Source organism: Peromyscus maniculatus, chromosome 7 (assembly GCF_049852395.1).
Source record: "Peromyscus maniculatus bairdii isolate BWxNUB_F1_BW_parent chromosome 7, HU_Pman_BW_mat_3.1, whole genome shotgun sequence".
NCBI lineage: Eukaryota > Metazoa > Chordata > Mammalia > Rodentia > Cricetidae > Peromyscus > Peromyscus maniculatus.
The window spans coordinates 80,437,171-80,581,349 of NC_134858.1; the positions used below are offsets into that span (position 1 = coordinate 80,437,171).

Below are 144,179 nucleotides of genomic sequence, written 5' to 3' on the forward strand. Positions count from 1 at the left end.
TGTGAGACACAATGGGCAGGTGCTGTGCGATTCATTCGACCACGTGAATACACAGACCCAGCTTAGGTTCACAGGGAGGAGGACGCTCCGGGCTGGGCTCAGGAGGGAAGCATGGCTTATGCTGGTACAGATACCCAGGATATGAGTAAGCATGAGGAACAGTGGGTTGGGGGTGGCATGGAATGACAGACAGAAGCGGAAGAGAGGTCTGACTGGAGCAAAGGCAATGAATGCAGAAGAACAGGAGCCCATGTGACACAGAGGGCCCGGAATTCCATCTGGGGCTGGGATTAAATCAGTACTTGATGCTGTAGAGAAGGAGGAGCCCTTCGCAATGTGTGAGGCAGCTGATGAAACAGTGCTTGCAGCCGGTGAATCTGCTGCCAGTGACTTCCCTCCGAGGCCCAGAGGCTCTTACTCAGAGGGTTTGCTAAAATCAAATTGCTGGGCCCCACCTCCTGAATCCAGAAGTCGGTTGGGGAGGGGGGGGGTAGAGCCAGAGAGTCTGCATTTCCTAACAAGTTCCAGTGACTCGAAGGCTGGGTCACACTTGGAGAAGTCATGTTGTGCTTGTTGGACTGGGGACCATAACTATGAACTAGTGCCAGGATGAGGGTCACAGTCCAAAGACTGGAAGCAAAGGAACTAGTTAGTGTGTGGTTGGAACGGGTACCGGAGAAGCACGAAAATGGAGGAATGCTTAAGCGCTCAACTCTGTAGACCCAAGTCGCAAGAACAAAAGAGTAAGTTCTATGAAGAGCCGTCTCCATTGCAGTGACTCTCTGGTAAAAATGGAGCCCTTCCTGCTTCAGTTCGGTTGTTTCTGGTGATGTAAAACTAAGTAGCAAGGGCCAGCTCGTGCGGACTTAATGAAAGCAGAGGCTGGCAGGGCTGCCCGAAGCAGGCCCGAGGCACTGGGGGATAGATTGGGTAACTGTGATTGGCGGTGTCCTCCAAGCTAACCTGACCCACTTACATGCTTGTCCCAGGCTGAGCCCTGTAGCGTTGTTTCATATCATCCATTTGCATAGACTCTACACCCAAACCAGAAATTCCTGTTCCGGACCAGAATGACAGCTCTTGTCACTGCTAGGGCCGTCTCCACCCTGGGGCTGGGAACTGTGAACCTTGACTCACTAAGTCAGTGGCTCCCAAACTTTTGGGATGGGCAGCACCCTCGGTTTCTCTCCGCCCTTACCACCAGGGGATGCCATGCCAGCCTATTGTGAAGCTGGGTAAGCTGGGACGCAGTCACGGGTAGAAGCCTCGCAGAATCCTTGGGGGGTATTCCGCTGGAGATAAGAGCAAGGCATCAGCCCCTTCCCCTGCTGGCAACAGAGTAGGGACAGCCCTGCATGCATCCCCTTGAAGCCTCCCAGAACTATGGGCACACAGCTGCACAGCTGTCCCTGTCTTCTCAACATGTCTACGGATCTGCTTTAAGATCTAAGGTCAGTTCTAGGACCACTGGAGCGTAGCCTCAAACAAATGAACAAAGTTGTGCCCCCTCAAATCACAGACAGAGGACAAAGACATAAACAGCATAGAAATACTTCACAGGGGACCATGCATCTCACGATGTTTCCGTGGAAAACTAAACCCCAAGTTCTGCATAGTATCCATTCTGTAAGCCAAGGACATTTCCAGGGGGAAAAAAAAAGTCTGCAAATATCTTACATTTCTAAGATCCCAGTGTATAAATTCTACCATTCAGGAAGAATGGCGCCCACAAAAATGCCCCCTTAGTCTAGCATGTTAGAGAGCATCCAGAAAGGGTGGTATTCATGAAGATAACCCCTTAGTCTGGCATGTTAGGGAACATTCAGAAAGAGTGTTTCCCATGAAGATGCTGTCTTAGTCTAAGCACTTTGGATGTGCTTTGGGCCATCCATTCCCCTACAGAAAACCATCTTGGTTGCTTCTAAGTCTTGACAGTTGTGAATGAAGCTGCTATAAACATTTTTTTTGTGCAGGTTTTTGTATGATGTCAGTTTTCATCTACTTTTCATGGGTAGATTCTATGTCTAAGAGTATTTAGATTTGAAAGCACCTGCCATACTCCATCATGTTCTATCCTGGCACTGAATGAGCATTCCCGTGGCTGCACGCCCTCACCAGAGTGTGATGTCTGGATTTGGGGTCTGGTCCTTGTAATGAGTATATGGTGTCCTCTTCCTTTAATCAGTCCTTCTCTAGTGCTGTGGGGCTGCACGTCTTCATTTTCATGTGCCCACTTGCTGTGTGAACACCATCTCTGGCGGGTTATCTGTTCAAGGGTCTTATGAAGGTTTATGGGCTCTATGTATTTGGAATAACAATCCTTTTTCCGACCTGTCTTTTTCAAATAGTTTCTTCTGTTCTGTGGCTTGTTTTATTTCTCACTTCACCCATTTTAAACCACATTCATTAGTTTTCAGGGTTTGCACTTTCAAGTTAATGTAATAAATAACTGGTAAGCTTAAATTGAAGTTCTGTAAACCCACTCACACAGAAGGCATGGTAAAAGCCCGACTTTAAAATTAGAAAATTATCCTTTGGAGACTCTTTGTAAATACTGTTAATTTTTAAAGGTTGTCTTGAAATAACTGCACTTGTAACCTTTTAAAATGTTTGTCATGAGTTGTCGTGTTGGGAAAGGCATCAAACACTGCAAAGGAGCACCTGTGAGCCTAGAATAAATAACTTATTCTAAACCTTAGCAAGGAACAGCAACTGTGTCCTTTGAAATTCAGCTAAGGAGAGTGCTGACCTTGGTGCACAAATTCCCCACGCACATGTGCGTGTTAACTGGTTTGAATCTTCAATGTCAAGTGTGCCATGACACTTCTAGATGAATAGTCTAGATGCTCTCTGTTAACTGATCCCACACATACTGAATTTCAATGGTGTAACCTGGTGTTGATTAGAAAATTGTAGTAAGTTTTCTCAGCGGGATCACCAGTCTGCAAATGACAGACATCTTATTGTTATGCCTAGATCTCAGGACCCCCAAAACAACACCACAGAGACCAAATCTCCTATGTAAAAGCAAAGAGCCTTTATTTCAAGATCAGAGCTTGGTCTCTCTGTTTGACACAGTGGTAAGAGCAGATCCCCAAGCCCAGGCAGGGTGGGGTTTTTCATCTTAGCAGAGGTTGTGGTAAGGGGGTTTCCAGGGTTCAGGACCCTGATTGGCTGACATTTGTCTAGGGGTATTGGTGTGTGCTGGGAATGTTTGGAATGTCAGGTACTTCCCCTTAGATGCTGGCCCTCCCTGGGTGGTGTCAGCTTATGGCTTTTCCTGGATGGGGTGTTGGGTGCCAGTAAGCCTGTCACAGAAGCTGTGTCTGGGCCTCTAAGCCTGTCATGGCAGCTGTGTGGTCAACCTGTTTGCCCCCCCCACACACACACACTTATTATGAAAGGTTGGTCTATAGCTTAGGCTTGTTCCTAACTAGCTTTTTTTTTTTTAGAATATTTTTCTTTAAACTTTATGTGCATTGGTGTGAGGGTGTCAGATCCCTTGGAACTGGAATTACAGTTGTGAGCTGCCATGTGGGTGCTGGGAATTGAACCCGGGTCCTCTGGAAGAGCAGCCAGTGCTCTTAACCATTGGGCCATCTTTCCAGCCCCCTCCCAACTAGCTCTTATGACTTAAATTAACCCATTTATGTTAACCTATGTTCTATCACACAGCATTACCTCTCTTCCACCTTGCACCTCCTGTTTCCTCTCCGTATTGGCTGGTGACTCTGCCTTCTTCTTCTTCCCAGAGTCCTCTTGGTCCCTGGAAATCCCACTTAATTTCCTGCATAGCTATTGACCATTCAGTTTTTTTTTTTTTTTTAATTACACCAATCACAGCAATACACCTTCACACAGTGTACAAATATCCCACAACAAAAAATGTCTTGTCAGTTTAATGTTCTTTACTTACCTGGGATGAACAAAGAGATATTTTTTAATAGAGTGTTCTGAATGTTAATTTCTTTCTTCTGAACCTACTTTGGGGCTTACTGAATGCCATTTCCTTGCTGATTATAGAGTGTAGCCAGGTGGAAGTACTCTGGAAAGGACTTAGGTTTAGGCATTCTCTGGCAAGCTTGTGGGTTGAGCTAATCGCCAGTGATGTGGGAACTTGATAGCCTTAATTAAAGAAATCAGGATAATGGACTATACCCTCTCCTGGGTCCTGGTCTTAAGTCTACAAATCATATACAAAAAGTGAATTCATATGATGGAAAAAATCCTTGTATCTATGAGGCAACCACTTTCCTGTATAAGTCCAAAGCTGGAGCCAGACTTCTTGTTTGATAATTCTAAAAGCACAAAGCAAAGTGGCTTCATGTCCCCTCAGCATGAGTAGAGTCTTGGGCTCAGCATAGTACGAATTCTAACTGCATTGACTAGACTTCTCCCAGGTGAAAAGCATTTGAATGCTCTGAACTCTGCCCCACTCTGTGGGCCGCCACGCCCCCCCCCCCCCCCATTAAGTCTACTAGCTGAATGGGACCTGTGACCAGGTCAAAACAAGGAAGAGTATGAGAATGCACTGTTGTGGACTATGTAGGTTAGCTGTTTAATTTTTTTCTTGAGGTTTTGGTCTTTCATTTCCCATCAGCAGTCCTGAAATGAAGCATCTACCAAAAGTTGGGTCAGATACTTAGAACAAAGTTAATGCTAATCTTGGTCCACATTCCTCAGAAGGTCTCTGCTTAATGGAAGAGGGATCTCCATCGATAAGCATTCCTTTGGGCTCATCCCCTCATGATTGTAAAGACCATATACTTGTGGATAATTCCAGGTCTGTAGACAATTTAGACAACTTTTTTGAGGTCCAGATTTACATATTCAATTAACTATTTGACAACTCCCCTTGAATGTTCACATAGACATCTCAAAATCAAAATGCAGAGTAAAATTGGCCAGTTCTGATTTATTACAAGTCCAAATCCACAGAATGTACCTTACGTACACTCTGGACTTGGAGTCATGGATTGTAACAAAGTATTGACTGTGCTTGGGGATTTTGATGATGGTAATGCCAACAGAGATGGCAGGCAGCCTGTGAGAGAAGAGGGCAAAGGATACACAGGAGTTCTATATTTTCAGCTAATTTTTCTTGTGGACCTAAAACTGCTCTTTAAAAAGGAAGGCTACTTTTTTTTTTTTTTTTTTTTGGTTTTTCGAGACAGGGTTTCTCTGTGTAGCTTTGCGCCTCTCCTGGAACTCACTTGGTAGCCCAGGCTGGCCTCGAACTCACAAAGATCCGCCTGCCTCTGCCTCCCGAGTGCTGGGATTAAAGGCGTGCGCCACCACCGCCCGGCTAGGAAGGCTACTTTTTAAAATATACTATTATTTTAGAAACTAATACTGTGTTAATGCAAGGCAAAACTGAGTATCTATATTTGGAAGTATCTGAGGGAAGCATTCAGAATTCTGGTTTGGAAATAGTTGCATATATGGTGTGATTCTTACAAGGCTTTGGGTTTGATCCTCAAGATGGGGGGAGGGGCGGGGAACAAGAGAAGGAAAGACAGGCTCACACACTGAAGCCACATCTACAATCATTACCAAAAAGTACTCAATAATGGCATGCAACTATAACTATACTTGCTTACACCACAGACTCCAGGACAAGACTCTGGACACCAAAACCCATATGTACTATGAAAAGTCAAAGGCAGAACTGAAAAAAAACAAAAAAACAAAAAAACACATGCAGACTGAATGCTCTAGATGGTATCAGGGCCATAGACAATTAGAAAAACCATCTACAGTCTTTTTTGGTGGTGGTGGGTTTTTTTTTCCTTTTTCTTTTTTCTTTTTGGCAACACCATTTCTTTTGTATCCCTGGCTGTCCTAGAACTAACCCTGTAGACTAGGCTGGCCTTGAATTCACAGAGATCCGCTTGCCTTTGCCTTCTGAGTGCTGGGATTAATGGCGTGCGCCACCGCCGCCGCCGCCGCCACCACCACCATTTGGGACTATTTACAATCTTAAACCCTTTGGAAATTTAATTGTTATAGTTTATTTATTTTGATCTATTCTTAATCCAGTTCTTCTAAGAATTTTGCTACCATGCCAAAACCACATTTGAAGAAAAAACAATCGTGCAACTTGGGGACTGTGGTGACTCTCATGCTGATAAGCTTTATTTACATTAGGTCTTCAGAATAAGACATCCTCTTATTTACAGAGATCTTCAACATTCCAGTGTCCCCCCACTGCTCCAAGCGTGAAATGTTACTGGACAGATTAGATTTACAGAAAAGCATAAAACAAAGCACAACTCTATAATTTAATATATACAGTGCCATTAGTGGTTAACTTTACAGTTTTCTTTTGAGGATAATGTACTGACGTTTTTTTTCACTGATGAAACTCAGGCAAGGTTGTTTCTTAAGGTAGTTTCCACGGAGATTCCATACAGCAGACGACAGAGTTAGTGTTTTGGTTTGTGAGTAACTGTGTATCACTTTCTTTCTCCCTTTTTGTCAAAAGTCTTAGATGAGGAAGAATCTTGACTTTCACAATTATAGCGCTCATATAGAGTCTAAAATAAAAACACAAATCTGTTTTTCAACATTTTAGCTCAATGTATTATTAGATTAGTAGAAATTATGATGCATATAAAGAATATAAAAAGAATATAAAGAAATGTAGTTCAACCTTTCCATGAGAGAATTATAGTATAGCACAATCAGCATACACACAGACCTGTAAGACCCCTGCGAGCCCCTTACTTTTCCTTAAATAACTTACTCATAAATCCCTGCACATCAACTATTCATTAGGAAACAGTAATCTCAGAAGCTAGTTACACTGATGAACGAAGACATTAAAATTACTATGTAAATAAGTCTAATTGGGTTCCCTTGTCCCTTAGTGTACCTTTGAAGGGCTGGTTAAGAGCATTCCTACCTGACAAGGAGCTCCAGTCCCTTACAAAATGTGCATACTATTTGTAGTATGTACACACATCTTTCTGAGTATTTCAATTCATAGCTAGAGTAACTAATACAATGTAAATATAAGTGTTTTAATGTATTTTTATAGAATAACATATTTTTATAAAATATGTCCAGTACACATAAATTATTTTTCAGAATGTTTTTTATTTGCAGTTGACTCTAGATATGGAACCATGGATACAAGGAAAAACTGAATTATTAAAAGTTATGTATTCAGAAAAAAACAAGACTGAAGGCTAAGTCAACATCTGACTTATGAAGGTGATATATATTTGCCATGAAGTAACATAAAATCTCAGTGATGGGTGATTAATTAATTCACCTTAATTTTATTTAAAAGGACATTTTGAATAATACTGGTGCGAACTTAAAATATGGAGACATGAAATAAAAAGCAATGTATATAAAGTCCTTTTGAGTCCAGCGGTGGTGGCACACGCCTTTAACCCCGGCACTCAGGAGGCAGAGCCAGGCAGATCTCTGTGAGTTTGAGGCCAGCCTGGTCTACAGAGCGAGATCCAGGACAGGCACCGAAACTACACAGAGAAACCCTGTCTCGAAAAACCAAAACAAACAAACAAATAAATAAATGCCTTTTGTTCAACTTAAACAGGCATCAAAGCTACACAGAGAAACCCTGTCTCGAAAAACCTAAACAAACAAACAAATAAATAAATGCCTTTTAAACACCCCAAGGCTACTGATTTAGCCATCAGCATCTAGTAAGAAGTCCGAGATTCCACGAATATACGTAATATAGAGAATATATAACAAATTCACTCTAAAATGGCAACTGCACATCAGCAATATAGGCTGACTTGACCCTGATCCAGAGAACAGGGTTGTCAGTTCAAGTTTCCATAATTTTATGCGATTATGATTCACATATCTAATTTGTAATTGCTTCGTAACTAATCTAGTTGATGAGCAATCATAGATACTAGAAATTATGAAGTATTGACGACAGTGAGATCCAAACATCACCATGGATCTGAGTGTGGTGTCCCACAGTTTTACTCCCAGTACTCCAGAGACAGGCAGGTGTGAGTTCAAGGCTAGCCTTGTCTATACCCTAAGGTCCAGGCTAGGGAGGCTGCATAGTGAAACACTGTCTCAAAACAAAACAAACAAAAAAAATCAAACCTCATCACCACCTTGGAGAGAGAAAGACCCAGGAAGCTGGCAAGCATGAGATGTCCTTCAGGGAATGTGCCAATTGCTACAGAAGCTATGGCACATGATAAATACTGTTATTTTCCTAAGGCTGCCTTAAAAATTGACTAGAAGAAATGATTTCTAGAGCTGTGCTAAGAATGTTCAGACAGTCTAAAAGATAAATTCCTCTTTATTCCAGCTGGAACCCTAAGAACAATCACAACACAAATCAGAAAGATCTATACTTGTAAAAAAAAAAAAAAAAAAAAAAAACCACTCGGTAAGTACCAAATTGCAGATATGTATTTTACCACATATGTGAACAGTTAACTTCCCTTTTGGCTATAAGTTTCTTTAAGTGTCTAACTCATTGTACAGCCGAAATTAATGTAGATTGCACTTACTTTGGCAGCTTTCAAAATGGAGTTAGGAGAATTCAGACCAACAAGTTGACCCAGAACATATTTCATTTCATCAGTGGTTTCTCTAGCCATTTGGGTGCCTGTAAAGGAATATAATCAACAAAATGCTGGTACTAATAAGAACAGCATAAATTCATTAGAAAGTACGCATTCTGCATGCCTGTCATTCTAGCCCTCAGGAGACTGAGGTAGGAATATTGCTCTAAGTTTGAGGCTGGACCTGCTCCCCCCAAATCAAAACAAACAAACAAACAAACAAAAAACCCACATTCTGGAGGCTGGGGAAAGGGATCATGAATTCAAGGCCAGTCTAGGCTATAATAAGATTCTGTCCCTAAAATAACAACAACAAAATATACATTATACTTAATAAATTGTACACTAATGGCCATTATTTTTTATCATGATCCCCTATGTAGGATATGTGAAATTAAATAACAAAGTTAAAAAAGGCAATGTTATTAACTATTAGGCAAAACACCAACTTCCTTGAAGAAGGCGGAGTATAGGGGAGTGGCCAATTTAGAGTCTGGTTTTCTGCAGCTAACACACCATTCATACTGGTAATCTAGTAAACAGTAACCTTTAAGGGAGCAGTACCTGGATGGGGTTGAATCTGAACATACGGATGTGCGAGCAGCTCAGGGATGGATATTCTCTGTTTAGGGTCCCTTACTAAACAGCACTAAAAAAAATGAAAAATAAAAGGAGTAAGTTTTCATACATGATGCTGACATGTAGCTTTCCAGATGACACCATACTAGAGAAACTGCACTAAACATCATCCTACTCAGACAAAGGTAAGAGGTTTTCTGAGTCACCTTTTAGAAATTCCCAAGTGTTCACTAATGTAAACCACCTTTCCCAGTAAGCGCGCTTTAAAAACAACTCCCGTCAGGAACTCCTTTCACTACAGCAACTAGATTCAAGTCAGCTTGAGAATTCCAATCACCTCAACTATTTCTCTTCAACAGACTTGGAATTATGAGACATTATCTTTCTATAACCACATTCTATTAATGTTACCTTTAGCACATCTTGAAGATCTTTTTCTGGAATATCAGGAAATTCAATTTCATGACTAGGGTCAATTATGGCATGTAGTTTAGAGATCTGATTAATGATATGCTGAAATGGTGTTTTCCCATAAGTCATATAGTACAAAATGCACCCCAAAGACCAAACATCACTTCTGGGGCTTATCTAAGTAGGAGAAGAAGAAAAGTCGCTTTATTTTAATATAAAAGGCAACATAATATTATATATCTATAATACTGATTATATAATAACACTTAAAACCGCAATGAATATCAAAGTATAAGATTATGCTTACACAACAAAACATCTTTTCTTAGTTTTCATTACATTTGGTCATTTTGTAGAGAAGAACTAACTTAAACTTTGAAAAATTCAAAACTATTTTAAAGGAAATAAAAAATTTCTTGGCATCTTGTGAAAAAACACTAAAAAATAACATACCCATAAACTTGAATTTACTTGTTTGTCCCAGAATGATTAGGTTGTAATACATTTGCATCTGAACTCACAACATATTTATGTTCTTCAAAGGTCATTTAAATTGTACAACCCTAATCTCTAGAGTATTAAACCACTGAAGCAGGCTGGACAGAGTCAGGGCAGACCACTCACCTGGCACGCACAAAACTCTAAGTCTAATCCCCAACAGCAAAAATAAAATAAGGTGAACTGTTATGGGTATTAAATAAATTGAACATAGTCAATCATGGAGAAGAGTTTCTTTTCCTTTGCAGGTTTGTTTATTTATTTTACTTTATGTGTATGTGTGGACCTGAGTTCTGGGAACAGAGCCCAGGTCCTCTGCAGAGCAGCAAGTGCTCTGAACTGTGGAGCCACCTCTGCAGCCCAGGAGGTTTCTGAATAAGCACTAACGAGGACCATTCCTTCTCCCCAGCCCAATGCTATCAAATGTTCATGGTGTTCAGTCACATCAGGAATAATCATGGCAGCAGGAAAACGGAGAATGAAAAACAAACACAGACATATACTTTCCACAAAGAATACATATAAACCAAATGATAGAGAAAGTTGGTGAAGGCTGGGGGGTGGGGAGGAAGAAACAGACATTCAAAACCAGTTTTTTTTTTTTTTGTTTTTTTTAAAGAAGTAAAAGTAAAGTAGAAACTACAATTTAATATTAGGAAACAAGAGCAAAACACCACACACAGAAGAGAAAGCTATTTTTTAAACCATGATAAACAGTATTACCAACCAAGAAAAAGGATAAACTTAAAAAATGAAAATTATGTGTGTGCGTGCGCCATGTGTGTATGGTTGTCCACAGAAGCCAGAAGAGGGCATTGGATCCCCTGGAGCTGGAGTTACATGCAGTTGTAAGCTGCCCAACATGGATGCTGGGAACTGAACTTGGGTCCTTTGCAAGAGCAGAACTTGCTCTTGACCACTGAGCCTTCTCTCTAGCCCCAAGGATGAATTTTTAAGATGTTACTGTATATTGAAAACTAAGCCAGGTGTGGTGGCATACATCTGTAATCCCAGCATTTAGAAGGCTAATGTAAGTGATTTGAGAACTCAAGGCTACTCTGGACAATACAAGGAGACTATGTCTCAAAAACTGAGAATGGGGAGGAGAAGGGAGGGTGAGGAGGGGGATTTACCACTGCATATTAAATCACTGAGAATTATAACCTCTAGGTATAATTCAAAACCTTAAAGTAAAAGACAATTTTAACTGAAATTACAAACCTTAGAAATTAATAGGCATTTAAAATACTATAATAAAACATGTAAATAATAGTCAAATTAAAACTCAGTAAATTTCTATCTTTTTAAAAGAAAGGTCATGTTACATAACCCACACTGTTGTTAAACTCATGATCTTCTAGCTGTGGCTTTCCAGTGGTGGATTACAGGCTTGCACCACCACACCCAGCTAAATTTGTAGTGTTAATCCAAGTACAGACACTAAATTTAAATCAATTATGATTTAAATTAAGAAGATAGGAGAGCCGGGTGGTGGCGGCACGCGCCCAGCACTTGGGAGGCAGAGTTAGGCAGATCTCTGTCAGTTGGAGGCCAGCCTGGTCTACAAAGCGAGTTCCAGGAAAGGCACAAAACTACACAGAGAAACCCTGTCTGGAAAAACGAAACAAAAAAAACAAAACAACAACAACAACAACAACAAAAAAGACAGGAGAAAATAACCAGGGCACACAGGGAGAGACAGTTCAAGAGGCAAACACAAAGTCCCTAGGTTAAGGACCCTGAACTACTAGCGCCCCCCCAAAAGTGAAAAGATTTAGCTGGGTACTGTCGGTGGTAACTCAAGTAATGTAATACCCATCCCATAAGATCCTATCACTCAGCCGGGCGGTGGTGGCGCACGCCTTTAATCCCAGCACTCGGGAGGCAGAGGCAGGCGGATCTTTGTGAGTTCGAGGCCAGCCTGGGCTACCAAGTGAGTTCCAGGAAAGGCGCAAAGCTACACAGAGAAACCCTGTCTCGAAAAACAAAAAAAAAAAAAAGATCCTATCACTCCAGGAAGCCAATGGAGACTTGGCCTCAAGTTCAAGGCCAGTCAAAGTTTCAAAGTTAGACCCTACATTCAAGCAAAAAAATCAAATCAAAGCAAAACAAACAAACGAACAACAAAAAACAAGAGTACACAAAAGCACAAATAATCAAACAACTAACAAAGACAAAAACACAAACCGGAAAGCCAAGTGAAATAGAGGTTGTGAATAAAATTAGTATCAGTTTTGTTTTTGTTTTTTTCAAGACAGGGTTTATCCATGTAGTTTTGGAGCCTGTCTTGGATCTCACTCTGTAGACCAGGCTGGCCCCGAACTCACAGAGATCCACCTTCCTGCGCCACCACCACCGGGCTAATAATCAGTTTTTTAAATTCAACAAAACCATGGGAAGTCTAAAGAAAACTTAATCAAAAGGCAGCAAATATAAATCAGAGAAGAAACCAGAAGGCAAACCATTATGAAAACAGCTTTATGTATGAAGACAACACTCAGCAAGGTTTTATGCAGCCTGGGCTGGGAAGACGGCTCAGTGGGAAGGCACTTGCCACACAAGTGTGAGGACCTGAGCTGAGATCCCAGAAGGCAAGGCAACCCTGGGGGTCAGCTAGCTTGCTGTATACATCGGCACACAACAACAAAAAGACTATGTCCAAGCTAGGTGGTAAGAATGGACAACCAAAGTTGCCCTGTGCCATCTATATATGCGCTATGGCACAAATGTGCCCACACTCAGAACATAAATGTACACACACACACACACACACACCCCATACTCACATGGACATATCAACAGACTTTATGCAAGTTCTTTGAATAACTACTAAAAAAACCATAGTTTTCTAGGGAAGAAGCAAATGTATGTAGCAGTGAGTCCGATGCTGAACTGAAAATTTTCTTTCTCAGTTACTCTTTGTTTTCCTTGAAAATAAACATCATTCACAAGTCCATCTCACAAAAGGGAAACCAGGTAAGTTGTCACTGCTGAAGTAGCAGCAGGGTTATGGACATGAAGGTTGCTGGGACCCAAGTATGTGTACTTACAAACAGTGACACTATGAAAGAAAGATTAGCCTGGTAGTTTGAACAGAGAATGAGACTCCGATAAGGGACTTTCAAGGAGGCTTTTGGCACTCACCAACACTGAAATAAAGAAAGTTGCCACCTGTAGGCTAGGAAATTTTATATATCCTTTTTAATTTGGAACCATAGATTCACAAGTAAATAAATGATTACTAAAATCCCCAGTACTACAAAAACAACAAATGTAAAATATTAGAAAGGAAACAAACAAAAAGACTCCAAAGGATATCAAGGATTAATTATTTCTGGTGTCTAAATCAGAGGTATTTGTTAAAATTGCCTTTAACGTAAAACTTCAGGCCGGGCGGTGGTGGCGCACGCCTTTAATCCCAGCATTCAGGAGGCAGAGGCAGGTGGAGCTCTGTGAGTTAGAGACCAGCCTGGTCTACAGAGCGAGTTCCAGGACAGCCAGGGATATACAGAGAAACCCTGTCTCAAAACAAACAAACAAACAACCTCCCCCCAAAAAACAAAACCAAAACAACAAAAAACCCCAAAACTTCAAACTTCACAGAGCTCTCTCTCCCTAGGTCTACTTCACATGAGCACACTGTGAGGAGCCACCATACAAAAGAACAGCATGGAAGGACAATCTCAAGTCACTAAAGAATGGTGAAACTGGTGCTGGAGATGGCTCAGTGGTCAGGAGCACAGGCAGCTCCTCCAGAGGACCTGGGATCCATCCCAACATCCATACCACAGCTCACAACCTTCGAACTCCAGCCTCAGGGGATGCAACGGCCTCCTCTGGCCTCCAAGAACACTGCATACATGCGGTGAACAGACATATATGTAAGCAAAACAACCCTCCACACATAAAATAACAAAATAAAATAAATTAAAAGAATGGTGAAAGTGAGTCCCCCAAAAATTTACAAAAGGTGCAGTCACTGGTACCAGGTGAGTGAGCTATTTCCAGTACCTTGGTCTTGACTTTCCCATTCTCTCTTGAAGAAGACATGTCTCTGATTGCTTCTGGAGGCATGTAATTAACTGTGCCAACCTATTTGTCAAATCACAGAAAACAGAGAAATCAATGAAAACATCTTTCTAGATTTATCAATACATAAATGTCAGATTGATTCTTGGAAACTTGGATAACTAGTGATTTAAGTGACAGACTTGAAAAATTCAAATAACTGCCAACAGTATAAAAATATATGTAAAATATATATGTGTGTGTGTGTGTGTGTGTGTGTGTGTAAGATCAAATCACAACATCCAACAAAATGAGTCGGACTAAGAATGAACTGGCTCATTTCCGAAAGCTGTGCTTCGTCTATAACGTGTTGGGGAACTGGTATAGTCTGCCCTTACAACTGTCTAGGCTAATTCTGAACTCAGAGGGATTTAACTACCATTCACTTCCATGTTCAAATACATCCAACATTTGTCCCCCTTCAATAAACAAACCAATAAATCAATATAAATTAAATAAAAAGAACCAGCTAACTTTATCCTCCCAATATTCTTTGGCCCCATGTGTAGACTGAAATGAGCTGTAAAGCTACATCATGTAAGAGTTTCTACAGTCAGAAATGGTACAGCATACATAATCCTTTAGTTCAGTTCTCAAACTGGGGGTCTCGACCCTGTTGGAAGGTTGAATGGTCCTTTCCCAGGGGTCACGACACATATCTACATTTTAATTCATAACAGCAAATATAAAGTTATGGTTGGAGGTCACCGCAACATGAGGAACTGTATTAAAAAGTCGCAGCATTAGGAAGTTTAAAAACACTGCTTTAGTTCTAAGAACAAAGAATGCCTGAATGGTAGGATCTTGCCGTGGATAACTTCAAGCTATCTACAAATCAGTGTTCAACTGTACTTTTTTTTTTTTTTTTGGTTTTTCGAGACAGGGTTTCTCTGTGTAGCTTTGCGCCTTTCCTGGAACTCGCTTTGGAGACCAGGCTGGCCTCGAACTCACAGAGATCCGCCTGCCTCTGCCTCCCGAGTGCTGGGATTAAAGGCGTGCGCCACCACCGCCCGGCTCAACTGTACTTTTGATACAAAAAGTAATGACTGACTGCCAAGTAGAATTATGTTAAGTGCATGCTGTCCGCTGATTCCTCCTAACGAAGTCTGATTTTGCTTCAAGAGTTGACAGACCTACACCAGCAATCTGCATTCAGGTACACAGCAGGTGAGCTCCTTTATTTATGAAAGCTTCATTACATTTGCTAATGCAGATCTTACGACAAGAACACATTGGGGCTCCAAAGATGAGCTTGCTGCACAAGTCTGACAACTGACGTTGGTTCCCAGAACAACGCTGGAAAGAGAACCGCTTCACCAAAGCTATCCTGACCTCCACATGCACAGCAGCAAGCTTTACTTGAACACACACACACACACACTCCACAAATAACAAAATAATTCTTTTTTTAACGTAGCTGAGGGGAATGTTTCAGTATTTCCAATAAGGCTCTCTTAAAAATCTCCCCCCATTCAAGCGCTAAGAAAAGAAACAGGACAATTCCTCTTTGCTCTGCCTCAGCTATGAGAAAATCATTCAAAATTCCTTGATATGTTTGTCTGATTTTGAACTGCTTTTCTAAATAATGGTTTTGATGCTTTCGTAATATTTTCTATTCCTTTAAAAAGACTTCAAATTTTTTGAAGAACATGGACAGTAAAAAAATATAATAATGGCAAAATACTTAACAGACTAAAAAGAAACTAAACCTTAGTAACCAGCCACCACTAAAAGCTCTACCTGAAGCCAGGAGTTGGGTTCACACTTGTAATCCCACACCTGGGAGGTATAGGCAGCAAGATCAGGGATTGAAGGCTGGCCACTGATACAGGGCAAGGCCAAGGCCATTCAAGGTTATGTGAAACCCGGGTTCAAAACACTAACACACAATCAAAAACCGCAAAAAGGTGTCCTACCTGAGAATCTTTAACAATGCTTGTCGTATCTGGCTGCATTTGGTTTGCAATCCCAAAATCAATTAGCTTTAGCATTCCATCAACTATTAGAAAGTTAGCAGGCTTCAGATCACTATGAACAATGCCTTCAAAATAAAATCCATTACGTTAGACAAAGTAAAACATTATATGAACAGATTTCACAATCACATCAAGTTGATTCTTTTAACTAGTCAGCATATTAACATTCATTTACTACACATTCTATACCTTCTTAGCAAATGGGTGTGCCAAGAGCCACTCTAAATCTGTCACTTGTAATGAACACTTGAGACCTGTCAGCAATGCTGAGTAAATAGTAAGTACCATTATCTTCATTTTTAAGGATGAGGACACTAACATAATTTGAATTTAAGTGACTTGTTCAAGGTTACAGGGCCTAGCCCTAAAGTAAGGAGGAGTTGAAGCTTCTAGCTTCTAGTTTCTAGCTTCTTGGCTGTCTGTGTGTGATGGAACACCACTGCACACTGCCAGGAGAACATGACCAATCACTGTCAGGCAGTAAGATCACCACACCACTCAAGAATCCTAATAACTCACTAATTATTTTTAGGTTGTAAAAAGAGAAGCAGAGGAAACACATTAAATTGAACACGTTTGTTTTAAAGACAGGGTAAAGGGCAGAGAGAAGCTCTGAAAAGAACTAAGAACGAACACACACACACACACACACACACACACACACACACACACACACACACACACACACAAAACCAGGGGCTAACAGTAAAACACAAAAGCAAGAACAAAAACCCAACTCTGACACAAGGAAATAGAGAATTCTCTGGAGACTGAAGTGCTGACCATCACCCTCCTACTTTTAGGATGTCCAGATTCTCAGTCTAGGATGGACTACAATCCAAGGACTTGAAGGTAAGAACCACCAGTTAATATTGAGAAAGATAAAGTTACATTGTACATGTGCGGATTTAAGTTTGTATTCTGTGTCTATACGTAACCAGTCTTAAGAAATGGGTTTGTTAGCTGGGCGGTGGTGGCGCACGCCTTTAATCCCAACACTTGAGAGGCAGAGGCAGGTGAATCTCTATGAGCTCGAGGCCAGCCTGGTCTACAAAGTGAGATCCAGGACAGGCTCCAAAACTACACAGAGAAACCCTGTCTTGAAAAAACAAAAAAGAAAAGAAAAAAGAAATGGTTTGTTTCTTCATTTCTAAATGAACTTTCAATTAATTATTAAAGGTTGGTACTGATAAGAGTATTTTTCTAAGATGAAACAATTAACAACTATTTTAACTTTACATATATGAAGAAATTTTAAAATAACCATGCTGATGGATTGTGTGTACTGCCTCCAACATGTTTTTCCAGTAGCTCTTGCGTTCCCATGGATTGACAGATTTTTTCTTTTTAAGCCAACTATTCAGGTCAATGTTTCCACATTCCATTACCATGTAGATGTACCGCTCTGTGATTTCACTGCAATTAAAAATGAACAGAACAAAACAATAATTGCCTACATTAAATCAATAAGGATTTAGTTTGCCTAAGAATTACGGCAAAAAACAAAGTTTTCTTTTTAAAATGAAAATGGCTCCATACTAATCATAGAGTCGGATGATCTTATCGCTGTGTTGCTGTAGTTTGTTCAAATAAGCGATCTCATTCCGGTAGCTGTCAATAGTTTGGTTATCTGCGTCTTCTAGGTTCACATATTTGATAGCATATATCTGCTTCTTTTCATTCAATACCTGAAATACCTGCAAGGAAAGCAAACCGTTCAGGACGCACTCTCCCTCTGTAAACCATCACAGTGCTTCTCAGCTTTAGACTAACAATTGTAGCCTGAGAATATTCTGAAAGAAATACCGACAGGAACAACTGAAAGCTTTCTGGGCCTGTTTGGAATGTAGAAGTAAACTACAGTGGCAAAGAGGGAGTAAGTGCCCATTTCCAGCCCCCGTGACAATGGACACTCAAATAACAACTGTAAAAACACCTAGTTTTCCACATCAACATCTAAGACAATCAACTTAAATCTGCTGCTATATTCACAAGACTCTTGGGATGCCTCAGCCAGGGAAATTACACTGAGGCAAAGACATTCAGAAATGATAAAGATGACTAAGGCTATGATAGACAATTCATTTTTTTGACAGTGTTTTTTTTTTCCTTTCCTTTTACATTGTGCCTAATATCAACAAGTTCATTTCTTTGATAGAGGATATTTTTAAAAATACAGTAATTGTAAGTCATCATTATATTCATCTGTGGAAAGTAGAGTAAGTCACATTTCAGTTAGGTTGGCAGGAGCAGTATGTTCTTATGAGTCAATTTATAAAAACGCCAGTAGGACAAACAACACTCGGAAAGAGGCAAGTGTGTGAGTACCGCTTCTAGCCATGCACCGCTGCAGTGGTGCCTCGAGACTTCAGGAATTTAAATCCAAGGCACAGTGCCTACAGCCCTGACTGTGACAGGGAAAAGTGTGTCGTTTAACTGTGACCCCCCCACAGACACCAGGATGAATGAGCCTGAATGTGTGGGAGGCTCAAGGGCGGAAACTGCACACAGAAGGCGGCCCATCAGGTCCAGAGCAGAGCTCACTCTTCTGCACACTCCAAGGGGCTTCGCTGTGCCATTTCCCATGTCTTCTTCCCCTTTACTTCTCCCCCGTCCCCCTCCTGCTGGTCTACTTCCCAAAAGGCATCCCCTCTTTCCTATATCACTCCTATCCAACTACTTTCTTACCTCCAACTCAAAATCTGATAAAGGGAACATGAAAAGGAAAATATTTCTTGGAAGACTTGCTACATGTAGTAATATACACTATTTATTTTGGTTTTTGCTTATAGTTTTGATGTTGGAGATTAAACCCAGGGCCTTGCACATGCTAAGGTCATATTCTACCAGAGCATACCCTCAGCCCACATATTTTTTTTTTCCTTTTTGGTTTTTCGAGACAGGGTTTCTCTGTATAGCTTTGCGCCTTTCCTGGAACTCACTTGGTAGCCCAGGCTGGCCTCGAACTCACAGAGATCCGCCTGGCTCTGCCTCCCGAGTGCTGGGATTAAAGGCATGTGCCACCACCGCCCAGCCCAGCCCACATATTTTATGTTTGTAGCCCAGGCAAATCTTCTTGCCTCAGCCTGCCAGATGCTGGGATTATAGATGAGTGCCGCAAAGTCTGATGCTTTTCTTTTTTTTTTTTTTTTTTTTTTTTTTTTTTTTTTTTGGTTTTTCGAGACAGGGTTTCTCTATGTAGCTTTGCGCCTTTCCTGGAACTCACTTGGTAGCCCAGGCTGGCCTCGAACTCACAGAGATCCGCCTGCCTCTGCCTCCCAAGTGCTGGGATTAAAGGCGTGCGCCACCACCGCCCGGCCTGATGCTTTTCTTATTTGCAATATGTAAATAAGATAGCCTGAAACAAGATTCATTATTGTTAGCCGGCTTGGACAACTACAGCAAAACTTAAAGTAAGCCCGACAGCCCTGTTTCCTGTACCACCATAGCACAGACTAGCCTAATAGCCCAGGAGGAACATTCAACACACGAATGATGCCCCTATTCAGTTGCAGGCACCAGACCTAACACCACTGAGCAGTCAGACATTGCCATCTTGATAGTGAGGACAGGGTGGAACACAGACAACAGATAAACTAGTCACAGAATATGGTTGCACACACCTTTAATCTTAGCACTTAGGAGTTAGACACCAGCCTTCAAAAAAAAAAAAAGAAAAGAAAAAAACTAGAGGAAAATGGAGAACATTGGTGATTGGAAGGTAGGAGTCGCAGTTTAGAATGTGATCAAGTCCTCCTTGTCCAAGAGGACACAAGCAAAGACGTGAGGACAGAGATGGGCTGGTGATACACACCTGTAATCCCAGCATTTGGGAGGCCGAGGCAGAAGAACTACTATAAATTCAGGCTGGATGGGTTATAAGTAAAGCAAGACACCTTGGAAAAAAGGGAGAGGGAGATAAGATATAGACCAGATCAGAAGAACAAAGACTGAGTGAGTGAGCTCATTATTTATTATAATAAACTAAGGAAAGATAATAGCTGCTTCGGAGTAACAGCACTAATAGAAAGATTCCGAAGCTACTCAAGAGGCAGGTAGAAGAGCAAGGTTTGCTGACTGGCTAAATGTGTATATGAGAATAAGAGCAGCTAATAGGTTTGTTGCCAAGGAATTTTAAGAATGGAGTTGTTATTTACTGCAACTGGAAAACTACAGAGCAAGTGCTTACACATCTGTCTTAAACACCTGGTAACCAAGGAGAGATGCTGAGCAGTCAAGTTTGGAAGGTTCATCTGGAAATGAGAGGACTGAACTGGAAATACAAGTTTGGAAACTGTAAGCATAAACACAGCAGCATGTATAATCACAACACTGGAAGACAACATCAAAGGAGGGCTTGATTCAGAGAAAGAAGAAAAGGGATCAAAGCCTCAGCCCTAAGGCTCAGGGATGTCAGGAAGACTGAAAAATGGGTCAGTGTGAGAGAGTAAACACAAGTGTGCTCGTCAATGAGAACAACTACAGCGAAAATAAACCCCAGTTGTCTACTAAGAAACTTACAAATCAAAGCACAGAGCAGGTTTTAACAAAAATATGGATGCCTGACTGATCTGAAGGTGGTTGTCTTGGTGAGTGACAAAGTACAAGTGACTGCAGTTGGGGAGAGTCAGTTTGTAAAGACAGCAGCCCCCATGATTTCCTCCTTAGTCAGGTGAGTAAGAACAGAGTTCAGGGCTCCAAGCAGTCCCAGAAGAAAACCAAGTCACTAAGACTGAAATAATTCAGAGCCCTACTTTTTAAATGCATTAATTAATGATCAGATAAAAGACTCAAACATGTGCATGGTTTAAGGAAATCAACCCAAGATCCTGAAAAGACAATCTCCAAAGTGAACAAAACAGTAAAGTGGAGGAGAAAATGCAAAATATGCAAAAAAAAAAAATAATAACATGGAAACTGAAACATTGAAAAGGTACCAAACAAATAATGGGATAAAGGTTCAGTCAACTAAAAACCACATCAAAAAGTATCATTACCAAACAAGATTAGCAGAAGAACAAATGTGAGGATGGAGGGCAAAGCTGAGACCACAATGCACTCAGACATACATTAAAAAAGACATTTAATGCACACAGGCATACTCCTCGTCCAAGAAGACATTCAATGCACACTGGCACACTCCCAGTCCAAGACGACATTCAATGCACACTGGCACACTCCCAGTCCAAGAAGACATTCAATGCACACTGACACACTCCCAGTCCAAGAAGACATTCAATGCACACTGGCACACTCCCAGCCCAAGAAGACATTCAATGCACACTGACACACTCCCAGTCCAAGAAGACATTCAATGCACACTGGCACACTCCCAGCCCAAGAAGACATTCAATGCACACTGACACACTCCCAGTCCAAGAAGACATTCAATGCACACTGGCACACTCCCAGTCCAAGAAGACATTCAATGCACACTGGCACACTCCTAGTGCAAGAAGACATTTAATGCACACTGGCATACACACTCCTAGTGCAAGAAGACATTTAATGCACACTGGCATACACACTCCTAGTCCAAGAAGACATTTAGTGCACACTGGCACACTCTTAGTCCAAGAAGCCAAACCTGAGAATTTGCAGAGTAGAAAAAAGCTCTGTGATAAGTTCAAAAAGAATAGACAAATACAATTATAGCAGGAAACGTCCCAAAGCTGGAGACAGAAGTAGATATCCAACTAGAGGAGGCATACAATGTTCCAGGATATGTCTTAGTCAAGGTGTCAGAACACAAAGCAAACAAACAATACAAAAAGCAGCACAGGCAAAATGCCAACTTACACGTGAGGCAGGGAGGGGTCACAGAGCAACCTGTGTCATCTGTGATCTTCGAAGCCAGAAAAGTTTAAAGTGACATATTCAAAGCCTGGAAGCAACTGAGAACCAAGAATGCCATACCCTGAAAAGTTACTCTTCAAAACTGGTAGAGAAATAAGGATATTTTAAGACAAACACAAATTAAAGCAAATCATAAAACCAAGTCAGCACTGCAGAAAATTTTTTTACAAGAAATATTATATAGGAAAGAAGAAAAAGAGAGCTTCTGTGGTGGTTTGAAAAATCAATGTCTCTGGTAGCATTTGAACAGACAATCCCCATTCTGTGGTGATGCTCGGGAAGGTTTGGGTGACGTGGCCCTGCTGGGGTAGATATGCCACTGAGACAGGCTCTGGGAGCCTAGGGCTTCACCCCACTGCCAGTCTGCCCTCTCTGCTCTGGGCCTGCAGCTCAGGATGTGAGCTCTCTACTTCCTATTCCTGCTCCATGTTTGCTGTTTGTCACACTTACGACATCATGGACTCGTCTCCCTCTGGAACAGTCAGCCAAATTAAACCCTCTCTAAGTTGTCTTCCTTATGGGGGTTTTTCACAACAACAGGAAAGGAACTAATACAGCTCTCTCCAAGAGAACACATGAAAATACACACTCCGTGGAAAAAACACTGATAAAGAAGGGCCAGAAGAGAATCAACAGTGTCTAACACAGCAAACCAGCAAACACCTAAAATTCTGTCAATCAGAACATCACCTAACAAACTCTTAAGAAATATCAAGTCCCTGGAAAGAAAAATACTCAACTTTATATGGAAAAACAAAAGACCCAGGATAGCTAAAAGAATCCTATACGATAAAGCAACCCTTGGAGGCATCACTATCCCTGACCTCAAACTCTACTATAGAGCTATAGTAATAAAAACAGCTTGGTACTGGTATAAAAACCGACATACAGACCAATGGAATCGAATTGAAGACCCTGACATTAATCCATGCATATATGAACACCTGGTTTTTGACAAAGGAGCCAAAACTATACAATGGAACAAAGAAAGTATCTTCAACAAATGGTGCTGGCATAACTGGATGTCAATATGTAAAAGATTACAAATAGATCCATATCTGTCACCATGCACAAAACTCAAGTCCAAGTGGATCAAAGACCTGAACATAAATCCAATTACACTAAACTTAATAGAAAAGAAAATAGGAAGCACTCTTGAACGCATTGGCACCGGAGACCATTTCCTAAATAAAACACCAACAGCACAGACCCTGAGCACAACAATTAATAAATGGGACCTCTCGAAACTGAGAAGCTTTTGCAGGGCAAAAGACACAGTCAATAAGACAAAAAGACAGCCAACAGAATGGGAAAAGATCTTCACCAACCCCACATCTGACAGAGGATTGATCTCCACAATATATAAAGAACTCAAGAAACTAGACATCAAAATACTGAACAGTCCAATTAAAAAATGGGCTAAAGAGCTAAACAGAGAATTCACAAAACAAGAACTACAAATGGCTGAAAGACATTTAAAGAAATGCTCAACATCCTTAATCATCAGAGAAATGCAAATCAAAACGACTCTGAGATACCACCTTACACCTGTTAGAATGGCTAAGATCAAAAACACCAATGACAACCAATGTTGGAGAGGATGTGGAGCAAAGGGAACACTCCTCCACTGTTGGTGGGAATGTAAACTTGTACAACCACTGTGGAAATCAGTATGGCGGTTTCTCAGAAAATTAGGAATCGAACTACCTCAAGACCCAGCCATCCCACTCTTGGGCATATACCCAAGGAATGCTGATTCATACCATAAAGATACATGCTCAGCTATGTTCATAGCAGCACTATTTGTAATAGCCAGAACCTGGAAACAACCTAGATGCCCATCAACGGAAGAATGGATGAAAAAAATGTGGTACATATACACAATGGAGTACTACTCAGCAGAGAAAAACAATGAAAGCATGAAATTTGCAGGCAAATGGATAGAACTAGAAAAAATCATCCTGAGTGAGGCAACCCAAACCCAGAAAGACAGTTATGGTATGTACTCACTCATAGGTGGATTCTAGATATAAAATAAAGAACAATCAGACCACAACCCATAGAACCATAGAGGCTATATATATAGCATGGAGGTCCCTAGGACGACTGTGGCTTATAATAAATTTCAGTTTTACTCAATTATTAAAAAAGAAATTGCCAAGCGAATGGAAACACATGAACTATGAACCAAAGGTTGATGGGCCCCCAGCTGGATCAGGCCCTCTGAATAGGTGAGACAGTTGATTGGCTTGATCAGTTTGGGAGGCAACTAGGCAGTGGGACCAAGTCCTGTGCTCATTGCATGAGTTGGCTGTTTGAAACCTGGAGCTTATGCAGGGACACTTGGCTCAGTCTGGGAGGAAGGGACTGGAACTGCCTGGACTGAGTCTACCAGGTTGATCGCAGTCCTCGGGGGAGGACTTGTCCTGGAGGAGGTGGGAATGGAGGGTAGGCTGGGGGGGCGGGAGAGGGGAGAATAGGGGAACCCATGGCTGATATATATATATATATGAGAAGAGGAAGAAGAAGCATGTAAATTGAAAAAAAAAAGAAATACCAAGTCCCTTTCAATAATAACCTTACAGGAAAATAGCCTCAACTTACCAATAAAAAAGTAGACAGACTGACTGATTAGAAAACAAAAATCAATTATTTTTTGTCTATAAGAAATACATGTAGTGAATAAAGACAAACAAAAACTCAAAACCCCTCAGTGTTGAAGGACAGAAATCAAAGTACCAAGCAAACGTAAGTATAAACAAGCAGACATAGCTATTCTTATATCTGATAAAGTAGACTTCAAACCAAAACTAATCAAAAGAAACAAAGAGGTTGTTACATGTTAATAAAAGAAACAATTTATCAAGAAATACAACATCTGTAAATATTTATAGGATGAATATTGGTGCTAATTTCATAAAACAAACACTAAAAGACATAAAAGGCCACACAGGTCCTGACACTAATGGTGGGAGTCTTTAACACCCCAATCTTGTATTTAGGTAGCTCCTCCAAGCTAAAAATAAATTTAAGAGTTAAATTCTACCATAGATCAACTGCATAATACAGAACATTCTGCCCAACAAATCTAGAATCAGTCTCAGCACATGTAACCTCCCCAAATGACCACATCTTATACCATTCAGCAAACCTTAAAAAAGGAGACAGACTGTGGTAACCCCTTGAATCACATCAGGATAAAAACAGAAATAATAACAAGAAAAACCACAAAAATACTTGGGAAACTAAACAATACACTTTTAGATGAACAATGGGTGATTGAAGAATTAAAGAAACTAAAAAAAATTCCTGGAGTCAAATGAAAATGAGAATACAACCTACCAGAACCCTGAGATACAGCCAAGACTGTCATAAAACAAGAATTTTAACTATACACATGTTCATATTAAGAAAAAATTAGAGCTCAGCCCAGCAATGGTAGCGCACACCTTTAATCCCAGAACTCAGGAGGAAGAGGCAGGCAGATCTCTGTGAGTTCTAGGCCAGCCTGGTCTACAGAGCAAGTTCCAGGATAGCTAGGGCTACACAGAGAAACCTTGTCTCAAAAAAGCGAAAGAAAGAGAAAGAGAGAGAGAGAGAGAGAGAGAGAGAGAGAGAGAGAGAGAGAGAAGGGAGGGAGGGAGGGAGGGAGGGAGGGAGGGAGGAAGGAAGGAAGGAAGGAAGGAAGGAAGGAAGGAAAGAAAGAAAGAAAGAAAGAAAGAAAGAAAGAAAGAAAGAAAGAAAGAAAGAAAGAAAGAAAGAAAGAAAGAAAGAAAGAAAGAAAGTTAGTTAATCTAATCAAGCAACCTAGTGATGCATCTCAAAGCTATAGGATAACAACAAGAAGCCAATCCTAAACCCAGTAGATAGCAAAAGCAATAAAAATTACAGGAAAAAAAAAAATCAATGAAATGGAGATTAAAAGAACAAAGTCAACTAGACAGAATTGGTTATTTGAAAAAGTTAGCAAGATTGACAAATTGGCCAAACTGACAAAAAGGGAAGACAAGGCCTAACTTAACAAAATTAGAGACAAAAGATTATTATCATAAGACTCCAATGAAACCCAGAATATCATTAAAAAATACTTTGAAAATGTACATTTCAAAAAGCTAGAAAACAAGAAATAGACAAATATCTAAATGCATATGATCTACCAAAACTAAAGTCAGAAAATATAAATAACTTAGCATTACAAGCAATGAGACTGAAGTTGTAATCTAAAGTTTCCTCACAAAGAAAAGCCCGGGACCAGATGTGTTTACTGAATTCTATCAAATTTTAAAAGGAAAACTAATACCAACTCTTCTCCAACTGTTCCACAAAATAGAAAGGGAAGGAACAGCACCAAATTCACTCAACAAAGCCAGTGCTATCCTGACACCAAATCCACATAATGACAAGGAAAAAAAGAAAAAGAAAATCAAACCAGTTTCCATGATGAACATAGATGTAAACGTTCTCAACAAAATACAAACAAAACTCAAAACATCAAAAAGATCAAACAGCACAACTAAGTGGGATTCATCCTGGAGACTGGCTCCACATATACACATCAATAAATGTGATGAAGACAGAAATCACATGATTATCTCAATAGATGCAGACAGAAAAGGCATTTGGCAAAGTTTACCATGGCTTCATGTAAAAATCCTAAAGAAACTAGGAATAGATGGAACATCTCTCAAAACAATAAAGGTGATATACAAAAACTACAGCCAACAGTATATGAAATGGAGACAGAAAGTGAATTCCTTTAAAATGATGAGTGGGACAAGGACCACTCTTGCCTCTTATTCAATATAATAGTAAAGTCTCAGCTAGAGAATTGAGACGAGAGAAAGAAGACACATGGGATCAAAATAGGAAGGAGTTAAGCTACTCCTACTTGGAGATGGGACAATTCCATACTTAAAAGATGTGACAGAATCTACCAGAAAATTCTTAGCCCTAGTAAACACTTTTAGTTTCAGGATTCAAAACGAACATACAAAAATGAGTACCTTTCATATATATCTACAATGAAATTACAAAGATATTAATCAGTGTGTCCCAGTCATAACAACTCCAACAAGAGTACCTAGGAAAGGAAACCAAAGAAGACAGAGACAATGGAAAAAGCTCTTCCATGCTACTTGAAATGGCAGTTAACATCATGAAAATAGCTACATCACCAAAATTAATCTACAGATTTAATGTGATATCCATCAAAATCCCAATGCTATTCTTCACAGAACTAGGAAAAAAAAAACAATGTGGGAATTTATATGGAATAACAAAAAGACTATGAATCGTCACAGCAATCCTAAGGAGAAAGAATACAAGTAGAGATATCGAAAGGGACATAGTAATAAAGATAGCTGGGTACTGACATAAAACAGACAGACCAATGGAACACAAGACCTGGAAACAAACCAACAAAACTACTGCCATCTAGTATTTGGCAAAGGTCTCAAACGCATGCAGTGGAACAACAGCCCATTTAACAAACGGCATTGGCAAGCTGGATTTTCACTTGCAAAAAATCAAGTTAGATCAGTATCTTTCATTCTCCAAGTGGAACAAAGACCTTAATTTAAACCTTAAAACGGTGAATCTGCTAGAGGAAAACAGAATATACTTTGAGATTCGGGTGTAGGCAAGAACTTTGAGTCAGAGCCCAAGAAGTAGCCCTAGGAATCAACAAATGGGACTACATGAAATTAAAGTTCTTGTAGGGCAAAAGAAATAGACAACCTATAGGACCAATATCCTGAATTACAGCGAACTGCAAAATAAAACGAAGCAAAATTGCTAATCAACAAACAGGCTGATTCAAATAGTTCTTAAAAGAAGAAACAGGATTGCTGAGACAAATCTACTCTCCCAAAGGACCCACATTTAATTCCCAGCACCCACATGGTGGTTAACAACTGCCTGTAATTATAGTTCCAGAGGATCCAATACCCTTTTCTGGCCTCCACAAGCACCCTAGATTTCAGCAGGCAGAGGCAGAAGGATCTCTGTGATACACAGACATACAGGCAGGCAAAAGCTCAAATATGTAAAAGAAAAAATAAATTAAAAAGAAACACAAATGGTCAAAGAATATTTTTAGGTGTGATCAAAGTCCTAAGATATATATATTAAAACTACTTTGAGATACTGCCTCATCCCAGTCAGAATAGATATTATCAAGAAATCTGACAACAAATGTTGGTGAGGATATGGGGAAAGAGGAACCCTTATTCACTGCTGGTACAGCTATTATGAAAGTCAGTATGGAGGTTTCTTAATATGACCCAGCTACATCATTTGTAGGCATATACTCAAAGGACTCCATAGCCTACAACACAGACACTTGTATATCCATGCTAACTGCCATTCTAGTCACAATAAATGAAAAATACATATACATAATGAGATTTCATTTAGCTCTAAAAAAAATTGAAATCTGTAGGAAAATGGATGGAAATGAAAGGTCATAATGCTATCTAATATCTTGCACACTAATTTAAAAAATAAAAATACATTTAAAAATAAATCACTTAGATAAATTCGGGAAATAATCTAATTGCAGAAAATTATGTGACTAGAACATTTTTAAGATGGGAAACATCAAGTAAAACAAACTCACTACTGAAAATTCTTACTGAGTGACTCTAAGCACACCAGCAGATCAGGTCATGTCCTCATAGTTCCCCAGTCTCCTTGGGATACTACATAGTGGTTTCTGGCCACTGCAAGCCCATGTTAACGTGGCATAGAAGGCATCTGAAAGCACAGGACTCTGGAGAAGAGGCATGAGACGGAGCTCTCGCTGCAGGTCTAAAGAGAACAAGGTATTTTACAGGAAGGAGGAGAGGAGGACATGAGGCAGCTCTTCTGGCTCCCGGGGAACAAGGGCTCCTAGAAGAGCAAACGCTCCCACACTTGAAAAGACCGAAGAGTTCTATTAATTTGTTACTTACCTTACTCGACCCTCCACTGCCTATCTGTTTCAATATGGAATAAATTCTTCCTTTAACGGAAATGCATTCATTTAATGACGAGGATCCTGAAAGCTAAACAATTAAAATATATAAATATAAGTTCAAAGAACATATCTAAGAAACTAGTTTGCAATAGGTATAGTGAAATGCTCCCAATTTTGGCCAGCCTGGGCTACAAAAGACTGCCTCAAAAAGAACCTAAAACAACAACAAAAACCATAAAAGATAAGTAAGCGAAAAATATGTTATATTATTTCAAGAGACAAACTTCCAAAGGGCTCCCTCTCTAACTGATTTTTACTTAATCTGAGTAGAAAATTGAAGAAAGCCACTTAATATTCAATGGGCAAACTCAGGAGCTACCCATTTCATCTTTTTCTCCTATGCCTTTTCCTTGCACCTCTTTACTTCCACATGCATGTAGTCACCCGCCCTCCCCATTTAACATCATATAAAAACAACGTGCTAAGGTGCGCGAGCTCCAGTCAATTAGACAAGGACATTTCATCAACAACTGTCCCTCTCTTCTGTCCTGAGTGCAGTTCAGAAGTTATGTAACTTCTCCAAACCTCAGCATCTTCCCAGGCAATCTATCAACTGATGCCTATCAGTGTGCCCTTTCCTTTCTTCTCTTAGAACTGGATGGTCTCACTTCGTGCTTGTGAAGACTTTAAAAGCACTTTAGGTATGCTAAGAGGCCATAGTTTGAGACAGTAAAGCTGAAATGAAGAGTTTTTGATTGGTCAAGTAATCAAATTGAATCAAAGTCTGAATAAACTTCAATTTAACTAAGTCATGTTTTAAATCCAAAATGATGGACTCTTCTATGTAGTCTTCTATAGAAACAGACAGATGGATTCTAATTTCTTTATTCTCGGGACTCGAGAGACTAAGTCAGAGCTCTCTCCCACTGTTCTCTTCCTTCCTCCTTAAACAGCTTTTCTTAGGCAATGATCCCTTTGACATCCTTCCCCAGCTGTGAGCACTTTTCAGAATACAGTGACACCAGGGAACTCTACTTCAATACCAGTAGCTCCTCCATGAGACTCCCCATCCCTACCCACCTCTCCTCACTGGGGCCAGGGCTTTCAAACTACTCATTAGATCATCTTCCAAAAGCCCAGCTCACTGTTTTCCTTTCCCAAGCTATCAGCCACACCTGACTCCTTTTGAATTCCCTCCTGACAGTAGTCTTCATGCCCCCCTTCCCAGTTACTTTGGACTTGCCTTTCAGATTTGAGCCAGAACAGGACATGTTACCACTAACAGGTCAATAAAAGATCTTGAATCATCATAAATCTCTCCCTCTGGAAAAGGGCCTTTATACATAATCCTGGGTGTCCTGGAACCTGATATGAAGATCAGGCTGGTCTCGAACTCACAGGGATCCTCCTGTCTTTATCTCCTGAGGGCTAGGATTAAAGGCATGTGCCACCACGCCAGGCTTTCCATTCACTTTGTAACTTATATAATTTCAAGCCTGTAGACACTACCAAGTATTTCCATGGCTAGTATTATACAATCTATCATCAGGTAATCTTTTGTTCATTTTTTTTAATAGTGGCAAAATATACATAACCCAAATGCTGCCTTTGTAACCATTTATTATTCAGTGGTATTAGATACACAGGTCTCTGTGGAAACATCACCACTGTCCATCTCCAGAATTTTTTGTTATCAAATACTGAAACTCTATACCTGTTGCCCATTAACAACTCCCCAATTCCTCCCTCCCAGGTATGTAACCACTCTTCTACCTTCTGTCAATTATTTTTAATCTAATAGTTTTAATAGATGATCGCTCTTCTGGCTGTTCACTTATATAACAGTAGAAGTTAACATTTATTAACTTTTAAGTATCGGGCCATGCTCTGCATTAAGAGTTACACATATAATTAATGTAACCTTCACAACCATCCTAGTGTTATTTCTCCATTTTATACGTGATGAAATGGGTACAAAGAGTTCATGTAACTTGCCAAAGATCACACAGCTGGTCAATCCCACAGCCAAGAATCACCTCCATAAAGTCTCTCTAAAAGACCCATGTTCACACTGCGCTCAGAGGTCTATACCATATTTTCAGTAACCTGGTACCTTGCTTTTTGTCAAATGGTAATTCATATGTCAGCAAAATCTTTGTTAGTTTATAACAATTATAATACATTCTAATTACCTCAAGTTGCTATTCTGATTATTCAGAAGATTCACTTTTCCAAATGAATTGCATATTAACAAAGAAAATGAAGCTGCTCACAAATAGAAAGTAGGCCCCATTATAAGATAAGCTTTACCAAACTATTCAAATTGGATCCTTGGGCCTACTCCCAAGGTGGAAGACACTCTAATCAAGATGTCAAAAAGTTTCTTAAGAATGGACAGGTTCTGAAGACCTTCCTTGACAACTTGATACTGTGCAAGCAAAATCTAGGAAACTGACTGCACCTTAACATACGCCACCATAAAGCATGCTCATCGAACCTGTAAGGTTTGAAGAGGAGTACTGAGTACTTGCTGCTGCTGCTGCTGCTGCTGCTGCTGCTGCTGCTGCTGCTGCTGCTGCTGGAGGGAGGCAAGCTGGCTGTAAGGTGTCGATGATGGGCAAGCAGGTGGAAAGGCATTCTTTACAACCGGAGTCTTAAAACTGGAAAAGATTTTTATTCTCTTTAATATAAAAATATTAACAAATTAAAAGGATGATTTTAAGTCTTCATACACTCTAAAGAGTCACATAAAACTAAAGTTGCCACATTAGCTAGTTTTTCATAAGAGCCAATATTTATGTTTTCTGCTCATGCCACACTACCTAGATGTCATAATAGCTGGTATTTATGTGTTCTACTTATATCACCACCAGATAGTTAATTTGGGAAAAATTGGTCTGAAATCAATTTTTATCCCCTGAAAGGAACCCGGGGCTAGCCTGGCAGCTAGCAAGCCTTAGTAGTACTTGTATTCTGACTCCCACACTTTTTTTTATATTATATTTTATATTTTTATATTAATGTTAATAAAATAAGCAAAAAGGAATTAAAAATATGGAGTAAGGAGAATTTTATAACAGTTTAGCCAAGGCAAAGATCTGACCACAGATTTTAGAACTGTTTTTAAACAATAATGTTCTATGACAGTCTGCTAGAAACATCTGAGAGCCAATTATGTCACCAAAGGGGTGTGGTCTTCTGGCTTATGTGTCTGTTCAGTACACAATCACACTTTGCTCCTTTTGTTTATTATTTCTCCAATATCGGTTAAGTAGTTGGCACAAAAGAACTCTAAAAATATGAACAATAAATAATTTGGGGCTGGAAAGATGGCTCAGAGGGTAAGAGCACCTGCTGTGCAAGCATTAGGACCTGAGTCAGAACCCCCAACACCCACATAAAAAGTTGGGCATGGCTATGTGCAGGACCATAACCCTAAAGTGTGGGAGTCAGAATACAAGTACTACTAAGGCTTGCTAGCTGCCAGGCTAGCCCCGGGTTCCATGAGAGATCCTGTCTAAAGGGAATATGGTGGAGCGTGACACCCCACTCTGGCCTGCAGGCACATGCGTGTGCAAAGGCACATACACGTGCATACAGCACACACACATAAATAATTATCTTAAGAAATGCATTATCATTATCACTAGTAATCATTCTTTGAAATATCCTACATGAAATCAAATGAGGCAATAAAATTGTATTATATAGATATGAAACTGGTTATAAAAAAAGATGGTTCTAATTAGGATAAAAAAATAACATTCTGAAAAAAAGCCAAAGGCATTATTGAATTATGTTAGCCCTTAAAAACGTTAAAAATATAGCCAACAGTTGAAGGTTATTTCTTTTCTTTGAAATGCCACTCATTTTCTTTTGCAAAACCTTTATTTCCCCTTTTCATCAGCCCTGACCATCCATTTTCCTCACATATCCCTCATTCCTGTCCCAAGTCCTGTATCTCTGATTCCTTTCCAAACCATATGAATTAGTACACCTGACCTCTTTTAGAGGCCATCCCATTCCAATTACTGCTTCCTACACAGAAATATCTATCCCTTTACCCATTCTAAGAATGCTAAACTTCCTTTAAAAGGTTTCTCAATCAGAGGCATACATGTTGACAAAAGAGATAGACTGCATTCTCAGATTTCTAAGTGCTAAGAATACAATATAGCAAAGGCCACTTCAACAACAGTCCTTAAAAAAAGAGAATTATTATATCTCAAGATAATACACGTGTAATCATAACCACTTTCTCCTTTGCATTTTTTTTGTTGTTGTTGTTGTTTTGTTTTTTTGTTTTTCGAGACAGGGTTTCTCTGGGTAGTTTTGGTGCCTGTCCTGGATCTCACTCTGTCACTCTGTAGACCAGGCTGGCCTCGAACTCACAGAGATCCACCTTCCTCTGCCTCACAAGAACTGGGATTAAAGGCGTGCGCCGCCGCCACCGCCGCCACCACCACCCGGCTCTCCTTTGCATTTTACAGGTGACAAAAACTGATGTTGGGAAAAACAGTAATTTCAAAATCTCTAAAATAAGAGAGCAGATTCCTTGTCCTTCCTTGTCTTACTTCTATTTACCACCTTGCATTCTGAGCTCGACGCAAAAGGTAATTACCAGCTCATGTAATCATCCAAGGAACTGCTACTAGGCGTCTCACAAACAGACTTTGGATCAATCCGTTTAGAAACTGACATCGGAGGTGACTGCTTTGAAACTGATAAGGCAAGTTGTTCAACAGTGGCACACTTCTGCTAAAAGAAAATTTAAAATTCCATGACTTAAGAGTTTTTAAATTAGACAAGGATAAAACAGTTTAACAAATATAACCTTTACAATGCTAAAAATATGAAAAGCAAAACGTTCTAAAACAGGTGGGCCTATGTGTGTGTCCATGCATGCAGATGTTCACGTACGTGCATGCAGGTGTTCACACATGCACAGGTAGAGCTCACTGGTCTGACATCTGAGGGTGTCTTCAGATGCCATGCACCTTGTGTTTTGAGACAAAGTCTCCATCTAGGACCTGAGGCTCATAGGTTATGTTAGGTTGGGCTAACAGACCAATGAGCCCTAGGGACCCACCTGTCTCCATCTCCCTACAAGCACATGCCACCACCCCGGCTTGTGACATTGATGCTTGTGATCAAACTCAGGGCCCCAGGCCTGTGTAACAAGTACTAAGCTATTTCCCCTGTCCAACTTTTAGTTAAATTTTATAACAGTCCTTTTATTCTAAACTCTTAATCCTAAAATATTCTACTCAAATTGGTTATACATCAGGAAGGCATGTAAAATTATTTAACAAAACAAGAACCACCATCTTCATTGTATCAGAACTATTACGTGTTAAACTTTTATAAAATATTCTTCTGTCTACAGAGACGAACTTCAATTTGGGGACAGTTTTAGTTTTTAGAAAGTATTTACACTAGATTACATTGATTTCTGTTAAAATTTCAGACCTCGACACCTCATTATACTCAAGAATTACAATGGATAAATCTATTCTACTTTCTGTACTGGAGTCCTCTAACTTTTACAAATGGCTAAAAGACCTCTCTTCTTGAAATGCTTTCTCTTTCATTTAAGACCCCCTCATGTATACACAGGAGTGTGGAAATGTACACTAGGATGAGGGATGAATATGTGATTAAGAAACTGCTGGACGAAGTTACTGAGCAATGGAATGTTAAAGACAGTGATAAGAGTGCGATGTGTGCACTTGGTATTTTGGAGGGAAGAACTGAGCATAAAGTGTATGTGGCTACCGTGAAGGAATGATCATCACAGGAGTTACAAATTTGAAGGCCACCTATAAGACAGGTGATACATGGAACAGGTGTAGAAGCCAGAAGGAATCAGGAAGTTGCTGGCTTTTGTATGACCCAGAGCCCAGTACTGTTTTGTTGTAGACCAGTGGTTCTCAGCCTGTGGGTCATGACCCCTTTGACATTTCCAAAAATGTTTACATTGAGACTCATAACAGTAGCAAAATTACAGTTCTGAAGTGGCAATGAAAATAATTTATGGTTGGGGGGTCACCACAACATTAGGAAGATTGAGAACCACTATTCTAGACAGTCTCATTATGCAGCCTTGGCTGGCCTGGAGCTCAATATGTAGATCAGGCTGGTTTTAAACTCAGAGATCTCCAGAAAGATCCAACGCCTCTGCGTTCATGAGCATCCTGTATTCGCAGGCGCGTACCCACACATACAAAAAAAAAAAAAAACAAAACTACAACAGTCTATTAGTAAACTGACAAAAACAGAATTTATCCTGACATGTACTCTTTTGAACCTACAGGTGCTACTGATCACAGTATTCTGAAAAAAAAAAAAAAAAAAAGTATCTTGTGAATAAACGATTCTACTAAATATGGCATAAACATTTCAAACGCAATACCCAACATGCCCATCAAGCCAGACACATATTACTAAAGACAGTCTGTACTTTTAAGAGAACACAAAGTTACCTCTTTAAGAGTCTTGGGGGTTACATCCGGAATGTGCCACTGGTTCTGGCTCACACACTCTGACTTTCTTGTGGACTGCCATGGTTTGTGCTTTCTTTCTGCAATTTCTGGTTCTTGATGCACCTTATTTTCTGAAATTTTATTGTTATCATTAAAAATTAATACCTGATGATAAAATAATTAAGGCCATGTATGGTAGCATCTGCCTGTCATGACTCAGGAGCTGCAGTAGGAGAGGATCACTTGAACCAGGGAGTTCGAAACCACCTTGGGCAGTACAACAGTACAGACCCCATGGCAAAACAAAACAAACCCCAAAAAGCAATAGGATATAAACTATGCTTCATTTTCACTCTGAAAACAAAAACAAAAGGAAAGAGGGGAGGGGAGGGAGGAAGGAGGAAGGGCGGTGGTGGCTCACGCCTTTAATCCCAGGACTGGAAGGGAGAGCCAGGCGGATCTCTGAGTTCGAGGCCAGCCTGGTCTACAGAGAGAGATCTAGGACCCAGAGAAATGTTGTCTCGAAAAAAATTTAAAAAAAAAGAGAGAAATGACCTTATAAAAATGCAAGGCAGTAACTTCCCTAAATAGTTTCCCTAAAAAGTTTCATCAGAGACCATACGAGATTTAAATGCTTCTGTTTTTTAATAAATAAATTAAAATTTTTAAGTGTGGATATTAAAGTATTACTAATAAAGAGAAGCTAACTAACTGCTGTTTAGACCTCCATTTTAATACAGATTTTATTTTACTAGCTTATAACTGACTGCCTTAAAGGTCTAAAAACAAAAATGCCAATAACGTATTTACAATTCAATGTATACCAAAATTCTAAACTCGAAGCAAAATATTAACAATTAATGAAAGACCTAATGAATTATATCAAAATATGATTCATTTCTAAATGCTGCTTGATAAACACCCCAAAAATCATTGTACCTTGTTATAATCAAAATGAAATATAAGACTACCTCAACAACAAAAAGCCATTTGATAAAATTCAATGTTCAACCACATGCACATACAAAAATATTAATAATCCACACCTAAAGTAGAACTTAAATTAGATAAAAAGCAACAATAAAAATCTATAACAGCTATAATTTCAAGAGTTAAAAAACCAAAAAACGGTCCCTTAAAACAGTGAGGCAAGAAATTCATCTATCATCCCCCTAGCAATGGTGATTCTGGACCTCTTAGAAGCTGCACAGTAACAAAGAGAATGAAAAGGATCAGAAAGAAAAGAGACACAATTTTCAAACATGATTGTGTACCTACAAAACCCCACAAACTGGGCATTGCAGCACATGCCTGTAATTTCAGCCCTTAGCAGGCTGAGACAGGAGAATTGTGAGTTTGAAGACAGCTAGGCAGCCTAACATGGAGACCTTGTCTCAAAAAAGAACAAATAAAGCAAACAAGCATAAATACAAAACTCCTAGAGAATACATAGGGAAATGATTAGAATTGTTCGGTAAATTTAGAAATGTCAATATATCCAAGTTAAAAAAAAATCAATTAATTTCCTATATCTGCAATAAAGTTGAACACAAAAAAATTTGTAAAGCAAGGGTACCCTTCATTATCACGACACCAAACTATCAGCTATCCTAGGGTAAATCTACAATAGCATACACACAGCTCTCTTTATGTATTAAGTGAATGAAAACATGCCAGGCATGTGGCCTGAAAAGTTGAAGCATGAAGATGACAATTTGTCTCAGATGTCTTTACAGGTTCAAGTGCCTCTCAACCAAACTTCCATTTTTCAAAGAATAGAAACTGATACATAGCTCCTAATATTTTCACGGAAATTCAAAATGCTAATAAGAACTGAAATAATCCTAAAGAACAAAACTGAAAACATACACACTAGCACTAACAGACATCAAGACTCACTATAATAAAGACAAAGTAACTGTGAAACAGAGACAAAAATCCCAAACCATACACCATAAACCATACACAGAATCACCTAAATTTCCAGACAGGGAAAAGAGGATATCCAAACTGGCCCTGAGTCAAATAGACATTTGTATAAGAAAAATCAAGAACAAAGCTTGACTCATTACCTTACACATGTGTATTCACGTTCATGATAAGTTCAAAATTGAATCAAATATGAAAGATAAACTGATGACCTAAAATCTGTAAATATGTTTGGGATACTGGTATAAACCTTGTTTATAATAAGAGAAAGAATAAAAACAAAGACTGTAAAGTCATAATGCACAGTAATTCAGAATGCTATTTCATCAAATTAGCTACCAAATGAGCACTATTAACAGGCATATTTGATAAAGATGCTTTTTTCCTAATGGTATTAAAAGATGACAAGAAAATAGGAAATACAGTTTCTAACAAGCACCAGGATTAGGAATTTGTTATCAAATAACATCAAGGCAAAGAATAAGTTTACTCTATGGAGGAAACACTCGGGGCTTTCCTGAGACACTGGACTTCAGGCAAACATCAGGGCAAGCCCCACTTTTCTTCCAAGTGCCTCCTCAGCTCTATGACAAGTGGAGGAAAACACTGCAACCTGACTGAACATTGCACATTAGATTATTACCCTCAGGCCTTAGCACAGCTTGAGAAAAGCATTAGCACACACTCAAAGTCACCCGATAACCCTGGTCCTCCCTGAAAGCAGCTTACTTTGGAGTGTAAGCATGTCTGTCACTCAAGCTCCCTCCTCTTACTTCCCACTCTGTCTACCAGTCTTCCAGTGTTCAGCCCCAATGGATGGCCCTGCTTATATTCTATTCGTTTGCCCAAGCTCTTCTTCCGCTATCTGAGCTCTATTATTGTGAGCCCCCACTTAAATGCTAATCGGGTTTCAAATTTCTTCTCTTTCATATATTTTTCCCTAATCCAAATTAGGTTCCTAAAATTTTCCTTCTCCGAAATTCTCACAGTATTTTACCTGCATCTCTCCTAACAATCTTTACATTTTATTCCACATTATGTGTTATCTATTCTGTATACATCCCATAATTGGTTTGCAATTTTGGGACCCCATTCCTAAAGTTATTGGGTCCCTAGAACATTTATTATATATATCTATGTAGTGGGAAATCAAAGTATGATTTAAAATATAAAATAGTGGGCTGTGACATAGAAATTGATTTTTTGTCCTCTGATGAAAATACCAGTCAAACCAACTAAGAGAAATAACTCAGTCATTTGATTTCTATTATATGGTCTCTCCTCTCTTCATTTTATGTACCCTTCAGACAAATGGCTTCCTCCCCTATAGGAGTCAATACTTTTCATGCATTCTGTAAAAAAATTAGAATGGAAAAATAAAGGAAGACAGAGTATTATATCACAATAGGTCATTTATCTGTTTTCTCAAGCTATGTGGGTTTGTGCATATATGATGTGTGCACACTTGGGTGTGTGTGAGCACACGGAAATCAGAGAACATGCCTTCCATTTTGTTTGATACAGGGTCTCTTCTTGTTCTGTGCTGTATACATCGGAATAGATGGGCCGTGCGTTTCTGGGGATTCTCCTGTCCCTGCCTCCCATTTTACCACGGGACTGCAGGAGTTACAGACATTCAGCCGCATGTGGGTTCTGGAGATTTGAATCCAGTCCTCATGCACACACGGCAAGCCTTTTACTCCTCAATCTCTGTGTGTGTTACTCCTCGATACTTCAAACATACATAGAATGAATCTTTTTCTTTTTCTTGTGGTTTGTCGAGACAGGGTTTCTCTGTGTAGTTTTGGAGCCTGTCCTGGATCTCACTCTGTAGACCAGGCTGGCCTCAAACTCACAAAGATCCGCCTGGCTCTGCCTCCCAAGTGCTGGGATTAAAGGCATGTGCTACCACCACCCGGCATAAATCATTTTCATGCTATGGTTACCTTCTCTCATCTCTCCCTCTCCCCATCTGAAACCCTTTTTATTCCCAACAAGTCCCCCTCTGATTTTCGTGTCCCTCTTTTGGAAAGAGCCTACTGAGTTTAATCAAAGTTCCTTGCATGAGTACTTACCCTCCAATTTTGTTAGAAGACTTGATTCTGTTTTACTCTTCAAAGCTACTAAATCAGAAATAAGCTCAGAACTTTTTTCATTGGACAGAGAGTCTTTGAAATGGACAGCTTGAATGGGCTACACAAAAGGCATAGAAAGACTTCAAATAAGATAACAATATCATCGCAGCAGTACTTCTATCTTAATAGAATATAATAAACTTTTATCTATTTGAAATTACTGCTTGCAAACTATCATATTTGACAGAGTAGGTTCACAAACTCTCAGAAAATATTAATTTCCTCTATTACTGATTACTGCATCAAGAAGGATCATAACCATTAACTTGGTGAATTTGCTTCCAGTAGACATATTAATATTAATATTACTTACTTGTTACACTATATTTCACTCAAAAAAGGAAGTGTTAAAAGGTTTGTAACCAACATAGAATAAGCTTGATGACAAGAGAAAATGTAATTATCTTGTTTACATTACTATACTTTTTATTTAGTATTTCTTTATGGGTTTTTCAGTACCAGAAGCTGAATCCAGAGCCCCACATATGGTAGTTAAGTGCTCTACCACTGAGCCAAATCCCCTGCTCTGACTTGACTATAATACCAAAATAATAGCACTCGTAAAAGTTAGCACCATTCCCTAAAAATAGAGAAAATTATTAGTATTTCAATGCATAGATCATTAAAGCTTATAATGTTGAAAATTCACACCCCAATACCAGGGATTTAAGCCAAGTACACTAAGAATATTAGAACCCCTAGGGATCACTGCACCTGGAACTAGTTACTTCCTTAGCAAAGATGGGGCCAGAGCAGACTAACTTTGATACTTAGGCTCTCACCTCTGCACCAGCATGTGCTCTGGTTTTTAAGATGCTTTGTCAGAATCTTATGATTAAACATAGCAATAAACAAAACCTGGTGAACAGCCCCCTTGTTAATTCCCAGACCCAGGCCAACTAATCCATTTAAATATATGCCTAATTAATGCACCTTATGATCCTTCTAAAAGATGGTTGATACTTGCTCTAATACCTTAATCTTTAAGAGATAGTCCAGGACTCTGAGCCACCTCTCAGGGGTGGTCTCAAACCTCCTGCGGCTTCACCAACACACTGGAGAGATAAACACTAGATCCTTTCTGTAAAGGAAGCTCTATGACTTCTAGACCTGGAACCTTTGCTTCACATGGATTTAAAAACTGAAATACCTTTAAAACTCTCAATTCACAGGAATCATTTCCACTTGGTTTGGATCCAGTTGTAATTGAATCTCGATATTCTGATCCAGATAGCTTTCTATAACCCATGAAACAAATGGATTATAACAGTTAACTTGAAATTGTTTCATTTTTCATTTTAAAATTGGCTTTAAATACACATATTGGGTAATACACACTTTGAATTGGAAGCATCTGTTTAAAAGGCATCTTTAAGAGTGACATAATTCTAATACAAAGGTGACTATGCTTAAAAATTAGGACTGGGCAATGACAAAATTGATGAAGAGATAGGTGATTGCTAATTTCTCCATTACCTAATAAGTTACAGCTGGAGTTAAGATAAGAATGTGGGAAAGGAAAAGTACGTAGGTGAAACTACATTTCAGACTGCACACAGAGCAAGGAAAAGAACATGCAATGAACTGCCATGTGGACCTCTATAATCTGACATACAGTCTCTTGTAAAAAGCAACAAAAACCTAGCTGAATGAAGCTTGAGGGATGGGGAGGAATTAAAAAAAAATACATTTTTAGAGTGGGAGAAAAATCTCCTGTATGCTTCAACTAGGTATTTGAAATGTAGGCACAAGATAAATTAACAGGCATTTGTAACTTAAATGCAACTACCCTTTTAACTATCAATATTTATTCAAAGCCTAAATATAATAGGGCCTCAATTACTGAAGGCACCAACTAAAATAGTTGTGTTTCTCAATTTTATTAGCACCTACCAACACATCCAGCATATTCCCATTTCTTGTATGGGAGTAAACACCAAAACTGAGAGTCGGGGAATATATCAGATACAACGAATGATGTTTCATTAGGAAGATGGAGTCTTACTATGTTGCCCAGGGTAACCCCACCCCCACCCAACCTCTGGATTTAAAAGAGTCTCACGGCTCAGCCACCCTGCTAGCTGGGGTTAAAGGTCTGGACCACTTCACTCAGCAGCCAATTTACTTATCCTACTTCTTTTTTGTTGCCTAGCACGTCTAAGGCCCTAGGCTCAATCCCTGGAACTACAAAGAAAAACAAATTAATCCTAATCACTATTACTTAGTATAAAAAAAAAAGTAAAGCTGGGCGGTGGTGGCGCACGCCTTTAATCCCAGCACTCGGGAGGCAGAGGCAGGCGGATCTCTGTGAGTTCGAGGCCAGCCTGGGCTACCAAGTGAGCTCCAGGAAAGGCGCAAAGCTACGCAGAGAAACCCTGTCTCGAAACCCCCCCCCCCAAAAAAAAAAAAAAAGTAAGATATTCTGGCATCAGTCTTTAAATATAAACCAATTAAAAAACCCAAACTCAAACACACCTTTTTGTAAGATTTGGCACGGCCGAGCCATCTGTCTTCTCATGGTAATCTGGGCTATTTAGAAGGTTAACTGGAACTCTTCCAAAGAGACACGACTAGAAATGATTTGAAAGATTAAGTAACCAATGGGTACACACAAAGAACTCACTACCATCTCCTTCCTCAGAGTAGACCAAAAATGACTTACCCGTTTAGTTTTGTTACTTTGTTTTAAGGGATTTCGTTGACTTATTTCTGCATCTTGTGGAGGCATGTTCTCTCTGAATAGAAAGAAAATAGCTGTGATTTTTCAGAGATACTATTAATACATATCTTCATCATACTGCTAAACAGTTACCAGACTTGCATGAAAAATATACATATGTGGACATATAAAAGATAACCGCATAAACACTGAATTTATTTTCTTACCCATATAAAATCCTGGCTGTAGCAGGCTGTCCTCTGGAATCACAACTAATGTGCCTAGTCTGTAAATTCCCAAGTGAACTGGAGAATGATTCTTGGGCAGTAAGTACTGTGGATGCTGTAAAAATTTCACAACTATGATCAAATTTACAAAAAAAAAAAAAAAAAGAGCAATCTTATAAATAGGAATATTTTAAAAGATAACTTGTAATAGGTAAGAGCCCTCATGCAGGATATGAAAGCATGACAATGTCATCAATACATTTTTTTTCCAACTATCACTTCAAATTACACATATAGCTTTATCCCCAGGGTAAAAGTATATCCTTTACTTCTAAACAAATGTTACGTTCTTATTTGGACCAAGTCATTTTAAAGGTGTTACCAACACAAGTTTAATGCAGGAAGGATCTTTGTTTCTGAATATCTTACCTCTTATACACCTACTTAATTTAACTTTAGGTTTTAAGCACATACTTAAACAATTTTTCTTGTCTTTAAAGTAGCCTGAATCCTAACTTACTCCAGGAAAGCACACTGCCCACTGACAGTCACCTGAAAAAGTCTTCTTGTCCTCCTCTGAAAGCAGCTGCTTTTTCTGGAGGTGTAGGTTGCGTCTGGCAATCTCCAGCATCTGCAGCGGCACGGCTCCACTTTCCACAGCTTTATTAAGAAGCTGTTCGCCTTTTTTAAGATTGCCTAGGAGAGGGAAAAATAACTGTTATTTGATGCAGCGCTGTTCACCCTCCATCTCCAGCTTCCTCTTTATGCATTAGGTCTTAGAGGGGAAAGCAGACTTACTCAATCATTGCCCAGCAAACAAATAAGCAATTCCTCACAGACATATACTCAACTCTCTATACCAATTCCTATTCATCACCGAAACACCACTTAGAAGTTTAATAAATTAGCATAAAAAACCAAACCCAACTACAGCAATTAGAAACATCTCGATTACTCTACACAGGTCCGCAGTCCTAGCAGTAAACATTGCTATAACAGACTATTCATAGTAACATTTAGTCATCAAGACTGAAAATTTGCTCAAGACTCTTCTAGCAAAAAGATTTACATAAAAATAAGGGTAAAGGCTAACATCTGCTGTTAGACTAATCCACATATCTGCCAAAATACAAAATAATCAAGAAAGATTACATCTAACTACAGAGATCACCAAATTTTCTTTCAATACAAATTTTATCCCTAATATTTAATAAATATGCAATGTGTACATCATTATCACACAGGATGTTATCAACTGTCATGGAGTCCATAGGCTATACTGCTGTGCATGTGGCTCTTAGGGTATAGAGAATACCAAGTAGAAAAAGTAGGGAAAACACTTCAAGATCTCACCACGGGAAAAGAATTTCGTAAAGGAGGTCAAAACTGGCAAATGTGACTTCATGACATTAAAAAGTTTCCATATAACAAAGGAAACAGTTAATCAGTAAAGAAACCACCTATAACATGGGACATCTTTGCCAGCTATGCATATAATAGAGGTCTAATATCCAGAATATAGAGAACTTAAAAAAAAAGTAAGCAGCAAGAAAATAGACCAATCAATAAATAAGCTAATGAACAGACAGTCATAAAGGAAGAAACGCCAAGTGACCAATAAATACATGAAAGTGTTCAATTAACTTCACTGCCACCAGAGAAAGGCAAACCAAAACCACATCAAGAATCTATCTTACTCCAGTCAGAATGTGAGTCATTAAGTCTACAAACAATAAATGTGGGAGCAGATGTGGACAAAAGAAAATTCTTATACAGTACTAATGGGAATATAAATTAGCCCAATTTTTGTGGAAATCAGTACCAAGGTTTCTCAAAACAGTAGAAACAGATCTAACATATGATCCAGCTATCTGCTGAGTATTTATTTGCTCCAGACTGCAGCTCAACATATGACAGAAATACTTCACAGCAGTGCTTACCGCAGCAGTATGCGCAGGGCCAGAGATAGGGCTCAGGGTTGAGAGCACTGGTTCTCGTGAGAACCAGGGTTTGTTTCACAGCACTCACATGGTAGCTCACAACCATCTATAACTGCAGTTTCAGGGGGGCCAATGCCATCCTCTGACTTCTACAGGTGCCATGTATATACATGGTTCAAGAACATACATGCAGGCAAAACACTCATACACATAAAATAAAACAGAAAACTATTCACAACACCTAAGCTGTGAAATCAAGATGGGTATCTAACAGAGAAATGGATGACAAAAATGTGGCACATATACACAATGAAATTATTTTCAGCCATAAAGAAGAATGAAGTTATGACCTTTGCAGCAAAATGGATGCAATTAGAGACAATCATAGTCAGCAAATTAAGCTAATCTTAGTTAAATATCATTTGTTTTCTTTTATGGCCCTGGATTTTATACAGTAACATGAAATCGTGTGTGTGTGTGTGTGTGTGTGTGTGTGTGTGTGTGTGTGTGTGTGTGTGTGTGAGAGAGAGAGAGAGAGAGAGAGAGAGAGAGAGAGAGAGAGAGAGTATATGTATATATACACATACACATAGATATGCACATAGAGGTGAAACTGTCTGGGGCAACAAAGGTGATTAAAGAGAGAAAGGAAGGGAGAGGAAGGGAAGGGTGGGGAGAATTGGGGTATGGAAGATGTGCTCAGCATATAATATATACCCTAAGAAAAGCTTTAAAAACTAAAAATGATATTTAATAAGAAACAACCTCTAGTTAATCACAATTTACAAACTTTAAAGAATACCAGGAATTACAATAATGATTACATCCATATGTTTATTGAGACTAATGATAAAAATGCATGTAATTGAGTACTTTAGTAAACCTAAAGACTCAGAGAAGCACCAGGAATTTAAGCCCTTGAGCTTTCCCTCTAAAGGCACACAGCAATCTGTGCACAGGCCTCAGGAAGCTGCATACCTCCTAGCGGCCTGTCTATCCGCCCTGCTCAAAACAATCACTATTCTGACCTGGTGACTACTGCTATACTTCAGTGATTTAGTTTTGTTTTTACAGACAGCTCAACTGATTCCTTCTAAAATATGTTACAGTTACCACTGAAAGGCCACAGGGTCTTAAAGGTCTGAGCAGACCTACCATAAGAAGCAAAGAGGAATCAGTTTCTCTCAGAGAGAAATATGTTTTACAAGTACACAGTAGAGCAGAATACAGATTTAGATTACTAATTACTAGGACTTAGGAATCCCCTAGGTAAACTCTGAATTCCCAAACCATGTCTGAGTTGTTCAATGTTTTTCCACACCTCAATCCTGGGGAGCAGTTTGCATTGAACAAACTTTACTTTAGGCACATCAGAGGGATTCTGCTAGCAGTGATAATGCTTAACTGGTTAGTACATAGGATCAGAATATCAGCACAAGTAAGCAGAGAAAAAGGAAGACTTGGCCAGAGGGTATTCTGATAGCATAGCCAAAGATGCCCAGAATATGAATGGGGGAAAAAGACTAAGGAATAGCCAGGTTAAAAATGTCTCACAGATGCCCCTGTCCGACACCAGCTGCAACACTCGGGAAAGCAGACCCTGTACCTCAGGTGGGCAGTACAATAGAGTCAATCCCATTGACAGAAGCGTGGGTGAGCCAGCCCTGAAGTTGTGAATATGGGAGAGCTGTCCCTATTACCCATCTGTCACGTGGCGGCATAGGTGGGAGAGAAATGCCTTTCACCCTCCTGCCCATCAATGCCTGAGGCAGGTGGGAGTGCAGACCCTGTCCCTGGCATGGGCAGCACAACAGAGCTTCTCCTGATGGCAGAGGTGTGGATGAGCCAGCCCCAAAGTGGTTAGCATGGGAGAGCCGTCCCCATTACTCACCTGTCATGTGGTGGCATGAGTGGGAAAGAGATGTCCCTCTCCACCCATCACCTGAGGCAGGTGGGAGAGGTGGCCCTGAGGTCATAGAAGTGGGAGAGCTGGACTTGCCCCTCATCTGCTGCAGCACTCAGGAGAGTGGCCCCTATGCCATACCTGGGCAGCACAGTAGAGCTGGCCCCAAAGGTAGGTGTGGGAGGTCTGACCCTGAGGACATGAAAGAGGAAGAACTGCCCCCCACCCCCTTTGCCCATTGCTGCAAGGGGTGAACTCCCCAGGGCAATGCAAGAGGGCTCACCCTGGTGGTGAGGATGGGGGAGAGCTGGCAGGATGACCAACCCTGCAACTACCCAGGCTCAGAACCAGGGTTATGGGTTGGCTCACCCCAATATCTACCCCATCTATGATCTGCTGGAGCACGTGAAGGGACCAGTCCTGCAGACCCAAAGCTGCAGGATCTCCACAATACAGGGCAACAGCAGGATAACCAAGAGGAGCTCCGGTGAGGGCCCAGCATCGATAGTGTAGCAGAAATCAGAGGTCTCGAACCAGACCGATTGCTCTTTGCAATGAACACTTACAAGTAATGATACATGAACAAAAGGGTTTATTTCATGACGCTCTATGTCACACTACAATTTCCATGACAAGATTAGGGGTGGGGGGTACTGTAGTAGAATATTGTTTCAAGGTGTGTTACTTTTGTTTATATTGCATTTGTTTAACTGTGAAGCTGTGTTCCTTTTCCTTTCTAAAACACCCGATGGTCTAATAAAGAGCTGAACGGCCAATAAATAGTGAAGCAGGAGAAAGGACAGGTGGGGCTGGCAGGCAGAGAGAAAATACAGAAGGAGAAATCTGGGAGGAGAAAAAAGGAGAAGGAACCAGAAAAGGAGGACTCCAGAGGCCAGCCACCCACCTACTGCAAGCCACAGAGTAAGAGTAAGATTTACAGAAGAAAAGGGAAAAGCCCAGAGGCAAAAAGTAGACAGGATAAGTTAAGGAAAACTGGCTAGAAACTAAGCCAAGCTAAGGCCAGGCATTCATAAGTAATAATAAGACTCTGTGTGTGATTTATTTGGGATCTGTGTGGTGGACTCCCCCCAAAAAGTAAAACAAACAGCAACAGGGTGCTGCAAGGGCAGAGGGCATATATGCAGGGACGGGGAATGAATGGGATCGAGGTGCACGATGTCAAAAACACAAAAAAAAACAAAAAGTTTAAAAAATTATGATTTTTAATGAGCTTAAAAATGTCTCAGGGGAAAGATGCCTTGGCCCTATAACAAAAGGCAGACTATGAAGAATCACATAAGCAGAAAGAAATGCTCTTGCAGTGGTGTATTAGGGAGATCCACCAGCTCAATGTTACAGTATTATTTTAACACACCCTCCAGTGCTATGACACCACTGACTAGACAAGCTTATCTAAGTTCCAGCTAAAATGGCTTATCTTTTAACAAACACTCAATAAAAAAGCTTTCCTTCAGATATCTTGGGTGAAGCACACAAATACAATGTTTGTACTTATTTCTATAAAACATTCCTTATAAAGATAGTAGTGTGAATACTCTGTACTCAAGCCATGAAGTCCTCCCATTCCATGTTCTCATCTGATCAACTGTATTTTTGCTTTAATTTTTCACTTCAAATCTGATTCAATATTAATGTTACAAAAGGACATGCTTTCACTTAAAATGTAAACTTGATATATTCAGATTACCTTGAGAGACTTCAAACTGCGCAAAAGATACATGCACAAAAGCAAACTTCTTGCAGTTTTCTCTGGCCATTTGAAAGTAGTCATGAGCATCATCGGGCTCTTGAATACTGCAACAAAACAGACCCAAATTTAAAAAATCAAAAGGACACAGCTACCTACACTTGATAACTTCTCTTTTCAAAGACATGGATTATTTTTTTTTCCTGCAATAATAAAAAACTAGGTTATATTTGTATACAGTTTTAGGAAATTTCTAAACTACGTACCTTTGAGTCATATATGTCCACAGAAAAAAATTTACATTAAAAACAAAAGTATTGGGTTAAAAAACATAAATTACATGTTTTTACCTTCTCTCTTTGTAATGTGGTACATACATAGTTGGTTAAGTGTAACTTCAAAACTGAAACTTACGCTTTCAATTCAGCAAGTCTGACTTGGATTCGAGCAAAGCTCTCATTCTGGCCATATTTATCTGAAGGAAGTGCTTCAATCGCTTGACTGTAGCGACCAATCAACTTATTTAAAAGAGCATCATTTAGGGGGACACTGTTCTTCTCTAGTTTCAGCAAGAAATTCAACCAGTTCTCTGGAGTGTTCGCCACCATCATAATTTGGTTAACAGTTTCTGAGTCATATGAAAAAAAAAGAAAGAAATCACAACAGAGAAATTGACAAATAATAACAAATTGCACTTTCCTCCAAATTATAGTTAATCATTTACAATACTGTCATTGTACATAAGCACCTTGTAATATTATTTTTTTAATTCATGATTTCATTTACTTTTAAAATTATTTTTGTTTTGGGTATAGCGGTGTTTTGCATACATGTATGCCTGGACACCACGTGTATGCATGGTGCTCCTGGAAGCCAGAGATCTTGAGATATTGTTTTAGGAATGTCTAAACTATGTAACTATAAACATAAAAACAGAGACAGTTGTAAATCATAATATGGGTACTGGGAATTGAACATGAGTCCTCTGCCAGTACTCTTAACCACCGCCATCTCTCCAGGTCTTATCTCACTATTTTCTTTTCTTCCTGCTCCCCGCCCCCCTCTTTTTTTCCAAGACAGTTTTCTCTGTGTAGCTTTGGAGCCTGTTCTGGAACTCACTCTGTAGACCAGGCTAGCCTTGAACTCACAGAAATCTGCCTGCCTCTGCCTCCCAAGTGCTGGGATTAAAGGCGTGCACCACCACTGCCCTGCTTTATCTCACTATTTGCAATTTTCACATTAATCATGTAATTTATTAGCATTTCAGAAGTTTATGTCTCTTGCTGGGCATAACTTTTACTGGGTGATAATAATGATACCCAACATTAGTTCCATGAATCTCAAACTTAGTTAAAATACAACCAAAGAAACACAAAGACCAATAAGGCTTTCTTCTTCCAAGTTTTAAATGCCCTGCCAATTTCCTGGTCTCACCAACCCATGCCTTCAGATCCTACAGGGCTTCCTGTGGGTATCAGTTTTCTTGCTGTGAAATCCCATCCTACATATAACAGCAAGAATAAACTTCAAGCTAGGCATGGTGTCGCACACCTTTAATTCCAGGACTGTGGAGGCAGAGGCAGGAGGATCTCTGTGAGTTTGAGATCAGCCTAGTCTACATAGCAGTATCAGGACAGCCACAGCTACACAGAGACTGTCTCAAAATAAATAAACAAAAATTACAACAAAAAAGAACAAACTTCAGACACTCTTGTTTTGTTTTTCTAAAAGGGTTTCATATAGCCCAGAATAGTCTACAACTCAATACTTAGCTGAGGGTGACCTTGAACCGCTGACCTTTTGGGTGTTGAGTTTCAAGGCCTTCGACAGCCAAGTCTTCTCTGCCTAGTGTACACAGCCCTGGGTTAAATCCTCCAAGCATAATTTTCACTTGGTAACACACTTATTTAGTGCTGATTCGTGTTATTTTTAAAGAAAGAAACTTGACTGCCAATCTCCTATTTAGGATATTTTAGTGGTTACTAGGATTTTAAAATTATAATTTCCCAAAGATGCGATCACTTCATTTACAAACAAAATTACTCTTCTTGCTTTCTACCAGAACAGCCCATTCCTGACTTTGCTTTTTCACTCTAAATATACCTGGGTTGAATCCTAACTTAATTTTTCAGTTTACTGTCTACTAATTTCCTAACAAGTTAGTTTGTGAAATACCTACAAAATGTATTTTGTCACTGTGATCTGGAGATTGATTCCTGAGGCCTCTGGGTACCAGGCTCTCTATTGAACAGAGTTCTTCCCATCTGCAACCCCCTTTCACCTGAGAAATTTTTAAGAAACCACCAGGAATGCAGGTATATAAAACAGGTATACAAATCGAACATTTACTGACAATATCATAAATCAACCCAATTTAAAATAACTGTCACACATAATTTTACCATTTATTAAGAATGAAGGCAACCTGTATACTAATGAAATGGATATGCTTATTTATTTCTTACATAAAGAATGAAATCTTGGCTGGATATTTGAAATTGCAGCATACAGAGCATCCCTAGTGTTCTTCAGACTTGATCAGCATTTTGATTTTATTATAAATTCTGTTCTAATACTAAGCATAAATTAATCTAACAATTTTTAATGACATTCAAGTCAGCAAACCTGCAATTTTTAAAATCAAGCTTTCTAACATATTACAATCCAAAGATAATGGTAATTTGATGATACACATGAGGACTAACAGTGAGAAAATGTTAAAAGTCTTATTTTTCACCATTAAACTATTGCATTTCTTTAAGAGCAAGAAACTTCGTATGTACGGTAAAAACATGCAATCATCTCACATCTGAGCCAGGGTATTGCAGGCAGTGTTTACTGGCACTGAGTGGTAGGACACTGTGTACAGTGCAAAGTACACACACTGTGTGCTTAGAACCGAGGCTACAGAGCAGCTGAGCAAGGCAACATGGGCACACGCAGGCAGAAACACACTGGATTTATCGTACATTTGCCTGTGAATTAAATTTCAGCTACTGAGCATTCAGACACTGTTGCCAAGTTTTTCCTGACCCACCATTCATGTAATTACTGGGGTCTTAACCCAGTTTTAAAAGATGGAACACAGAGCATCTGTTTTATCCTGTGAATATCCATATGTTGGTCATTCAAATGACATTAACCATTTGAAACATAAAGACTTCATTCAGCTTGTGAGACTAATGCTTCTTACAAAACTAGAGATTCATACTAGTTTCACTCAGTTGTTATACCAGGCTTCATTCTAAGCACTGGAGATAACAACAGACTGGAAACTGTCCTCATAGCAACAGCATTCTAGTGGAGACCAGAACAATAACCAAACATATAAATAAATTATACATGAAACGAATTAGGGCTATATAAATAACACAAGGAAAGAAGATAGGGGGCACACTCCCATCTCAGTAAGCAACTATTTAAAACAGATACATTACGGAAGGCCACACAAAGAGACATTTATAAAGACCTGAACAGGTAAAAGTGAACACATACTTGGGACTAATAGGGACCTCTGGCTAGAACAAGTTTAAGACAGGAAAGGGGGTGATGAAGCTACCAGACTAACGGGAAGACCCTTCAAATCTGGTGTTTGGTATTAAGATTAAATTTAACTTTAGGGGACTGGAGAGAGGCTCAGTAGTTAAGAGGACTTGTTGCTCTTGCAGAAGACCCAGGTTCCACTCCCAGCACCCATATGGTGGCTCACAACCATCCATAACTCCAGTTCCAGGGGATCCATACCCTCTTCTAAACTTCAAGAGAACCAAGAATGAAGGTGGTATACATATATGTGTAGGTAAAACATTCACACATAAAATTTAAAAGAAAATTAAATATAACTTCAGTAAAATTGATGAGATTTCCTCAGTTCATAGAAAAGAGGAACAGAAAAACAAACAAACAAAAAGCAAAAAACCCCTGCATGTATATGGACAGCAGGCAGATTAGCCAACATGGCCAGCTGGCAGGAACAGAAGAGTAAAGCAACTTGTGAGCACACTAATAAATAATGCTTTTGTTGTTGTTGTTGTTTTGAGTTTTTGAGACAGGATCTTACTGTTTCCCACACTGGCCACAAACTTGAGATCTTTCTGCCTCAGATCCCCAAGTGCTGGGATGACAGGTATGAGCTACCTTACTATGCCCATGTGCTTCTCTCTGCCTCTCTCTAGACAGCAGAAAAATCTGTAATAATTCTAGGCAAATAAGTGAAAGTACGAAATGGGCTAATCGATAACCATCAATTACTGAAGAAAAAAAAATCTATGTTAGGCAACACACAGTGGTTAATTTCTCTTTCTGTTATCTTGGAGACAATAAAGTGTTGTTTTTTTTTTTTTTTAAAGAAAAGAAAAACTCACCTGTAGGATCAGCACAGACTTTATTCAAGTTCAGCTCATCAGTAAGGTCTTCGTTTATCTTATTTTTAATATCTCTCACTTTGTTCATTATGGAATCAATTGTCAATTGTCTGCCACTTAATTCTTCAGCCTCCATTTCTAAGTTGTAACTCACCTTTCAGAAGCAAGGAAATGAAACATTACTTTTGTGAATGTATCTAAATGTAGTTATTAGGTGTTAGTGGAGCACCAAAATCAAACCAAAACCAAAAGAAAACACACAAAGACACAGGTTTGTAATTTACCAGAAAAGTTTCAATGAGCCAAACACACATCTATTCTTCCCAATACACTATCAGTGAGGCTACACCGTATGTATCTGGAAGACACACACACACACACAAATGCTACCCATGAGTTTTGTTTGTGTGTTTGAGTCAGGGTGTCAAGTAGCCTAGGATGGCCTTGATCTCTCTATGTCACTGTGGCTGGTCTTAACTCTTCATTCTCTTGGTTCACCTTCCTAGTGCCAGGATTAATATATACACCACGTCCAGCGAATGTCCTTTAAAACTTCATTTCTCTGAATGTCTTCCCTTCACTTTTCTCCAGAATTCTTTTCTCTGGGCCGCCTACAGATTCCATCATTAAAAACGAGAGAAAGATGGTAATTTCTTGAATTCTGGTAGTGACAGTGGAGACGTCAGGAGCCCGTTAGGTTACCTACTCTGAGTAAATACCGACATTGAGAGTACTACACAGAAGAGTCATCCTTCTAGCGATAACTGACTTTCAGCAGTTTTGTCCCGGACAAAACCGTGATTTGTGCCTCTGGCATTCTAACGCAAGGACTAAGGTCCTGTCGCGGTACTGCGCACATGCCCAGCTCATCTGTATGACCGTGTTTGCAGCTGCTCAGCAGTCGGCCGTCTTTCTTCCCGTCACTCTCCTCAGCGATTCTCCACAACGCAGAAGCTCAAGGTCACGACAGAAATGCGGCGCCAGGGGGGGCGGGGGGCCGCCAGGAGCCCCCCACCTCCTCCCAGCCCCCAGCCAGCAGAGGCAGGTGCTGAGAGGTGCGCCGCCGAGCCCGCCCGGCGCGTCCCACCCACTTCCGGGCCCTGCTTCCCACTACCAGCCCCGGGTCCTGCAGGCCGCCCCGCCGCCCCGCGCTCCCGCTCGCCTGGCCCGGGGGCCCCCAGCGCGACTTGTCGCCGCCCTGGCCTCCCGGAAGCCTCCCGCTGGTGGCAGCCGCTCCGCATCCCCTGCACCGCTGCACTCACCTCGGGAGGCCAAGCTGAAGACGCAAACAGAGCAACCCCAACCCCTGTCCGGAACCACGTTTGAATTTCCCCGCTGACTCCACCGCCGCCGCCTATTGGCTGCGGCTCGTCACGTGGCAGCGTCGTCCGTGATTGGTTGCTTGTGCCGCGCCGCCTCCTGCGTGGAGACTGGGCGCACCCACCCGCAAACATCCCGGGGATTTGTCCGCCCCTGCTGGATCGTGCTGTTCGCATCCACTCATGAGTCGGGGTTTTTTTCATTGGCGCCTCCTTCTACTTCCAGCACCCTCCAAGGAGCCCCGGCTTTGTTTTCAACCCAGGGCCCCTCCTTCCCTTTGTTAGGATTCTGTTACCCGCCCCCCCCCTCCATGACCGCCCTGGCTGAGCTCATCTCTCCAAACCCCCTCCCTCCTTGGGATGCTGTCCCAGTTCCAAGCTCAGCTGCTCTTAGAAGAAAAGCTTCTCTAGGCTTCCTGTCTGATACTCAGCGACCCTGACTGGCTGTGATTTAACTTCATATGCGAAAAAGGAGAAAAAGGCGGCTGCTGTGTGGTCGGACTTGACGCTTGGTTTTGCTATGTGTAAGAAGCCAAAGCTGTAGCCAGAACTCTCCAAGCAGCATGAAATGCCTTCGCCTCTGTCTGCCGTTGCTGATATCCAAATCCGTGGATGCTCAAGTCCTTTAAATAAAGTGGTCTTTATACATGACCTATGCTCTACTCCTTATACATTTATTTTCTTTAGGGCAGGGGGTATTTGTTTGAGACAGGGTCTCACTGTGTATCCCTGGCTACCATAGAACTCCCTGTGCAGATCAGGCTGTCCTTGCACGTAGAGATCCACCTGCCTCTGCTTCCAGGGTGCTGGGATTGAAGGCGTGTGCCACCACTCCTGGATTCCTGAATACTTTAAAATGGAATGTCTTTACATCATTTGTAACACCCGATTCAATATAAATATGATATGAGTTAGATGTTATACAGTATTATTTAGGGAATAGCAACAAGAAAAGTCTGTACAATACGATTTTTTTCGTCTACAGTTGGTTAAATCCATGAATGTGAAACCCATATAGATAGAAGGTTTAATGCAAAGTTAGCCCGTAAACTAAAGCCTTCATTGGTCAAACATAAAAGCTGAAAAGCAAATCTTAAAAATTAAAAAGATCAAACTATCAGCATGTGATTTAGACCTGAACACAGCTCAGCAATATTTATAGAAATAAAATTTAAAACAATAAACAAACAAAACCCATAAGACCTCAACAGGGTCAATACACTTAACTTGTCTGTTTTCTTTTTCTTTTTCTTTTCTTTTTTTCTTTTTTTTTTTTGTTTTTTTTTTTTTTTTTTGTTTTTGTTTTTCCAGACAGGGCTTCTCTGTGTAGCTTTGTGCCTTTCCTGGATCTCGCTCTGTAGACCAGGCTGGTCTTGAACTCACAAAGATCCGCCTGCCTCTGCCTCCCAAGTGCTGGGATTAAAGGCATGTGCCACCACTGCCCGGCACACTTGTCTGTTTTCTAATTTAAAAAAATCACCAGACTTTGAAAACAAGAAAATGAAACTGTTAAGTGGGGGAAAGAGATCAATTAAAACAGATCAGGAAATGGCACAGATGACCCACTTAGCCAATAAAAACACTAAAATAGTAATTTTTTTTATTGTATATCATGTCTTTCAAAAACTAAGAGGAAAATTTAACTAAACATATTATTGAGAAATCCAGAGTGTGTGAGAAAAATCAAAATAAATTTGTGGAAATGAATTGTCCAAGGAATGCAAAGCAAATTACATTATATAAGGTTAGCAGCCAATTGTTGGGGAAAGAAAAAAAATCACTAGACTTGGAAACATAATGTAAAAACTGTACAAAGGGCTGGAGAGAGGGCTCAATAGTTAAGGGCACATCTGGCTTTTCCAGAGGATCCACATCAGGGGCTCACAATCTCCTATAACTCCAGCTCCAGCATCATCGGGGCATCTGAGGCACATACATCCATATGCATACACACACACACACACACACACACACACACACACACACACACACACAACTAATAGTAAAAAGAAATCTTTATTTTAAAATATGTAAAATTAAATACACAGAGACAGAAATAAACAAAAGCACTTGTAGACTATAAAACAAAGTGCTATGATGTACACAAAATTGGAGTTTTTAAAGGAAATGAGGGGAAACCTAAAAACTGGCCAGTTTGTTCAATTATGATTTTAAAAAAAACAACTATTAACCAACAGATTGAATAACTTCCAGAATATCTCAAACACAAGACTTTATGAATTTTGTAGGTACATAATTAAGTCACTTAAAACAGGTTGTAAAGAGAAGTCTTAAAAGCAGCTGAAGGCTAAAAGGCAATTACACATGGGAAAACAATCACAATGATGACAGCTGACTTCCCCTCAGAAACGATGCAAAATATAGCTGGCCAAACCAAATCTGTAAACTACTAAAAAGAAAAAGAAAAGAAAAAGCCAACCTAGATAAATTCTACATCCAGCAAAAGTATTATTTGTTATGAAGAGAAAATAAAGATATTTTCACACATAGAATGGTGAAAGAATTTATCAGCACTAGTAATAGAATACAAGATACAGTTAAGAAAGTTCTTCAAGTAGAGTAATTCTGAATCTCCATCGAGTATGCACACACATATACACACCAAAATAATGTGTGTGATCCATATAATATAACTATAGTGTTACTAAAAGCCTAATGTAATCACTAAAAACAAAACAAATGACAAAACAAGTAAAAACTGACAAGCAAACAGAAAGTTAGGGCTACTGTAAGCAAAAGAACGAAACTGAAAAGTAGGCAGTGAGCGCAAAATAATCCAAAATGGAAGAGAAAAAAACAGGAAGAAATACAACAGTATCAAAATGGTAGACAGAAATCCAGCTACACCAATAGTTGCACTAAATGTAAAGGATCAAAAAAAATTTTTTTTCAGAAAAAAAGCAAGTCTTAATTCACTACTTACAAAAAAAAAAAACAATACATGTGGAGACTTCTTGTTGTTTTGTTTTGTTTCTTGTTTCTTTTGTTTTGAGATGGCTGTCTCTCTGGGCTGGTTTCAAGTTCCTGGGCTGAATCATTCCTCCTGCTTCAGCTTCCATAGCAGCCGGAACCGCCATGCTCAGATGTCTAATTTAAATGTGAAGACACAAATCAGATGAACACGAAAGAATGAAAAAAAGGTGTCATGCTGAACTGGTGAAATACTAAAACCAGGAAGTCTAGCTGGGCAGAGACCTCGACGAACAGATTCAGCAGTTTGGCTTTTGTGAGTAAAATGGGCTGTGATCTCTGACGGAGGACATATTTTCAAAATGTCTTCACATATAGATCCAGAGGCGAATGTGTCCACAGGAAGTTGAGATCAAATGCTTTGAAGTCTAGTTGCAGATTTTGTATCACAAATCTCCATACAGTTATAAAAACAGGCATCATTCTCTGATGTATACAGGCAGTATTTTAAAAAACACATTTCAACACCCAATTTACAGGCCTGGACAGATGCAAACAGCTAACAGCTGAAATGTCCTGAAAAGCCAAAACTTCCGAGTAGAGAAATGGGATGTAATTGGAACAATAAATCTGCTCTGGATTGAAACACGCTAATTGCATGGTGTCACCTTCGTATTCTGCGCTGTTACCAAGACCCAGGCAGTTTGTCTGGAGGGAAGTGAAAGTAAAGCAGGAAGAGAAAGGAAAGGGGCAGACACAGTGCTTTCCTGGGACCTTTTCTGTTGAGCAGTAAGAGGACCCCCTCTCTGGTTTACTTACAACGCTGACCATTTCAGGTGAGCCAGACAGCCGGCCCTGCATCTTCATGACAGAGCGTGGACTCACCAGCTTTGTTGCCAGGGCAGAATTCTAGAGAATGTGTGGTTTAAACGGCAAATACCTTTTTCTCGATCTGGAGGCTGGAAACCCAAGGTGAGATGCCAACAGGGATAGTTTCCTGTAACACCTTCTTCCTGCAGTATGAATAAGGTGTCACTCTGCTTACACAAAGTGTTTTTCTTGCTGTTTGTTTGTTTGTTTGTTTGTTTCTTGTGTGGGAGCAGAGACAAATTGTCTGTGGTAGCTCTTCCTATAAGGTCACTAATCCTACTAGATTTGATCTCCACCCTTAGGACTTCATTCCACTTTAATTACCTCTGTGCAGGCCTTACTTCTAAATATAATCACACTGTGGATTGTGTTTTGGGAAGACATAATTTAGTCCAGAAGGAATTATATCGAGGGAGAGTGGAAAAACTAGCCTAGTGTTTGCAAGCAATCTGTCCCTCAGTAATGTTTATTACTTTGAAATTTTGTGTGCAATGCTAGGGATCAGATCCCAGGGCCTGGGATGCTAAGCAAGAGCTTGGCTATTGAGCCAAGTACTGAGGAAGTACTATTAGTCACTTTTCCCATTACTGTGACAAAATCCCTGGTGTAAACAACTTAAGGAAGGCTTGATTTTAGCTCACAATTTGAGGGCTCAGTCCATCATGGCAGGGAGTCATGGCAGCAAGAATTTGAGGCTGCTGGTCTGACCACACCCACTGTTAGGAAACAGGGAGCTGAATGCTGGTGCGGTCCTCTTTCTTCCGTTCATTCAGTCCAGGAGCCCAGTCCATAGGACAGTGCCACCTACATCTGGGTTTTCTCACCTTCATCAACCCAACCTAGAATCTCCCTCGCAGGCATTCTCGAAGCTTGTCTCCTAGGTGATTCCAGATCTTGACAGATTGGTAATTATTAATAACCATCAGAGTAAGATTTAGCATTTGATGGATATGTGCTGTAAAGACATTCTAGAGGCTATGAGTATACCAAAAGGCTGTGGAATAATTGATAAAGCAAAACCAAACAATGCAAAATGCCCTCTGCTCTGCCTTAATGACATTTTCAAGACCCCTCTCCCTTTATTTTATGGTGTGAAAGATCAAACCCAAGGCATTAACTATGATCTCCAAACCACACACCCAACCACATTGTCTCTTCTTTTTGTTCCTACCTTATAATGTGATTTTCATTATGCTTCTTGACTCAGTGCACCCCATTTATTTAATGTGGACCTGATGGTTAGACTTGGGGGCCTCATGGATACTAGGCAAGTACTCTACCTCTCAGCTGCACATTTTTCTTGTCATTACTCTTAAATCCATCTGTCTCTCCTTGACACACATTGTGAAGGCATTATCATGTTGTGTGTCAAGGGGAGAAATACATTGTGAAGGCATTATCATGTTGTATTTCTTCATATTTACTCTGTTCTCCTTCAAATGACCCTCTAAAAGTATAAATTAGATTTTTACTGTCTTTGATGTCTTTCCTGTTGTCATATCTATGAGCTCTGGCTCCCTCTTAAGCTACTGTTGTTTGTTTTTGCTGTTTTTCTCTTTGGAGAACCCACTACCCAGTTCCCAAATAAATCACACATGGAGGCTTATTCTTACTTATAAAGGCCTTATCTTGGCATTTCCTTAACTTTAAATTAGCCCCTTCAATCTTTTGCCTCCAGGCTTTCCCTGTCCTCTAAACTTATAGCTCTGGCTGTCCTAGAAATCACTATGTAGACCAGGCTGGCCTTGAACTTACAGAGATCCATCTGCTTCTGCCTCCCCCAAATACTGGGATAAAGGTGTGGGCCACTAGGATTGTCCAGCTAGCTCAGTCAGTAGAGCATGGGACTCTTAATCCCAGGGTCATGGGTTTGAGCCCCACATTGGGCACCACTTGAAATGAGAACCAAAGGGGTGTGTATAAGAATATATATCAATTTATTAAGGGATGCCATGGGAAATCAGACTCACTAATACAAGTGCTGCTGATCCACCATTAATCCAGCTTCTGTTCTCTGCTGTTCTGCCCAGAAGAGACACGATCAACTTCAAGGCACTCTTCACCACTGGCTCCAGCTCCCCAAAAGAAAGCGAGCATATGAGAGTGCCTTGAAGTTGGTCCTGTCTCCTCTGGCCAGAACAGCAGAGAATGGAAGCTGGATTAGCAGCAGATCAGCCTCTTAATTAGTGAGTCTGATTTCCCACTGCATCCCTTAATAAACTGATAAATATTCTTATACACAGCCTTTGATTCTCATTTCATTTACTTCTGTAAATCTTACTCTTACTCTGTGGCTTGCTGTGTAGCTGAGTGGCTAGCCCCTGGAGTCCTCCTCCTTCTCTGGCTCCTTCCTTTGTCTCTCTTCCCCGATTTCTCTTTCTATCTATTCTCTCTGCCTACCAGCTCTGCCTATCCTTTCTCCTGCCTTCCTATTGGCTGTTCAGTTCTCTATTAGACCATCAGGTGTTTTAGACAGGCATAGTAACACAGCTTCACAGAGTTAAATAAATGCAGCATAAACAGAAGTAACACACCCTAAAATAATATTCTACTACAAGCCACATTTGTATATGCACATTTGTGTGTATGTGTGTAGGCCAGAGGTTGGCCTCAAATGTCATTCCCTTTCTCTTGAGACAGGTTCACTCAATTGGCCTGGTACTTGTCAATTAGACTAGACTGGCTAACCAGCCAGGGAGCCCTGAGATTCCCAGTTTCTGCCTTCCCAAGTAATTTAACAGTCAAGCCATCTCCCCAGCACCTTGAGCCACATCTTATACTCTTTCCATCACTACTTTCTGGGTTCCTGGTGAAACAGAAGTTATCCCTCCCAAATGCCTTCTACCCATTCCCACAACCTGGTATAATCCTGCTCATTCTCTGGCACTCACCACCTCTGCAGTTATTCATCAAATCTTTGCTTTCATGTCTTTTCTTCGGGGGAGCTCCACAAAGTCAGGCCCCCTCATTATGTCACCTCTACATTTCTGTCTCTAGGTCTTGAAAAGGTCTCAGATGCTTCGCTTCAAGCCTTAATACTTGTCCATGTCACTATTTTTCTTTCTGGGCTTCCTGAGACTCAAACGATATGAAAGGATCGAACTATGTCAAAAGGGCATTTTGCAGAATAAATTCTCTTAGATGCTTAGCACTGATTCATCAAAATCTGCAGTTGGAAAGAGCATGTCTGCACAGTGAAGAGCAGACTCACCCATGAAAATCACCATTCAGAGTGGCAGAATGTCTTTTAGCATTTTGTAGCAGAAAGACAGAAATGCACAGTTTTGTCCTGTGTACATGTGGGGGGTTGGGAGAGTGCAAGGGCAGAGTGCAGAGGTTTAACTGGACTAAGCCATAGACTAAATGCTGCTAGCTTATCAAAGGGAGAATATATACAAATTCTGTGATACACTTTTGAAGGAAGTGAATATATAAAACAGACATGATTGAAAGAAAAGTGTTTTGTTTTTTTTGATTTTTCGAGACAGGGTTTCTCTGTGTAGCTTTGCGCCTTGGACTCACTTGGTAGCCCAGGCTGGCCTCAAACTCACAGAGATCCACCTGCCTCTGCCTCCCGAGTGCTGGGATTAAAGGCGTGCGCCACCACCGCCCGGTGAAAGAAAAGTTTTATACAGGTGGTATGTACAATAAATCATTCACGTTGAAATTACATATTTTTATATTTGATAAAATTACATAAAAGTGTCTGTTTCGATCATCCTTCTCCAATTTTTTCTTGGGTTCTTGTACCAGGTTTTCTTTTGGGGCCACCAGCCAACTCCTAAATCACGACACAGAGATTTCTTATTAGTTACGAATGCTTGGCCTTATCTTGGTTCTTATTTTTAATCTGTTTCTCTTTACCTACATTGTGCCTTGCGGCTTTTTATCTTTCTTTCCTTCTGTATGTCTTACTTTCCTGCTGTCTCCATGTCTGGCTGGTAGCTGACTGGCTTCTGGGCCCTGGCATGTCTCTCTCTTTCTCTTCTTTCTTCTTCTCTCTTTTTTCAAGCCTAGATTTCTCCTCCTATTTATTCTCTCTGCTTGCCAGTCCTGCCTATTCCTCTTTCCTGTCTAGCTATTGTCTGATCAGCTTTTATTTTTCTTCTTTTTTTTTTTTGGTTTTTCGAGACAGGGTTTCTCTGTGTAGCTTTGTGCCTTTTCTGGAACTCACTTGGTAGCCCAGGCAGGCCTCGAACTCACAGATCCGCCTTGGCTCTGCCTCCTGAGTGCTGGGATTAAAGGTGTGCACCACCACCGCCTGGCTGTCTGTTCAGCTTTTTATTAGACCAAGCAGGTGCCTTAGGCAGGCAAGGTGAAACAAATGCAACACATTTTTACATAATTAAACAAATACAGCACAAACAGATGTAACACATCTTTGCATCATTAACAAAGGCAGCAGAAACAAACATAACACACCTTCACATAATTGAAGTAATATTCCACAGTATAAACAAATTTAACAAATCTTTGCCCAGTTAAACTAGTATTCCATAATAGGTCCTCCCGTCCACATATTTCTCCACCTGTGCCCCAGGGACACATGGAACTACTTAGACTACATCAGCTCTTGCATTTTGGATAATTTACTACAGGTGGAATCATACAATAATGATTCATAATGGGTTTTCTGTACCCTGCTCATAGGTTTCTCTGCTGATGCAGTGAGCAAGATCAAGCTGAATTAAAAAGTGAAAGACCAGGTTTATTCTGAGCAAAGCAACTCCCAGGTGACTCCTCCAGGCCACAGAGATCAAGGTCAGAAAAGGGGCAGGAAAAAGAACATGGCCGGTCTAAAGGAGGAGGGAGCTTAAATACTCTGTGGATACAAGGGGGAGGAGCAGAGGGTAGGGTGGGGTGGGCGGTGATGACGTGTCTGCCACAAGTTGGGTTTGTGCCCAATTATAGCATGCTTTTAGGTAGGGTCTTAGGCTACTGGAGACTTCAGGGGAGGAGCTGCGTGATGCCAAGAATGTGGAACTGGGCATTTTGGTGATTTCCATCGGAGATTCTCTGAAAGGGCGGGATTTAGAGAGAGAAATGGGGGCTTTTGCAGGAGCGAGCTGGAAGCCCCAGCTGAACAATTCATTTTGCCTTATTTTGTCTGATTTCATGATGATTTTGAGATTCATTCGTGGGGTTGTGTATGTTGATTGTCCACTCCATTTTATTACCAATATTATTTCATTTTATGACAATATCACAGTTTGCTAATCTGTTTCCATGACTGTCCACACTTAGATTCTTTTCAAATTGGGGTTGTTACATGTAAAGCTGCCGAGAGAATTCACATACAAGCCTTGATATAGAGTGTAGTTGGGTTTCTTTGGAGCAAATACCTAGAAGTAAAAATGCTCTATCATATGGCAGGTATACAATTTAAAACTTTGTTTTCCAAAGTTGTTATATTGTACGTTCCTTCAGCCATCCTTGTATGGTACTGTCAATCTCTCCGTATCCACTCCATCACTTGGTGTGGTTAATCTTTCCAATTTCAGCCATTGGGCTACATTTATTCAGTATTTCTGAGAGCCCCTGGAGATTTTCCCAAGTGTTCACATAGAAGAATGCATGGTTCATCCATAATACTATGGTTCTTTTCAACATCTTACTCTACTGCTCCTTGGATCATACTGGGTCTGAAGGAGATCTCTACTCCCCTGTTGCATCACTATTATTGAAACTCTGTTATATCACAGGTTGTACGTGTATATATAAAGTTTTCATAGCATAGCCTTTAGTGTGAGATACAGTCAAAAGACATTTGGCCACCATGAACATTTGGAAAGGCAGTAGCAGCTAGATAGCCAGTCTGGGAAGGAAATCTTTCAACAGAGAGAAGGAGACTAGATCTCCACTGAGGTCTGCAGAAATGTCCTAGTTTTTCCCCAGGCGTAGGCAGGAGTTTAGATATTCGCATCAATAAACACAGCACAAAGAGTGGGCTTTGTGGAAGGCCCCCCAGTAGTGACACTTGACCTTTCCTCAAAAGCAGGTTAAGGAAGTTCATCTTAAATTCTTGCAGAATGAGGTGGGCAGTGATGTTAAAAGATGGGAAGGCAAATCGGATCATATGCTGTAACTTCTCAGCTCATGATGGGTCCTTGCTTACAGTACTCGGCATTCCTAGGAAACATAAAAAAGCGCTTTAGGAAAATCTCTAAGTCTCTGAAAGATCTACCCCTTCTCCTCCTTGTTTCTGCAGTAGGGCTTTGTGTATGTTGGCAAGCACCTGACCTCTGATCCACATTCCAAGTCCAAGGTGGCCCTTTTCAGTTCTTCAAACCAACTTCATTTCACTTTCTCTCCCTCACTAGCTCCTGGCTCATGGGTTGCCTCAGTTCCTTCAGCACAGTGGGATATTTCCTGGCCCAAGGACCCTTCACCTTGTTGCAGTTTCTGTCCCAATACTCATCCACAGATCATTATATATTCAGGAGCTGCCCTTAGTTCATCTTTTAGGTTCAAGTGCTGTCTTTTCTTTCTAAAAAATATTAATTTTTATTTAAAGTTGTGTATATCTTTAGGTGGGTTGCGCATGAGTGCAGGTGCTCACAGTAGCATTATGTAACCCTGGAACTAGAGTTACAGGCCATTGTGAGCCTTCTCCCAACACGCATGCTCTATGGCACCCCCAACCCCCACCCTGTGTCATGTTTCTAATGAGACCTTGTGTTAACTACAATCCCTCCATGAGTTTCTTCCAATTCTTTATCACATTCCTATGCTTTCCCTTTCATAGATTTTTTAAAAATCACTATTTATAGTAATCTTGTTCATTTATTTAATGTTATTGTTTGTTTCTCTTAAGCACATGTACTTTGAGCATGAGATCCTTAGATATGTACTTTTTCACCGTTGTGTCCAACACACCGGATGGCACCTAGTTTAGAAGAAATAACTGTCAAAAAAGTTCAGTGGATACGTGTTTATCCATGCTGTATACCAGGTTATGACTATAAGAACCAGACCAGAGTCTGTTTTTTTTTTTTTTTTTTTGTTTTCCAAGACAGGGTTTCTCTGTGTAGCTTTGCATCTTTTCTGGAACTCACTTGGTAGACCAGGCTAGCCTCGAACTCACAGAGATCTGCCTGCCTCTGGCTCCTGAGTGCTGGGATTAAAGGAATGCGGCACCACTGCTCAGCTAGAGTCTGTTATTATTATTTTTTTTGATGGTTGTTGTTGTTCTTGATGCTTTGTCTGTACACAGAGAATATGTGCTGAATACAAATGAAAGCAACGATGGTGATGATGATGGTGATGATAATGATGATGGTGGTGATGATGATGATGATGGTGGTGGTGGTGGTGATGATGGTGATGATAATGATGATGATGATGGTGGTGGTGGTGGTGATGATGATGGTGATGATAATGATGATGATGGTGATGATGATGGTGGTGGTGGTGATGATGATAGTGATGATGATGATGATGGTGGTGGTGGTGGTGATGATGGTGATGATAATGATGATGATGATGGTGGTGGTGGTGATGATGATGGTGATGATAATGATGATGATGGTGATGATGATGATGATGGTGGTGGTGGTGGTGATGATGGTGATGATAATGATGATGATGATGGTGGTGGTGGTGGTGATGATGATGGTGATGATGATGATGGTGATGATGATGGTGGTGGTGGTGATGATGATGGTGATGATGATGATGATATGATGATGATGGTGATGATGTTAGTGATGATGGGGATGATGGTAATAGTAGTAAAGCTAGGGATGCTGTAAAAGCCTAATAAGGCTAGGTCATTTTGACCAGATAGTAGTTAACTGCAGCAGCTTCCTCTATTTGTTGGGTCATGAACTTGCATCTAGCTTTGAGAGAACCAGGAAAATACAAGTGAAATGCGAGCTGTCCTAAATCCCTCTAGGCTGTATTTACACTCAAGATCACAAGAAGACTACCCAGATATCAGAGTATCTTTTCTTATCTACATTAAGGTGGTTCTTCACTCCTATGACTATCACTCTCATCCTTAGGGAGTTTTCACTTGTGACCAGGAACAAATCTAGCCTTTGTAATGTGCCTGCCCAGTAGATATTCCTTCTCCAAGGGTCACCACTGCTCTGTCCAGTCACCGTCCTCTAAGCATTTCATTCTTAGTAAACCCTACTGCTTCTACACTAACTGCAGAGAACCACCCTCCACACATAGCTGAAAACCTTATGGCAACAAAACTTGGTGAGCCGTGACCAACTGGCAACTATCACAGGTAAACTGAACTACATTTTCTTGAACTAGTCTCCATGCTTGAATAATAAAGGAAGTCTAACCTGTGTCTGTACAAAGAGAGCTTAAACCTGTCTGGACAGCAAACGAACCAAGAAATTGTGTCATTACTTGAACTCTAGCCAATCACAGACTGCCAATGTATTAGACCCTGTCCATATAAAAAGCATGCTAATTGTAGCCAATCAGGTTCTTTCTGTTTGTCACTGCCTTTTCTTTGGCTAGAAACAGAATTGACGCATATGGTATGATGGGATATTCTGACCCATCTTTGGACTAAAGTGTTGTCTTGTTCGAGAAGGTATTCCTTGTCCAAGTATGCTTTATTAAGTTGGACTGGTTTGAATTTTTTCCTTTTAACACCTTCCTCTGTCCTTTCTCCCCCTTTCTATCTAAACACTGAAGTACATCTTTTCATGCACTTTGATGGTCTATGGAGTGCTCAGTGATTGCCCTTGCAGTTCTTACATCCCATCCTCATTTACCCAGACCCTAGACTGAACTGGGCTTTGAGTGAGAACCAGCCACAAAGCTCTCCTCGAATCTGCTTTCCTGCCTGATGCATAAGGCTATGTGACTGGGGAGCTTGTGCTTCCCTTCTCCCATTCCTTTTTTGTCTTCTCTGTGCAGTTTTGGAGCCTGTCCTGGAACTTGCTCTGTAGACCAGGCTGGCCTCGAACTCACAGAGGTCTGCCTGCCTCTGCCTCCTGCGTGCTGGGATTAAATGCTTCCGTCACCACTGTCTGGTGGCCCCCGTCTCCCATTCTTAGAATGAGTTCCTCGGAGAAGACTCAACAGCCTCCCTTCAGTTAGAAATCTATCATAGTATTCCACAATTTGCCCAAAATGCCTACTAGACCAATCAAGATACAAAGCTCATGCTGTCCCAGATGCTCTTGGGGCCCCAGAAAGACAGCGGGTGTTACAGTTTCTCCAGACATGCTCAGACTGGTGGAAGCCGTGGGAGCTTCAGCTCAGATCCCAGCCAAGTCTGTGCTATCCTGATGCACAAGAAAATCTTCACATGAACTCAGCAGTGACAAGCCTTGAAGTCCCAGAAAGCCACCCACACCCTTGGCATTAAAGACGGTGTCTCCAGAAAGAAAATGATCTTTTGTTTCTTTTATAAGGGGCCTGACAAAACTTGCTTTTGGATTGTAAGAGCCCATATCCTTTCTTAAGTTTGCTAGAAGAAAAAAAAATCACTAGTTTGTTCTAGTGTGCTGGGGTCTGGAGTTTCTTTCCTAAATAACAAAATATGAATTTTTGGTGATAGGAGCAATTTTCTGACATGTTTACTCTGCTGCATTCCTTTCTTTGCAAAGCATCACAGGGATTTATTTGCCCTGTGCAAAGATGAATCAAGACACTCCTTGGGGTCCAGTATAGAAACCACCCACATTAGCCTCTTGTACAACAGCTCTAATCAGAGTTGGACCTGCAAGTGGACACCCAGCCTGTTGGCTGTCAGAGACTCCTTCCCTAATTTACCTGACAGGGCATGGAGTATCCTGCAGTCAGAGAGTATCCTGCAGCCCAGCTAGTCAGAGCCACAGATGCCTCTAGGGTGGAGAAGCAGGCAACCAAGAAGCCTTCCTTCTAAAAAACAGGATGAGAAAAACTAAGAGGTCCCTCCCCCACCAATGCCATAGAGGAGTGGATATGGGTGGCAGAAAAGCAGATGCTGTTCCCAAGATAAATGATAATGAGTGTTACCATTTATCTTGACAGCATAGCTCCTTTGTGCATAAACCATCTGATTTTTAAGAACCAAAAGAGAAACGTAGAGTAATAGGAACTCAAAAGGAAACCAAAGCACCCCTATATTATCAAATGGACTCTGAGTTTTTAAAGTAATTTTTTTTTTGGAATCATACTGTAATGGTTTTGATATTTGACTTGGGTGATTTAAAATTCTGGCTTTAGTCATTGGGAAACGAGGTATGTATTACCAGGGAATCACATCAAATGACCCCATATAATTACATCAGTAGAGTGGTGGTCAATCCTAGGTTTCTACTGGATCCTAATACTAGTTTACAAAGTAGGCAGTATAATTTTCTCATTATTTTTTTTTCCAGATAGGAGACTGAATCAGTCTAGACCAGACTGAAGACTTGCTCTGGAATATCCCTCCAAGAAAAACACAAACAGAATCTGCTTCTCAGTCCATTTTTATTTCTGTATTATTCAAATGTTATTCAAATCTATACATTTGTTCACTGAAAATAATTACCAGTGTCTAAAGGTGGTTGGTTTATATGCAAGTAGGTAAAATTCACATACTTATTCATGTCAGACATGGTGGTATATGTTCCAGCATTAATAAAATACTGTGTGAACCAACCTAGTAGGCCACTGAGCTGGCCACTGTCCTGCGGATCTCCAGGAGGCCTCCTCCTGTTGTACTTCAGTTGGCACATGCTGCTTTTGAAGGACATCCCTTCTGCATACTCCACCCTTTGACCCAGTTTCTACTAGAAGTTGGCACCATGAGTATGGCATTGCACACACTACAGAAGCTTTGCACCTGTCTGAAATCTGTCTCAGCAACTTTCAGACTATTTAATTCACCCCGAGAGAAGCAAGGGTGGTGATACACGCTTGCCAGGACGTTATCAGGTTCATCCTCTTCTCTTATTTCCCAGGCTACACAGAGTCACACAGACCTTCAGAGGCCATAGAGACTTCCTGTGACAGAACCCCAGAGGCCACTTCAGAGGCTCCAGGCATGTTGACATTCCACGCAGAAGAGTCTGCTTAGCTGAGAACTTTCTGGTAACTGTGGGTCCACTTTCCGATTGAAAACAGTGGCCCTCTGACATTTGTGAGCTCCTCAAGAAGAGAACAAAAGGAAACCCCACATTCCACTTGTTGAAATATTTAAATGTCAGACTAAATTGCTGTAAAATAAAATGCGCCCTTTCTTCCTACCGAACCCATAAACAATAGTCAAATTAAAATATATGTTAAAGTTAGGGTTTCTGTGTTCTGATATTCGGCAAAATATAAGACACATCCAAATGTTTTCATGTCTTTATACTTTAGACATTTTTGTTAATGAGGCAGTAGTAATCTTTGAAAGATTAACAACATGAAAGTACATAATTTATAAACGTAACTTACAAATTGATTTTCTTCACAAGTTTGTTCTTATTTTCATCAGAAGATTATCACTTATTAAGTTGCTATAATTAAGACTTTTTATTGGGTCTCGTGGTTCATGCCTGTGATTCCAGCCCTTGTGGGGCTGACACAACGGGACTGCTGTGAGTTCCATAGAATACCAGCTTAAGTTTCATAGTGAGTAGGATGCTGGCTGAAAAAAGTGAGACCCTTTCTCAAAAAAAAAAAAAAAAAAAAAAACAAGTAAAAATGAATGCAAATCTTAAAAAAAGGATTTTTTACACAAGTTATGACTATTAACACAAACAAAAATACTTTAGTTCTCAGAAAAATTAAATATTAAAATTATTTTACATTTAGATTCTAAAAAGTAATTTTTTAAAAGAATGATCTATTAAAATGAAGAATCACACTCAAATCAAATGTAAACTGTAGATAATTAAACTGTAGATAAATAAAAATTATCTAGAGTTAAAATTTTAATTCACTGTTCAAAATATCTAAATCTCTGGATCATATTTTATCATATGTCTGCATTGGTATTGTCTAATAAAGTATAGTGTAAACCATATGCCCAATTTTTTCATATTTTATGTTAAAACGTCACTCATTCTTAGAAATTTAAAAGCACAGTGCAGTCACTGGAGAAAAGATCAATTTTCATGTTTTATTTATTTCTGAATGGCTAAAATATTATTTCAACATATGATCAATATAAAACAATCAAATCTTTTATATTCTTTTTCACAATGTCTTCAAAATGAAAAATTTAAAACCCTTGTAAGTGCACTTGACACTGATCACCCTCGCAGATGGATGATTTATGTTTCCTATGCCCAAGAGCCACAGTTTCTCCACCCAGCAGGTATTCCTTGGCTGGTGGTGTGCAATTGTTGCAAATACTGCATTCATTAGTGGATCTTTCAGATCCACGGAAGAGTTACTGATACATTGAATTGATACATGAAAACCAATACATGAAAAGAAGCAAGGAAATGAGGATGACTGAGCAGAACTCAACATGCTGTTTTCTTTGTCTTTCCTCTTATCCAGCCCCTTTTTACCCACCCAGCTCTCGGGCAGCGTCCATGGTCCGTGCTGACAGTGGCAGGATTCCCAGGCTTTTCACAGATGTGGGTGTTTTTATTTAAAAAGATGTAGGATGGGATTTTGAAAAAGTATTTCTTAGGGCCCAAGTAGGGTTATCTGTGAAAGTTCATATTTCATTATTTCAGGCTTCACTGTGTTTAAATGAGCACCAGCTAACGAATAGTGGAGATCAGCATGTATGCTAAGTTACGGATCGGCATGTTTGTGTAAGTTGGGGCCCTGGGTGGCACCTTCATAAGTATGAGGGACGATCTGGATCACGACATCCCTAAGACTAGCCAGATTTTCTAGGAGCACATTAGGAAAGGAAATGACTGAGAGGAGACAGGCCTCTCAAGACTGCTAGAGGAAAGTAGATGGGCTGGACTCTGAATCTTCACATGGCAAAAACGGTATTCCAAGAATGAAAGGAATGGCAGGGCAAGGTGGAAGAGCCTGCCTGGTTGGGCATCATTAGCAGACTGATGGTTTGGAATGCACATGATCCATCAACTACTGCTGACCTAGTTTTTTTGTTTGTTTGTTTGTTTGTTTTCCACAGTAGTCAAATACCTAAGTAAAGACACAAATTACTTCAGTAGCCACTTACTGTTACGTGTTCTAACTCGCCAATCAGTCCATTCCTTCACTCAACACTTGCCATCTGTATTGAACATTTATTTATTGGAAGATGGTTCTTAGGACCACAGTACCAAGATGACTAGGATGCCATTGCTACCTTGTGCAGTAACTGACCTCACAGGGCCTTCTTTCTGTCCTTTGCGGGTTATTTCCTCTGAGATGTGAACACATGGTTGTATTGTCCTCATCGGCACGGGTGCAGACCACGGCTGCTGTGGGGAGTGTTCTCCATTGTAACATTTGGGGGTGGGGGGAAGACTGGAAATTGTCATGTAGCATCTCGTGGGGTCTCCTTTGAAGATCACTTGTTGAAGGAATTTTAGGTCCTCTATAAACTGTCTAAGGAGAGTATATAGCATAGGAAGAAGAGAGAGAAGTACTTGTGAGATAATCCTGAACTATATATAAAGGGAAAGAAAAAGAAAACTGCTAACCCTCCACCCAATGAAAGATGTTCTTAAAAGAAATGATAAAAACAACAAACAGTTTAGGTTTGTTTACACTTGAAACATTTGTAGTGGCCAAATCTATACAATCATTTTATATCATTTTGGTTGGAGGTGGGGTTTCAACACACACACACAAAATATATATATATTGTGGAATACTTGGAAGATTGTAACTTTTCCTGATGGAAAAAATAATTTTAATGGCTATTTCTTTTGTGTACATTTGAAGAATATTTTGGAACAGTGGTTCTCAACCTTCCCAGTGCTGTGACTCTTTAATACCATTCTTCATGTTGTAGTGACCCCCCAAGCATAAAATTATCTTTGTTGCTACTTCCTAATTGTAATTTTGCTACTGTTATGAATCATAATGTAAATAGCTGATATGCAGGATATCTGATAAGTGACCACCACTGTTTTAGAGCATTCTATGTAGTTATTTAATTCAATTATTGGTTAAGAGATATAATTGTAGCTTAAGACATTTCTGATTTCTATGTAAACTTATGGTAGAGAACTATTATTTCAGTAGTTAAAAATACCATTCTTTAAATAAACTTAACTATTCATCCCACACATCTGTGTAAAGTAGATAGGGAGGGCATTATCGTCGTTTATCAGATGGAGAGACTAAATCTATTGACTTGCTTGTTCCCACACATGCTAGGGCCAGAGTTAAACAGATCCAGAGTCTCTCCCTACTGCTGGTGAAGGATGCTTTCCATCCTAACACAGAACTGTCCTACCGCTGTTCGTGAAACCTGCGATTTTTGCACACAATGTTCTAAAATAGAATCCCATGTGTAAAAATAAAGCGTGTTATAAGCACACTTCTAACTAGGACTCAATAACATATACCCAAAATGTGTGGCTTTCCCTTATTTATTCTGGGTCAGAAAGGAGTAAGTGCCAAAAACTTGCTGAGAGGACACAATTTCATGGTCTAACATTAATTCACTTGCCATTTCTTATTGAGAAGTGGCTTAAATTATTCTGCACAAAAATAATTCTAGTAGCATAGGGAATGTGGTTGAATCTAATTTTCTTGGCAATAAAATTTTTAAACGTGTTGATGAGTTGCCAGCTCTGCCAGACAAACCTGACTATTGATGCTCGACTTCAGTGTTCAACAAACTGATTCTCTCAGTAGATAATGAAGGCATAGTATTTCTTCCACCTCCTGCTTCAAATTCGTAACTAGAAAAAAGTTCACGATCGGGTGTGTACTATGTCATTGTTAAGCCACTACAACTTAATTCTACATATCTTACGGTAAGGGCAACACAGGTTATAAGAATTTGCTTTTCTTTCTCCAAAGAATATCCATTAGCCCCAGGTAGGCAATTGAGGGATATCTATTACTTCACAGAAAAGAAAAAATGCTGTAGAAGGCAGTCACATGACAGAGCTGGTATTTGGAAAGCTGTTTGTAGCATTTAGGATGGGATTGGCTTGATCTGGTTGTCCTGGCATAGAGAACAGACATTCATCACAGGAATCCAAGCAGGTGATGGTGGATTGTTACAGAGTAGTGGAACAGAGAGGCACAATGCATACTGAAGGTATAGTTACACTGAGTGATGAGTCAGGACAGCAGGGGCATGTTGGAATAGCCTCTTTCTAGCTCATGGATGTCAACTGTGAGCATCTCCTTCCAGATCTACTTTCACTGATGAAACTGCTGCTGGGCTTTGCTGTTGTTGTTATTGTTGCTGCTGCTGCTGCTGCTGCAGAGAGAGTATTTAATCATAGAAAAAACAAACAAACAAACAAACAAACAAAACCATGCTGCAAATGAAGTCTCTCAACCCTCTTATTCCCAGACACAGCTAAATATTTACTGGTACATCTATGGCAGATATATATATATATATATCCCATTTTGGACATGGTTTGAGTTATTTGGAGTTGTCCTTCTATGCCCTTATGCTAAGTTCTTCAAATTCTTTTCCTCAAACTTTTCTCTTTTCAACATCTACTGCTGCTGTTTGCAGCCTAATTATCTCTTTCTTATTTTTTTTTTTTTTTTTTTTTTTTTTTTTTTTTTTTTGGTTTTTCGAGACAGGGTTTCTCTGTGTAGCTTTGCGCCTTTCCTGGAACTCACTTGGTAGCCCAGGCTGGCCTCGAACTCACAGAGATCCGCCTGCCTCTGCCTCCCGAGTGCTGGGATTAAAGGCGTGCGCCACCACCGCCCGGCTCTCTTTCTTATAATACGCAAAAGGTTCCTGATTTCCCTGTTGAGAGTGTTGACTGCAAAAGTGCATCTTTCAAACATCAAATCAAGAATGTTTTCTAAACTACATACTGAGTACTGTGCTTATTATCTTTTAAACCGATTGTATACAGAAAAGGCCCACACTCCTCTGCATGATTTCCCAAGGTCTTTATCCTGATTCCACCATCTGATACTCTTGCCTTGTTCTCAATACCCAGCAGCCTTCCAATACTTCTTATTCTGTCTACAGTGTGGTTGAGATAAGCACAAATTCTATTTGTCATTTTTAAGTTTGCATTTTTTTCTGATGATTTTATACACATATACAATGTGTCTTGATCATATCTTTTAATTTCCCTTAGTAAAGATTGGCTCTTAATGTCTCCACTGTGTGAAATGTTATCCTACATTGTGACAGTTACTTCTAATTCTTAATTTGATAATCTAGAATTTCCTGGGAAGAGAGTCTTAATGAAGAGAGTCTCTAGTGGAAGTTGGTCTGTGATCATGTCTATGGGGGAATTAATTACATTAGCTGATGGGGAAGACCCAGGCCACTGTGGGTACCACTGTTCTCTGAGTTTGGGTTCTGGCTGTGGAAGTATACAAAGCAGGTGAGCACAAGTAGGTATGCAGGAATTTATTCTCTCTACTCTCGACTGTGGATACTTCAAGTTCCTGCCCTGACTCCCTTGCAGTGATCTCTCCCTTTTTGGTTTTTCTCTGTGTAGCATTGGCTGTCCTCGAACTCGCTCTGTAGACTGGGCTGGCCTCAAACTCAGAGATCTGCCTGCTTCTGTCTCCCAAGTGCTGGGATTAAATGTGTGCACCACCGCCCAGGTGTGTTGGGGTATTTTAATCATTGCCACAGAAATGAAACTAGAGCATATACCCAACCAATCACAGGAACCATTGTTTCAGAAAGTCATGCATGATCCCTTTTTCCCCACAGTGGCTACCTTGTGAATTCTAACCTCTGCCCTCTTGGCCATTAGCTATCCTTAACTTCATTCTATTAAAATGCTACCCATCTTTCCCTCTAAGAATCCTCAGGAGAAAGACAGCCTGGGATACACCACAAACTCAACATACACAGAAACTCAATGGATGTTTATTTAAGGATCAATTAGTTAATATTTATTCGTGACATGCATTTTAATTATTACATTTTCCAATAAACCAGGAATATCCTCTGCCAAAATTGGGAGATAGTTTTGTTGCACTCTGTCACTCCTCCGGTCTCATCTCATCAATAGTGCTTTTGAGACTAATGTTATCAATATCATCATCGTTGCCTCATTTGTTCAATGTTACAGGATTAGGCGTTGGGACTAACTGTGTTTATGAGGCCAAATAGCCAACTAAAAGTTATTTATCATCAATTACTTGTCCTTTATTATAATCACTCTTTGCATATCTCAATAACACTGTCAGTTCTTTGAAGATTGTGCATTATTCAGGGCCAGTTATAAATAAAAGTATTAACAGTTATGAATAATAACAATAAAATGTCAGTAGCAAAATTTATTGAGAACTCACGCTACTTTTTCTGGTTGACTTCATCTAAACATCTCAGTGTGCTAACCCTATGGATGATATTATCAAATCTACATTAAAATATACAGTAGATGTTTCTTCAGAATAAATCCCCAGACTCAAAATTACTCTAAAATGTCATATTTTTGCCTCTTATTTATTGTTTGAAACTATTTATCACTTAGAATAGTTTAAGATTTCTGTACAACTTTTAAAGATAGAACAAAGTATCGATATACCACATCTTCAGTGCCCCTTATTATCAAGTATGACAACTTTGTCACAATTACTGAAAAAATACAGAGCCTATATTTTAAGATTTACTTGGTTTTACGTAATGATCGGCCATAGTTTGCTTTTCTTTTGCTGTCATAAAACACTGACTAAAAACAACTAGGAAAGGAAAAGTTCATTTCATTACACTATTCAGGTCACAATCCATCACTGAAATTGAGGCAAGCACTCAAGGCAGGAAACTGGAGGCAGGAACTGCAGCAGAAACCATGGAGAAACATTGCCTACTGGCTGGCTTTCAGTGACTTGCTCAATTGGCTTTCTTATACATTCCAGGTGCCAGGGGTGGCACCACCTACAGCGGGCTGGGACCTCCCACATCAGTCAGTAGTCAAGAAAATGCCCCACAGACACGCTCATGGGCCAATCTGATGGAGACAGTTCCTCAGTTCAGGTTCCTTCTCCCCAGGTGACTCTGGTTTGTGCCAAATGACAGAAACTAGCCAGAACAACTGGCCCCAATCTCATACAGGATATTTTGGTCAAACTCTTTCCCCTCCCCCAACTTCTCCCAGATCCTCCCTTACCTACCCAACTTAATTCAAAACACAAACACATCACTATTAAAATATAACCCATTCTTTCTTGTTCATCCCCAAGATCTCACGTTAATCCACAATATAAAGCATAGCATAGCTTAAAAAGTCCCACAATCTTGCCGGGCGATGGTGGCACACGTCTTTAATCCCAGCACTCGGGAGGCAGAGGCAGGCGGATCTCTGTGAGTTCGAGGCCAGCCTGGGCTACCAAGTGAGCTCCAGGAAAGACGTAAAGCTACACAGAGAAACCCTGTCTCAAAAAAAAAAAAAAAATCCCACAATCTTTAAAAATTTAAACACTTTAAAATTTCAAATCTCTTTAAAATATCCAAAGCCTTTCACAGTGGGTTCCTGTGAAATAAAAATTAAACAGCAAGTTAAATATTCTTTTACTCCAAAAAGGAAGGACATAGAGAGCCTAAGAGCAATCTCACTTAAGCCAAACCAGTGAGTAGAAGCGTAACCCAAATCTTATGGTGGGTAGGATTCCCTGAAGTGAGTCCAGGGGGCCACTGGTGAAGGTGCTGCTTCAACTGTAATGGAAACCTCAGCATACTGGAGACAAGACTCTGAGACAAATACCAAGGACATGTGTGGATTGGAGCCCGACTGAGCCTAGGAGTCAAGCTGTGTGTTGCAGATGTCAGAGAAATACTGAGTTCCATGTGTTGTAGAGTAATCTGCAATTGGAACTTGTCTGCTGTTTCTCATACGATTAGAACTTTGAAGAGGAGGACTAAGAGGCAAGCTCATTTTACCTCATCGGAGCAACAGTTCCTATCAGCATTCCTATTGTGGTTTTTTTTTTTTGAGACAGTGTTTCTCTGTGTAGCTTTGCACCTTTCCTGGAACTCGCTTTGGAGACCAGGCTGGCCTCGAACTCACAGAGATCTGCCTGTCTCTGCCTCCTGAGTGCTGGGATTAAAGGCGAGTGCCACCATCGCCTGGCCTTATCATGGTTTTAGTATTCATCTTTTTCATCCATCTGGTTGAGGTTATCCACTGTCAGATTGCCCTTTTCTTATTTCAGTTCTGCACTGTTCAGGAAGACGTCACTATGTGTAGGACACACTTATGGAGTGGGTATCATGACCTGAAGGTAGGCTATGAACAAAAATGATTTGGAGTTTTGGCTGCAAAGGTAATTTTTTTCAGTGCTAAGGATAAAAGTCAAGGTATCATGCAGGCTAAGCATGTCTTCTACTCCTGAGCTAAATCCTCAGCCCCATATAACAGATGTATCTATACACAACCATTAATATCTATATTCATCCCCAAATAAGTTTGTACTTTTATGCCCAATTCTAACATTGTATCACATGATCATTCTAGACTGTTTCTTATGCTTGTATATAAATTTACTTCTTTATTAAGAAACCTGCTTTCTGCCATGTGACATCCATTTACTTTATTATTGAGTTCTAATGTAAATGCATGGCTGTATCAGAATTATTGACTCAATCCACTGAGGGAAACAGAAGATAATGACTATAGAAAGTCAATTTGCCTTAGTTTTTTAAAAAGTGTTGTTTATTTATTTTTTGAGAATTTCATACAGTATAATTTGATCATACCCTTTCTCCTTTCCCCTTTCCCAACTTCTCTCAGATCATCCCTAACCTACCCAACTTAATGGCCTTTATCCCTCCAACAAAACAAAACAAAAACAACTAAAATCAAACACACAGACACAGACACAGACACACACACACACACACACACACACACACACACACACACACACACAAAATCTTAGAGTTCAATATGTGTTGACCAATTACTCCTGAGCATGGGGGTCTACCCTGGAGTATGGTTGGTTGATATGCCTAGAGTCACTTCATTAAAGAAAAACGATTTTCCTTCTCCCATAATCTGTCAATTACCAATAGCTTCTTGGCGAAGGGTGGGGCTTTGTGCCCACTTCCCCTCCTTCATTGTGGGGATTTCATATTTTGAACTTGTGCATGTTTGTGCATGTAGTCAGGGTCTTTGCGAGTTCATATGTACATCTGCCCTGTTGTGTCTGGAAAACACTATTTTCTTGAAGTTGTCCACCACTTGTGGCTCTTACAGTATTTTTACTCTCTATTCTACATAGATCCCTGAGTCTTGGGGGGAAAGGAATGATAAAGACATCCAATTTAGGGTTGAGTGCTCCAATATCACTCACTCTCTGTGCATTGTTCACTTGTGGGTCTCCATGTCAATTATCATCTATTGCACAAAGAAATGTTTCTGATGAAGGTTCAGCAATGCACTGACCTATGAGTATAGCAATATATCATTAAGAGTGGCTTTATCGGTGTGTTCATTTAGCAGAAAAATTGTAGTGGGTATTTCTCTAGGGCCCTTGACCTATCTAGTCTTAGTTTCTTGACCTCATTAAGATGATCGGGTATGAGTTCTGTCTTATGGAGGGGCTTGAAAAATAAATACAATAAAAAAGTTATTGGTTACCCCAACAACATTTGTGCCATTATTGCATCAATGGGCATATCTTGAAAAGCAGGTTGCTATTCCAGCTCGCAGGGTTCATAGCTGAGTGAGACTGATGATTACCTTTCTCCTCTAGTATCGTGAATAGCATCTTCTAGCACTATGAATGCTAGCCAGTAGGGCTGGGGGGTGAATCTTCCAGTTGAATGCTAGCTTGATTTTTTCATGTCCTATTATATTAAGAACATGTTGTCTTCAGCAACAGGGTCTTATTATCAGCTTGTGGAGACTAAGAGATGGTAATGCCATTTTGCCTTAGTCATATTGATTATTTATTTTGGTCAGCAAATTATACTCTGATCCCATTCAGTGAGGCTTTTATAAGATAAGGAAGACAAGGAGTTAGGTATGAGGTAACCAAAAAAGGTTGTATATTGATGACTATATCTCCTGGTTAGATAAGAAATTAGATGTGAGCCAGGCAGTAGTGGCACATGCCTTTAATCCTAGTACTTTGGAGGCAGAGGCAGGTGGATCTCTGAGTTTAAGGCCAGCTTGGTCTACAGAGTGAGTTCCAGGACATCCAGGACTACACAGAGGAACTCTGGCTTGAAAACCAAATTAATAAAAAAGCAAATAAATAAGTAAGTAAGTTAGATGTGAGGGAATTAAAGGAAGTTCCAGCTGGATCTTGACAGATGTGTCTACTGACAGAATGTCTCATTCTGGCTAAATATCCTTGAATCTACAATTAGGTTCTTTTTGACATATTAAAAATGAAGGCACCAGGGAACTTTCCAGATTGATATACATGGATACTAATGAAGAGTCTGCATCTTCAAAAGACCCTAACTTTTAAAAATAATATTTACGTTGTTGTTTTGATATCCCTACCCCATTGTGGCATTTCAAGAGGATTATGGGAGGAATTACCCTAAAAGGGTAATAATCCACCGTGATTTGGTAGGGGAGGAATGGGTCATCTTACCCTGGTGAATATGCTACCCACTTCAGAAATATTTGTACAAAGTACTTCTTTTTTTAAAATAATTTATTTAACTTTATTTTATGTGCATTGGTGTGAAGGTGTCAGATCCCCTGGAACTGGAGTTACAGACAGTTGTGAGCCGCCATGTGGGTGCTGGGAATTGAACTCAGGTCCTCTGGAAGAGCAGCCAGTGCTCTTAACCATTGAGCCATCTCTCCAGCCCCCAAAGTACTTCTTAACAGTTCAGACCACACTTGAGGTCAGTCTGTTCTAATCTCTGTATGGAGTGCACTATTCTCTTTGGCCTGCTTTGTTAAATAAGCTCCGGTTGAAACAGTCTGTGCCTTCTCTGAATTCTTTCTTTTAAGAAGAACCAGTGGAAACCTTCACTTGATAGCAGTTCTCAGTATTTTGTAACATAACTACATTCTTCTGTGGCAGCCTGTATTCACTCATTTACCTCTTAAAGGGCATTTTATCTGTTTGCTGCATGCAGTGATTATAAAGAAAACCGCTACAAATACCTGTGGGAAGGATAAATGCACTTTTCTTTAGCTAACTTTCCATTAGTGTGAATATTTGAAGGTACAGTATCACATGCCTTCTGGGTTCAACGGTCTTAGCAGAAATGGTGTTTGTAATTTGATACAAACATCCCGCTAACTCCAGGGGAGTTAGTCAGTCCTGAGAAAGTTTCCTTTCTCCAGTCTGCTCCCTTTTTGTGTGTTTTGCTGTCAGGAGTCACAATGCTGCATGTGTCATTCTTTGCTTTGGACATATAAATGTATTTCTTGCTCAAGTGAAAATTGGTTTTGAAAGGACCAGGCAGATGCCGTAACAGGCTGCTCAGTCTTCTCTCAGAGATCAGGCCTCAATTTCAGTTTCCTGAGACTTAAGCAAGCAGTTCTGGGAGGGCTATGACATAGTCCTTGTGGTAGCTCCCTTTCTGCATGTACTCTGACTGTTCAAGGTTCAGCTAGTTGTTTACTGCCTGGGACCCCTCACCAACTTAGAGCGACACGCATGGGTCAATGTGAACGTGCGAGGCCAGCCAGCCCCCATGGCAGCTCAAGGACAAAGTCTGGGACTTGCCCAGGCCTGCCCCCAAAATGATAATTGTAACCCTCAACCATAAATTCAAAGGTTACATACCCTCACCCAATCATATGACGCCAAGGCTTGTACCATCCTGCTTGTAGTTTTTCTCTTTAAAAACCCATCACCCTGAGAGCTCAAGGCTGTCCTCCTTTACCTGGCTAGCCAGTGTGTTGGATGCAGGCCAAGCCTGGGCTTTCTTGTTATCAATAAACCCCAGAGTGTTTTGCATTGAATATAGGCTCTGTGGTGGTCTTGCTTGGGGGGGGGGGTGGTGTCTCGACATGTGGCCACAATAGTTTCACCTGAGAATAAATAACTTAAATTTTAAAAAGAGCTGTGTGCTCTTGTTGGTTTTTGAAAATGTACTTGCATATGGCCACAACAAAACAACAACAACAACAAAACCAGCCTTGAACCACTGCCCTCCGGACAGACCTAGGCTCCTTTGAAAAGTCCTACTCCCAGAAGGCCTCCATAGGATTCGAGATGGAGGAAAGAGCCATAGAGCCAGCCGTGTGCAGGGTTTGAGACAGACAGACATTTTTAAGTCAGAGTCACTAGGTCTGTCACATCCAACTAAATCCAACTATAAGCAACTGCTCCCATCCTTTGATTAGAAAATTCTTCTACCACACATATATCCCAGCTCATCGCTCTTAATCTGTCTTCCATACATCCTAGGCATGGGCGCAATTTCGCCAATTTCTTTGCCCTCTTGTGACAAGGATGACTTTACTCCAGTTTCTAATGCTTTGTTCTTCGTTTCCATTTGAGATGTCATCAAAACGGCCCATGTTGTCTGTATTTCCATCAACGTTATGCTAGTGACCACTTAGGTAATCCCCATGCAGACATTCTTCCCCGAGTTCTTGCCTCTGCATCACACTGCTCTAAATGTCCCCAGGAAAGCTAGATTGTATGGCTAATCCTCGAAACTCTTCCAGTCTCTATCCATTACCCTACTCCAAATCCACTTCCATATTTCCAGGTATCTGTAACAGCCATAGCCCCATTTCTCAATATTTTCTCTCCGTCTATTTCACGATGCTTCAAAAGAGTACCGAAGACTAAGTGAGTTATGGGGAACACAGGTTTATTGTTTTAGAGTCCTGAAAACTAGGAGGCCCAAGATCAGGCCCCTAGGTCTGGTGAGCGTCTCCCCACTCCCCTACCCCCCCCCCCCCCCCCCCGGTTTCACTCCATAGTAAAAAAGTAGACAACTAAGAAGTATTTATTGTGAGAGACCAAACTCGCAATTTAAAATGCTTTTAAATTACATTAATCTATTCATGAAGGTGGAGTCCTCGTGCCCTACACAACTCCCTGTAATATTCACATTTCTACTTTGCTGTATTGGGGGTTAAGTTCTAACACAGGAACTTTGAGGGGTCTGTTCAAAGCGCAGCAGCAGGCTTCGGTTTTGGACAGTCATTGGAATTCGTAAACTGCTTGTGAATGGACTATCATCTTTCATGCCAGGTAGTAGCTCAAGACTGGATACTCCCTAAGACTCTGTGTCTTCTTTGTATGCTTGAACAGTTCATAAGTATAAATAGAAATGACCATGCTCCCAAGTAAGGCAGACAAAGTGATAAAGCACAGTTGCCATTCCTAATTTAACATTGATCATGGTTTCCTTATGTGACAAGCGCCCCCTAGTGAATAAGGAGCTTAAACTGGCCTCCATGGTAGAAGAGGGTACCAATGAAATACTTCAGTAAAACTGCTTTAATAATCTCACATGACATTACATAAGCAAAGATGGCGAGGTTTGGTGAGGGTAGGGTAGGAATCTGTTCTCCTTAAAAACATTCAAGACTCCAAGACAACAGAGAGGTCGCAATCAATATTATAAGCAAAGGGAAAACTACCTCGCACTCAGGTTACCAAAGGAAAGGAGACTTGATTAGAATAGCTTACAGTTTCTAGAATCGTCACTAGGAATCAAGACTTGAGAAATTCTTCAGAGAAACTTCGGTTTGGCAAGTAGGTGTGCCAAATTAATAAATCATATCACATTGCCACGGAGGCCCGTGTTATACAACAAATCAGTTACTTTTAATTACATTTTCTCCCTGAAGCTCTTTGTACTTATATAACTCCCATTATGCTCTGAAAGTGGTGTGGGTTATAATTTTGTCACCATAAATATTTACGACTTGCTATTTAGAGCACCGAGTTAGGGCTCAAGTAGTACTCATGTTAACAGTGTCAGACATCTGACTCGGTGGCCTTTAAAATAGGCATTCTAAATCAACAGGTCGAGAAAAGTTGAAACAGAAGCAGGTGGCACGTCTGAATCAAGAGCAGATGAAATTGTTATTGGACCATTCACAAAAATTCTTCTTTATGTCAGAAACTGTCAAATTTATATAGTGTAATTTTTTAAATTACTTTTCACAGACATGGCCTCTTCTATTGTCTCCCATCTTATCTGAGCTACTTCCCCCCCCCTCCCCCAATGAAAAAAACATTACTTGGCCCTCTTCTCTGCAGTCAGTTGCTCTTTGTCTCCTGACAGCATCATCCTTTGAGATTGACCAAGCTGACTTCTCAACCTATTCTTACGGCTCCCTCTTCTCTGAACTACCGGTAGCCTAATTCGGCACAATCACATTGCTTAGATGGGTCCATGTACGTGGAGTACACTGTTCCAGTAGACGCAAGGGTTTAACTATACGCTAATGTATTTAGGGGATGATCACGGACTACTGCCACAGCTACTGTCACATGGAGGCAAATGACATTCCTTGTCTGGGTGACAAGCACGTGCCAAAGGCGAAGACAGCAAAAAAGCACAAGTGAAATGGAGGTGAATGACAGGCAGGGACCAGAAACGCCTCGCCCACTCATGTTTGTCCACGAACTCCCCTTCTTTTCGGTCCAGTTTCCCACGATGCATCCGGCGGAGCAGAGGTAACCGTGGGCGAGCAGGAAAGGAGGGCACAGACGCGGGGAGGTGGACTGGGTACGAGGTGTCCCCCTCCGGCGCTCTCGCGGCCCGGGTGGCAGCCCGGGGGGGGGGGCGGCCTGAGTGCGCCTGCGCAGTCCGGCCACCACTCGCGACCGCAGCATCCCCGCGCCCGGGGCGAGAGGAGGCGACGCCCCGCCCCGCGCGGCCACGTGATGAGGGCGAGGGGATTGGAGCTGCAGCAGCGCGCGGCGACAGAGAGGAGCAGCGCTGGGCGCTCGCGGCGGGTCCTCCTCCTCCTCCTCCTCCTCTGCCGCCCTCGGCCTTCTTGTCGCCGCTGCTCTCCGCTGCTCGCCGCCTGCATCCCCAGCCGCGGCACCGGGAGGAGGAGGAGACGCTGCTGCCAGCAGGGTCCCCGCTGCAGCCGCCCACCGTCCTTCGGGGCCTCTCTTCTCGCCGCGGCTCGCACCTCTCCGCGCCACGATGGGGCTGCTGGACTCACAGCCCGGCAGTGTCCTGAACGCGATGTCCACCGCGCTCAACGACACCGTGGAGTTCTACCGCTGGACGTGGTCCATCGCAGGTACAGGCAAGGGGCCTCACCCATCCTCCATGGGTGCTCTGCGGGCTGCCCACGACGCAGACGTCAGTCCCCGGCCTCAGCGCCAGGCAAGGCCCTGCGCCCCACACCCGGCGCCCTAAGTCTGTTGGGGCGCCCGGGTCCCCGCAGATGGGGCGCGGGCGCCGCGGTTGTGCACTGGTTAATCAGATGCGAACGTTAAGGCGTCCTCCTCCCTCCCCCCACTTTCCCCATCTCATTAGCTTCGCGGATGCAGGAGCTGACTTATCAGATGCTGCCGGTGCAGCCAAGGAACCACCGCGCCCTGATGCCCTCATTTCCCAAGCTCGCCTTATACTCTCTTATGTACTGACACTCCTTGTAGAAAGAGAGGCCTGGAGACGGAGGAGGGCTCCGATTGTACCTGACTCTGCTATTTGAGTTTCTTGAAGGATTTGACAAAATGCTCATATATTCCTCCATTTAGCTAACCTCTCGGTAGTATAATTTCAACCGAAAAGTAAAATACCATTAGTTAGCTCTCCGAAGAAGGTTAGTTTTTGTGGCTCCCTAGTAGCAAATCTGTTAGTCGCCTGACTGATGGTGAAGGCTTTGCGCAGTGCAGTGCCGTCACTGGGAGGGGGAGGAAGGCAGTCATTGAGAAGGGGGTCTCTGCAGCAGCACCTAGAGGTTGGCCCAGAAGCCTACCTAAGTACAGCATACTGAAATTAGCCAACTTTCCCCTTAACTCTTCAGCTTGTGGGGCAGGACTGTCATTTGGGTGACTTACGGAGTTTTCCTAGGAGAAGTGATTGTAACACAAATGTTCACGTTTTTTACCATTTCTTCATTTGCTTTTACAAGTTTTTAAATTCTTAAGCATCAAGTTGAAAGGATTCTAGGAATGGTTTTGTGGTGTAAATTTTTGTTGCCCTTTTGCAGTGTGACTTTGTATCCTGGCAGCGGAGGAGGTTAGCAATATAGGTTAGGATAGCTGTCCTCTTTAGAAATGAAAAGTTTCTTTTGTAGTTTTTGTGTTTGTTGCTAGGGCAAATGAGACAGTGTGTTATAGCATGAATACAGTGTGACATTTGAGGTATATGCTGTGGACAAAATGCTTGCTGGAATTGTTTCTGTATGAGACAAACGATTTTTTTTTTTTTTTTTTGGACATGGAGGCTTCATTGACTTGTTTAGAAAAGCGCGATATTTCTCAGGAGATCACAAATTTGACACTAGGAGAGGCAGCTGTAGTTCCCATGCATCACAGCTGGAGAGGGCTTAAAGACAGTTGAAATGGGACATTTCTTTCTTGAGTTTTTCTTTAAGGCTATCACACTGATACCTGCAGTACCTGGGGAAGAAGTACCTTTCCCTTCATCTCTTGTGATACTGCGCTGAACATTGCATCAGAGCATCCCCTTACACAATTGTGCAGAGCTGAACATCAGACATGCTCGCTGACAGGTGACAACATGGTTGAGGTCCTCCAGCTGCCTTGCAACCAGAGCCACACCTAGGAGTTCCCAGTCCTGTCTCTCAGCTCCTTCCTATCCTGGAGTGTTCTCATCTCCCAGGCCTCAGAAAGAAAGGCTGAGAGCAGAGCTAGAACATAGCTTCCTGTAGTGGTTCAGTGAAAAAGATCGTGAATGGAGTTGGAAGTTTTGTGTGTCCACTCAAGTGAAAGCTTGCTCATATGCTTTGAGGGACCTATAAAGTAGTAAACTTTCATGGACCAGGCTTGAGAAACGAGTCGACACAGGGACACTCAAGTGACCTCTTACTAGCAGGTCAGTGGGAAGATATTCATCCATGCTCTTGACTATCCACTTACGAAACCTGAGACTGCTTCCTTGCTTCTGCAATGAGCTGCCTCATGTGGGCAGAAGTGCTCCTTAACCCACGAGGTGTGCTCTGTAACCCACCAGAGGCTCAGTGGGTAGAGTCTGTTTGGCCTTGCTGCAGCATAAGGAGGACCATTGTTTGGGCTTTTTTGTTTGTTTGTTTTGCTTTCACATCAGGAGCTCCTGTGACACTTCCCTGACACTTCCATGTGCTCAATGTTTCTTCTGGGAACCAGGTCCCCCTGCCCCCCTTCCAATAACATTTATTTCTGCCATGAATATTGGAAGTCTGGCTAAGGGGGCAACAGAGTAGGAAGGGAGGCATATCCAGTGATGCTGAAGAAAAGTGGATGAGTCAGATGTTTGGAAAGAGGGAAATAAAAATGGGTGGGAGACAGGGATGCTCTTGAGAAATGGTGTGGAGTCTGTTGAAAGGCTGCCATTATTCAGGAAGAGCAAGCTGAGCTAGGCGCCATGCCCTGAGTGCCTCATTGTAGGTGTATGCTGGTTTCTTTTCCTTTTACTAGTTCCTTGGGCTTTTCTCTTCCTGAAGTTCCTCCTTGGGCACAAGTAAAGGAGTTCTGTGTTTGCATTGTTGTAATAAGAAGGTTGCAGGTTTGTCGAGTCTATCTGACAGCCTAAGACATTTTTGCTTAGAACAAATAGCTCCTGGTAAAATGTAATTTCAAACTCTTCTGTCAGTTGATGTGTTTTAGGAAAACACAGCCAAAGGGAGGTCTATACACTGGACTTTTCAACAGCATTTATCTAGCAAACAACGGATTTCTGTGCTCACAGGAACAGTGTCACTCTTATTGTATCATTAACATTTTATATGTGGAAATTTAAGATTTAAAAGACTGTACTTAAAAAAAAATCCAGTACAAATAAACTTGAATGTCCTAAACTAAGCATTTAGATGCATGCAACAGGAAAGTTGCTCTCATTTATATTGGAGGAGAGCATGGACTGATAGGAAACTTCACTCCAGTTGCCCCTCTTGGAGTTACAGCTCTGATGCCTTTGCATTTGTTTTTTTCTTCTCTGACTTTGAATGTGTGAAAATGATTAGACTCAAAAAGTGTAACTAATTAAACTCATATACAAAACTTTAAACTGACACATCTCAACAGTCTACCCTTCTGTTAAGTGCTACATTGTTCACTTTATCCATTGCTGCCCTTTTTCTTTCAGAGTGCTTAGTTACTTCCCAGACCATGGGTACTTGTTTATGTGTCACTGAAGTTAGAACATACACAGCCGGCTTCTTGAGTTCACTTTGCAAGAGGCAGAAAGCAAAGGGGATGAGAAGAGTGGCGTATAGGAGGGAGGGTGTTCCCTATAAGATATGAGAGCCTTCGGAAGCCAAGCTTGCATCGTATAAGCAAATGCACTTAGGTCACATATAGTTCTTTATTGCACACGCCCTTGCCATGCAGAATACAGATCAGGGAGAGAGGCCATTAGCCACAAACGTAGGAAGTCTAGGGCGATCACTGCTATTCTGCCCCCCCCCCCCCCCCCGAAATCCTGGTTTGAGGGCCTCGGGACAATCAGAAGAGTTCTTCTCTGCTGTTATCTCATGTCCCCACCCTATGTGTCAGTCATGAATGGCGAAAGCAGCAGACCGACTGGCTCTGTTTTCTGAGCTTTTGATCAGTTTCCCACACGTTCCTTACTCCGGCAGGGAGTGAGCTGATGGGAACAGTCAGAAAATGTTTGGGTTGGTAGACCAGGGCAAAGGTGCCAACAGCAAAGGGCGCAGGGGCTGAGCTGGGAACTGAACCAGGGAAACTGGGACTGCGAAAGGACCAGTGAGTCATTTAAGCCTGCTGTGGGAGGGGATGCTTAGTTCAGCCTTAGTAAACTGGAGTCAGAGGAGGTTAGCCTATGGCTTGCTAGGCTGCAGGGGAGGCAGACAGGTTTTCAGTGTTGTACAGCGTGTTAATACTCATTTCATTTGACATAGTTAACGTGTAGTTTTCATCTGTGTTCATTTCTAAAGTAGGCTTTGTGTTTAGATTAGTCTGGGAAATATGTATATGTGTATGTACACACACACACACACATTAGAACAGACATTTTAAGTTCTGGACATCTGATACTAAGCAATCTCTCTGTCTCTCTGTCTCTCTCTCTGTCTCTCTCTCTGTCTCTCTCTCTGTCTCTCTCTCTGTCTCTCTCTCTCTCTCTCTCCACCTCTGTCTTTGCAAGGAATTGGGTTTGAGGTATGATATTGATATGTGAACCAGGCCAGCTCTGAACTCACAGTGTAGCTAAGGCTAGCCTCAAGATCTTCATGTGTTCACCTCTCAAGTACTGTGATTACGGGCTTGCACAGTAGCATGAAATCAAGTGTGTGGAATATGGCCAGCTCTAGACTCTCCCCTGGCCAGTGTTGTTCTTGAAGTCTTGTCTCATAGCCTCCCTGAAGCTTCTGGGGGGCTCACACAGCTTTAGGGGGATTGGTAGGTTGATATTTTTCCTTTACCCCAGTCTGACTTGATAGAGTACACCCTTGGACTTAAATGGCTGATACTCCTGTACCTTTTCCATCCACAGCTTATAGCAAAACACCCCTCATGGGCAGATCCTGGCAGGGCAAACAGTGCGGTTCTGAGACTGGTTTCAGGACAGTTTTATGTGGTTAGAGTCTTTCAATTAGGGTGACAGGGTGACAGGTCTTGGACAATGGTTTTGTGGTCTTGTAAGGGACAAAGTACTGGGTCATCATTTTGAACATTCAATGTATTTTTCCTTTAGTCATGTAATAATGTCACCTGTGAATGATTTAATATGAGTATGGTTTTTCATCTGAGCCATGACTCTAGAGTTAAGGATATGTTTCCACGCAGACAGGAGTTATTTAATGAATTTCATCATTCCTCACTTTCAGTGCCCCCTTTTTTCCAGATATTACATTTCACCTACAAAATAAGCCATTTTCTGTATCAGAGTCTATTATTTAAAAATCATATGGGTTTTGAACTTAGAAATGAGAAGGAGGGAAATACATAGCTTCTGTATTAGCTTTCTCTTGTGCTCGGGCTGTATTTCTCTACCCACAGGCCTGCAGCTCTGGCCAGCTTGGTTAAGTCCCTGGTCCTCCAGTAAATGGAATGCCTGCCCATCTCACTTTCTCCTTACAGCATTGCCTTGCTCGTATTCCTCTGCTTACCTCTCTCGATACCATATAGCTCTGCTTCCCAAACCATTACCTACATGGCAGGCTGGAGCGACTGTGGGTCCATTGACATGAAACCCTATCTTTAGCAACTGCTTGTCTGTTACCTTGAGCCATTCTTTTTTTTATGACTCTAGTCCTGAATTATATAAATCATCCTTGTGATCTGCCTCCTCATTTTATGGTTTCCCCTTCAACATGCCCTAGAGAATCTCTCTCTTGCTCTCACACAATTGGCAGAAGACAATCCCCTTAATGTAGCTTTGTTTTCCATTTTTGAAAGAAAGTCTCACTGCTGTAGTTCAATCTTTCACCTTGTGAGTCTATCTCAGTCGGGTACCACCATACCTGGCAATCTCATATTTGGCAATCCCATATAATTTTGATTAGTGAAATGTTGTGCTAATACAGTTTTAGATGACACTAAATTACCAAAAGGTGCTCACCCACCTCCACATGTGTATGTGTGGGTGGGGGGCGGGGTTGGAATTCAACTTCAGACCTCGTGCATGCTAAGCAAGCGTTCTACTATTGAGTTTTATTCCCAGCCCCGCAGAAAGTTTTTTTTTTTTACAATTATCTTTATCAATCATAATTTCAGTTGGTGTCCACTAAATCTAATGAATCGACTATCAAATCATTTAGTAGCACATAACAGAGATACATAGTCAGATAGTCAATCATGTCTTCTCATTGTACATGCAGGAACATTGTGATGTGGGAGTCGAGGGCAGGGCTGGGGTTCAGGTGACCCGGCTTCAGTCACAAGGCTACTGCTGCTGAGTGAGAGAGTTTGGACAAGTTCCTTCCACCTCAACCCTCAACATTTCCACCTGTAAATTCCGAGGACTAAATTAGAAAACAATCTTTTTCGATCTTCCTGGACCCATAGTTCTGTTACATAGACCTCGCTGGCCTCTAACTCACAGAGATCTGCCTGCCTCTGCCCCCTGAGTCCTGGGATGAAAGGTGTGCACCGTCATGCCCAGCTGGATCCATAGTTCTGTATAGATGCTGCTTTTCTGTTCTTTGAATAGAGAGGTCAATTTCAAAGACACACATGTCAATTATTAATCTGAAAATCTTTTTATGATTTAGGTGTTCTCCAAAACCCTTTTTAATACCTCTCAATTAGTAAAAATAGTGGATTTGTAATTGGTCATTTTTGCCTTGTCTTGCCTATTCTGCAAGAGCCAGGGAGAGGAATAGGGAAAGGGTAGAGGCACTGGGCAGCTACCTGAAACAGCACTGTGTGTGGCACGACATCGTCATAGCTATTTAATTATCTCAGGAGTCCTTGAATAACCATGAATGAATTAATTCACTAAAAACAGGGGCAGTAACAAAAAAGTATAAAGTGATCTCAATTATGTTGTGTTTTTATCATGTGGTATGCCGCTTCTAAAGATGGCTCCTTATGTAGTCTGGGCAATTTATCAGTGTTTCTTTGTATCCCTTTTCTTAAGGATTTAATTTATTTTTACTTGTGAGCATGTGTGTGTGTGTGTGTGTGTGTGTGTGTGTGTGTGTGTGTGAGAGAGAGAGAGAGAGAGAGAGAGAGAGAGAGAGAGAGAGAGAGAGAGAGAGAGAGAGAACAAACCTTTGGGAGCCAGAAGAGGGAATCAGAACCCTTGGAGCTGGAGTCACAGGTGGTTGTGAGCTACCCATGTAGGTGCTGGAAATCTCAGTTCCTCTTCAATAGCAGCAAGTGCTCCCTAGCCACTGCCATCTATTCATCCCCAGGTCTCTTCTTGTTACCTGTACCATATGAAAATTGAACTATAGAGTACATGGCATCTATTGTCAGATCCTCTGTGTAATCCACTGTTGATCAAATTTTCATTTTCCCTAGAACAATAACTTAAATATGTCTAAACTGAAGATTTTTATCCATCCTTATTTTTCTTTAGAAAATACCCAGTTTTGTGATTCTGAACTGGAACATTTGCAGGACTAAGCATTTCTGTTTTCATTTTTATTTATCAAATGTAGACTCAGGCACACGTATGTGTACTAATGCATTTCACATTCTGGCCACTCCTTGTTGATGGTTGCATTGCACCATAGCTGAGGTAGGAGCAACTGGAATATGTCCACTGATGAGTGAGCTGATGCACGCAGCATGTAGCGTGGAGATAAAAGAATATTTTACATGTGGATGTCCCTAAGGAACTCCAACACAACAGGACAAAGATGTTCATCCTACTCACATGAGCTTTCTAAAGTAGTTAATAGAAATAGGAATTAAAACAGTGCTTGCCAGGTCCTGGAAAGAGAAGGAACTGGCTGGGGAACTGGTATTTGAAGAGGTAGGAAGTTTCCATTTTGCAATGTGAAACTAGTTGCGGGGACTGGTTGTCCATCATTACAAGTACGCTTGCTAACGCCGGTACGCACTTAACACAATTACCGTGGTAAATTCTCACACTCAGGAAAGTTCACTGGGACACACACACACACACACACACACACACACACCAAAAAAAAAAAAAAAGACAGAGAGACATTATGAAAGTGGATGGGGGTCTGTAGAAGTGAGAAGTAGGGATGAGAAAGGGAATGGGGGACTGTAATTAAAGAATATTGTATGCATGTATAAAAGCATCAAAATGAAACCCATTATTATGTATAATTAGTGGAAGCTAATAAAACATGGGCAAGAATTCCACACACTATAAAATTAATATAATGGCATTCCTAAACCTGACCTCTCTTCAGTATTGGTAAAACAAATTTTTTTTCCCAGCTTAATGTAAAATGGCTTTTATAAAGGGAATACAAAGGTGTTGACTGACTTGAAGAAGTACCTGCTTGTCTAGCAAGCAGCAAGCAAGGAAGCAGAAAGTTTGGCTTTGCATTTTGCTTTAGCCTTACAGCGATCCTGGAAGACTGGCTGGAACCTTTTATTTCCTTCCATATGCTTACAAGCCCCCAAGGTTCGTGGAAATGAGATAATGTGCTGTCTGTACACAGCCTGATGCTCTTGACGTCATCACACTAGCCAAGAAAGAAGTTTCCATGCCTCTTACCTGTGCATCATTGTAGTTAATCTGTCTTCGTTACTACTTTGCCTATATAGCATTAGTAAATCGACATTCCTGTAAGATAATAAATGTGACCAAAATCACAGACGACAACAACAAACAGCTAGAATGCGCAACGTTACTATTAGGTCTAGTGTATGAAATTAAGCTAGGGGCTGAAAATGCTCAGCAGTTGCAAGGGCTGAGGTTCAATTCCTAGCACCTACATGGCATCGCACAACCCTCTGTAATTCCAGTTCCAGGGGATCCAGTGCCCTGCTTCTGGTCTCTATAGGCATCAGCCATGCGTGCGGTATACAGACATATATGTAGGCGAAACACGCACACATATTTTTAAAAATAAACTAAAAAGTGCTATTTTCTTAGATAAATCTATATGCTGACACTACATATGGGGATATATATTCAGGATATGAGACCTGTACTCTGAGATGAAGTTGTCTTCCATAAGATGGAGTAGTTAGAACTGTTAAAAATTATATTCAGAATGATCGTGAGCTTGTTTGCCAAGAGCTACCAACTACTGTTAGTGAAAGTTCAGGATGGGATGGTATTTTGCCCAGTGGATGGTCAGTTTCCAGAACCGTTGAAGCCGAAGTGCCCCACCCCACGCTCACACTACGCACATGCAGACACCCATGCACACACAGATGCAAATGCTACGGGCCCCTTAACAACTGGAAGCATCATTGTGATTTTCTGAAAGCTTTGAGATCATTGGCAGCGCTGAGTGACATTTGGATGGGTAAACCCCCAGACTAAGAGTTCATGAAACAGGGAAAGGAGGGAACTGCTGCCTTCTGCTCTTGACTTCTAGGATATACAGCATCATGTCGTCTTTCAGACCTCTCTGTGGATCTAAATATTTTCCCCACTGCACATTTCCCTTTCTCTCGAACTGGCTTTCACGGCTGTGCTACCTTTTAAACTATGAGTCAGACTTTTAAACCCAGCAAACGATGAAGCTCACCGCCACCCGCGGAGTCTGAGAGGCCGCAGTGGTGCTTCGTAACCCTGTGTATTCCATCGTCATAGCATCCCTTTACATTGAACTGTCTAGAGATGGAGGAAAGCTTAGAACCACAGGACTCGAGTCACAGAATGGGGATAGAAGGAGGATCTCTTCCCTAGGATAGTTTCACTGTTATCACACAGCATTGCCCACCTCGCCCTGTACCATGATGATTGGCTGTTTCCTGAGCACCAGGCACTGTAGCCAGTGCTTTGACTTCATTTATCTGTTTGCTTATTTATTGTAGCATTTTTGTTTTGTTTTGTTTTGTTTGTTTGTTTTTTCAAGACGGGATTTCTCTGTGTAGTTTTGCGCCTTTCCTGGAACTCGCTTTGGAGACCAGGCTGGCCTCGAACTCAGAGAGATCCGCCTGCCTTCGCCTCCTGAGTGCTGGAATTAAAGGTGTGTACCACCACCGCCCGGCCTGTTTTAGCATTTTTTAAAAACATTTTTTTATTTATTTTACGTACCAACCACAGTCCCCCCACCCATCCCTCCTCTATCACATTTAATACTTAGATTCTTTCGGTTGGATGCTATTGTTACCCTCATCTCAGAGAGGAAGTTGACTTTCCCTGGATCATACACTTCACTTAACCCTCCCAAGTTAAAACCCAGTCTGAGCAGCCGCTAGCTTGTATCTCACAAGGAACCGCTTTCCCTTACCTTTTTTTTTTTTCCTTTGTAGCTTCCAAAGCCATCCTTTCCTGCCTGTTGCAGGGAACCGCGTGCTTTTCTCCCCTTTCACTTTTATTATGATCGCTGTCTAGACTCACAACCCAAACGCCTTTCTCTCTGCTGTTTACCTTCTTTCTCCATCACGTCCCCCCCCCCCCCCCCCCCCCGTGACTGTTACACAGCTGAGTTAGTAGACCAGTCCGAACTACTCTGAGGCCATCTGCTCCCTCCTGTCACCAGATACTCAACCCACCGTTGTTCTCTTGCTGGCAGAGGATCCCTTCCTCTCTGCCTGCCAATCGCTCTGCCCCCCATGCTGTGCGTCCCCACCTAGGTCTGTGTCTGGTCCACAGGGTGCATTTCCCATCCCCACTCCTGAGTGCACAAGAGTTAAAACAGAAGTTCCTCCTATGGAAGGGGAAGAGGTTCTGAGGATCCTCAGTCCCACCTCAGCCCCCAACGCGGAACCATCCTCACTTTCTTGAGTGCCTCTCAGGGACCCGTCCTATTCTGTCCAAGTCTTGAAAGTCCCTTCCTAGGTTCTGCCTTACGTGGCTGACTTTGTACATTGAACATCCCGTGTGAGGGCAGAGACTAGAAGAGGCCTTCAGGGGACACTGTGTTTACTCTCCATCACAGAGAGGAGACTGTTGATTAGTAAGAGGTAGAGGGAGACACAAGACCTTGAAATCAGCCTCTGGGGGTGATTCCAACATGCCTGTGATTCTGTATAGTGAAACGTAGCTTTTGTTTTGTGTAAGAGAAGTTGACAGGAGCTCATCCAGGAGTGATAGCACACAGGCGTTTAAGCCTGGCGCTCTGCAGGCAGTGGCAGGCTGAGGTCCATGAGTCTGAAGCCAGCCTGGTCCATAGAGTGACCTTATTTGCAGCTATCGGGTTTAGTTATTGATGAAGGATGGTGTGTTTTGAGAGTTCCCTTGAGGACATTGTTCTGACGTCTTGAATAAACTCCCCAAAGCTAGTCTGGTTAGTGGTCATTAGACTTGTGTTTTTCTTTTGATGATGGCAGATCACACAGATATAGATGCTGTTAGAAGAAAAGAGAAGTGGCTGATTTTTCCAGGTAGACTCAAGAACCAAATCAATTTTTTTTTGGTGGCATGATGTGGATTCTGAGTTAATGCTCCTGGCTAAGGCATGAGGTTCTGTTTCCTCCCAGTTCCAGGTGACTGAGACTTGACTGGTACATGGATCACACTTTAATAGAAAAGGAATAGAGTATTGCTGCTTTCCTCTGCAATCTCACACTGTTTAATACTGTGGAAAAATAGAAGCATTAAATGAGCTTAAGTTATTAATTTGAAAATCAAATAAATGGGGGAGCACGCCTGTAATCCAGCACCTCCCCCCACATCCCTGCCACAGCCCTCTGAATCTCTCTATGTTACTTATGCAGTCCAGGTTGGGAATGTGTCTTTTTTTTTTTTTTTTCCCTCAGCATCTTGATTAGCTGAGCTGGGACTATGGGTGTGTGCCACACCCTGGGATCCAGTTCTTCTGGATGTGAGTCTTATCTTTTGCCCAAATTTTGTGCTCCTCTGTTCTGCGAGTCTTCCCAGGGTATCACTCAAGACTCTTTCCTCATTGCGGCATTGGTTCCATAGGTTCTAGGAATGTGGATATTCTAAAATTGATTAATTTTACTAATACTTTTTTTTTTCTGGGATGTGATAGTAGAATTTTACTAGAAAGGAAGTTCATTTTGGCTAGTGGAAATCCTGAAACAAACACACACACACACACACACACACACACACACACACACACACACACACAAAGTAGACCTATTAGAAGTTCCTAAGGAGTCATTGTAGTTACTTGTTTGGAAGCAGAGGTTATTGAGCTACCGAAGAGCCACTGGGTTACTAGTATTTTATTCTTCATTAAAATAGTTTTATGTTGCCTTTTGAAAATAGCTTTTTAGCATAACTTGAAAATTAAGCTGGTGGGGACTGGCAGGACGGCTCAGCAGGGAAGGGGGCTTTCTGTGAAGGCTGGCAACGTGAGTTCAATCCCCAGAACTCATGGATAAAGGTAGAAGGGGAGAATTGACTTCAGAGGTTGTCCTCAGACCTCCACACACATGGCATGGCATGTGTGCATGCCTGCACTCACACGCTTATCACCATACACAACAGCAAGTAGGGAACATTTACACATGTTAAGCTAGTGAGAGCAAGTTAAGGGTGAACCATAGGACACCTTATCCTCTCAGTATATAGGACAGAAATACCTTGCCTTCTCAGTGTAAACTCTTCCTGATTTAATTATCATTGTTCCTTTGTCTTGAATTTGGTTTAATTCTAACGTTGTAAAGGAGGAAAACTTAGTGGTTATTGTCAGTGCTGTTGCTGACTACACCGTGTCAGACACTAAACACACACACACACACACACACACACACACACACACACACACACACACACACACACACACACCTTAACTCTTCCAATGCCGTGATCACCCATGAGGCTGGGGAGTCTCTCGGCTGGCTGCCTCGTGAGGATTCTAATGCTGGTGATCTGGTGAGCTAGAGGAAGCAGACAAAAAGCCCCAGAAGGTACCAAGGACTTGTGAGGGGAGGGACCCACACGGCTTTCATGATGTCAGGCAACCCTATGAAGATTTGCAGGGGGAGAGAGCAGGTGCATTGGAAAGGAAGGAGGGACCCTGTGGGGTCCGTATGGGCCGGGAGCACTTAAGTGCTTGAATCAGCTCTTATGGTAGTGAGTTCCTCAAAGAAAGAAGGGAAGGACAGAGGGAGGGCACGGTTGGTTCCCAATGTCTGGCTGTTTTCTCTCCCCTGCCTCCCTGCCCAGTTTGCTGCCGGTACACCCTCTCCCCCTGGTAATCCAGGCACAGACCTTTATTCTAGAATCTTTTTCTCCTTCTCTGTGCACTTGCTTGTGGCCTTAAGCTCTGATGTGACTCCTCCCCGTGTCTCCTGCCTTGGAAATTCCTCTGCAACTCTAGAGCCTCCTGGCCACCCCACCTAGGGACCCCACACAGGGATGTACCTAATACTGGGATGTACCTCACACAGGAATGTACATTATACAGGGATGTTGAGCATTTCCTGCTCACTTCCTCCTAGACCTGCCCTTCTTGCTGGTGTAGTCTACGCTGTCCTGACTTTCTCAGCTGCCACCTGGCCATAAATATGTCAGGAATCCTAAGCTTTGCTTCTCATCTCCCCTGTCACATCTATAACTGCCCCCCAGATCTATAGAAATTGCCCTGTGACCTTCCCGTTGTCTCCTGACCAGAGCAGCGAGCCATGCCTGGATCCTGGGGTTCCATCACCTCAGGCATTCCATCACCATGTCAGAAGCCGTGGAAGCCCTGTGGTCAGGGTTGGGCCCCAGCTGCAGAGGTGTCCGTTCAGAACCTGGGGTGGGTCGGGGAGCCCATACGTTAAACAGCACTTGCTCCCATGTCTCCAGTGGAGGCGGACCTGCCATGGTTCCCACGCCTCTGACAATCCCCTCCCCCGGCAGTCTGCCCTTCACGGCTACCAGGGGCTGGTCAATCAACTAAGGGAGCTCCCGGTCAGTTTCTCTAATTCCCTTCTCTGAAACAACAGGGACCACTTTGCCTGCCTCTCTGCCTGGCATATTTTTGTTCGTTGAGTCAAAGTTCAGGTGTCTGTCACTGAGCCGCGTCTTGTCCACTTTCCTGTCCTGCTGCTCAGCGTGGACTCTCATCCTGCTGCAGAGCAGTTGAGTTTTCAAGTCTGTCCCTTCCTCCAATAAATGATGAACTTCCATAGGTCAACGACCGAGTGATCTGCACCCCCCCCCCACACACACACACAGTAGTTACAAAGTGGATAGCCTGGATTCCGTGCTGGCTGATCAGAATTAAATCAGATCAAATTAGAAACATGTGTCAGTTGTGTGTTCAAGAAAGCTCATTTTCTGGGCATGGTAGCACACATTTCTAAATCTAGCACTAGGTAGAGGCAGAGGCAGGTGGAACTCTGTGAATTCAAGGCCATCCTACTCTATATAGGGAGTTCCAGGATAGCCAGGGCTACATAGTGAGACCCTGCCTCAATAAACAAATAAATAAATATTCATTTCAGATGGGCATACCCTTGTTTTTTTAAACAGTTAGCAACACTTTGGAAGTTTTGACAACATGGTTGAGTAACTATGTATGACTTTTCAGCATAGGTTAAAATTAGGTGATTATTGTCCATACGTGATGATTGTCCATACCAACACACGTGAACAGGTCAGTCTAGCTTGACGTGAGCTTTATGAAACAGTAAATATGTCGTTACAAATGGAAACCATTATAACCTTTAAGGGTGAGGCATGATGACACATGCCTGTCATTCCAAACCCAAGAAGTTGAGGTAAGAGAATCTTCGGTTCCAGGCCAAGCACTCAGGGACATATTGAAAATAAAGGCAGGAAATTCAGTCCGCTCCTTTGGAGTAGCACATGAGAATGTGGAGAATCCCAGGCCTCAGTTGAAGCTTCGCAGAAAGTGCAGTGTCCCCGGAAATGGACTGCAGCGCAGACCAAAGCGTCCGTGTGCATGTCAACTACTGGAGCTTGTTGTTGTTTATCATTAAAGCTGGAGGATCACTCATCTGCTTCACCTCCTCCCTCCCCTGTTTAGAGATGAAGGAGATGAAGCGGGTTGTGCCCTGGAGTCCTGTGCACAGTGGCAGGGCCAGTGTTGGAGCGCAGTCCTTCACTGGCACACTGTGTCCTGGATGCTTTCTGTCGTTTCCTGTCGTCATCTGGCTTCCCGGCTGTGTCTCAGCCTGCCTTAGCGTCCGATAGTGCAGAGCCTCCATCAGTGAGAAGCTCTCACTGAGGTCCTCGGTCTCTCCTTGATAGTCCGAAGTGTGTGTGATGAATGAGAGAATGAGACAGTGCACCACACTGCACATCAACACGAGGAAGCAAGCTGGACATAACGGGACACCAGAGTTCTAGCTCCTGTTGGAGAGGCTGAGGCAGGAGAATCACCTGAGCTCACATGCTCAAGCACAGGCTGGAGAACAGAGTGAGACCCCCTATTTCTAACTAAAAAAAAAATTAAAGAAGTTCATCTTCTATTCTTAGTTTCTGGCTAATTTTGGACCTTGGTTTTCTTTTTCTATTTTCTTTATTTTGTATGTGTCTGTGGTATAAGCTAATGTGTGTGTATATTCGTAGAGGTAGGTGTGTGTGTGTGTGTGTGTGTGTGTGTGTGTGTGTGTGTGTGTGTGTGTGTGTTGTATGCCTAGATCAATGCTGGATGTTTAATTACCTGGCACCTCTGGTCTCTTCCTAAATGTGGAGCTCGTGGACAGAGCTAGACTAGCTGTCCAGCAAGCCCAGCCTCCCCAGCACTTAGATTATAAGCATGCAGTGCCACTCCCAGCTTTTACATGAATTCTAGGGATCAAATTCAGGTCCTCATATTTGCATAGCAAGTGCTTTATTGACCGAGCCTTCCCACCAGCCTTTGAACTTGCTTTTCTATTTTTTCTTTCTTTTTCACTTGCTGCTCAGAACTTTCTTTGGAGTCAGTAGGAATCCTCTGTGTGGTGAGATAAAAAGTGAGACATAATCCAGGATCTTAGACCTTAAGGTCTCTTTATAGAAGAGTGCATCTCCCTACTTTGCCATGTTGACTATCCCATTACAGGGCATTGGCTCTTGGCTTCCATCTGATGGGTCAGTATTTGCCCTAGCATTTGTGGAGAACAGGACTCCTAGATTTCAGGAGTTTATCCTGATTTCTGCGGGGTCTTCTGGCAGTTGTGTTTATAAGGGTAATTATCACTGAAGGATAATGTGTCTTCTAAGCCATAAACAAGCACATAGTACAGTCATGTGGCCTGTGACAAACGTCAGCACAGGTCAACATGGTTTAAGTCTCTTCTTCCTTCTGACTGGCTTACTATTTCCTCTGTTTTTCAAAAATGTTAAGTCTGGTAGTATTTGATTTGATGAGTATAATCATAGTTACCTTGAGCCGAGGACCTCCTCCTTTGTGAAGAAGGAAATAAAATCTGTCTGCAGTTTTCCTTGTTCCCATGTATGTTTTTCCTCAAAGTAATTATCTTTCCTTCCCCTTTTTCTTTTTGTTTTTTAAAGATATTTTTTGTGATTATAGCATAATGACATCACTTCCTTCTTCTCTTTCAAATTCATGGTCTCTTTAACTGTTGTTGTTGGTGGTAGCGTGTGTGTGTGTGTGTGTGTGTGTGTGTGTGTGTGTGTGTGTGTGTGTATTCCTTGAATGTATATGTTTTCAGAGCTGACTATGTTGTTATTGGATAACCAATTAGTGCATTCTTTGTTATTATTTTAAGGGGTATTACTTTTGTTTTTGTTGTATTTGTTTAACTCTGTGAAGCTGTGTTACTGTGCCTGTCTAGAACACCTGATGGTCTCATAAAGAGCTAAATGGCCAATAGCAAGGCGGGAGAAAGGACAGGTGGGGCTGGCAGGCAGAGAGAAGATATAGAAGGAGAAACCTTGGAGGAGGGGAGAAGAAGGAAAGAGATGGAGGAGTGAAAAAAGTAGAGAGAGAAAGAGGACTCCTGGAGCCAGCCACCCAGCCACCCAGCCAGCCACGGAGTAAGAAACAAAGAAAGGCATACAGGAGTAGAAAAGGAAAAACCCAGAGGCAAAAGGTAGACGGGGTAATTTAAAGTCAAGAAAAGCTGGCAAGAAAGTAAGCCAAGCTAAAGCCGGGCATTCCTAAGTAATAATAAGACTCCATGTGATTTATTTGGGAGCTGGGTGGCAGGGCCCTCAAAAGGGCCAAGAAACAAACAACAACAGTTCTTCCCTGGGGAAGACTATTCTTCCACTCTCAGCACCCCTCACTTGTCTGTAGTTCTTTGTGCAGGGTTCAGGCCTTGTGAGGATCCCCCTGTCCATGTTCACATGCCTCTTGATATCACCCTTTTCCAGCTCACGTTCAGGCAGCCATGTTGGTGAGACTTCCCTGTGTGGCTTCTGACATTTCTAGGAGACACAGCTTCTCAGCTCTTACAGACCTTCTGTCCCCCTTCTGCAGTGATTCCTGAGCCATAGGTGTGGGATTTGTGTTGTAGGTGCATCCTTTGGGCCTGGGCTCCATAACTTTGCACTTTGATCTGTTGTTGTCTTCTATAATGGCCTCTGACTATTGCATAGAAAAGTTTCCTTGATGAGGGCTGAGAACTACACATATCTGGCTAGGCCCTGGAGACAGAAGTCCCCTTCTTCGTTTTGTTGAGACAGGATATCTCTTATAATTTAGTAGACTGGCCTCAGACTCAAAATCCTTCTGCCTGAATGCTCCCCTGCCCTTCTCACCTTTTATCAACTGTTATTTCATTGAAACGTAGCAACTGTGGCTCTTTCTGACTTGGGGGACTATTTCATGAAACAATTGTGTCATATTTCCAATTGACAGTCTATAGAAATAGATTAGTGTGCATTTAAGCATATGTATAGATGTGTGAGCATATGTATGTATACAGAGAGAAAGAGAGATTCTTCCGATACCTCTGACCACACTCACAGCCCGATTAGTATATTTTAAAACAGTATTCTAGTATTTGGTTATCTAATCCAGAACCATTTGCATATATTGTTTTAGTAAACATGTCAGTTTACATAGAAGTTACTGTAATTAACACGATATTAAATTCATTTAGGCTGGATTCTAGGAACTGGCCAAAAAACTTTTTCTTTATTTTTTGAAATAAACTATGCTGGAAATAGAATGTTAAATGTGTTTTGTATTGCCAAGCATAAAGTGGTCATTTGATTATAAATGAATGAAATGCTGTTTAACTCTAGAAATATGAAATTTAATCTTAATATACTTGATGTATGTAAGTAGAAATTTTCTTAATCTGTTATTTCTTTGTCATATCTTATTTTATCAATGGTCTCATTTTGAAAATATTAAAATTTAAAATTGATTATTGGTTGCATATTTAAATATTATGGGCAATCAATTTACTTTAAGTGAAATTACTTGTTCCACTGTTTGTATTTGCACACATGTGAATTAAGGGAAGGGAAGCATACAGATAGCTTTTTCATAGATAGTCAAGTGGATGCACACTGTCAGTGGAGAAGTAGCAAACACATTTATGATAAATTAGAATTGTAAAGAGATTACCTTAATTCCTCAAGTATGATTGTACGGCAGCTCTCATTTCCAGAGCTGCTCCTTCTCATGGCTTCCATTGCCCAGTACCTCATGAGTCTGATTTGTGCTTGCTGGGGGTGGAGACAGACTGTGGTGCCACACTGCCTGATAGATTTCACATACTTAGCACAGAAACTGAGCATTTCCTTAAAAGAATTCTTTTAAAGCTATGAAATCTTGATTTCACTTTCCTCTCAAGCTTATTGCCTATATTTTTAGTGCATTTCTTCTGTTCCTTTGATTCTTCATAGAACATACCATGTAACCTAAGTAAAGAAATGATTTTCCAATATGATACTTGTAGGAGTTGGTGGTGTCTGTATTTGTTTTATATACCATGTGTTTTCATGGGGACAGTGGTCTGTGCTTACTCCAATTAAGAAATTAGGACATTTTAATTCCTAAGAGAATTTTGTTCTGTAAAACGTGTATTGTTCAATAAATTTCATGTTGTTTCATTCTCTCCGTAGATAAACGTGTAGAAAACTGGCCGCTGATGCAGTCTCCATGGCCAACGCTAAGCATAAGCACGCTGTATCTCCTGTTCGTGTGGCTGGGTCCAAAGTGGATGAAAGACCGGGAGCCCTTTCAGATGCGCTTGGTGCTCATCATCTATAATTTTGGCATGGTTTTGCTTAACCTTTTCATCTTCAGAGAGGTGGGTTTATTAATGTCACTCTAATAGTTCCCCAGGATTGTTGGGAGCGATTTCAAAATGAGACCCCTTGAAACTACTGTTTGCAGGCTTGCACTTCAGCATGGCAGTTAGCTCTTTGGAGCACGTTTTTAACCTTTAGAATTTCTTTCTTTTTTTTTTTTTTTTTTTTTTTTGGTTTTTCGAGACAGGGTTTCTCTGTGTAGCTTTGCGCCTTTCCTGGAGCTCACTTGGTAGCCCAGGCTGGCCTCGAACTCACAGAGATCCGCCTGGCTCTGCCTCCCTAGTGCTGGGATTAAAGGCGTGCGCCACCACCGCCCGGCCCTTTAGAATTTCTAGGTAGCAGAAGTAAGCAATGGAGTGGAGGATAGCTGGGTAGAGCGGATTCTCAGCACACTCTTAGTAACTGTTTTGACACTGGGAGTTAGCCAGCTGTTTCGGTTTCTTCTTTCCCATCTCTCAGATGGGAAATAAATACCTGCCAAGTAAGGAAGGCTGTTATTAGAGGTGAGCGAGCAAGAGAGGTGAGTTTTCAGGACGTCTGGCACATCTTCGGCCCTGAGGGAGCCATCGGAGCTGCCTGGAGCCCTTCTTCGTCAGTTTCAGGCCTGCCATCTGATCAGAATACTTGAAAGTACCAGTTTCACTTATGTAACTTACTGTATTATATGTTGGAGCTGAAAGGAGTTGGCTGTCATGCAGGCGTGGCTGCTAGTCATCACCCTTTCCTGGACCTCAGCAAATTCTCCGGGTTATTTTGAAAGAAAATCCTGGAGGCTGGATTGGCACATTTTAAGTTGCTAAAGTCTTAGGACTTCACTCCTAAGAGATTTACTAAAATTCTGTGTCAGCTGATAACTAACTACAGGTACTAAGAAAATTAACCCTCTAACAACTAGGCTGATAGACTCTCAGCTTCACAGACTCCTTCATTTGCTTTATTTGGATATCTTCACTTAGTCTGCTGGGCACACACCACTTTGGATCAAGATATAAATAGGTTAAGGCTGGACAGGTCTTGGCTCAGAATCCAAAGAGTTTCTTTCATCTTACACTTCCAGGTAACAGTCCAGACCGAGGGAAGTCAGGGCAGGAACCTGAAGGCAGGAACTGAAGCAGAAGCCACAGAGGAACACCACTCACTGGCTTGCTCAGTCTGCTTTCTTATAGCACCCAAGATGAACTGCCCAGGGGTGGCACCACCCACAGAGAACTGGGCCCCCAGTATCAAGCATCAGTCAAGAAAGTGCTTGCCCACAGGGCCGTCTGGTTGGGGGCATTTTCTGAATTGAGGTTTCCTTTTCCCAAATGACTCTCGCTTGTGTCAAGTTGACCTAAAGCTAGCCAATACAGTGGCTGTAAAAGCTTCTCTTCCATTGAGTTGGCATTATATAGAATTGGCATCCATATTGGTCTAGAAACATTAAATGTATTGTTCTAATTTCTGTAGAAATAGTGCACTGTGCTAAATATGTAAGGTCTTGCCTAAGCAAGTTTAATTATAGGAACTAATAAACTATTCTCCAAATAATGAAAAGGTGTTATGTATTTGATGGAGTTGATGTCTTGTGAAAAGAATATGCTTGTGTTTTAATTTGGTCCTTATTAAAATTATCATAAAGCTACCGCACAAAGAACTTTAGAACTTCTAATAGATTACATGTCAATTCAAGGGCTGGGGATGTAGCTCCCGGGGCACAGCACTTGCCCAGCACATGGTGAGTCCTGAGTTCAATCCCCGGCACCACCAGTAAGAAGATAACTTTGAAATGTTCAGTGTGGTTGAAATGCTTTTTAAAGAAAATAACTGCTTTCAAAATTCTTTGGAGGATTGTGTGTTGGATTTACTGTTTTCACTCCTGTGTCTACTAAACCTTTTCTCCAAATGTTTCTTTTGTTCCCAGCTATTCATGGGATCATACAATGCAGGATACAGCTATATCTGCCAGACAGTGGATTATTCTAATAACGTTAATGAAGTCAGGGTAAGTGTGCCACTGAATACCATTGATTACTACCAGCAGTTCGCCTTTATGGGCTCCCAGTATCTATCTATCTATCTATCTATCTATCTATCTATCTATCTATCTATCTATCTATCTATCTATCTATCTATCTATCCAAAAAATAGAGTGTTGTATGGGAGTGAAATGTGTTGAGTGGGGTAGAGAAAGCTTTTTTTTCTTTGAAACACATAATTAGAAAGTCTGTTCTGTACCCCAGTGTGCTTTTTCATTTGGTGTTGTAAGAGAGAACGTTATTGAATTGCTAGTGTACAGTACTTTAAAAATAGTTCGTTCCATATTTGATGTAAAAAGTGTTTTCGGTTTTTGCCAGGCCTGGTAGCGCACACCTTTAATTCTAGCGCTGGGAAGGCAGATCTCCGTGAGTGCAAGGACAAGCCAGTTCTGAGACAAACTCCAGGCCAGGCAGAGCTAGAGCGAGACCCTGTCTCCAATTTTGTTTTTAAACTTTTGTGTCAAAAATAGAAACTCATAAAAAACACTTAACTTATTTGAAGAAAATATTTTAATTATATAATATTTAGGAAGGCACAAGATAATACCATATGTACGAAGTTGGTCTTTATTAAATTTGTAAAAAAAAATCACTGTTAATATAATTCTACATTTTCTTTTTCCAGTTACGTACATTAATAAAATTATCCTTTAATTTAAATGGAAGAAATAGCAGATTATTAAATATTTAATGAACTCTTGTATCTTTGATTACTATAAAAATTATACTCAACAAACCCAGTTTGCATACAAATGCATGTTTTGTATGTTCTATGTATCTGTTTTATATATGTGTGTATTAATGCTATATGTGTGTAATAACATTCATTGAGAAAAAAGTCTTTTTAGCATGAATTTTAGGGAGTATATATATATGTATATATGGTGCATGTCTGTTGAATCTGCATTCTATGCATATAGTGGCAGGGCCTTGACCACAGAAGCTCAAAGACAGAGTAAGTCTCTGCCTGCAGAGAAGAGCTCACATTCTGGTGAGGGCTGGCAGGCAGGTAATCAGCATGTCAAGAAACAGTTAAGAAAATAAAGCCCAGGGTGTGGCTGAGAGAATGAACAAGGTTGCTTCATTCAGATTCATAGCAGATGAGAAAGATTTTCTTCTGATAACTGTATTGCCAAAGGATCTCCTAAGTGGGGAGCTGGGAAAGGAGAGGTGCCCTCCTTCGCTTCTCCAGGAGGACGCTTAGAAAGCCCCATTGGATAAGGCAGTGTGTTAATATTATTAGGGTAAAGCTGCAAAATTACTGTCCTGCTGGTTGTGAATCCACTCTGCTGACATTCACAGACGTCGCCCACCTCAGTGAGTGGCTATCCCGTGCAGTCAAATTCAATAGCACTCTTTCAGTCAAACAAACAAACAAACAACGAGCTGCTGTGAAAACCTACCTAGGATGAACAATCTGATGGGTGAGCAGATTGCATTTGGAGTCTCGCTCTACCCACCTCCCCCGTCTAAAGTGCACGTGGTGAAATGCACATTTTACCCCGAGACTCCTTTTTTTGTACGCATGGCATGCACCGCGAGGTGTCATTCCTCGTTTTGATGTATTCCACTCAAAGACAGCAGTGCAGCTCACCCACCACGCAGCAGCACCGTTGCATGTGAACTGGGCTGGTTTAGGGGTCCACCTGGAGGCACGAGAAGACCACTTTGGCCTACAGTTTACCATGCTAAAATGGATAGTTAGTTACTTCATCGTTCAGCAACGTGACCATGGGCGTTAAATAGTGTTACTGTGGATAAACTAAAGGAAGCCAAGCAGATTTTCAGCTAATTTCCTGCTGTGTAACAAACAGAATTGCTCAGGTTGAGTAACTGCGTGTCAGCTGATTAAACGTAACACTTTATTTTGTTTCTGGTCTTTCTCTTTTTTCTTCTCGATGTTTTAAAATTGTAATGTTAGGGAATGCTTATTCTAAATGATGCCTGATTCTGGAATTAAGAACTTTAAATTGCCATGAAGCCCCTGGTTATGATCCCAGCACTTAAAAATTAATTTTGTTTTTCAAAAGAAAAAACCCAAACCATGCAAACAAAAACTCATTATAGGCATTAGATGCAGGTGTAAATTAAGGAAAGGATCTTAACCTGTGTCACAGAATAATTTATAAGTATACTTTGGTTGTGAACTGACTTATTTTGTAATTTTTTATGTGATGGTATATGACATTTGGAAAATGTTTACTATAGGAAAGTTATATTTTGCTCATTGTTACAATCAGATCCTTGTGGAATGATTTAAAACATATATAGAGGTCACCTCTTGCTGGATCCTTAATCCCCCAGCATGTCACATAATCGTTTTGTACCATCTGGTGTCTTAATTAGAGCCTGAGAAAAGACGTACTTGTGTAAACAGGATTATATTTGTGACCTAGGAAATAGTTGTTGTTTTTTTAATTGATCATTTAAAAGATTTTACTAACACAGGCTATAGTGATTAGATGCCTTTTTTGTGCAGTTAAAGGAAATGGAGAGAGCTGTTAAGAGAGTAGCTGCTACATAAGCAGGCTCTGTAGGAACCCCTGAAGTGTATACAGAGAGGTTGCTTTCTCTTTAAGCTGCAAAGCATCGCAGTGTGAGAGGGACTAGGTCTGTCTGTGCTCAGCGTGGGCCACTGCTTGGCTCTAAGTAGAGAAAGCTTTGGATTTGTTTTCTGATGGGTACATGGTGGGGTATGAATGCTTGGCGGCAGAATGCTTGCATACCTTGTACATTTTGTGTGCTGTGTTTGCATTTATCAATACCTAGTAATGGTCCTTTCCTTCCCTTTTACAGATAGCTGCTGCCTTGTGGTGGTACTTTGTATCAAAAGGAGTTGAGTATTTGGATACAGTGTTTTTTATCCTGAGGAAGAAAAACAACCAGGTTTCTTTCCTTCACGTGTACCATCACTGTACCATGTTCACATTGTGGTGGATTGGAATCAAGTGGGTGGCAGGGGGCCAAGGTGAGGAACCCGCCTGCCTGACTGAAAAACCCAAATAGGGGAAGTACGTTTACCTAACGGATCAGTTAGCTTGCTTTCATGGTTAATTGTCTCCAGTCATGTTCATCTCACTTAAACACTTCAGCTCTTTATCTGTGAAGCATTGAGCACTTAAAGACTTGCCCCCAAGATGAGCATAAACCAATAAGCCTAAATGCCTGAAAACAATATTAACTTGAGTGGGGAACGTTAGTGATTGGCAGTGCCGAACCGATAGAAACGAGACACACTGCCCCATTTTCAGTCCAAGCCCTTGGCTTGCTCCTGCTCTGACACGGACCTTGTATGACCTCCTAGCTGCCCATTTAAGCGAACTTTTATATAGCCCGTTAATGCCGAAGAGGATCAGAAGTCACAGCTGGGCATTTGCCTCTAGTGTTTGAGACGGCTGTAGACTGAGGGTGATGTGCATGCTGAACTGGACACAGCCCTTTCCTCTGGACCCAGGGTGGTGTTCTGTCCCGATTGGCAGCCTAGACATCCACACTGAAGTATTACTAGGAAACTGAAAGTGAAACCCGGAGTTCCAAGGAGAATTAGTAAATCTAAACTGACCCCACAGCTCACATCATGACAAAATGCGATATTGTGTACATACTTAATATTCTAACGAGAAAAGGTTCTGTTGCATTTGACTGAGTAGGATATTGCTAGATCTGTATGAACTAAATGGATTGATCACTCAATGTATGTAATGCTGTCATTTAAAACTATGTAGAAACCTAAGAAATTAGTATTATTTTGCTCCTGGTGTGCACATTGGTATCTCTAGAGATGACAATGTAATGTATTACAAGTCTCCATAAACACTTAGAAGCACCACAGCCTCTTTTCAAGGAATTACTGTTAGGAAGTAGGAAATAGAGGAAGTAGGAGGCAGCAGTCATTTTACATTGTTTGCTAAAGCTCGCTGGAGAACCCTATTTGAGAATTTACTGCTTCAAAAACCCTTCAAATATATATATATATATATATATATATATATATATATATATATATATATATATATATATATAACAAACCCTCAAAGCTAAATTATAAAAAATGTCAAGCTTCATTTGAGAAGCTTTCCCCTAAGTATCACTTAACTTAGATTTGAAACTGAACTAGAAGGTAATGTAGATTCATTCACTTCTTCATCTCTGTGTCACCATTGCCCATAACACTTTTCTTGCAATTGCCTCTCATTTCTCAACAGCGTTTTTTGGGGCCCAGATGAATTCTTTCATCCATGTGATCATGTACTCCTACTATGGGCTGACTGCATTCGGCCCCTGGATCCAGAAATATCTTTGGTGGAAGCGATACCTGACCATGCTACAGCTGGTGAGTTAAATGTTTGGAAGAGTTATTTCCGGTTGTTGCCAAAATCAAAATACTTAAGTTTATTATTTGTACAGTGCCAGGTTGTTTTAGATTAGGTTCCATTACAAAATCCACTTTATAAGCAAGGTGCTGCTGCAGCGTCAAGGCTGGCTTGGTTCTACCTAATCACTCCCGGGTGGACTGGCAATAGCCACTTGCTTTATAATGCCCTTAAAGACGGGATTCAGAACCTGTCCCTCTGAGAGAGAGCCTGTAAAACTGCCTGTGGAAAGGATGGTTAAAATGTAAATATGCCACAAAGTACATAGATTCATGGGTGACTAGAAGAAAACTTCCCACGAGTGACTTTTTTTTTTCATAGTTTACTGTTTTATTCACTCTTCTTGTGCTTGCTTAGATTTCCAGTTTCTCCGTGACTTGGTTCTTGTTAATAGACCCTATCCGGGTAGCAAAGGAAATCACAAAGCCAAGAGAGGGCAGGGGTGGGGGAAGGGTTTGAACACAGGATGGGGCACACTCTCTAGTTCTGTACCACTCTGTGCTTGAAGAGCAGAGTCGAGGATTTGAACTCCTAGTGTCCTAGGCCGATGGTTCTCAGCAGCCCTTCCTTGTAGGGCCTCTCTTTGCATCCCAGGGCACGCATCAAAGCACTGTTCAGAACTTGGGCGGGGCCCGTAATCAAACTGAAAATGCAAATCCAAGCTGGTAGCTAATCTCCAGGCTTCACAGTGTATTCTAATATGCTTTAATCATAGTGTGCACACCATTTTTATCAGTGGGATCGCATTTAGAAATATCCATCTCTGCCTCGAGTTGCTACATAGCCGCCTAACCAAACAGGAAACACAACCTTTGGGGAATGCTGGGTGTGAAGGATTCATTTAGTAAAGAAACACTCCAAGAAACTTCTTCCAGAATTTGTGGAAGCGCTTGATGTAGTTTGTAGAGCTCTTTCCTCTCAGTGAGAGCTGAGTGGTCCCAAGAAAATGAAAAGGTGACCCAAATCATATAAATTGTTTCATCTCTTCTGTTGGGGTTTGCCCTGGGCTGTCTTTGAGCTACATCATACTCAATCACACCCTATACACACCCTATTTCGGTGGTACAGGTTCTAAGAGCCATTGTGAAATCAAACGTTCTAAAAGTTTGGATTTTTGCCATGGGAATTGTTAAATTTAATATAAACTGATATGTGTGGAACAAATTATCTTAACACTTAATGAAATAAATTTATGGGTCTTGCTGTCTTTGTCAAAGAAACTATAGTTGCCCATTACAGACAGGATGCTGAACTTCAGTTTCTGAGTTAGACTTTCTCCAAACACTTAAATCATGTACAGATCTTACAAAAAGTTACCCCTTGCTAATGCTACAGAATCTGTAATTCCGTGCCACAGACCATTCAGTGACTAGTGTGCCAGAATTTAAGTTTATTATTTGAACATGTCTTCGTTTTGAATTTTTCTCTTTTTGAGAATTCATAAAATTGAAGGTGATTCTTTTTGCATTTACTGGTTTTAATGGGAATATAAATTTTTAAAGAATGGTGTTCATTCAGATGGGAACTTGCCTGTCCCTTATTTGCCAGAGAAAGATAGGGAGCTGGCTTGGTGAGCTCAAGTTCATTTCTAAGGTGAATGTGCTTTATAAGACATGAGAGCAGAGCGGAGTATTTAGAAGAAGGAGACCAGTGGTCGGGGGGAGAAGAAGGCTGAGCCAGTTACAGTGATGCAGATGTATGACACTGTCAGAGAACCCCATGTGTGTATGTGTGTGTGTGTGTGTGTGTGTGTGTGTGTGTGTGTGTGTGTGTGTGTTCCTGCCTAACAATTGAATGAAAAAGCATGGAGTGAATATGTCTCCTTGTGACAGCTTAGTAGAAAAAAAGAAGTCTAAACTGAAGGCACTAAAAAAGACCCTACAAATACTGTTGCTCTACTCTTGTTGGCCATTGCTTCTCTCTCCTTGGGTGCCCTTCAGCGAGTATTCAAATGTCCAAAATCTGTGCCAGGGACTCAGGAATGGTCAATGAGCAAGGCAGAGCCCCGCCTCTAGGAGCTACAGTCTAATGAAGAGATAGCTAACAGTCAGTCAACAGATAAAGGGTCCGCTTCAGACAGCCACCACATCACTTTAAAAAACCCAACACAAAAGCACTGTGATTGGGGGGGTGGGGGAGAGCCATGGAAATCACCAGAATGCCCGTGCTAAGCAGGTGGCATTGGAACTGTGATCTCAAGGAGGGAGAGGCAGAGACTATGAACCTTTCAAACAGTATAGCACAATCTGGGCCCCGTGACCCCTGGGTAGGAGATGGTGATGCTGGCATTGGAAGCCTCTCAGGACTCGGATTCAATGTTCCCTCTGCTGCTGCTTTTGTTTTTCAGGTTCAGTTCCACGTGACCATTGGGCACACAGCACTGTCCCTCTACACTGACTGCCCCTTCCCCAAGTGGATGCACTGGGCTCTGATCGCCTACGCAATCAGCTTCATCTTCCTCTTCCTCAACTTCTACACTCGGACATACAATGAGCCCAAGCAGTCAAAAACTGGAAAGACAGCCATGAATGGGATTTCAGCAAACGGCGCGATCAAGTCAGAAAAGCAGCTAGTGTTAGAAAATGGGAAACCCCAGAAAAACGGAAAGCCAAAAGGAGAGTAGATTGACCTGGGCCTTAACTGGTTGACAGTGAGGAGACTCCTGTGTCATAGAAAATTTCAGGGGCAACAGAAGCAGAGGGTCTGGGGTGGGGAGAGAGGCAGATGTGGTCTATGCACCTTCAGACTGAGCAAACCTTTCCAAACGGTACCCAGATGTTTTATTTATGAAGTTTTTATTTTAAGCTTTTTTTTTTTTTTATTAGCCTTGATGTTGTCCAGACCAAAGCGATCCCAACGTGACCTTGGAGCCCTCCTCCTGTTCACACCCACCCGTTGAGTGGGTGAAAATGTCACCCATCTTCCATTCACCCCTTCTTCAGTCTGAATTTTAGATGATCACAGAAACACGGTTTTATGAAAAAATTTTTTTTGGCAAAATCACTAGTTCCCCACTGGCTGCAAATCTGACATTTTCTTGTCCAGAGATAGAACTGTGGATACATTTGAATTTGGATTCATTTCCTGACCCCTGTGGTCAGATCTCTCCACCTCTAGTCAGAATATTCCCTTTTGGCTGTAATTAAATTTGAAAACTCTGCTAATCTCTGTAGAATCTTAGAGGCTTGATGATGATGATGATGATGGTGGTGGTGAAAATAAGGAAGAATAGCAGTAAAATCCTGTCTTGTGACCCAAAGGCCACCATGACTTACGGCACAAATCACTGTGGGAAACAATTTTTTTATTTTATTTTTATTTTTGTGATGAGGAAGGTAGCCTTTGAATACTCCTATTATTAGCAGAAATGTATTATGAGGATTAAGATTATTGAATGATTGAAACATGAGGCAACTCATGGCTTTGTTAGTAACATCTAAGGTAGTCACATGTACATGCAGTTAGAACTCGAAGGGGATGTTGATTTTATCAGGCTTTCCTTGTTTAGATTTGTGGCTGCTGCTGATTTCTCATATGTGGACATACACCTACCTCTTCTGTTGGAAAGAACATTTAAATAAAATAAAATGAAATAAATTTTACTTAAAAAAAATCAAGGAGTCCTCTAATGTAAAATTTAACTTTAACTTTCAAACTTTTTTGTTGATTTTATGTTATTTACAAATAGCATACACCAAACATTTCTGTGATGTTATCCATCTCTTTCAATGTGTCTAATTTTGAGTGATGCTTACTTCCCTTGTGACTACGTTGCAAAAATCTTCTTTATTATCTAGAAATGAAGTATACATGCATTTTGGTGCAATACCTTGACTCCTTGGTGCTAATGATCGATATATTCAGTGCTTGCTGTTACAAGGTGTTACTTGTTAATGCAAGATGAGAAAAAGCGAGACCGAGTCGGGTCTCTCAAGTCAAATTCGGTGTTTACAAAAGATGTATTTCATGTAACAGAAACGAACAACTGGAAAGCTGCGGAAGAGACGCTGTTCCACATTTTTTTTTTACATAGATTAATTTGTTATGGGATGTCACAGAGGGATCATATGGAAAGAGAAAATGTAACAAAAATAGCATGAATATTTCTAAGTCTTTCAACTTGTCAAAACTGCATGTGTAGGATGTCTGCTGTTTGTACAGACTTTCCAAATATTTTGTAAACTATATTTATTGTGCATTGAGATTATATTTTCCCTGAAGGCATGCAGTCATGAACATTGCAGAAAATTAGCAGCACATACAGTAATAGTGCGGTCTAAGAGGATCAACACTTTGTTTTTGTTTTTATTTTTTTTTTGCCAGTGTGTAATGACTAGAGATGTGTAAATCTTTGTGAACATTCTGTACTGGCTTCCCAGACCCCTTCATTCCCTGTTCTCAGATTTCAGCACAATAAATATACTACTGCTGTGGGAAAAGTGATTCTTTTTGTTCATCAGTTTCTTTGTTTGTGTTCTAATTTATTTTCCGTTGCCAACTTCTCACATAGAAAAGCAACAAAACTAGATCCTGGGTCTCTGAGTTTTGGGTTCAAAGTATATTCTTTTTGTATGTATTCAAGTTTGTTTACTTTTGAGGCAGGGTTCTGCTATGTTGCTCAGTTTGGCCCTAAACTCACCGCCCACTGGCCTCTGCCTCCAGAGTCTTGGGATGACAGGAGCACCATAGAACTAAAATCTTGTTTTTATGGTAGCATTTTTTAAAAATTAGTTCTAGTTGCTTTCAGACATGAAACATACATTCTAAGTACTTCTGGGGACACTCTTAGAATATCGTATTCAAATCACTCTCAGTCCTTACTATAAGTTTATGGAAGATGACTTTCAATGATGAAATGACAGCCTTTCTTAATAGCTTTGATAACTTCTGAATCATCACAGGATAGTCATAGGCCTTGCTGCTGACGCCCAGGGAACAAGGGTTGCACCTCCTTTGTATTAAAATTTCTTTCATGAAAATATCTTCCTAAGTAGAAAATAGAGAACTATTAAATATTCCCACATTCAAATACTTGACTATAAACACCCGAAACAGCCAGCTTTCCGGGACAGTAGATGGCTGACACCCCGTCCCTGTCCCCGTCCCTCCTGACTGGCCACTAGTTTCCGCTTCCGCATTACTAATCCATTCTTCCATTCCACACTCCAGGCATCTGAACATTCACCATTCACGTGTTGAAACGTGGACGCTCCCAGCGTCACAGCTCCTGCTGGTGGGTCCTGTTGTCTGTGGCAGAGGGCTGCTGCTTAGGGAGGGACGGGAGCCGCAGTGTTCTCAGAAGGAGTCTTAAAAGCATGATGCAGGTGGCTGGCTATTCATGAGAGATTTGGGGGGGGGTTACAGTAATTTTCCGGTTCTATCTCCCGAAGAGCAGGAAGATAGAAACCAGACATTATCACGGAGTCATACAGACCTCCTTTGGGTGCCACTGCATGGCAATGCTGGTTACTTGTGCCCCTGGGTTCACCAGCTTGAGGTAAAAGCCACGGTCAGCAGAGCCGCTGGCTTGTTCCTGCAGGCTGCTGGCCAGGCTGGTGTCTGTCTGCTGTAGATTCTCCTGTTCCTGAGGGATGGTATTAAAGAGGCCTACACACGAGAGATGATGCGGATGGTGACAAGCCCAGATGGCCTGTCCCTTGTGAGACTGGATGTCTGCCTGACAGCAAAAAGGGATTTTCCTAACAAAGGCACCCGATTTCAGCGTTCTGGAGCTAGCTTAGCAGTGTTGTTGATTTTGCTTTGTTTCCAGTTTATTACACGTATCTTGGACACAGCTAAGCTGCGGGCTTTCAAAAATAAAAGATAGGTGAACAGACGTAAAAAAAGAAAATCTTAATTGACATATTGGTTCTATCTAGGCAATGCAAGTACCCCATGTATGAGAAAACAAAAACAACAACCTGGAAATAGAAATTATTTTGTTGTGCTGTCTAGTTGATACCACACCAATCCGAGCACTATAGACGGACTCCTGGGGCCGAATATCTCACACTCCCCACCTCAGCAGAACGGAGCAGCTCTTACACTGAGCTGTTCTCCTCCTCAGAGTTTCACCTCAACTGTCTGAATGCTCCCCTGCTCCCCTCCCTTCTACTCACCTCCCTTCCTTTCTGTTTTAGAGAAGCAAGTTCTTTGTTCCTTTTCTTAGTTTAGAATTCTTTTCTTGGTGTTTGCCAGGGGGCGAAGGGAAGCGCTAGTTAGAATTCTTTTGTCACCTGTGATACATTAGGTTTAACTGAGTCTCTCCTCCCTGTGAGGAAGGATTCTCCGAACCAGTCTTTCAAGAAGAATGATTACCTAGCTCTTTGGAAATGAGGGAGTGTGGGTAGATGATGAGTCTTGCATGATATGGAAGCATTATGCTAACCAGTCGCGCCCCACCTTGTGGCTCATGTTCTAACGTCCTTAATCTGGGCATCCTGGACAACACATTCCACAGGCATATTATATAGTTAAGAGTATTATCTCTTCGTACATAGTTTCATTTCATATGTATTTCTATATGCTTTTTTTCTTTCCCAGGTGATGGGTATCAAACTGAGGCCTCATGCAAGCTAGGCCAGATTTCTACCCCTGAGCTATCTCCTTCAATTTCACATTTTTTTTTTTAAATTTCAGTTCTAATTAGGAAAATTTTAAAGATGTTCCATGATTACAAAGAGAAAGTAACCTCTCTTCAAATTTGTATCTAGAAAGAAAGAAAAAAAAAAAACAAGCTGTGGTTTGGCTTGAAGATTATATGGCCAGCCCTTATAAAAGTGAAACCTGATGTTTTCTGCACTAAGAAAATATCCTGTGGAATTGAGTCAAAAGAGCAACTAGATGAGACTGAGGGACAGATTTCTTACCGTTGAGATTTGAAATTTTCATCCTAGAGGTCTACCCTAAAGATGAATTACGTCATAATTCTAGCTCCATCTTCGCGAGTGTGCTCGACATGGACTGGCACAATGAACCCATCCCCTCTGAAGAGCCTTTGCTGCTTTCCGTTAGCATCGCAGAGACGGAAAAACGAAATTTCTATTTCTTAGATTCCGTCGTGAGCTGTGTCTCTCTGACAACTTTAACTTTTGTCCACCCAAGGCCATCCACTGAAAGTTTAAGAAGGCCGAGGACACAGATGCATCTTATTGTAGCGGAACAGTTAAAACAATGGGCTCTTCCAGACAAGCTGGCCACAGCTGGCCCACGTGCTCTACTGACTTCATCAATGTTGTGGCTGCAGACAGTTGCGGTAATAGCAGCCATGGCCGCAATGTGTAGTCAAAGCTGAAAGAGGTTTTCTGACCTTCATGTTTCCAAGTTACTAATAGTTGTAAGAACATTTAATCCTTGTGTGTGTGCGTGTGTGTGTGTGTGTGTGTGTGTGTGTGTGTGTGTGTGTGTGTGTGTTTGAGACTTTGAAGGTATCGGTTTCATAAACTGAACCCTACATAACTCAGCATGTATGCAGCACTAAACATGGTCAGGACATGGCTCTAAAGATTATATGGAATAAGTTGTCTGCCTTAGTTGAGTTTATAGGAAGCAGTAACTTCATGCTCAGTGGAAGATGCGACAATATTTTCATGAGGCACATAGCTAAGTTACGGCCCATAGCCATCCAGAATGGGATTGTAATTAAAGGCAACCATTTGGCAGACCACAAGGTTGCCGTATTGGGCCATTATGATGCAAATGAGGAACGTAAAGATCAGTGACAAGGCTGCTCCTGACCGCACTACAGAGCATACAGAGAGCTAGCTCAGGTTCTCAATTCCTGGTTCAGAGCAGGACAAGGAGCCTCTGTGACTGCTGCAAGAGGCTTTCTTGTACTTTGTAGCTGCAGACCCAAAACGCCTCCAAACGAGATCCAAAGCTCATTCCTGTGGGTTGAAGAGCGAAGACTTAAGCCCACAACCTCAGTAGTTTTCCTATACAAACGTTGCAGCATTGGTTGTGAAACGGTAGGGATATAAGAACTGCATGGCGAGTATTTGAGTAGATTTGGGCTACATCTGAGAACCTGAATCTCTCAATCCCTTTGACCATACCTGGCCAGTTAAAATGGGCATACTTCCTTTGTTGGGTGACATAGGCCTTCATTACATGAAATCTTAGGAGTTTAGACAAGGTAGCTGCCCTTCAAAGGGAGACTGGCCCTTCCCTTGCTGCTTTCTACTCTGTGTGCCATTGTGCTGAGAGAATTGTATGGCATGCTCCAGGGAAACCGTCCTCATGGGAGATGGTGAACAATGGGAGGATTTGGCTGATTTTGATCGACAGTAACACATAGGAATAGATTCTCAGGAAACTAGCCAAAGCAGGATGAAACATCTGTAGAATGAACTGAGATTATCAATAGGTGCATAATGTACCAGAAACTCTTGAGTTGAGGCTAGCACTCCCCAGTGAGGGGTGGCTTGATGGTTTGTCAATTGTCTAACCGAACCTGGACTTACAGCCTACATTAAAATAAGATGGAAATCAGAAAGACACTGGAATAACATGCCAGTGAGAATCAGAAGGCTTATGGAGCTAGTAAGGTTGGGGGCTTTACCATGTGTGACCCATTTGGCCATTCCCTTACTGTTTGATAAGGACCACTGACATGCTTGAAAAAGTGCTTAGTGGCTACTTCCTGTAGGCTGGGGATGATGATGATGAGGAGAGCTGTCTCTGAAGTGGCCCCTTCAGTGAGAATGGTAGTGTCACAGGCTGGAGAGGTAGCTACATGCTAGTGATAGTGTGGCCATAGCTATCATCACAACAACAGAGTCAGAATGGATACTAGAATGGCTTAGCTTGAGGATATTAATATAATTGATTATGATGTGCCTGGGACAGAAACAAATGGGCCACTTACTAAAGTCCTGTTGATTGGTTTCACTGACATAATCCGGTAAACTCAGGCCTGAGTTGTCACATTGGAAAGGAACAACCCCTTACCAATTCTCAAATCTGATCCAGAGCACGGACTTGGAGCTCCTTTCCTCCCTCCTTCCCTCCCTTCCTCCCCCCCTCCCTCCCTCCCTCCCTCCCTCCCTTCTCTCCCTCCCTCTTTCCCTTTTCTTCTTTCATTTGAGACAAGGTCTCACTATGTTGCCTAGGCTGGTCTTGGGCTCCAGCTTTCCTCCTACCTCAGCCTCCTGAGGGCTAGGACTATAGACATATCCCATGATGTCTGACTGCAGAGCAACCTCAGGGAAGGGAATTTCCCAGGGTGGTACCCTGAGGATCCATTATAAAATCTTCCTATCTTTCACCAAGAGGGAAAAAAACAAAAACAATGCTTTGCGGTGGGGGGATAATGGAACACGGAACATCTCCATCCTCAAGCACCCAAGTTAATAATAGGGTCACCAGTCAAAATGGGGATAGTGGAGGCCGGGTGATAAATGGAATTCTGGCCTGAGTCCATCCCACTGGAGCTCATGGATTTCCCCCCAAAACACATACACCTTCCCAGTTTCCACATGTACAGCTGAATTGAACACGCCCTCTTTCTTGAGTCCTACACTGCTTCCCCTACTCATGAAGTGAGGAGAGGAATGGTATGACAGACCAAGTCAAAGCTAAAACCTTTTCTCCCAATTGAAACAGTATGCTAGGAGAAATGAGCACCATATTTCCTGGTAATGTTGGCTAGCCACGCTGCCCTTCAAGGTCTGAAAGATTCAAGGTAGTGAGGGTTTGTTGTGTTCCCATTTAACTCTTCCTGTTTTACCTGAACAGAAAAATAGTAGCGTCTTAGAGAATGACACTTCATCATTAACTAATCATGCAAGTCCACGTTCAGCAGCTGTGGCAGAGGTAGCCCGTTAATAAGCAAATCAGCGTCATTTTGGCAGCTGATAGCTGCTATCCATACATTAGCCTTGTCCTTCGTTTTCAATAGCTGTAAGTCAGTCTTTCACCTGCAAAATAAGCATACACAGACCTTGCCGTCTCACCTCATAACCATGCCAGGCTTCCCTTTTCTGTAAGAGTCTACCACAGCAGCCTTGTTTGATACCACATTGATGTGATGCCACGAGGAGGACGTAGCAGATACCACAGCTTCTTTGGCAAAGGAAAATGTATGCCAGAAGTAGGAGGGGAAATAAATACTAAGTTCAAGGGTCATGACATTAGGAAAGTTTATGGTAAGTCCCTTGACCTGTAGAAGGCTGACCCTCCCTCCAGAGTAAGAAAACTGCTGCTGTCTACCACCCATCACTATTAAAGAATCACCAGATGGCTGTCACCTTGCTGGCTTTTGTAACAACACACACATTTGAGGGTGTTGCTCTTTCTCGTTTATTAAGCAGGCCATCAGCTTGCCTGGTCTGAATGGGGTCAGAGGCAAGAAGAGGATTTGCAACCACCACGAACTGCAGTACAAGTTACTCTGCTATTTAAGATTGAGGAGCCAACAGATTAAACGGTGCTGGAAGTGTTTGACAGAGAGTACCTCTGAATCAAGCAGTCCTTTAGGGTTTTAGGTAAAAGCCACGACCTAGTCCCCAAATTGTTAAGAAACAGATCCAAGATTATGCTTGGGCTTTGCTGTGCATTTGGGTATCTGACTCCAGAACATGAAATGACTCTGCAAACTGAGCTGCTCCTCCTGGGCCGGGTGTTATCTGACCCGCCATCTCATAAGCTAGAGCAGCCACAGCAGTGTTCCCTCATCAAGTGGGAGGCTGTGAAGGCACAGGTACAATGGCCTGAGCCGTCCCGAGATACCGCCGTGCCTGCCCTTGCTGCACACTGCATGTTCTTCATGTCACACATTCCACCTCACCACAGTTCCAGTCAGGACTTTTGAATACCGGCGGACGGGTTGCACCCCTCTAATACATGTCCTGAAATGCTAAACCATATGGACTACATCATCTCAGCTCCCGCTGTGGCTTCCATGTGGCCCTCACATTCACAGGTTGGTGGAAATTTAAGTTACAAAGTCGTGTGTTAATCGTATTTGGAGGTGGGATTCGCCCCTCATCAGTGAATGTAGTATGGATTAAGAGTGGCTTTGTTAGATAAGTGAACTCTCTGACTAGCTTGCTCTATTATGTGATACCTTGCATCAAGTCTTAACCCTGTAGGAAGGCCCTCTCCATATGCCAAGCAATCTTCTAAGACCATAATCTCATTAATCTTTTTCTTTGTGAAATACCCATGGTGTGGGATTTTTGCATTAGCCACAGAAAGTGGAGAAAGACAGTGAGCTCTCTGGCCAGCTGGCCTCCAGACGATTTCAGTCAACGGGTCACGAACAGGGAACCTAAGATTCCAGAGTGAGAAGGAGTCTCCCATGCCCTCTCCCTACTTCGGATTGTCTCTCCAACCCAGTCCCCTCCCTCAAAAACACAGCCTCTGCTGGCGAATCCTCTTCTTCCTTCTAAATCTTACAGAACTCAAGTTTCCCTTCCTGCCCCTGCACTTCCAGGAGAGCAGCACCCAACTCTCGCTCATTTCCCTGAACCTCCGTTCTCCCTGCTTGCTCCTTACTCCTGTTCCCATTTCGACATACCACCCTTCCACTAAGGCGTCTTCACGCAGCCATGTGGGGCAAATTCTATGTATGCTGGGCCTTCTTGAGAAACTGAAAAAAAAAAAAAAAAAACCGACTAAACTTGGCTTGCAAATGATTTTATGTAACTTGCAAACACCAGTTGGAAAGAGACTGTGGCAGCATTATAACTGAGCTAGGAAGTGGCCCCCAAAGAGATGCCTTGGTGGATAGGAGTGTGAAGACTTGAATTTGAATACTCAACACTCATATAAGAAGCCAAGTATGCAACATATACACATGTAACACACACACACACACACACACACACACACACACACACACACACACACACTCACTCAGTCACTTACTCACAAAAAAATGGTCCTAAAAGATGTGTGGAAAATTTTCTGGGAGAGGTCATTATGCTCTCCATCTGCTTGGTGACTTTTCCTAAAGGAAAAAAAATGACCAGAATTACAAATTTGATGATTGTTTGGGCCAATTCTGAAGGACTAGGAAAGACTAACATTGAAGGCTGGTGACAAGGAGTCCTGAGACGTTCTGAATGTGACTCCTTTTGTCTAACATGTGGGTGGGCACTGTACAGAGGCTTTTAACAAATGACACGCTGTCCATCCATCGCTTTCTCTGGACAGCTCATGTTTGTTCTGTGGCTCCTAGAATGGGCAAGAGACTAACTGTACAGTGGACTGGATTGCAGCCCTGGAGCCTATCGATGTCACCCTTCTTGAAAAAAAAAAAGTATTGTAGACGTGATTAAGAATCTTAAGATGGGGCCGGAGAGATGGCTCAGCTGTTAAGAGCAGTTGCTGCGCTTACAGGGGACCTGGGTTCTAGTCCCAGCACCCACATGTCAGTTCACTTAAACTCCAGTTCCAGGGGACCCCATGTCCTGTCCTGGTCTCTACTGACACCAGGCAAACATGTGGTGCACATTCACACATGTAGGCAAAACACCCATACACGATTTCAAAAAAAAAAAATCCTAAAATGAGGAGAGAACTCTGAATTATTAATTGGGTCCTGAATGCTTCTGCAAACATTCTTTTTTTTTTTCTTGTTTTTTTTTTTTTTGAGACAGGGTTTCTCTGTGTAGCTTTGCGCCTTTCCTGGAACTCACTCTGTAGATCAGGCTGGCCTCGAACTCACAGAGATCTGCCTGCCTCTGCCTCCTGAGTGCTGGGATTAAAGGCATGGGCCACAACCACCCGGCCTGTGCAAACATTCTTAAGAGAGGAATTCTTCCTGTGCAGAGAGAAGGTGAGGGAGAGGAAGACAGGCTTGGAGGGATGCAGCCCGGGGATGCAGGCCCTCATCAGCAACTAGAAGAGGCAAGGAAAGGATCCCCTCACTTTTTTTCTTTAAACATAATTTTTCCTTGAGTCTTTGGGAATTTCACATCGTGCACTCCAATCCCATTCATTTCCCAGTCCTTCCATATCTGCCGTTCACTCTTGTAGCATCCCCCCAAAAGAAAACTGAAAAAGAAATAATAAAAATAAAATTGAAATAAGAAATAAAAATAGAAAGTAAGAGTAAGAATATTAATTAAAAAGAAACAAAGAAAAACCACTCCACACCTCCATCTTTCCCACCTCTCTATCACCTCTTCATTCATCTAGGTGGTGTTTATCATGCAGTGTACCCTTTTGTCCTAATAGCTTTACTTGCAAATGCTCATTGTGTAGTGTGTTGTTGGTTGGGTTCAAGGCCTCTGGTTTTGGGCACTTCTTCATTACTGGACCCTCACTGAAACTCCTCTCGGATATGCTGCTGTTGGCCAAGTCATGGAGGTCCTGGGACTATGGTTTCACAGGACCAGTCCCTTCATGAGCTCCAGCAGGTCACGGATGGGGTACATGCTGGGGAGTGCCAACTCAAAGCCAGTGTACCTGGGTGGCAGCTGTGCTGGTCAGCTCATCCTCAGGTGAGGGGTGGAGCAGGTGTGCCACTCCCCTGGTGTGGGGTGGGGCCAGGTTTCTCAAGTGCTGGGGGCCAGTTGTCTTTGGGACTAGCTCATCTGGTCTGATGTCCTAGGTCTGGCTTGGGGCATGAAGAATTCTCTTTTAGAGCATCCAGAGAGAGTACTGTCTTGCCTACACCTTCACATCAGACCTCTGGGCTCCAAAAATGAAAGAGAATAAAGTTTGGAGGTCGTTTACTACAGGAACATAAGGAGAGTGAACAAGGCCTCAAATAGTGTGGACTTCTCAGCAAGGTTGATCTGGTGGGCATCTCTGTGGAGTGGCCAGCCTCCCCCAGTGGAGCCCGATGCTGGTCCTGATGTGGGACTGTCCTTGGGCTAGACAGCCACTTGATAGCTTCCAGTGCAGCGAGCACAGTAGTCCATTGTAATTGGGATAACCCATTGTGAACTCAATGGTTTGCCAGGAGTAGCATTAGTGTGTGAACTTCAGAGCATTGCTTCATATTCAGAAATTTATTTTATAATAAAAGAAATGATGTACTCTCCCTCCCTCAAGGCACCGAGTCATCTTTCTGTAGACTACAGCATGCAACTAGTGCAACCTATTTGTGATAGCTTTGGATATTTCCTTTAGCTATGTCGATATTGATGTACACTCACCAGAATAAAAGCACAATCTCTCTTTTTCCCCCTACTATCTGATAGAAGGTGTATTATTGGTGGCGAAATTTGAAGTCGAAGCTTTAATAAAGACATCAAAGTGGAGTTACACATGCTCTAGAAGTGAACACTCGCACTAGCTGGATCTACAGAATGATTCGGGGCCTTTAAATAATTACCAGTTGTAGGAAAAGGTGAGCGTAGTGTTTGTTACCAGGGATGTCCTAACTCTTGACGTCTGTGGGCCACATGGGACAAAAACAAATCATCATAGGCTATACATTAAATGCAGAAACACGAAACCTGGAGAGCAAAGAAATCTATTTATACTTTTCACATAGCTGACGCAACAGATAAGCACAGATGTCTCATAACCATCCTAATTATACAGGACCCACTCAGAGTCTTGAGTTGTTTCCAATGAAAAGAATGAGCTTAGTAAGTAATAAAGTTTCCTTTTTTTTTTTTTTGGTATTTTATTATAAAAAACAACAACAAAAAAAGACAACATAAAACTAGTGGGATGTTTGACATTGTATTTGAGAAATTAATATAGTGGTTCTCAACCTTCCTGATGCCCTTTAATACAGTTTCTTATGTTTTGGTGATCCACCCCCACCACCATAAAATTATACTGTTGTTACTTCTTAACTGCAATTTCACTACCGTTATGAATCACGATGTAAATATCTGTGGTTTCCAATAGTCTTAGGCAGCCACTGTAAAAGGGTCATTAACCCCCCAAAAGGGGTTGAGACCCACAGACTGAGAACTGCTGAACTAATACATTAGCATTTGGTTCATTGGAAGGAGTTGCGCCTCTCACAGCGCTCATCTGGGCGTGATTCTGATTCTGCTCTCGGCCTTCCTCTTGAGAACGGCTGCTCACAAGCAGATGCCGTCACAGAGTGCTGACAGGGGTAGGGCCATGTAAGCAAAGGAAGGGAAGGGCTTTTGTCCCTGGGGAGGCAGGACCTATAACATCTAGTGAAAAGACACAGTAACATTGGTCCTTAAGTCAAATGCCAGATGGAAACTATAGGCATTCTGTCTGAAAATTGGCCAGGAACATATTGTGTCAACTGAAAATGGGATTGCAAATGCAGCAAAATACTGATTATTTTCTTTCTTTCTTTTTTTAAAAAGATTTATTTATTTATTATGTAAACAGAAGAGGGCACCAGATCTCATTACAGATGGTTGTGAGCCACCATGTGGTTACTGGGAATTGAACTCAGGACCTCTGGAAGAGCAGCCAGTGCTCTTAACCTCTGAGCCATCTCTCCAGCCCCATATGGATTATTTTCTAAGAAATCTTAGTATCTGTTTTCTAATTTTTGTATCTAATTGAAACTACAGTTACATACTTTTCATTGTTCACAGGACTGTGTTTAGTCAGCCTGTCAAAACGCACAGACAGCATCAGTGGCCTTAATTTGAGCTTGTCATCATTTTAGTTTCATTCACTTGAACTGTGTTGCTAACTTGGTTTTCACCTTAAAGACACATTTATCTCATTCAAACATTTAACTCACTAAAAGGGCTAAATCTGTAAGTCAGTTCTTATTGTCAACTTCTGATTCAAATATTGTTTTTGATACCATAAAGGACTTGATAACGTGTTGCAAATAATAAAATCTCAATATCTGGCCTCAGCGACTCAGTCCCCTCTCTTCTGATAATGAATGATGTGCCACATCAGTGTCAACATTTTTGAGGACTTTCTGGAACTGGTAGTGGTTTAATCTCCTGGCCTTTATGAGGTTCACAGTCTTGATGACAGTTTGCATGTTGTTGCTTCTTTTTATACTTTTTTCACGTACATTTTCCTGAAACATTGTACACAATGATACTTCCTTAGACATGAGCTTGGGGCAGCATCTACATCAACTCCTGTCAAATTTATAGTAAGTTCCTCTCTCTTCCTTCATCAATAGGTACCACCAGTAACTCTACCAGCTGTGTTGACAACAGGCAAAATTAATTTGCTGTAATATACTTTTCACTCACTGTTTCATATAAATCGCTTTGGCTGTGTCTCTTAACGGCACCAAATAAGTCATTTATTAGGTATGATTCAACTCATCATTATTGCCTCTAGTGGACAGTTGTGGGGATCAGTAAAATGCTTGCTGTACAAGCAAAGAAGACTCAAGTTCAACCGAGCATCTGTCTAAAAACCTGTGTGTGGTGGCATGTTTCTATAACTCTAGCGCTGGGGGTGGGGGGATTGGGAGTGGGGATGGGGGAGTTGGGGATGGGGACAGAAGTTGGGACATAGACCAATACCTGGAGCTTTCTGGCCAGCAGCCTAGTCTAGTTGGAGAGCTTCATGGTCAAGTGAAAGATCCTGTGTCAAAACCAAGGTAGATGGCTCCTGAGGAACAACACCTGAGGGTGACCTCTGGCATACTCGCACACACACACATGCACACTTACACACATGAACCTCCCCCACGTACTCTAACCCCACATGCACAGTGGCAAGCTAGTCACATCTGTACTGCCACGTGTTGCCAAGGCATGAAAGTAAAATCAGCGGCTCTACTCTCTAGATTCCTTTGGATAGATTCCTCCAGTTTCGTTTGTTCCTCTGGCTAGTTGGAGACAAGTTGATTTTAGGAGAATTCTCCCTTATTTTCCAGAGCATGTTGCATCTGCCCTGTTCTCTCTACATTGTTTAGTAAATTCACCATCAGAAAATGGTTTTGGTTTCTCTTGCCATTAAATATATTATGATTATTACAACACAGCAAGAGAACTTTTATGAGCTTTTAAAAAACAATTTTTATGAGCAGCCAGATTTTTTTCCTATTCTGCTGCTGGATTCTCCTGGCACAGTCCCTGATACAAACCAAATTTGGCGGCATGTTTTTGTATACCCTTTCAGATCAAAGCCTTTGAAGACTTCCACAAATTAGGCAGAGTGTCTTACAGTTTATCTTGATCATTGGTCCACTCAAAAATCTTCCTTCCTGTGTAACTTTTCTTTCTTGGGCTTTTGCTCTGTTTTAAGACATTATAGAAGCCACATTGCAATAAAAAAGCAAGATATAAGGAATGATTTTAATGTTTAAATTTTTTTTTAACTCTGTGTATGTGTGTCTGTGTCTGAGTGTGGGTACATGTACACACCTTCAGAGGTCAGAAGAGGGTGTCAGATCCCCTGGGAGGCTGTGAGCTGCCTGATATGGGTGCTAGGAACTAAAGTTGGATTCTCTGTGGAGCAGTACCTGCTCTTAATTGCTGGACCATCTCTCCAGCCCAAGGACTATTACTTCTTCTACTGTGAAAAATTGATTGACAGGAGTGTAGAAAGCAAGGTTCGGGTTCTTTCACATCCAGCTGCTGATGCTGCATGAAGTGGAAGGTGGCTTGTAGAGCCTGCTGGCAGTGACTGAAATGCACTGAGATGTCAAAGCGCCCTTAATAACCAAATGCGAATGCTCACGTCTTCCCAATGTCTTCATTAAATGCCCGCTGTTAGCCTTGGTGGGGCTAAAACACTGCTGGTAAGCTCTGTTTTACCTACCGAAGCACCACAAACACGTGTGACATCTGTCTGTACCAGTTCTACAGTGCGCTTGGGAAAAAAACAAAAACAAAACATGATTAGAAGCTGCACATCACTGTAAAACTGCAGCCATGGGAGTAAACATACAGTGAGAGCATACACGTTTCCTTTGTTTAACGTTGGTGGTGTGACTTGTTCTCCACAAAGTTCATGTGTATGAACCACACAATTGGGTCATACATTATAGCACAAAACTCATGTTTAAAATAGTCTTCTGATTTTGTGCTGGGTGGGCCCCAGGCATGGATATTCTGGACCGCATGTGGGCGGTGGGCCGAGAGTTGGACACACCCGGTTTACGTGAGAGTCAGCCATATTATGCAAATTTGAACACCGTGTGTTGATTCTGCTCTGGTTTTTGTTTGGAAGATAAACCCCAGGAGAAGACCGTGGATGGTAGGTAGACTGTGTGGGATACTGTTTATTGATTCTGGCATTCCTGCCTGCTCTTTCCTTATACCCTTGTTAATTCATCTGTGGAAGGGTAGTGTTCAACAAACCCCATTCCCAGGAGTGCTTGAGGCCAGAGTGCTGGGTGTCCGGTATTCTTCATCTTCTGTCAGTAAAAGACGAAGGAGTGAGCGTTTTGGAGGGAAAGGGTAATAACATGACATCTCAGGCAGACTTCACAGGATTGAGGCTGGGTCCCATGTTTTGTCACACATCATCTGCTCCTTTAATGTGGAGCAGATTTGACAGCATCAGGACCAGCAATCGCCCGCAGTACTTCCTGCCCTCTGGGCTCAGCCAATGGGCAACATGACCGTGGACAAGAAAGCGGATTGAGGGGTGCTTGACTTCTGCTCTTCCAGTCTAACGCCCTTAGGCACACAATGTCCTCTGTCCAACATCTTCTGCTTAAAAACTCTGGTATCTGTTCCTTGTACTGACTGTTGAACACAATAGGTGGAGACAAAAACCCAGGAAGCACTTAAATTGGGTGCAATATGATGTAAATTTATGCCACTCTCAGACTGTTACAGCTATGAAAAATTGAATGGTTATGGTTTTTGAAAATGAACATTCTTGTCTTTTAGTTTTATTTTTGTGTTTGTGTATGCTATGTGAATGTATGCTATGTTTGTGTACGCATGTGCGTGTGTGCTTGCAAGTGTGCATGCACGTATGTGCACATGTGTGCAGAGACCAGAGGCTGACTCTGGGTGTCTCTTCCCCTGTCACTCTTCGCCTTGCTTGTTTATTTTTGTTCTTTTTCCTCTTCTCGAGTGTATGTGTGTTCAAATGTGTGCACATGCACGCAGAAACCTGAAGTTGGTATCAGGAACCTTCTTCTAACTTTCTTCCACCTTATTCATGGAGGCAGGATCTCTCAATCGAGCCTAGAGTTCATTGATATGGCTATTCTCATAACCAACATGCTTGGAAGATCTCTATCTCTGTGTTCCCAGGATGGAATTCCAGGCAAGCCTCCCAGCACACCTGGACATTTAATGAGTTCTGGGGATCCGAACTCTGGCCCTCTCACTTGTACTGACAAGCACTTCAGCTGAGCAGCCAGTCATCTCCCCAGCCTCAGCTCCCCCTTGTGTTCTTTGAGACAGGGTCTCTCACTGATTCGGCTAGGCTGGCTGTCCAGCGACCTCCAGAATCTGCCTGTCTCTGCCTTCTTGGTGACAGGATTACAAAGAGGCATTGCTGGGCTTGGCTTTTTACAGGGTTTCTAAGGACCCACACTCAGGTTTGCACAGAAAATACTAAGTCGTCATCCCAGCTTCATGGACATTCTATCTGTCTGTCAATTTTTTCATAATATTTTTTAATTAAAATATAATCACGTAATTTCACCCTTCCTTTTCCTCCCGCCAACCTTTTCCATATCCTCTCCCTCCAGACCCTCCCATGTCTACCCCATGACTCCTTCTCGGGTTCACTGCCTCTTTTCCTTTGATTATTATTGTTACATACATGTGCGTGTGTACACATAAACATATAAATACAACCCCATTTTTATTTGTTTTGTGTGAATGTGTGCTTGGGTGTGTGTCATGATGCATGAGTGGAGGTCAGAGGAAGCCCTGTGGGAGTTGGTCCCCTCCTTCTAATATGTGTGTCCCAAGGATTAAACTCAGGCCATCAGACTCAGTGGGACAGACCTTTACCCACTGAGCCATCTTTTCTGCCCTCCTTACATAGTCTGTCTGTCTGTCTGTCTGTCTGTCTGTCTGTCTTCCTTCCTTCCTTCCTTCCTTTCTTTTTTGAAACAGTGACTACTTATATAGCTCTAGCTGGCCTGGACTTCATTTATGTAGACCATGCTGGCCTTGAACTCACATCAATCTGCCAGTCTCTGCCTCTGCTAGGTTTAAAGGTATGCACGACCATACCTGGGACTTTCTTTTCTTTCTTTTTTCAAAGCTTTAAATTTTTTTTTTGATGTAGGATCTCACTAATTTCCCCATGCTGGTCTTGAACTCATGCTTGCAATCAATCATCTGACCTCAGCTTTCTTAGTAACTGGGATCACAGGCCTGGAACAACCAGATTTGATTATCTTTGATATGTTTTTATGCATATGTGGTATGTGTTCCTTCATGTGTGTCAGCATAGTGTGTGTGTGTGTGTGTGTGTGTGTGTGTGTGTGTGTGATGTGTATACAGGCAGGTGTTGAGGCCTGAAATTGATGTCAGGAGTCTTTCTTGATTCCTCTCCAGTATGAGGCATGGTCCTGCACTGAACCCAGAGCTCCCCATTCTAACTAGTCCAGTTTGCTATGGGAATCTCCTGTCTCTGTTTCCCCAGAGCTGGGATTACAGGTGGCCTCTGCAAATGCCTGGATTCTATGCAGTTTCTGAGAATCTCAACTTTAGTCCTCATCTTGCATACTAAGTGCCTTACTCCCTGGCTCAGGTTTTTTCCCTAACGTTTTTAATTGGAGAATTTTTCAAAAATTGTCCTGTTCCCTTAGCTGCCTTTGTTTCCTCTGGAGTCAGAGAGCTGGTGTGTGTGTGTGTGTGTGTGTGTGTGTGTGTGTGTGTGTGTGTGTGTGTGTTTTGTTCTTTCTATCTTAGAGCTGTGTAACTCATGCCTGATGTTCATGTTTGAGTATGACTCAAGCCAAAGACTGTCATCATGCAGGGTGTGCTGACTGCTGAGATGTACTTCATGTGAGTGGGCAAGGCTGCCACACCGAGCGCTTCCCAGTGCCAGGATGAGGAGACTCCACATCTATATAATATTAGTTACTTTTCTATCACTGTGACAAAACACCATAACCAAGGCAACTTATAGAAGAAAGTCTAACTGGTCTTACAGCTCCAGAGGGTTAGAGCCCACTGTGGGAGAGTAAAGCTAAGAGCTCACATCTCAAACTGCAAACACGAAGCTGGAAAGAATGAACCCAAATAGAGCAAGTCTTTAAACCCCCAAAGCCCACCTCCGGTGACACGCCTCCAACAAGTCGACACCTCCTAAACCTTCCCAAACAGTGTCACAAACTGCAGACCAAGTATTCAAATGACTAAGACTATCGGGAGACCCCCCCCTTTTAAATCACCACATATACCAACCCTCACTCTCACCATAATTCTTTTAAAAGAGTTCTGAGAAGTGGAAGTTAATTGACATAATGAATTTTATGGCTGAGGGTGGTAACCAGGAAGTGATGGTTGAGCTGTCTCTGTATAAGCTTTTCTAAATCCATATTTTTTTTCAGATCAACTTCTCACTTCTGACAGTCCATCAGTTTCACGTTTCTGTGGAAGAAAAGCTTGGTGCTTCTTTCATTACAGCTCTCTTTGAGCCATTTTTTCTAAGGATCTACATTCTATCTTATCAGTTATTGAAACTTATCTGTTGTGATTCCTTTGTATTCTTTCCATTAATGTGGGTTTTGACATTTTGCTCATCTCTACTATGTATTTAACAGAGCTATCAGAGGATAGAAAATCAAGGGTGAGCTTGTTCTGCTATCTGAAATCAGAAAGCTTGTTGAGATTTCTCAAAATGAAGCTGAGAGCATTTTTTGAATTAAGAGAGACAAAAATCTGAGCTTTGTCCCTTAGGTGTAACCTGGAACAAGTTATTGAATCTTTCTGGGTCTGTTTCTTTATATATAAAATATAGCTAATGATATCTAACGCAACATACAAGAAATAAGTACAAATGTATATATATTCTTCAGTTTGTATCTCATTCAGCGTTGTACAGAAAGTTCTCATCCTCCATTTGCTAAAATAGTTTTTTTTTTATTATTTCCTAACTTGTTTAATTAAAAGTTCTCAAGAAAGTTGGGTGATTTGCATGGTTATGATTCTTACCATGGTAATAAAAAAAGTGAACTATAGACTATTTTCTAGTAAATTATCTACAACTTGACCTTTACATTCATTTCCAAAAAGGGTTATATTACCTAGATACAGCAAGAAACTAACTACCTATTGCATATTTAAGTTGATATTAGGACATTTTTCCTTGTTTTCTAGTCACAGCTTAAAGCATACTTCTGAAGTAGCTTTGCTGTATTGAGAAAATTATAGAACTTTTCTAGTGAGTCGATCTAGTAAAATGATTATTAATAATTTAAAAGCTAATGTATGCACCATGCATGTTAACTACTCTTTAGAAGATTGCCTGCATTGTTTATATAACATAGCACAAGATGACATCACCAAGTAGAGACAGTGGTGCTATTATTTGATTCCTCCTTGGAAAATACACACACACACACACACACACACACACACACACACACACGCACGCACGCACACGGCAAATACCAAATTTACTTTGCACAGAGAAACTTTCCAGTTAAGGAGTAATTGGGACATTTAACTGTACCCCTGAAGTTATACTGTTGACTTCAGATTGATGGATTTCTGTATTAGCTCTTACCACTTTATAGAAGGAATTAATGTGCACTCATTGTGAGATGGGGGTAGAATATCAGGAAAGATAATCAGATTAAGGGTTCATGGTCAGACACTGTGACAATAATAGAAATTAATGACTATAAATCCTAAGGGGCCTGCCATAGATCCCTGGCTTAAAGAACATTGCTAATACCATGCCCTTCGCTCTATGCATCTCCAAATCTCTTACAGTTTCAATTTTAGGACTTCAAAAGCATTTATTAGCTGGGCATAGTGCTATGTGCCTTAGCTGCTGGGAAATTAAGGCAAGAGAATCACGTGAGCATTGTACTTCAAGACCAGCCTTGAACTCTGCCTCGTTCATTTTATTATGAATTGGGGGAGCACAGATACCTCAGTGTTTAAGACCCAGTTTGAGTTCCCAGCTCTCAACTACCTGTAACCCCAAGAGTGTCTGCACTCACATACACATATTCAGACACACACATGCACAAATACACATATTAAAAATAAAACATCTTTAAAGGGGTTAACAGTCATCTAAATAAAATTATACTATTGGTATTATTGTTGATATACTCAGTTTCTTTGAAGCAACAATAAAAATTTCATAATAAATATTATTAAAAACTTACTTCACCGGGAGGTGGTGGCACATGCCTTTAATCCCAGCACTCGGGAGGCAGAACCAGGTGGATCTCTGTGAGTTCGAGGCCAGCCTGGACTACCAAGCGAGTTCCAGGAAAGGTGCAAAGCTACACAGAGAAACCCTGTCTTGAAAAAACAAAAACAAAACCAACAAACAAACAACAAAAAAAACAACAACAAAAAACTTACTTCATTTTTAGTGCAATTTCAGGTTCATGGAAGAAAATTGAACAGAAATATACCATCTGCTTCATGACTTCCATCAGTTTTAACAAATTAATACTTAAAAGTTCTAGTTTGCATTAGGGTTCACTTTTGGTGTTATATAAACCTCATGGTCACACATTCACCAGTATCTTATCATTCAGAATAGATTCAATGCCCTCAGAGCCCTTTGTGATCTGCCTATTCACCCATCTCTCCCTCCAAAGCCTGGCAACTATCAATCTTTCTGCTGCCTTCATGTTTACACCTTTTTCAGAATGTCCCATAGTTGGAATCAGACCACAGCCTTTTCAGATAGAGTTATTTCAGTTAGTGTGTGATTATGACCTCTTCCGTGTTTTCCTATGGTTTGATGGCTCACTCTTCCTTATCACTGATTTCTATCCCATTGTTTGGATGGAACATTGTTCATTTACCAAAGCACTTCTTGCTTGTCTCTACATTTGGGCAATTAAAACCGCTTGTCAGTATCTGTATTCAGTTTTTTATATGTGTGCAATTTTCATGTTTTTTTGGAGTAAATATCAAGAATAATTATTGATGGTAACAGTATTGTTTAGTTTTGTGAGAACTGCCAAATTTACTCTGTAGTGATAGGACCATTTTGCATTCCCACCAGCAATGGAGAGCTCCTGTTGCCCCCCACCCTTGGTGCTTCTGGTAGTGTCCTTGTTCTAGATTTTTACCATTCTTGTAGGTCTTATGGCTCCAGCTTTCATTTGCTTTTCCCTGAGGACACGTGATAGGAAGCATCTTATGTATACTTTTTTTAAAAAGTTATTTTTTTCTCTAGGTAAAGAAACTATTTAATTTTTTTCTGCCTGTTTTCAGTTCAATTGGGTTGTTAATTCCCCATCTCCTTTTTCAGGATAGACTTGGACCTTGAACATGATAGTCAAGGCTACCACTGAGTCAAACTGCCCTGGGTCATTGATTGTCTCATTGTTGAATCTCTGAGTTTGGGATAATAAGCTACAACATATCTATCTCTTGAAAGTGTTTAATTGATCTACCTCAAGACCCAGCTATACCACTCCTGGACATATACCCTAAAAGATGCTCTACCATACCATAAGAACACTTGCTTAACTGTGTTCATAACACCTTTATTCATAATAGCCAGAAACTGGAAACAACCTTGATGTCCCTCAACCAAAGAATGGATAAAGAAAATGTGGTACATTTACAAAATGGAGTATTACTCATGTGTTAAAAACAGTGACATTATGAAAATTTCTGGCAAATGGATAGAATTAGAAAAAATCATCCTGAGTGATGTAACCTAGACTCAGAAAGACAAACATTCACTTATAGGTGTTTATTAGCCATAAATTAGAGGGTAACCATGCTACAATCCACAGACCAAAGACCATAAGTAAAAAGGAAGGTCTCAAGAGGGGACACGTGAATTCTACTGAGAGGGGAAATAGACTAGACATCACAGGTAGACAGGGAGAGAGGTCTGAATGGGGAGGTAGGCATGGGAACAGGAGGCATCAGGTTGGGGAGGATGGAGGGAGAGAGTACTGGGAGAGACAACTGGAATCAGGGGCATCTCTGGGATGTGCTAGAAACCTAGAGCAATGGAATCTATGAGGGTGATCCTAGCTCAGACTCCTAGCAATAGGGTATATGGAGCCTGAACTAGCCATCTCCTGTGTCCAGGCAAGACTTCCAGTGGAGGGATTGGGACCCCAACCCAACCACATAATCCCTGACCTACAATTTTCCCAACCTACAAGGTATGTTGGGACAAAGGTAGCTTAGAAATTATGGGAGTGGCCAATCAATGATTGGTCCAGCTTGAGAGTCATACTATGAGAGGGGAGCCCACACCTGACAGTGCCTGGAGGACCAGGACCCAGATGCTGGACAGCCCGGAGACCTAGGATAGAACCAAACATGACTGGTAAAAAATAAAAAAAGTCAATGAAATTATGCTGTATTCATAGATTATTGCCTAGCCCAATTGTCATCAGAGAGGCTTGACCCAGCAACTGATGCAAACAGATGCAGAGACCCACAGCCAAACATTAGGTGCACCTTGGGAAATCCTGTGGAGGAGGGAAGGATGGATTATAGAAGCCAGAAGGTCCAAGGATGCCATGGGAAAACATGACCTGGGCTCATGGGGGCTCACAGAAACTGAACCACCAACCAGAGAACTTGCATGGGACTGATCCAGGCTCTCTGCACATGCTACAGTTGTGTAGCTGGGTTTTCCTCTGGGATTCCTGGCAGAGGGAGAGGGGGCTGTCTCCGTCTCTCTTGTCTGCTCTTGGGACCCTTTTCTACTTCTGGGTTGCCTCATCCAGCCTTAATAGGAGAGGAGGTATCTAGTCCTGCTGCAACTTGATATTCCATGGCTGGCTGAGATACATGGAGGGCCTGCCCTCTTCTGAAGGGAAGGGAGAGGGAGTGGATGTGGGGGAGGCAGGAGATAGGGGAGAGGGACTGGGAGAAGAGGAGGGGAAACTGTGATTGGGCTGGGAAAAACTAATTAATTGATTAGTTAGTGAAAAATTTTAAAAGTGTTTTGTCTACTCTGAGGCTTGCCATTTGATAAGTTGTATTTTTGAGTTAAGTTATATATAATTCTTTAGGATCTACAAACTGGACAGACAGTATTTTTAAATTATTGTATCCTTACATGTTAGAGGTTAAGTTATAGCCTTATAAATATATTAAGTTACAATAATAATAATACATTGTCATCGAAGAAGCCATGGCATCTGCTTCTTGGAATGAGCAGTCACAGATGTTTGGAATTAACCATTACATTTTTTTTAATGTTTTTCATTTAGGCAGTCACTTTTATTTTAAACATTGTTGATTAAATCTTTACTTATTTATTTATTTTTGCAATGAGTGTGTTGCAAGTTGGGAGAGGAAGATAAGGAGGTTTCTCATGTGAGAAACTCAGGCATTTTTAGCTTACTCTGTTTTTATTTTTTGCATTTATAATCATGTCAATTTGCCTATTTCTCTGTTTTAATTGAATGGTCAGAGGCAAAGTAATTATTGTTTTACGAGTACACATCTAACTAGTTTTTACTAGAGCCCATGAAAAAGTTAATCATAAATGTTAGCATTTTAGCCACTATCTTCATTAGTTATTGTTATAAGTGAATTACTGAATTATTAAATGCTGGGGCCTTGAACCTAGAAAAGCCCTTACTTCCTCCACGCGTATGTAACAGGTCCTGATGCTCCTTAGTATCCATGTCCCTCTTCTGTCTGGCTGCACAGTCCTCAGCATCCTACACTGACTGAGGCTGACCTGGAAGTGTAAGAGGAAGAGGCTGGCTGCAGCGTGAGTCATGAAAGTCTCCTTCATGGGAATCATTATTCCATGATTAAGAATGTTGGCGTGCTTATAAGGGTGTGTCTGGTTTCTGTGCCATCGTCTTTGGGACAAAGTTGCCTGTCTTCCTGAACTGAACTGTGATTCGACCATGACAAAAAAATTTATTGTAAAACTTGCTAAGAGTTGGGATCGGCTTTTACAACAGTTTGTACAAGATAAAAAAGACGAGTTATGCTGGAGATAAGAGTGGGGAAGAAAGGTACATCGGACTTAAAAAATGACAAACAGGTACAGCATACTGACCAGTCTTGAAAGAGGCCATGCTGATCAATAGAGAGAATGATATTTTCAGTGATTTGTGCAAAAACAAGGCATTCTTGTAGAAGACTACATCATGGGGATTCACCTCAGATATACAGCAAAGCTGTGACATGCTGATGTGCCTTTTTGGGGAAGGTGGTAGTTCTTGCTTATGAAGATACAGATTTTCCTGAAGAAATCAAACGTATGAACTACAAACCAACTGTGTTCAAACTCATAAAACAGTATTCGCAATTAGACTGATTTCAAAAATATAGATTTAAAACTATGCACGGCCACCCGTCGGACTCCAGATGGCCTTGGTGGCACCAACCCCACTCTCCCAGCCCTGTGCTTGGGTTTTGTCTTGAATAGGTGAGCTGCATCTTGAGAGTTTTCTCACGTTGTTGAGAGGCTGAGCACATGCAGACTTGAATCTGTGAGGAGAAAATGACCCAGCATGGAATGTCTCCTGCCTGTGATGGATCATGTCACACTTCCTGCCCATCTGCTCAGTGACCCTGAACGTGTTGTCATCAAGTGTTGACTCTGTTGGCTGGAGGAAGGGGCAGAGCAAGGCAGTGTACAGAATTCCCTTGAACATTTTTGGACCCGGCTGCTGAGTGGTGAGTATTGTACCCACAGGACTCTCAGAACACGTATTAGTGTTGAATGGACACTTTCCTCTTATCTGTGTGATGCAACTAAGAAGTGTGGGTTCTGGGGACAGCTGGTGTGTGAGCTGTAGGAGTCCAGGCTCTGGGGACAGCTGGTGTGTGAGCTGTATGAGTCCAGGCTCTGACACCTCTGGGCTGTGACAGTTGGGCAAAATCACTCACCTGGGCTTCAGTTCTGAAAGACATGGTGAAGATTCAGTGAGGAATTGCATGAAAAGTACTCAGTCTTGGGCTTAGCAAATACTAAGTATTCAATAATAACCAAATCTGTGTGTGTGTGTGTGTGTGTGTGTGTGTGTGTGTGTACTGTACATATGTGTTCCTGTGGATGTACATTTACATGCAGAGGTCAACACTGGGTGTCTCCCTCAGTTCCTCTCAACTTTTACTTTTTTGAGACAGGACCTGCCACTGAACCTGAGGCTCATCACTTGGACGAGGCTGTCTGTCTGGTGAGTTCCAGGAATCTGTCTGTCTTTTATCCCATCCCAGCACTGGGGCCACAAGTGAATGCCACTGTGCCTGGCTTTTTAATTGTCTCTGGAGATTCAAACTCAGGTCCACTTTACACACTGAGCAGCCATCTCCCCAGGTGCCAGATACTAAATATTATTTATCATGGGTTTTCAATAACATCATTGCGACAACAATAATACACAGTATAACTGTCACATATAATTATTTTGATTTGTAAACTATCTGGTTTTCATCCTCATTCACCAATAGCCACAGGAAGCAAGACTCACATACTCTGACATCCACAGTACCACACAGTCGGTTCAGGACAAGAATCACTTTCATTATGTACTAGACTTGGAGCTCATTTGAGGCAGTAGTCTAGACAAAATTAATAAGCATAACATATACAACTAGCAGAAAGGTCTGGTCTTCTGACTCATGACTTATAGAAAATGATCTAATAAGATTCCCTGTCTTATAGCCGAACGGTGGTGGTGCACACCTTTAATCCCAGCACTCGGGAGGCAGAGGCAGGCGGATCTCTGTGAGTTCGAGGCCAGCCTGGGCTACCAAGTGAGCTCCAGGAAAGGCGCAAAGCTACGCAGAGAAACCCTGTCTTGAAAAACAAAAACAAAACAAAACAAACAAACAAACAAAAAAAGATTACCTGTCCTGTGGGTGTGGAATATAGGGAAAGACACAATAGTGGTATGGAAAGAAGTTTAAAAAAATGCAGACAAATGGATCACTAAGTATTTTTCTTATAGTCTTACTAAATATTTTAGTATAATTTGATACATTGCTTTAATCTGAGTCTGAGCTCTTGGACCACTTGGACACAGTGTGCTGTGGAATTTTGCCAACACCTGAAATTAGGCATCTTTCAAAGATGTATTTATGAACATCCTTAGTGATGCTTAAAATGATACTTTATACAGTAGTTGTCATTTCACATTCAAATCTTAAGTCAGAGCTTTCTTCATTGTAGCTCAAATTCATAGAGACGTTTAGGGGGCAGGAGTATAATTTTAGAAATAAGACAGTCTTTGTCAAGAAATAGTATACCTATTCCAGACCCTAGATAATAAAAAGCCTGTCTTATAATTTTGGTGGTAATTATACTTTATACTCCCAGGTTACTGTTGAATACATTCAGTCAACAAATGTTTAATGAATTTCTTGTATGTACCAATTATTGTATTAGCCTCAAGAAGATAATGATATACATCCCAAACCTTTGAAGAAGTCATCGACTATAGAGTTGGGCAAAGGCACTAATAATTATATTACAAAAGATGCTGTAATTTGAAGCCTAGACAAACATGAGAGTTAGAACCCACTTCATAAAATCTTTCATCTCCTTGTAAACAGTTTTTATGAATATACACACATTAAAAGTATATTATATATTAATTTATATTAATATTAATGTATTATATAGTCATCGTCGTAGAATTTTCTGCTGGAGAGCACAGATTTTACCTGATATTTATTTAAGCCAATCTGTCTGAGATGGACATAAAATGTTAGTGGAATATGCTTCTACCCAGTAAACATATTGAGTCCATTGACTAAAAAGTTTGCTCATGGAAACATTTAATTTATAATCACCTTATTTTAGGTATATATACCAAAAATAATGAGGGAAAAAATAGTGAGAGTCTGAACTAGATTCCACATCTCCTTTCTTAGTCTATACTGTGTCCTTTAATGATTAGAAACCAATGGCCTATGTCAACAAAGTAGATAAAATAATAAGTGGGAAATGTAGCAGTAATTATTGTAAGAACATGGTATAATTTTAAAGATCATTTAAAACAAACAGTGAATATTTATGATTAGTTACAAAATTCATATTAAGTAGCTATATATAACTTTATAGCTAGTAATAAATATTTAATAGTAAGTCTTTGTATCATTGAGCCTTCTGATATGACTCTTGAGAGTGCACTAAATTTTAATCTGCCTTTTAAATGTGCAATTTTGGTAAAAAGTGATCAAATGCCAAACATATGAGATGAGAGCATGTGACTAAGAAAAGCTTTGATATATGAAAAGTCAGAGCTAATTTAGACCAAATAAAGCCAACATATGCAGGCAATTACTAATTGCTGGACTAGTAGCTAACTAGGTGTTTGTGACTCACAAAGAATGATGACAGAGTTACCCTGCTAAGCAGGTTTGGGTTAGCTGCTGGTTTAGACTGATTCTGTGGAAATGCTCCTAAAGCATTTTGTGATATTATACAAGCCATCTAAGGTCAATATAGGTAGTCTTCAGCTGTTATTGGGCTGTGCTCCAAAATTTTGCTGCTCATTCATCTGTTTGGCCTTCTGGCTAGAGTCATGTCACATGTGGGGGGTTCAAATCCTGCTTTACCCCACAACATGGTGAACTTAGGGACACAGGAAAGAGACAGAAAAAGTTAGACTTGACATTTAGTCACCAGAGTCTACAGTGTTTTTTCTAGGAAAAGCCTATCAGAGCCCTAGGCAGAAGTGCTGGTGCCTTAGCTGGTACCCACTCGGTAACAGGAACCTGCTCAGCTCCAAGCCATTACTTGTAACTCCAGAAGCTTGGAGCAGGGCCACCAGAACTTAGCATCGGTATCATTGCAAAGGGAGGTGGTGGGAGAAAAAGCCACTTGGAACCCCCCACCCCATGCCGGGTGGTGAATTCTTTGAGGGCCAAGACGACGTATTCTTTGTCTTTGAATAGAAGTTGAAGTGGTTAGAGCTTTGCAGACACAGGTGGGGGGGGGGGGAGCTCTTAGGTGGCTGCTGAGAACTGCCCAGTGGTCAAGTCGTTAATGCGCAATTCATGCTGTGAATAAACGTCAGGCAGTGTGGACAGCATCCAGGGACTGAAGGAAAAACGGGCAGTGCATTTGAGAAATGCTTAAAAATGCTTCTAATATCAGAAATACAATGGACATCCTCTGACCTATAATGAAAGTTGGTAAACATGCCTTACCATTATTCTATTGATTGATTACCTGTGATCACAGCACTGCCTCTTTATTTCCAGAAATTTTGGATGATCTCTGTACTTTACAAGCATTTTGTTTTCTGAGTATCTCCAATTAATAAAGACTTCCTTAAGAATGATAAATGTTTATTGTGTATCTCTTTGGTATATGATATAATCCTAGGAAGTAAGTATATTGAGACTCACAATTATTGATTTTTATGCAAGTGTTTGGCTGCAGATAACAGAAAATATAGTTCATAGTACCTTACTAATAAATGAATGCTTTTGCCTTCTTCTGTGCATGATCAGAGGTCTGGAAGCAGAGTGTGCCGACTTGGTATAGAACTCATTTTTGGCAGGTTGAAATGCCATTCATGTAATTTTTCAAACTATTTTCATCATTTACCCCCTGTTCCTTCCTTATGTTTGTTTGTCAGGGAATTCCTACACCAGCTTTAATTTTTACATTATTCCATTAAAATACCCATCTTGGTTACTGATTGCTGTTTTTGGTGTCTCTAAATGTCATGCCTGGGTATCTCTCCCTATCCTTCCCCTCTCCCTTATCCCCCTGAGACTGGAGCAGTGCTCATTGCTCTGAAGCATCACGAGGAGGAATGTCGTGGGATGTCTTTCTGTATGCTGGGAATATGTGTTTCTCTCATTGGTTGATAAATAAAGCTGTTTGGCCAATGGCGAAGCAGAATAAGGTTAGGTGGTACATTCAAACCGAAGATGGAGAGAAGAAAGGCAGAGTCAGGGAGACGCTGGGAGCCACTGCCAGGAGAAGCAAGATGTGAGAGGACAGGTAATGTCACAAAGCCACATGGCAAAACATAGATTAATAGGAATGGGTTGAGTTAAGTTGTATGAGTTAGCTAGCAAGGAGTATGAGCCATAGGTCAAACAGTTTGTAATTAATATAAACCTCTGAGTAATTATTTTATAAGTGGCTGCGGGACCAAGGGTGGGAGAGATTCGTCTGGACCATGGCACTGGGCGGGACAGAGAAACTTCCATTTACAAAGGAACGATACATCTGAAAAGCAAAAGCCAAAATGTCTTGTGCTTTCAACCATTAGAAATGGAAGGAGAAGGGATCTCAGCCTTTTCTTAGCTGGAGAGCTGTGACTTAGATGCTTGGAAGAAGCGATCACAAGCTACAGGCTCAGTTCTTGGTGCTGGCTTCACTCACTAGATTCTACAAGCCAAGGAGTTAATCACAAACATCTTCACTTGTAAAATTAAGTTAATACAGTCGTCTCTGGTATCCCTTCAGATTCCCAAAGATCTGATGGATGTGAAAGACTTCATGAACCATGATGATACGAGGAAATTTGTAAACAGTAGAACTTCCATTGAATAGTTCAGCTGGGGGACAGAATGAATGGGGAACTAGCAGAAGACTGGATGTTAGCCACAGTCCAGACCAGCCTTGCCACCCTGCCTCCTCTGAGATAGGAAGGCTAAGCATTTCACTCAGAGGAGTACTTTTCTGCGCCTGGGCCAAAGAGGGGCTAGCCTGCTCACTGCAGTTAGCATCTGCAGAACTCCACATTTGGGGTACAGTCGGGACAGGTTCTAGAAGAGTGTGCCTGAGGTACAGGGGTTAGAGGGAGGGAGAGAATCCATGTCGTTAGTGAGAGAGGAAAGATTAATAGGTGCCCAGGAAGAGAGGCAAGCGATAACAAATTGAGACGTAAGTCTCAGGTGTGGGTAATTTGTAGCGAGACTAGTAAAACTGGCATTTCCAGGCTCCCAAGGTTAGGTGTGGCCACAGAGATGGCTCTTACGAGACAGAGAGACCAGAGTTATTCATTCCAGTTGTTTTTGCCTGCGGTATATAGACTAGTTTAACCAAGGGGTGAGTAGGAAAACTATGATGTAAGAATTAGTCACTAATATTTACAAATAAACTCTGAAAACAATACTTTTGGTAAAAATTTTCACATTAAAATTATAGGATTGCTACTTAGTTTAGAAACTAAAGCCTTCATTTTAGAAGTGAAAAACCCTGCCATGCCCTTTTAAAAAAAATAAAAAGTACCTTCTTTTAAATTTCCCATTCTCATGAAACTAAGATTTTGTTAAACTCCACCCAGTTCCTCCTTATGGTGTTTGACTCATCCCTAATTATTAGTTTTTACATAGAACAACTTACCCTGTAATGGCACAATAAGGGAGCTTTCTTGACATTATTCTTAAATGAGAAAAACACTGAGTACTAAGAGTCAGAGAGCCACGATTTAGCAATGCCGTCCTGCCTCACAGCCCATAAAGAGTGGCGCCAACATTCAAGATATGTGGCGTCCACATCTGTGTGGTTAAGCAAAGTCTGGAAGAACCGAGCTCTCTGTGCCTTCTCCAGGTCGGTCTGAAAATCTCATTGCTCCTTACAAGTATTTAAAACACTGCAGAAATTACAGGAGTGTTTTGTAGCTGGTGTAAGCACCTCTCATGTATCCGCTGGACTTCATCAGGAAGGTGAAGGAAATCCTAGTGATTTAACTGGTGTAATTATGTGAAGCCTCCAGCAAAAGTATTATAGAACACCTTAATATAGTCAGTTTTCCTAAAGTCTGGTGACTCCTTGTGGAAGCACTAGGAATCTTCCTTGAACTGTATCTCCGACTGGTAGCCACTTACCTTCATTCCTAGGAAGGGAAGTGTTGTGACCTACTACCCATGCTAAATGGCTCCTATGTGCACAGAGGTCCAAAAGAAGAGTTTGTTTATCATGTTCAGTATAATAGAGAAATTTGAATAGGTGATATTACCGCAGAAAGCACACATGCAGATGCATACACGTATATATGCGTGCACGCACGCACGCACACGCACACACACACACACACACACACAGGATTTTAGCAGTACAGCTGGCCTTCTGTACCAGCCAGCTCTGCATTTGTGGATTCAACCAAATTGCAAATTAAAAAAGAAGGGGAAGTGCTCTGTGCTGAATGTGTGTGTACCTCTGTCTTTTTATAATTCCCCAAATAATAAAAATAATAGCTGTTTATGTAGCAATTATGCTGTATTAGGTATCTCTCATAATCTAGAGATGAGTTAAGGCACACAGAAAGATGTGTGTAGGCTATATGTAAATATGTTGTTTAATATAAGCACTGGGGCACTTGAAAATGTTGGTATCAGTGGTAGGCATGTGGATGTCCTTAAATCATCCCCTCCCACACCAAGATATAGCAATATACACTTTGAAGAACACATGGTTGTTATAGTATTACATAAAATGTGGATAAAATGAAAGTAGAAAGTCTATTTGTATGCTATGAATATTTGTTGTTCTCATCGGTTTAATAAAGGGCTAAATGTCCAATAGCTAGACAGGTAGAGGTTAGGTGAGACTTTTGGACAAAAAGAGAGTGTGAGGATGAAGAAGGGTGGATCTACCAGCCAGGTGCAGAGGAAGCAGGAGATGAACATGACATGCTGAAAAAAGGTACCACCACACGATAAGAGTGTAGATAAGAAATATGGGCTAATTTAAGTTCTAAAAGCTAGTTAGTAATAAGCCTAAACTATCAGCTGAGCATTTGTAATTGATAATAAGTCTCTGTGTGGTTATTTGGGAGCAGGCTGGTGGGGCAGAGAAGTCTGCCTATAGAAAGTGTACCATTTGAGGTGCGAAAGAGAACCAGCAGGAACCAGGAGAAAGGACAAGAGCTGGTAACGGGGGAACATGAATATGAATGAAGTGCATTGATAACTATCTATAAAAAACCGTAATGAAACTCATTACTTTTTATACTAAACTAAAAACAAGTTAAAAAGAAACAGCTCACTAAAGCTGGGACGAATGGACAGACAGACAAATAAATATGGGAAAGGATACCCAATATCATGAACACTGTCCTCCTCAGCTTGTGGGGATTGAAAGTAAAATGTCATCACAGCAATTCGAGCATAATTTATAGGATATTATGGACATGAGTAACCTTGGGGTGGCAGGTGAGGAACAGAGTTGACCAAACACTGCTACTGGGGGAACTTCTGTCCCTAGTCATCATTACAGTGACAGATTTGAATCCTGTCTAAAGGAGTTGCTTACCCCCTTGGCTCACATGGTTCAGGAAATATGGCACCCCTCAGAACACTGGTTCTCAACCTGTGGGTCTCGACCCTTTCACAGGGGTCACATATCAGACATCCTATATGTCAGATATTTACATTATGATTCCTAACAGCAGCAAAATCACAAGTATGAAGTAGCAATGGAAATAATTTTACGGTTGGGGGAGTCCCCACAACATGAGGAACTGTACTAAAGGATTACAACATCCGGAGGGTTGAGATCCACTGCCTCCGAAGGAGTATGAACTCACTCCTGTGGCCTCATTCTGCCTTTCCTGTGTCTGCATTTCCTCTTAGAGGTGCCCGCTTTCCCAATTTCAAGCTCCCCACCCTCGTGGCTTATCTAAAGAAAACATTATTCACTTAATAAACCTGCCTGAGTGTCCTGAGAAGCTAAGCTATCCAGGGGGAAAGAGATGAGAGAATGGTTCTCAAACTCCAGCGTGTTGTGAAATCACCAGGGGGAGATGTTTACACAGATGGTG

General features: G+C 41.3%; 2 protein-coding genes across 12 annotated transcripts; one reads left to right on the forward strand and one right to left on the reverse strand.

The window, feature by feature from the left end:
* Positions 1–6,105: 6,105 nt before the first annotated feature.
* Positions 6,106–53,637, reverse strand: Ttk (TTK protein kinase). Of its 11 annotated transcripts, none has more exons than XM_016003862.3 (22): positions 53,520–53,637; positions 52,258–52,411; positions 48,308–48,521; positions 47,894–48,000; positions 42,895–43,038; positions 42,343–42,457; positions 42,119–42,191; positions 41,932–42,026; positions 40,607–40,694; positions 39,397–39,514; positions 35,393–35,523; positions 33,532–33,668; positions 31,408–31,570; positions 28,906–28,998; positions 17,639–17,796; positions 17,364–17,515; positions 16,040–16,164; positions 14,067–14,147; positions 9,558–9,734; positions 9,132–9,216; positions 8,514–8,611; positions 6,106–6,536 (listed from the first exon to the last, which is right to left on the reverse strand). In XM_016003862.3, exons 2-22 carry the CDS (start codon positions 52,391–52,393, stop codon positions 6,456–6,458), a joined length of 2,571 nt encoding a protein of 856 aa, XP_015859348.2. In that variant the 5' UTR covers positions 52,394–52,411; positions 53,520–53,637; the 3' UTR covers positions 6,106–6,455. The 11 variants fall into 11 exon arrangements, with proteins under 11 accessions (XP_015859348.2, XP_076432866.1, XP_042137298.2 ...); XM_076576751.1 differs by having other exon boundaries at positions 33,532–33,665; positions 53,520–53,634; XM_042281364.2 differs by lacking the exon at positions 53,520–53,637 and adding an exon at positions 52,542–53,387 and having other exon boundaries at positions 33,532–33,665.
* Positions 53,638–83,097: 29,460 nt separating this feature from the next.
* On the forward strand, positions 83,098–111,708 carry Elovl4 (ELOVL fatty acid elongase 4). The gene is made up of 6 exons (XM_006985364.4): positions 83,098–83,536; positions 101,926–102,113; positions 104,015–104,095; positions 106,926–107,097; positions 108,335–108,462; positions 110,850–111,708. The coding sequence occupies exons 1-6, from the start codon at positions 83,437–83,439 to the stop codon at positions 111,123–111,125; spliced, it is 945 nt and encodes a 314-aa protein (XP_006985426.1). The 5' UTR covers positions 83,098–83,436; the 3' UTR covers positions 111,126–111,708.
* The last annotated feature ends 32,471 nt before the right edge of the window (positions 111,709–144,179 follow it).

Bases quoted from the DNA above. Each gene is read 5' to 3' on its own strand.
- Ttk (XM_042281363.2), bottom strand. From the start codon at position 52,571: ATGTGTGTTTGGCTCATTGAAACTTTTCTG. The intron at 28,999-31,407 runs GTTCGATGAGCA...TTAATTGTTTAG, and splicing joins CTCCTCTTCAAACCTTACAG to CTTTCAGGATCCTCGTCATT. The intron at 16,165-17,363 runs GTTATTTTAAAA...TTTATTTTGAAG, and splicing joins ACACACAATCCATCAGCATG to GCATTGTTCATAGTGATCTG.
- Elovl4 (XM_006985364.4), top strand. From the start codon at position 83,437: ATGGGGCTGCTGGACTCACAGCCCGGCAGTGTCCTGAACGCGATGTCC. The intron at 83,537-101,925 runs GTACAGGCAAGG...TTCTCTCCGTAG, and splicing joins CTGGACGTGGTCCATCGCAG to ATAAACGTGTAGAAAACTGG. The intron at 102,114-104,014 runs GTGGGTTTATTA...TTTTGTTCCCAG, and splicing joins ACCTTTTCATCTTCAGAGAG to CTATTCATGGGATCATACAA.